This window comes from Theropithecus gelada, chromosome 4, assembly GCF_003255815.1.
Source record: "Theropithecus gelada isolate Dixy chromosome 4, Tgel_1.0, whole genome shotgun sequence".
NCBI lineage: Eukaryota > Metazoa > Chordata > Mammalia > Primates > Cercopithecidae > Theropithecus > Theropithecus gelada.
Genome location: NC_037671.1, coordinates 51,681,403 through 51,825,581, shown reverse-complemented (window position 1 = coordinate 51,825,581; position 144,179 = coordinate 51,681,403). Strand labels below are relative to the sequence as shown.

Below are 144,179 nucleotides of genomic sequence, written 5' to 3'. Positions count from 1 at the left end.
AGGTGATAATGACATTAAACATATCAGTCTTGTTGACATTAAACATACATTTGTGAAATGAATGGTTAGCTTTTGTTTAACAAACATTTCCAGGTAATATCTGTAGCCTTTCACCTCCTAAAAAGCTTGCTTTATGATCAGAGGTAGTGAGAAAATGTTTCTCATTCTTGTAGTTAATCTATTTGCTGGAAGTCCTATATAAATAATGCTAATTTGTAAGTGGTAATTTAGGATACTAGGATACTTTCCCTTTGTTGTAAAATATCTGCTTCTTCTTCTTTTTTTTTTTTTTTTTTGGGGGGGGGGGGCGGGGGAGACAGAGTCTCCCTCTGTCGCCCAGGCTGGAGTGCAGTGCTACGATCTTGTCTCATGCAACCTCCGTCTCCCAGGTTCTAAACGATTCTCCTACCTCAGCCTCTGGAATACCTGGGATTACAGGCACATACCACCATGCCCGGCTAATTTTGTACTTTTAGTAGAGACAGGGTTTTACCATGTTGGCTAGGCTAGTCTCAAACTCCTGACCTCAGGTGATCTACCTGAAACTCCTGACCTCAGGTGATCTACCTGCCTCGGCCTCCCAAAGCGCTGGGATTACAGGGGTGTGCCACTGCGCCCGGCCAAAATATCTGCTTTTAAGTATTTTTCTGAGCTTTGATGTCTTCAGTACACTTGTCACACTTACCTTGTAAATTAAAGAAACAAAAACATGAAATCTAACTAAATTATCTGCAACATTTTACTGACCATAAAGCAAGCAGCAGGTTTAGAATTTACAGACTATGGGAGCAGGAATTAAAAGACCTGGTTGGGTCTTCTGAAGGACTGGAAGTAGAAACTTTTAATAATGCCACATTTCAGTGCGATAGACTGTCTTTGCTCTATACAACAACCACAAAGTTCATTAAACTTAAGCTGAAAAAAATACCATTCTCAACACAACACGTCTTAGGAAATACATATATATACAATCATTAAGACCTCAGTTGTTTTAATAAAAACCTACCTAGAATGTTTCCCTCCTCAATTTTAACTCATTCTACTTTTCAGACACCTTGACATTTCCCAAATAATTCATGTTTCAAAATAATACTAATCAAGTCTCTCTCCTCAAGGTGCCTTGGCAGCTTCTTAACATTGGTTTCCAAGGTCCCATGATATAGTTTCTACTCGTTCCTCTGGCTTCAGGTCTGAGAACCTAGTTCATGCTCTATGCCCTAGCCAGAGTCAAATTTCTTCCAGCCCTCAAATCTATCATGACCCCTTCCACAAATTTCCCATCTTTGCCTGGCCAACTTCTCATCCTTTGTATACAAGTTTAGATATAAAGTTCTCGTATAAAGCACGAGCCCTCCCTGACTCTCCAAGCCACATTAGGCACCTTTACTATGTTCCCCTGACACACTTGGTTTTACTTATCATTATTTATTGTGTGTCTTTTCCATGCAGCTCATTAAGCAAAGCTGACTTTTGTGCTTCATTATGTATTTCCAGGGCTTCAACTGGAAGACAGAGCTCATGAGACTCAGGGAAGGTTAAGTGAGTGATCTACACATTCCAAAATAGAAGAAATCACATGTGGACTGTTTTTGTCCTTGTCTAGATTGTTTTTCAGATTTTTGAGAATGTTTTATAACCCCCTAGCATGTCTATGTCCGGGTCGCCGGATGTGTGCTGGTGAGTCATTAGCAAGATGGAGCTTTTCTTGTTTTTCACCAGCCTCCTGTAAAGTTCACCTTCCAGCCACCCCCTGGAGTCTCCCATCTGGACCTGGACCTAAGCCTGGACATTGGCTTCACCACTTGACCAGTGCCTCATAAGATCTGTGCTTTGCCCAGGCCTAGGCTCTGCATATGCACCAGAGCCTCAGTTCTCACTTTTATCTTGTCCTTAGCATGAATTTCTCCTTCCTGCATTTCGTCGGCCACAATATTCTGCCAAGCGATTGGAGATTATTTAGGCAGTCAGCTGCACCGTCACAGAGTGCTCTCATGTCACATCAGAATGAGTTCCTATTCTAATTGCTGTAGTGGAAACACACTTACTGCCATCTTCCGTCCAACAAATAAATAAAACATTTGACAAATAGAACCTTCACTTAGAGCTTTAGGGTTTTTTCTTTCAAACATGGAACGTTTGGTCCTTCTGTCACCAATCAGTAGTTATAATTGATATGTGTTTGTGAGGGGAAGGTACTTCATAATAATTTGTCCTCAGATCATGGACATCACCAAAATGGCAATGAAAAAAATTGCAATGTAGAAAATTAAGCTCTTAAGTGAGGATCACATCATACTAAACATGAGGCAATGGTTTTATTCTGTGAATAACTAAAAAGCAATGGTTAATAACAGAGAATTGTTTGGGCATACAGCCAGCTTGCTGAAATCCAAAGTATTCACTCCTGGCTGGGCACAGTGGTTCATGTATGTAATCCCAGCACTTTGGGAGGCCAAGGCGGGCAGATCACTTGAGTCCAGGAGTTCAAGACCTTCCTGGGCAACATAGCAAGACCCCGTCTCTACTAAAAATACAAAACAATAAAAATAAAAATTAGCCAGGCTTGACCATGTGCACCTGTAATCCCAGCTACCCTGGAGGCTGAGGCATGACAACTGCTTGAACCAAGGACGTGAAGGTTGCAATGAGCTGAGATTGTGCCACTGCACTCCAGCCTGGGTGACAGACTGAGACTCTGTCTCAACAACAACAAAAAAGTATTCACTCCTTTTCTTAGCAAAGTTGGAATTTGAAGACCCCCATGTCCCTGTTTTCGGTGTTCTGAAGTCCCAGCAAAGGCATGAGCAAGGGATTCCTATCAGCACAATAAAGAAATCATTGCCAGTTCCCTTGAGACACAAAGCATCTTTAGCCTTTATGAAATCAAATACTTCCCATTCATCAACATAAATCCTTCTCCCCTACTGTTAGCTGATTCTTGTCAACGGAAAGATTGCACTGGATAAAGTTAAACAAAGAAGACTTTATTCAAGGCTATTGCAACAGAGAGGCCAGAATTGTCTAAATGCAACTCTGCTGAAACAAAGAGCAGAAAGGTTTAAAGCAGTGGGGTGAGCTATGAAAAAGTACTGAAGGAGGTTAGGGAGAGTTTCATCAGTACGATATGCCCACAACATTGTGTTACTCCTAAATTTACAAATATTTTCCCCTGCGATAAGATCATCTGTGCTTGCTAATTCGTTCACATTGAAATCAGGCTCCTACCCTTCCGGAAAGACTGGGAGTTAGAAGGGGTTTATCCCTTGATAACTACTTTTCAAAAAGATGGTTCCTAAGCCCTTGAGAAAGACATTTCTGGAATGTAAAACTAGCAAACTTTTTAATAGATTTACATCTCAAAGGAGAAGAGAATTTATAAATGAAAATTTTCCCAGGAAAACTGTCTAAAGTTTAGTTAAGTTGAGAGGAATATTAAGTGATCTTGGTCATCCCCAACCAGTATTTTCTATAAAGCATTTTTTTTAAATTTTGTATTTTTAATTTTTGTGAGTACATAGTAGGTGTATATATTTATAGGGTACATCAGATGTTTTGGTATAGGCATACAATGTGAATTAGATAAGTCCATTGGAAAATACTCTGGTTCCCTGACTTCCCAGTTGAACTAAATGAAACTGTAAATAATGTTAAAAAATAGAAGCTGCTAATCTTAGTTCATTGTTTGAACATATTTAAGGAGTAGTTCCATTTTCTGAATTATACTTAGTTCACAAATGGTGTTCAATAATATATCAGTTAATTCTGAATCCAAAGTCAAAATTAATTAGTGCTGCAGTCCCCAACCTTTTTGGCACTAGGGACTGGTTTCATGGAAGACAATTTTTCCATGAACCAGGGGTGGGGAGGGAGATGGTTTTGGGGTGATTCAAGCACATTATATTTATTGTGCACTTTCTCTTATTATTACATTGTATTACATAATAATTATACAACTCACCATAAGGTGGAATCAGTGGGAGCCCTGAGCTTGTTTCCTGTAATAGTCCCATCTGGGGGTGATGGGAGACAGTGACACTGAAAGTGTGTTCCATATGTCCAGGCTACTCTGTAATCTCATTTTGGTTGCAGCCACTGCAGAAAACCCTGCTTCACAAAGATAAGATATTGAAAATGGAAGCAGGCTTTTCAGTGCTTTCTTTTGCGGGAATCTTAGGATATTTCACCTTGACTTTGATTCAGAACATATGGAGATTTGAAGTTGTTTCAAACAGACCTAAGGCCACCAGATGCAGCTGTACAATTGAAGTACAACTCACTTGCCACTATAAAGCCTGCTACCAGATGCAGGTTAATTGTCACTTGCCACTCACCAATAGGGTTTTGATACAAGTCTGCAAGCAACTGATTATGGTCTCTGTGCAGTCAACCCTCTCTGCTAATGCTAATCTGTATTTGCAGCTGCTCCCCAGTGCTAGCATTACTGCCTCAGCTCCACCTCAGATCATCAGGCATTAGATTCTCATAAGGAGCACTCAGCCTAGATCCCTCACATGCATAGTTCACAATAGGATTCATGTTCCTGGACGAGAACCCAATGCCGCTGCTGATCCGACAGGAGGCAGAGCTCAGGCAGTAATGGGAGTGATGGGGAGCAGCTGTAAACACAGACAAAGCTTGCTCACTTGCCTGCCGCTCACCTCCTGCTGTGTGGCCTCATTCTTTAATGAGGAATTCCTAAATGAAGAACCAAAGAGCAATACCAGCCTGTGACCCGGGGACTGGAGACCCCTGAAATAGTGGACTACTTTCTTTTGCAGGGAATATAACAGCTTTAATTACAGATCAAGAAATCTAACCTGGGCAACATGGTGAGACCCCATCTCTACTAAAAATACAAAAAAAATAAAAATAAAAAAGTAGCTGGGTGTGGTGGCACACGCCTGTGGCCCCAGTTACTCGGGAGGCTGAGGTGGGCAGATCACCTGAGGTCAGGACTTTGACACCAGCCTGGCCAACATGGTGAAACCCCGTCTCTACTAAAAATATAAAATATAGCCAGGTATGGTGGTGCAAGCCTGTAGTACCAGCCACTTGGAAGATTGAGGTGGGAGGATTGCTTGAGCCCAGGGGGCAGAGGTTGTAGTGAGCCGAGATTGTGCCACTGCACTCCAGCCTGGGTGATACAGTGAGACACTGTCTCAAAAAAAAAAAAAAAAATCTAATTTTAGTTGCAACCCTATCTTCCTTCCATATTTAGGACTCTATGACTGTATATTGGCAGTGACGTACTTAGTGTGTCTGCCATCAGAAACAGTCAATTTTTATATTAATATGAGAAAATAACTTTTAGTAATCATAAAACAAATAATAACTTTGCTCTTTTGGTTACAGTCTGATATAATAATATTTCATGTAAATGTCAAGTTAATAAGTAAATTTTAATAAAACTGAAATATCAGCAAAAGAAATGTATTAGTCCATTCTCACACTGCTATAAAGAAATACCTGAGAATGGGTAATTTATAAAGAAAAGAGTTTTAACTGGCTCATGTTTCTACAGGCTGTACAGGAAGTATAGTGGCTTCTGCTTCCGGGGAGGCCTCAGGAAGCTCTCAATCATGGTGGAAGACAAAGTGGGAGCAGGTTGTCTTACATGGTGGGAGCAGGAACGAGAGAGAGAGAAGGGAGGTGCCACACACATTTAAACTAGATCTTGTGAGCACTCACACACTGCAAGAGCAGCACCAAGGGGATGATGCTAAGCCATTCATAGGAAACCACCCCCATGATCCAATCACCTCCCACCAAGCCCCACCTCTAACATTGGGGATTATAATTCAACATGAGATTTGGGCAGAGACACAGATCCAAATGATATGCAGAAACAATTAAGACAACTAAATCGTACCAGTCATGCAATGTTTTATTTTCTTGATTCATTCCTTAGCTTAGAAAAAACAACAACAACAACAAAAAAGGATAGCCAGGCATGGTAGCTTGTGCCGATAGCTCCAGCTACTTGGGAGGCTGAGGTGGGAGGACCACTTGAGCCAAGGAGTTTGAGGCAGTGAGTGACAATGATGCCACTACATTCCAGACTGGGTGACAGAGCGAGACTCCATCTCTATTTTTTTAAAAAAGAATACATTTTAATTAAAGACATTACTCAAATCCAGTAAAACAGCTCAGCTGTGAAATAAATTTACACTGATCAAAAATAATACATTTTGGTGTTTCCTTATTTAAAATGTTACACATAATAAGTCATATATAATGGCATGATTGAAGTAACTCAAGTTCTCTTCCTCAGACACCAAAATTGCTGTGGTATTGTTTATGTTAAATTTGTTCTTGAAATGCAGGTATTTATATACAGGGATTGGAGACACAAGGTACACTTAAAGTGAGCTCTAAAGATCTGAACCCAACCAGGCGCAGTGGCTCATGCCTGTAATCCCAGCACTTTGGGAGGCCAAGGCAGGGGGATCACCTGAGGTCAGGAGTTCAAGACCAGCCTGGTCAACATAGTAAAACTCTGTCTCTACTAAAAATACAAGAATTAACCAGGTTTGGTGGCACGCATCTGTAATCTCAGCTACGTGGTAGGCTGAGGCATGAGAATCGCTTGAACCCAGGAGGCAGAGGTTGCAGTGAGCTGAGATCGTGCCACTAAACTCCAGCCTGGGTGACACAGCAAGACTCTATCTCAAAAAGAAAAAAAAAAAAAATTACTCTCACAATGAATGCATTTAGTTGAGTCTATGTGTGAGACAGATTGCGAGAGAGAGAGAGAGAGACAGACAGACAGTGACAGAGGGACAGAGATATTAGGAGGACAACACAGAGGCGTTTCAATGATCTTCCACACAGAAAAAATATAGTAAAGAAGAATAAAAATGTGCTAATTTGAAAATTACATCTGCTTTATTAAAATTTAAGCAATAATCATGAGAATTTTTTAGAATTTAAAACAATAAATTTCTTTTCAGATAGAAGCATTTTCACTAACTACATGACAGTAATAAAAAGCAAGCTGGGTGCAGTGGCTCAAGCCTGTAATCCCAGCACTTTGGGAGGCCGAGACGGGCGAATCACGAGGTCAGGAGATTGAGACCATCCTGGCTAACATGGTGAAACCCCATCTCTACTAAAAAATACAAAAAACTAGCCAGGCGAGGTGGCGGGTGCCTGCAGTCCCAGCTACTCAGGAGGCTGAGGAAGGAGAATGGCGTAAACCCGGGAGGCGGAGCTTACAGTGAGCTGAGATCTGGCCACTGCACTCCAGCCTGGACGACAGAGCCAGACTCTGTCTCAATAAATAAATAAATAAATAAAATAAAAATAAAAAGCAGAGGGCAGGCTTAGTGGCTCAAGCCTGTAATCCCAGCACTTTGGGAGGCTGAGGCGGGCAGATCACCTGAGGTCAAGAGTTCGAGACCAGCCTGGCCAACACAGCAAAACTTCGTCTCTACTAAAAGTACAAAAATTAGCTGGGCGTGGTGGCACATGCCTGTAATCCCAGCTACTCAGGAGACTGAGGCAGGACAATAGCTTGAACCCAGGAGGCAGGAGGTTGCAGTGAGCTGAGATTGCGCCATTGCACTCCAGCCTGGGCAACAAGAGTGAGACTCCATCTAAAAAAAGAAAGCAGAAAGACTTTTAGTCTGGCTTTATCATTGTTTTAAAATCTCTAATGACAAGCACTGCTTGTTGTTTTCTCCCGAGCAAACCCCACCCATTGTTTGGTCCTTGGCATGCCACTGAATATATAGGTCAGAGAATCCCCTTTCTTCTACTCCAACAGAATCCCAACCAGGGAGAGAAATGAGCAATCTCTTTCTTTTTTTTTTTTTTTTTTTTTTTTTTTGAGATGGAGTCTCGCTCTGTCACCCAGGCTGGAGTGCGGTGGTGTGATCTCAGCTCACTGCAACCTCTGCCTCCCGGGTTCAAGCAAGTCTCCTGCCTCAGCCACCCAAGTAGCTGGGATTACAGGTGCACACCACCACATCTGGCTAATTTTTTTCTATTTTTAGTAGAGACGGGTTTCACCATGTTAGTCAGGCTGGTTTCGAACTCCAGACCTCAGGTGATCCACCCACGTCAGCCCCCCAAAGTGCTGGGATTAAAGGCATGAGCCACTGCACCCAGCCCTACCAATTTCTAATAAAAGGTTATTTATTTCATTTGTAACTTTGTACATTATTCCACCCAGTTAGGATAGAAAGATTATAGCATAAACCCTATAACCTCAGGGGCATGGGATAACATTGAGGCTGGATTGGAAAGTCCCCAGGTAGGCTTAGGGCTTTTCCTGACACAGGGACACCTGTGTTAGAGAATCCTTACAGAAGTTGACTGCATTCTGAAGTCCTCCCTGAAAGTTCTCTAGCTTTGTTAAAAAGTCGGTGGTACCCCTTATACCTCATTTGTCCTCTTCCAAGTAAGTCGAATTCAAGATATGCAGTTGTGCCCACTTTTCCATGGACCTCATGGCCTTTCCAAATAAGCTCAAAGTCACAAGATGTTTTGAAGGTAGAAAATGGCCTAAGGATGGTCCAATGGTCACACAAAGCAAATTTAACACTCAGGGGTTTGGGCCAGGAACAAGTCATGCAGTCTTAAGGTAATGCTTATGTATGCTGTAACCCCAGTGACCACTAGGTAATACCCCATGCCTAGGTGGACTTACACAGACTTGACTTTGCTTTCAGTAGGTGGCACTAGTCCATTACATAGCATTTTGGATGTCAACAGGATTAAACTATGCCAAAGCATATTTCACCTCCATAAAAAAGCTACTTGCAAGGCCGCATTCTGGATGTTTCTAATAAACAAGTATAATGTGATTATCTCCATAAAATAAATCTGTGACTAAATCTTCCAGAATTTTATGACTGGATTTTTCAGTTTCTAACTCGGTCTTCAGGGTTGGTTTAACACAAATGAAAGCCTGAGTATATGTATGGACAATGACCAGATCATATATGGTGAAATATGAAAAAAGACAGAAAAGAGTCTTAGTAAAAACCACTGGTTTGGACTTGATGTGTGTGTGTGTGTGTGTGTGTGTGTGTGTGTGTGTGTGTGTTCTATGTCTTCTGCTCTTTGTCATTAAAGACTAAAGCCTAATAATTAGAATGAAAAGTAAACTGAACAACACATTACCACTACCACTACTACTAATTATAATAATAGTTAATTTTGAGTATTTACTATATGCCAGATACTGTTCTAAGAATTTTTTTATTCACCTGAATCCTTGAAAAAAACTTATGAGATTGATACCATTTATTACAGAATTCCAACCTACAAGTTTTGTGACAAAGTCACAACCTGGGAAGTCAAACCACAGCCTATGGAGCAATCAGCTCAAAAGGTCAGAACTTGGTCAGTGACTGCCAGCTTCTCTCTCTCTCTTTTTTCCAACTCAGGGCCCACCTAAGAAATCCCTAAACCAGTCATATAAGAAGCTGTCCTTCTAGATCACCTGCCTCCAGCTCCCCCATGCCAATAGGCTCCAAGCAGAGCATAACTAAAGCCTTTCTTTTTCCACTATTGCTAAAGAGTAATTGCATGGGACACAGTTAAATAAGCAAGGAAAACTTTATTCAAGACTATTGCATTAGCGGCCAGGCATGGTGGCTCACACCTGTTATCCTAGCACTTTGGGAGGCCAAGGCAAGTGGATCATTTAAGGCCAGCAGTTTGAGACCAGCCTGGCCAACATGGCGAAACCCCATCTCTACTAAAAATAAAAAAAGTGGAAAAAAAAAAAAAATAGTTGGGCGTAGTGGCATGTACTTGTAGTCTCAGCTACTCAGGAGGCTGAGGCAGGAAAATCGCTTGAACCCGGGAGGCAGGGGTTGCAGTGAGTCAAGATTGCACCACTGTTCTCCAGCCTGGACGACACAGCGAGACTCTGTCTCAAAAAACAAACAAAAAAAACAAAAACTATTGCATTCGGGAGAGAGATTGAACTCAATTCCTTTGAAACAAAAGGTGGGAACGTTTTAAGCATTAAGGTGAGCTAGTGAAAAACTACGAGACAATGTTAAAAGGGACACTGGTCAATGTGATTATGCCATCTATGTTTGCTGATTGGCACTTTGAGAAGCTGGGCTTCCACCCTCCCACAGAGACTGATAGTTAGGGACCTCTGGGTTTTTTGTTTGTTTTTGGTGATTACATTTCAAAGGAATGGCTCCTAGGTCCTTAAGAAAGACATACCTGGATCTTTCTTAGACTTACATTTCAAAGAGGCAGAGAAAGAATTTACAATTGAAAGTTCTCTAAAGTAAATGCTCTAAGAAAGGGAAAGTCAGGGACCTAAGTCAAGAAGAAGCTTATCTAAAATTTAGTCAAGCTGAGGAATTGGTAAGATCATCTTGGCCACTACAAAGCTTTCCTATTGCCCTACCTGCCTTTGCTTCTCTGCCAAGCACAAATGATGCTGGCTGACTCTTTTATTATACCAAGCTCTGCAAACACAGCCTCTGTTTGTTCTATTTTTGGGAGGGCTGCAGTCTCCTCAAAGACTCTTGTTCTGTTTTTTGTTTGTCTGTTTGTTTTTGAGATGGAGTTTCGCTCTTGTTGCCTAGGCTAGAGTGCAATGGCACGATCTTGGCTCACCGCAATCTCCATCTCCCGGGTTCAAGTGATTCTCCTGCCTCAGCCTCCCGAGTAGCTGGGATTACGGGCATGCGCCACCACCCCAGCTGATTCAGTGTTTTTAGTAGAGACGGGGTTTCTCCATGTTGGTCAGGCTGGTCTTGAACTCCCGACCTCAGGTGATCCACCAGCCTCGGGCCTCCCAAAGTGCTGGGATTACAGGCGTGAGCCACCACGCTCCGCCTCTTGTTTTGTTTTAAGGTTAGAAATGTAAGTTTGAATTTGGTTAATTCCTTGCTTTGAAGATAACCAAGTCTTAATGTTTTATTTGTGACTACTGGCTGCATAATGCCTGAAAACCAATCATAACTCCTTACTCTCTCCAAAGTAATCTGGACTTTATCTTCATCTAGAGAAGTATATTCACAGATTTGCCCTCCCTAATTACAGAGCAAAGTACTGACTGCAGTTATAGAGATGTCACGGTGTTCAAGAGTCACAGCCCTTTGTTTACTTATCTGAATCAGTTGATTCAAATTCTGGCTCCACCTTTTCCCAACTCCTCTCAATTCATCACAAGTGGCTGACAAGTTCTGACTCAGCCTGCAGAGTTGCAGTTGTGCAATATGTTAATGACTTCCTGCTTTTTCACCCTTACAGGAGTTTTTGATAACGTATTATTTCATATTCCTAGAGAACAAAATAGCCACATTTCTGAAATAGTTTGAAATCCAATGGTGAGTCAATGGTTCATTAGGGCAAACTTTCAAATAATAAGGCTCTTTTAAAAAGACACTATAAAACTTCATAGAGATCTCTTTGCCAATTTACCAATTCATATCCTCTATCTTTTCACCCTCCTGTAATCTTTAAGTGTTTTCAAAATTCTACAAATTATTATCTTCATGGCATTGTTAACAATTAATTGGGAACACAGAATTAAAAAAAACCTTTTAGTTTTGGTAAGTGACAAAATAGAATACAGAACTAAATATGAGAATATGTCAATGCTTCTCAAACTTTAATGTGAATCATCCAATGATCTTGATAAAATGCGAATTCTGATTCAGTAGATCTAGAATGGGGCCTCAGATTCCACGTTTCTAAAAACCTTCTTGGAGATGCCCATGCTGCCGTTTCACAGAACACATCATGAGTAGCATCAGTATATGTTTGTTTATATAAAGACAATATTCAGGAATATACAGAGGTTACATTAATACTACTTTACATAGTTTAGAAAAATGTATGTATATATGTAGGTATATACACATGAAGATATAATAAAATAAAACCATACTTGGCCAGGCATGGTGGCTGATACCTATAAGCCCAGCGTGTTGGGAGGTCAAGGCAGAAGGATTGCTTGAGTCCAGGATTTTAAGACTAGCCTGGGCAACATAGCAAGGTGCTGTCTTTATAAAACAAAAACAAAACAAAACAAAAAAAACTCATATTTGAAACTTGCCAAATATTAAAAGAGATTTGGGGTCATCTGTAAGTTTTTGTTTCCTTTATTATAATTTTCTTTGTCTTCATAACATTTCCCCAATTTTTATGCAGTGTGTATAACTTTTTCTTTTAATAAAAAGTTTTTTTTTCTTTTTCAAACCAAAGAGCCACATCAAGTTTTATCGCCAAGCACTGGAAACGTCCAACAAAAATAAGCAGCAAGTCAAATGTAATGATTCCCAAAAGGAGATCGCGGTTGTAAACAAATATTTTTAAGAGAGGATGACACTTGCCTGATTCTGGTGGTTATGCGATTCTGACATTTGTCTTATGGTCACTGGAGTGGCTTCTGGAAGTCTTTGATGTAGTTCATCCACCTAACACAATTTTAGATAATCATATTTTTCAGTGGAGTAGAGGTAAGATCAAAGAGCCAAGACCCAGCCATTCTCAGAGATTTCTTAGTATTGAGGATGCCCAAGTTTCACTTTGGATGCACTCCCAGGACACTTCTAAATGGGATAAGATTTCTCAGGCTCTTCAAATAACAGGGTTCTGCTTGGATCAGGAACATCTGTGAAGCAAATTCAACAGTATTTCGACTTTACTACTTTTTGTTTCCAATGAGAAAGAACTCTGTATTAAATGAAATCTATAAACATGTTGCATGCGGTTAATCGGGAAGTTCAGTAAGCACTTTAAAAATAAATTTTCATTGCTTGAAACACAGTGAGGAAAGGAAAAAAAAATAATTAACTCAAACATATTTGGTTTAAAGGAGTTAAGCTAACCTGGCTAAACACATTTTTGGCTGAAAGACAAAATGCAAACAAATTGTGTCTATTTTGCTTTTCTAGACAACAGGGCATCAGATTTAAAGCCCCAGAGGGAAAACAAACTAACCTGACAGGTTAAGGAAAGTATTCAAAGCTCCCATCTGCCCAGAACTAGGCAGTACTAAAATCTCTTCAATGACTGTTAAGCATAGTGTACCTTAGTCCTTTGAGCCTTACCATGAGTCCCTACACAAGACATGAAGGTCATTTCTAAGGAATTTAAGAAATATACTTACTGATCCATTAAAGGTTGGGAAAAGCTAGAAATAAGTCCTTGCTTTCAGGAGTACAGAACAGTCTTATTAAAAACCACTGGTTTGACTTTAATTAGATTTCTTGTGTTATACAATTTCTGCTCTTTGTTACTAAACAAAAGACTAAAGCCTAGTTAGGATGAAAAGTGAACTAAATAATAACCATGCTAATAATAAAAAATGTAACTAACTTTGAGCATTTATTGTATGACAGGCAAGGTTCTAAGTATTTTCGTTTAACTTAACCCTTAAAAAAAAAAAAACCCTCTATGAAGTTGCTACTATTTATCCTCCCCACTTAACAAATCAGGATACAGAGGCACACAGAGATAAGGCAGCTTGCCCGAGGGCATACACTTAATAAAGAGGTAGAGCCAGTTTTGAACCCAAGCAGCTGACCTCCACAGCTTGCCTCCAGAGAAGGCAGCTGAGTGATGCTACTTGCCATTTTTGGTTATTGTGAGAGACTTTTTTTGTTCTCCATATTCAATGATCAGTCACCTGGGCATGTGATGATTCAACCAAATTAATAAGCTCAGGTCTGAAACTTATGTGCCAAACAGGTTAATCTACCGTTGGAGTCAGGCAGGGTTGTTAAGGAAAAGAGATTCATCTTAAGGGATGAATCTTTTCTACCTGTCAAGCAGTTTTGAACACAGATGAGCTCAGATGCTGAATTCCTCTCCCAAGTGAGGGTCTCACAGGCCTAAGAACTGCTAGTGATGATTCTCCAGCCGAGAGGCCTTGCAGGATTCAGGAACATTAAGGTGATTCTCTAGTACTTCTCACAAACATGAGTTAGAAAACCTAAGATATCGGCCGGGCGTGGTGGCTCACGCCTGTAATCCTAGCACTTTGGGAGGCCAAGGCAGGGGGATCACCTGAGGTCAGGAGTTCAAGACCGGCCTGGCCAAGATGGAGAAACCCGGTCTCTAATAAAAATACAAAATTAGCCGGGCGTGTTGGTGCATGGCTGTAATCCCAGCTACTCGGGAGGCTGAGGTAGGAGAATCTCTTGAACCCGGGAGGTAGAGGTTGTGGTGAGCTGAGATCCTGCCATTGCACTCCAGTCTGGGCAACAAGAGTGGAACTCTGTCTCAAAAAAAGAAAAAAAGAAAACCTAGGATATCCTCAGTCATCTTTTGACCCCTAAGTAAGGGTCAAATAAATCCTCCAAAGGCCACCCCAAACCTTTAGGAGGGAGATGATCACATTCTTCATCCACTTGGTAAGCATATGCAATTACTAGCTGTGTGACTTAGATATGCTACAAGACCTCTAGGCCTAGATTGGCTCATGAGTGAAACAGGAGCGTCTTATCTATCTGGCCTGCCAGGAGGCAAGAGGTGGATCAGATGATCTTTTGAGAACATTTCAAGCTCTAAACTAAAAATGAAGGCAAAAGGGAAGACTGGGGAAGGAGGAACCTTGCAACCATTTGCTCATCAAAAGCCAGAGTCCTACCTGCTTTGTTAATTCTTGCAGTAAATACTCCTTCAGGTGGTAAAGTCAAGTAGTTCACCTGGAGAGGGCTGCTTTGCTCCTCACAGAGCTTCAGGCCAACTACTAAAGAGTTAATTCAGATGGTATTTAATAATAAAGAAGAATAAACAAAATAAGAAAAATTAGTTGTTTCAGCAATACCAGAAGAGATTTTTTTAACTACACCAGGAGATCGGTATTTTCAATCCATTCTTGACTACAGGTCTCATTAATGAAGAACTGAGGAAAAGAATAAGATATGCATTCATTTTATGGCAAACTACATATTGTTATTACCTTTAAATCAGAACATTTGCATGCAGTATTTTTAATATTAAAATTAAAAATGTATGATAAATGCATGTTTACAAGACTAAATGAGCTATTGTTTGCGGTAAAGCCTTGTAAATGGAATTTCATGTTGAAATCTTAGTCTTCTGTCCCCAACTCCTTCTTTCCCTAGCTTCTCTCTTTTTCTTTCTAACACTGAAATGTGGGGAAGAAAAATGAAAAGTGCACATCAGAAGAGAGTCACTTGCTGCTTTGGTTTTATTTTCCCATTTCTTCTTACTTTCTGTTTTTGGCTTTTAAAACAAGCCTCTCTCCTTCACCCACTCCCACCCTCTTTGCAGAGAGCAGACTTCAAACTTCACTTCTGTTTCTAGGTCCTAAAGAGAAACAAGAGTGCGGGGTGGCGTGGGGGGAACAGAAAAGAGATCAATTGAGTTATTCCAAAATGCAAATTAACAACAGGTTTTCTCATCTCAAAACTCCCACATTCTGTCAATCTGAAAATATCTTTTCTCCCCCTCTTCTGAATGACTTAGGTCCCCACACCGCCAAGGAATTCAAGCCACAAAGGAGGTATTATGCTGCTTACAGTTCTTAATCTGCCTGCCTGAAGCTCTGCGCCAGCCTCTCAAAAGGTTCCTTCTGCAGGTTAATTGCTGGTTGCAGTTCCCAGAATAGCATTTTCTTTTAAGGATGATCGCTCATCCACCATCCCGGAACATTTCTCGGGTTACTCTTTAGAGTTTAATCTCCTCGAGCAAGGTCCCTGGAGACGGTGAAACCCTCCTCTCCGCGGCGTGAACGCGGGGTGCCCCTGTTCGTTCCTGGAGATTCCGGGGTTCAGCAGGGGCCCGGTGTCCCCCAGGCTGTCCCTCTCTACTGCTGCGAAAAGTGAGCGCGGTCACGGAGTGCTCCTCAGTCCTGGTGGTCATGCGACCCTTGGCCCACGAGGTCTGCAACACTTCTTGTGTTAGCTGATAATCCTCCACCCGCACAAGCACGTATTTGGGTGCGTCTGCTGGGTCCCGCGGCGGGGCTACACGCCTGCCAGAAATTCGCTTTTCTCGTTGAGAGACAGAAGGATAGCTGGGCTCCTCGCCGTGGTCCTCTCCACCCGCCGCGTGAGGAAGGTCCTTTGCACCGGCCACCTTTTCCCGTTCAGGGTCCCGTTGAGTCCCTAACCACCTCTCTGGGTGCAGGAGAAAGAGTACTTTCTCTCTGACCCAGGACTCACGGTCCAATTCCTCTCCGGCCCAAGGTCCGAGGGCCCGACCTGCCGATCTGTCCTCGTGGCCGCCGCCCTGGCTTCGGCTCGCCCCCGCCGTCGGGGGATTCCGGGCGCCCGGAGCCAGCTGGGCCCCGCGCCCCACCTCGCGCGGAAAAGACCCGAGGTCCCCCAGGCTGCGGGAGGAGTCCATGGGATTCGCAGCTCCCTGAGGCCCTCGGGTCTCCATCCTGGCAAAAGGGTCATTCATTCGTTCCTTCTTTGGCCAGTTCAAGCAGCAAGCGCCTGCTGAGCTCCGGAAAGCGCGGGACCAGCCAGCCCTGGGTGTGGCCTCTGCCGCTGCCCCGGACTCCCAGCCCGCGAGAGCTGAAGACTGGATCAGCCTCAGGCCAACCGCGTGCGGAACCCGCCTCCTCACCCTCCGCCTCTCCCACCTGGCAGCTGTCTAACCATTCAGAGGAAGCTTGACACAAGCCCCAGTCACTCCTCTTCTTCCTCCTACTCCTGTGCGGAGCCCTGCTCCCTTTGTCATTCGCTGATTCAGTCCCCTTTTACTTTTCACCTCTATCCTAGTTTCCCACCCACCTTTCGTTTTTCTCTGGAGCTGAGGCGCAAAGGACACCCTTTCACTGCGCCCCCCTTGAAATGCCCCAAAGTGTGTTTGCTTTCCAAGGACGCTCCTTGAGGTGAAGGAATAAAGAAGTTTGTTTGCCTTTTAATTATCTGATCTAATTCTGAAAAGGGTCTGTGTCCACTCCGAATCCACTCCCACCATGCTACCAAAATAATGGAATGTAGATCAAAGGGTCAGACTGAAAAGTTGAAGCCTTGGATAAACTGGTTTTGGTTTCTTTGTCCTTCTTCCTTTAGAATGCCAGAATCTGTATCTCTGGAGGACAGTGTGTCACAGAGTGTCCTCGTCGTCCTCCTCCTCCTCCCCCTCCTCCTTTTCTCTCTCTCCCTCTCTGTCTCCCCGCTCCCCCTGCCTCTTCCCCCGCCCCCACCGCCCCATGAGTCTCGCTCTGTAGCTCAGAATACAGTGCAGTGGCTCGCCTCGACTTTCCAGGCTCCCACCTCAGCCCCTCAAGTAACCGGGACTACAGGCGCGCACCCCCATGCCCGGCTTTTTTTTTTTTTTTTTTTTTTTTTTAGAGATGGTAGGGGTGGGGCTCTCCTATATTGCCCAAGCTGGTCTGGAACTCCTGGACGTGAGAGATACCCAGGATCCCCACCCTACCCCCACACCCACCTGGGCCTCCCAAAATTCTGCTATTACAAGCTTGAGCCACTGCCCTGGCCAGTCTTGACTTTGTGTGTAATCAACCCTTGTCTCAGAAAGGTGTAGTCTTTGATTTAAAACAAGCTATAAAACGGAAGCAAAACAAACATCCAAATGAATTTTTTCAGGATTTGAAATTGTTTGTGTTTGTGTCGTTTATAAAATTCCCTCTGCACCCACCTGTCGTCTTTAACCACAGGGGTTAAAAAAAGTAAGTGTCTCTGGCGAGGCTTTCAGAATTTACCCATAGGCAGGCCCCCTGACACACTACTCTTTGCCTAAGGTTAAGTGCGGAGGCTAGGTCATAGAAAAAGAGCTCGTTTGTGGTTTCCAGTTCATCCTTGGCTGTTTGTTTTATTAAAAACCCACTGTTGGCTGAGTGTGGTGGTTCACACCTGTAGTCCCAGCATTTTGGGAGTCTGAGGCCGTCGGATCACTTGATGCCAGGAGTTTGAGACCAGCCTGGTCAACATGGTGAAACCTCGTCTCTACAAAAAGTACAAAAATTAGTCAGGCATGAAACCCTGTCTCTACAAAAAGTACAAAAATTAGTCAGGCATGGTGGTACACACCTGTAATCCCAACTACTTGGGATGCTGAGGCACAAGAATCACTTGAACCAGAGAGGGGGAGGTTGCAGTGAGCCAAGATCATATCATACCACTGCACTCTAGTCTGGGTATTACAGCAAGAATTAAAAAAAAAAAAAAAAAAAAAAAAGAAAAGAAAAAAAAGGAAAGAAAGAGAAATCTAAATCCTGCCTGATTTAGAAAAATGAGTGCAATGGTGAAAAATTCTGCCCATAGTAGAAAACAAAGCAGTATAGTGAGATATTTGGAAAGGGAGGACTTTTGATATCTGCCAAATCATATAAAGAAATAAAGTGATGGAGGAGGAGTGAGAAAATCTGTGTCAGACTTGGCTGATTAGAAGCCTGACCTTAGTGGGCACAGTGACGCCTACTGGTAATCCCAGCTGCTTTTGAGGTTGAGGTGGGAGGATCCCTTGAGCCTAGGAGTTGGAATCTGGCCTGCACCATATGCTGAGACCCCTTTCTCTTCAACAACAAAAGCAACCAAAAAATATACATGCCTGACCTTGGTCTGATTACTCCTCAATCAAAATTAACTCAAATTTTTGAGTGTTTTAGCCAAGAGTTGTTCTAAGCACTCTATATATTTAAACACATTGATTCTTTACAACAAACTGTGAAAGTAGTACTGTTTCTTTGGTCTCTTCGAAATTTTTGAAGCACAAAGAGGTTAAGTGTGTGCCCAAGGTTAAAACCAATAAACAGTGGAGCCAAGATTCTAACTTATTTAAATGCTTGCTCCAAAATGACCTCTAAATTACCTTCATATTTTAAGCCTGTGACCTCATGTTCTTTTCTGTTCATTTACATAACCACTAATTACTAACTATAAGCTACTCTTCTAGGTGATAGAGACACCTGGAGGAACAAGCCAAATTGCTTATCCTCTTAAAGGTTTTATTTATTTATTTATTTATTTGAGACAGAGTTTCACTCTTGTCACCCAGGCTGGAGTACAATGGCGCGATCTCAGCTCACTGCAACCTCCACCTCCCAGGTTCAAGCAATTCTCCTGCCTCCGGCCCCTGAGTAGCTGGGATTACAGGCATGTGCCTCCGCACCTGGCTAATTTTGTCTTTTTTGTAGAGATGAACTTTTACCATGTTGGCCAGGCTAGTCTCAAACTCCTGACCTCATGTAATCCACCCACCTTGGCCTCCCAAAGTGCTGGGATTACAGGCATGAGCCACCACACCCAGCCAAATGTTTTTATTCTTATCTATGCAGTAACATGCATCAATCCTCTGTCCAGAACTAGGAGATAATCAATTAATCTTAATATACATGAAAATTACCTGCAGCTTAATGTCTTACACTCCTTACAAAGATTCTGTTCTTATAGAGATTTGGATACAGATTTTTAGCAAGTCCCTCAGTAATTTAAACCTAGTGGTTCATGGACATTGTGAGAAGCATTTCCAAAAACATGTATAGATAAACTCTAACACTTTTTTGCTTATTTAGAGTGGCAACAAGAATACTATATTTTCTTTCCTTGAAGAATATTGGGAGAATTCCAATAAGGTGTCTGTATTTTAAGGGAAATATAATGTAAACCATAACGTTTATTGCTTTCAAATAGTTTTCTTGCCATTGGGGATTGTATGAGGTATTAGAGTGGGGGATGAGAAAAGAGGAAAAGTTATTTGCTGAAGAATGAAGCAAACTCATTCATCATATTGCACTTGCATTTCTAGATGTCAAGAAGTTATGTATTAATGCATGAAAGAACATGAAAGGGAAATGCTAAATGAATCACTCTTCGAAAAGGTGAAGTCTGAAAAGCATATCAACCAGAAAAACAGACAGCTTGCCTTTAGGATAGTGGTGTCTGTTGTGCTTTAACATCTCAAAGTGCCTAAAAGACTGATAAAGGATGCTAAAGTGAACCCATTTACTTTGTCTCTGATGTGCGCATAATAGCTGCAAATGTGCAGGCCAATGAGTAATAAAGCAATTTATATTCCTGGAGTCTGTAAAGTTATTGGGGATCATCAGCACACGTTTTGCCCTGGTAGGGCCAAAAGAGCAATCTAACCCACCTTGGCCTCCCAAAGTGCTGGGATGACAGGTGTGAGCCACCACACCCAGCCTAACCAAAGAGCAGTCCCTCTTATTTTGCCTGTTAGAACTAGAAGTTATTTTACATACTTACGACACTCTCATAAGTTATTTGAACAATTCTGCCTTTCGAAGGTTTACTCTTCACTCGCAGACCTCTGCCTTTAATTTACACCTGTAGCAATATTTCATAGCGTTTTTTCCCCTGTCAGATACGACATTCTTGAGTTGAAAAACTCATCTATTCAACAGTTTTTAACTTCTGAGAAAGCAAAAAGTGGCCCTTCAGGTAGCCAGGCCATGGTGATCCCAACTGAACATTATCAAAACTCAGAATAGAAGCATCGTTTATATAAAGCCAGTCTGTGACCATGTTTGTAACAAGACAGACAAGGACACTAAAAACTATAAAGAAGATTAAACATCCCCCTCTTACAGCTAACAGAAATGACTATCAATCCTTTACTAATGATACTTCTGGTCTACATCTACTTTAATCCTCTCCTTTCCTGGATAAAAGTCACCAAGGTACCCCATCATGGAGTTGATCCCAGTTCTTGACAACATCTAACGCAGCACTGGCTCCTGTTTCGTTAAATCTTATTTAGGACTATCATCTCTAGTCCAAATCCTATACAAAGCCCCTCCCAAATCCACTTAGTGAATTATCCCGTAATTACTCAAGGGTGCAATCTTAACCGCTGAAGCAAGAAAAATAAATCTAACTTATTTTTCTTTAGTACACGAGTGTTTCTGCTGGTCTTTGTTTACTAAAATTTAAAACTTGTCAATTTAGAAAGCATATAATGTTGTATTGCCAAATGAAGTAGGCACAAACATTGTGGGTAGAAAGTGAGGGGGACAAATTGGAGCAGGAATGGATTTGTAGTTACTTGGTTACAATCAGCTTGAAGTGGCTGATTAAGAAATGCAGCAGTGCATCAATTGAATAAATATATCAATCAAATAAAACAATACATTAATAGGATTTTACTTTTAAATGGGAAAGACAGAGTTGTGGAAAGTAGAAGGACCAAGAAGAACTCTTCTATTTGAGCATATTAGCTACAGTTTTTGTTTCTGTATCTGGTTGTAGAGTTAATGTGACATTCTATGAGAATCTATACAATATTGGCAGATGGGTTGTCCATTAGTGCTTTTGGCAACAGAATTCACAATTCAGACAAGAGTCTTTCAGCAAAGACTCTTAGGCCCACTTACTCTTATTAGGTCAGTCGATAAATAAATATATTCAGATAATATTTTTCATGTTTAGAGATAAATGAGCCTGCCATGTTATGACAGGTTGTGCTCACTCCCATAACAATTTCATCAAGAAAAAGATTAGTGGTGGTTCTCAACTATGGTTGTACATGAAGTTCAGGCCTCACCTGATACTATTCGATCAGACTGAATGAGGGGGTGCAGGCAAGACCATTTTTTACACCACCCCATCTGAAATGATCAGTGTGTAACTAAGATTAAGGACCATTGCACAGCCAGGTGTGATGGCTCATGCCTGTAATCCCAACAGTTTGGGAGGCTGAGGTGGGCAGATCACTTGAGGGCAGGAGTTGGAGATCAACCTGTGCAACATCATGAAACCGCATCTCTGCTAAAAAATACAAAAAGTTAGCCAGGTGTGGTGGTGCACACCTGGAGTCCCAGCTACTTGGGAGGCTGAGGCACGAGAATCACTTGAACCTGGGAGGCGGAGGTTGCAGTAAGCCGAGATCACACCATTGCACTCCAGCCTTGGCAACAAAGTGAGACTCCATCTCAAAAAAAAAAAAAAGGATAATAAAGCTTCTTTGCATAAAGAAGCTTATTAATTGGTTGCTCGATATGCATCCATCCTATATAACTACATTATTTTTGTTAAGTAAATGCAAAAATTTCTGTAACTAGAGTTTATATTAAGGTTGGGGGAACAAAACTAATAGACATAAAACAGCCAAATTTTCCAACTTGTAAATAAGATTGAATTACTTCAGTAATTTTCACATTTGGCTGTGCACTGAAATCACCTAGGGGAATATTTGTAAACAAAAATGTTATTTGGCTCCCTCTGAGAGGCTGGGATGTCATTGGCGTGGAGTGGACCTTAGATCACTGGCATTTAAAAAATCTGCTCAGAAGATTCGAATACGCCACCAAGTTTGACAACCACCAAATTAGATTACCTTTAAGGTTATTAAATAAGGAAAAATTAAGAATAACATGTATATTCGGGATCACAATTTACTAAAGGGAATTTAGAGTAATGAAATTTAGTAAAGGAAAGAAAGTGGTGAGAGCTAGAGTAGTTGAGACAGGCTTCGTGGAAACAGGGAAATTCTGTCTGTACTGATTTGGATACTTTAGTTGGAAGCTACAGAAACCAACGGCTATGTACTGAATGGTATCCCTCCAAAGTTCCTAGGTTGAAACTCTGCCCCTCAATGTGAATGTATCAGGAGCTAAGGTTTTTAATGTGATAATAAGGTTAAATGAGGTAATAAGAGTAGTGACTTTAATCCCATAGGACTGCGACCTTAAAAGAAGGGGAAGAGAGATTGTTCTCAAGGAAGAAAATCCCCAACCATGCTGACCCTTTGCTCTCAGACTTCCAGCCTCCAAAACTTTGAGAAAATAAATTTCTGCTGTTTAAGCCATGCAATCTATGGTATTTTATTATGGAGCAGGCTGAGCTAATATGCCAACTCTAATTCAGTTAAGGAAAATAGACTTTATCATAAAGATATTAGTAGCTCACAGATTTGTTGAGGAAGCAGATGTATCGGACTTTAAAACAGGGAAAAAGGAAAGCTGTTGCAGATGATATTACAGGAGAAATCTCATGGCAGATTCCATCACTAGCATGAATAAATTATTATTTTTTTTTAAGACAGGGTTTTACTCTGTTGTCCAGACTGGAGTACAGTGGCACTATCATGGCTCACTGCAGCCTCGACCTCCCCAGCTCAAGCAGTCCTCCCACCTCAGTCTCCCTAGTAGCTGTGTCTAAAGTGCACACCACCATGCCCAGCTAATTTTTGTATTTCTTGTAGACAGAGATTTGCCATGTTGGCCAGGATGGTCTCAAACTCCTAGGCCCAAGTGATCTACCTGCCTCAGCCTCCCAAAGTGCTGCGATTACAGGCATCAACCACCATGCCCAATCAATAAACTTGAACTCTCTCACTTTTCCTTGAGGCATTTAGGAAACAAAATCCCACTCAAAGGTATCCACTTGGCTGAGTTTATACCACCTGCTTACCCTTTGATAATACAGGACAATAAAAGAAAAGATATAGTAAAAAAAACTTTGGGGACCTCTTTGACTTCTATAATGGAAAAGCATTCAGCTGAACAACAAATCTGTACAATGTATTAGAAGTAGAATTTGGATATGGAAGTGAAAAATAGGGTATTCTGAACAAAGCAGCATTGTAGGCTATGATGCAATGGAGGCATATGAACAGAGCAATTTTATTCTTGATATTTCTTTTATCATAAACCTAAAATACTCTGTATGATTTTAACTATCTCCGTGGCTTCAACTGCAACCTGTACACTGATGATTCTCCAATTTATATCTTTATTCTAGACCATGCCACTTACTTCTAGACTAGACTTGTGGTAGATTATATTATTGTCTCAAATTATTTACTTCCTCTTCCTGAAAGAGGAACATACTTACGAGCTTGTTTTTTATGTGATTTGCAATGCTTCCTCTATGGAAATACGCTTGCCCATTCCACGGATGTTGACATTGGTCATGAGACTCACTGCAGCTTACAAGATGTAAGCAGAATGACATTGGATGCATCTGAGCAGAAGTTTAAAGAGTCATTGCAAGGCTGGCTCTGGGAATGCCCCATATCACGGCTGCTATCTTGGACATAATCCCAGAATGAAGACAACACACAGAACAGAGCTGAGTAGAATTCAATGAAGCTGTGGCAGCTGATATGTATTTTGAGCATGAAGTAAACTTTTGTTATTGAAAACCAATGAAATGTTGGGATTGTTTCTTATCATAGTCTAATATAGTGAAAAATGTTCCGTTGAGTTTTCTACGTGACTCTCTTCTGAGGGTTCTGCAGTCCCTCTAAATCCAAAATGTCTAAAATTGAATTTATCATTACTTCTCTTAAATTTGTCTTCTCTTTCTGCATTCCTTATTCTCAAAAATGACATAAATGGAAATTCTATGATCTACCTCTTGCCTCAGAGGTTATCTCTATTCCATATATCTAATACTAAGCCAAGTGTTGTAGATCCCTCTTAAAAATTACTTTTTAATTTATTTATTTTTGAGATGGAGTCTCACTCCGTCACCCAGGCTAGAGTGCAGTGACATGATTTCAGCTCACTGCAACCTCCACCTCCCAGGGTCAAGCGATTCTCCTGACCCAGCCTCCTGAGTAGCTGGGATTACAGGCATGCACTGCCATGCCTGGCTAATTTTTGTATTTTTAGCAAAGATGGGATTTCACCATGTTGTCCAGGCTGATCTCTAACTCCTGACCTCAGGAGATCCACCTGCCTCGGCCTCCCAAAGTGCTGGGATTACGGGCGTGAGCCACCACACCTGGCCTTAAAATACTTTTTCCCTTCTTCTCCAACCCCTGAAGCTACAAAAATAGAGTCAAACTTTTAGACACGGCATAAAAGAGCTTCATAATCCTTCCCTAAACAATTATTATAGATGATTGAAGGTGAATGAATATTAATAAAAAGAACAAACAAACACCCTAAATGAACACAAAGCACAGGTTTGAGGATAGAGTGAGATTACTCCATATAAATAAAATTCAACCTGATTATGGACAGACGTTAAAAACAGCAAGCCTTTAAAGTGAAAGTTTAATCATATTTCCTCTTGTAACTAAGGTTTTCATGACCTGGATAACACAGACTATGCAAAGAAAACACCTGGCTGTTTTTTCAGGACTGAGTCAGGAGACTTGTACAGGTCATGTTACCTTGGCAAGTCTCCCTGTGTTCTCATCTTTGAGGTATAAAGAATACCAGCCTTGCTTTTTTTCCCAGTGTTATTATGGAGTTCAGATGAAACAATTCTTCTGATAACTCTTTGTAAACTATAAAACCTGTAAAAAATTTTTTTAATTTAATTTTTAAAGTTCATTGTTCTTTAGAATTGTGGACTCAAAGCATAGTTTTTGATGAGGTCCTCAGGGAAGGATGTAGAAGTCAAGGACTTAAGCTAGATAATGAGAATCAGACTTGTAGTGTTTGGATAGAAGAGTAAATGCTGGAAGTTATAAATTTATGGGGAAAAAGGAAAAGAGGGAGAGTGACAATGCTGTAAATATCTCCAGTGGTCTGAGATTAAATGGGAAGTGAAGTAATTGTTTTAAAAAGGTTTCTTCAGCTTAAATTTTGAGTGACTAATATCTTTCTTTTTTCCTGGGAAAAGATAAAAGAGGCTTAGGTTTACCTAGCATGCAGCCCTGAGACTTTCTCTCTCTCTCTCTCTCTCTCTCTCTCTTTTTCTCTCTCAAAAGCACTTTCATTCCATAGAGATGTGGCAACTCCTAAATGATGTTGGCAAGACATTTTGAAATTGCGAGTTAAAAGACAAAGAATATGAGGTTAGTTAGATAACTGCAAAGGATGACTCATGTAGCACTCTGATTAGTTGCTGCTTTAATGGGATTTTAGAAGTGTAATTCCGTGTCAGCTGCCTGCATTATCCAAAGTTTTAAAGTATATTCATCATCATTGTCTCCTGCCAGAGGTTAATATTTAAGATGAGGCTCTCTGATTGAGTTTGAATAAGCAAATTACTGAACAGGAAATTGCATCACCATTAATTGAGTCAGCATTTAATGATGATAATAAAGAACCAGTGTTCTTTAGCCCATATCCATCTTGAGCACAAACAAAAATTTACCTCTCCAATAGACAGAATTTAATCTTTGACTCAATATCAGTTAATATTACATATTTTAAATAAAACAATCACTCCTTATAGTTCTAAAAACAGGTCACAGTCTTAATATGGAATCTAGATTAGATAATAGTTTAAACACTTTTAAAAGATCAAGGCAATTTTTCCTCCAATTATATTATTACATAATCAATGTACAAGATCAAATAAGGTTAACAACTGGAGGAATCTTGAATAATATATTATATCCACAGGGACTTCATTTTCCAAATATTTAGCTCCATGTGAAGACATACAAATGTGCTATATTATATCAACAAAGCAAAGAGTGGGTGGGTGGAAAATACTGTCTGTTGTTTGGCAAGTTTGCAAACAAGTTGATCTGGAATGTCCATGAAGTCAAAGAAACTGTTAGTAATAATCCTTCATTATCTTATATATACTTCATAATTCACCCCTCAAGGGCAAGGCTTGGGAAAAATGGCAAGGCAGGCTGAGTTGTGGTCATTGAGTTGGTCATTAGTCAATTCTGCTCCTTACCTTTACTCTTCCTTCTTTCTCAACCTCTTTGTTAAGGACAAACTTATATTATTTGCCTCTTTTCTTTCCTTTCCCCCCCCCTTTTTTTTTCCTTCAGACAGAGTCTCGCTCTGTCATCAGGCTGGAGTGCAATGGCATGATCTTGGCTCACTGCAACCTCTGCCTCCCGGGTTCAAGCAGTTCTCCTGTCTCAGCCTCCTGAGTAGCTGGGACTACAGGCACACACCACCACGCCCAGATAATTTTCGTATTTTTAGTAGAGATGGGGTTTCACCATGTTGGCCAGGATGGTCTTGATCTCTTGACCTTGTGTTCCGCCCACCTTGGCCTCCCAAAGTGCTAGGATTACAAGTGTGAGCCACCTTGCCCGGTCCCCCTTTTTATTTAAAAAAAAAAAAAAGATAGGATCTCACTCTGTTGCCCAGGCTGCAGTGCAGTCGCACTCTTATGGCTCACTACAGCCTTGGCCTCACAGGCTCAAGTGTTCCTGCCTCAGCCTCCTGTGTATCTGGGAATACAGGTGTGAGCCATGACACCCAGGTAATTTTTTGTGTGATGAAGTGTTTCTATATTGTCCAGGCTGGTCTCAAACTCCTGGCCTCAAGCAATCCTCCTACCACAGCCTCCCAAAGTTTTGGGATTGCAGGCATGAGCCACTACATACAGCTATTTTCTTATTTTCTATACTATAATTTTATTAAGAAAACCATGGAATTAGCCCTCTCTCAGTTAAATACTAATAGCAATCTTCCTCTGGCTGTGATTTACATCTTTTTTACTCTTTTTCTGTAATTTCTCACTCTTCCCTCCTCCTCCATTTTTTTTTTTTTTTGACTTTATGTAATCCTTCTTAATCCATTTTTCCATTTTGTGCTGCCACAACAGAATAGCACAGACTAGGCAATCTACAATTAATAGAAATCTATTGTCTCATGGTTTGGAGGCTGGAAAATCTGAGACTGAGGGGCCAGCATCTGGCAAGGGCCTTCTTGCTGCATCATCCCACAGGAGAAAGTAGAAGGGCAAGAAAAAGGAGAGTGCAGGGGACCAAACTTGCCCTTTAATAATAAGCCCACTTCCTAAATAAGAACATTCATCCATTCGTGAAGGCAGAGCTCTCATGGCCTGATCATCTCTTCTTAGGCCGCACCTCCCAACACGGTTGCATTGGGAATTACATTTCCAACACATACTTTCTGGGAGACACATTGAAACCATAGCACAATCCCTTCCTTACTTCCTAATGTGGTGTAGTGCAGAATTCAAGACTGAATGGTGGAGCCAAACTCCCTAGATGTAATTCCTGCCTCTGCTACATGCTAATTACGTAATCTTGGGCGGGATACTTACCTTCTCTTTGCCTTAGTTCCATCACAGAAGAGTACAAATCTCATAGAGTGAGATATATGTAAAGCCCCTAGAATAGTGCCTACCACTTAGTAAATGCCTTTTTTTTCCCCTAGAATATAAGTGGGGATTTTTGCTTCTTTTGTTCACTGTAGTTTAACCATTATCACTCTGACACCTAGAACAGTGCCTGATACCTTTGCTTATTTCTTCTTCTTATTATTATTATTATTAGTTGCAGAGATGGGGTCTCACTATGTTGCTCAGGCTGGTCTCAAATTCCCGGTCTCAAGTGATCCTCTCACCTCAGCCTGGGATTATAAGCATGAGTCACAGCACTCAGCCTGATGCCAATTAATTTGGTGCTTTCCTCTTTATTTCTATTATATTTATCTTACTATTTCTTTTTTCTTTGGAGTTCTGCTTCCTCTTTCCTCTGTGATTCATCTTTGTCCTACTTCTGCATTTTTTCCTTCTTAGGTTTCTATCATCTACTGCTAACACTTTTTCTTTTATGTCTGGGTTTAAGGTTTTTGAATAGAATAAAACATTAAAAAGTCAACATTTATTAATAATTAGTAGTCATAGGGTTACTAATGAAGAGATAGAGAAAGCAGAAATCCTTAGTCAAGGAAAACTAAAAATAAAATACCATTTTTAGCATAATATTTTATATGAAATTTGTGATGACTTCTATTTCAGTCTTTTGTACATATTAATCTGCTACTTTTTATCAATAGTTTTAGTTTGGCTCAAACATAACAGTAGTTCAAATAATGCTATAACAAATAGTTCTATAACCTTCATCTGGATTCATTAATTATTAACATTTTATCGTTAAAATATTTTATTTCACATCTCTCCCCCTCTCCCACCCTCCCTTACACATACAGCCATGTATACATCCCTTCACTAAGAACAATTTGAAATTATTACACATGCCATGTTTACCATTAAATACTCAAGGATGAATTAAAAAAATAAATTTCTATGTAACCACTACTGTGTTATACCTAAGAAAGTTAACATTAACCCAATAATATCATTTAATATAGAGTCCATATTTAATTTTTTCCAGTGGTACCCAAAAAGGGTATTTTAGATTTTAGTCTCCTGAAGGTTTATAAATTACAGTTGGTTAAGAATCCTTAGTTCCTTATAATCTAGGATGAAGGAAGCATTCAATTTTTTATGACATTGACTTTTTTTTTATGAGTTCAGGACAATGTTGTCTAATGGAATGTTCCACCTTTTGGATTTTTCTGATTAGATTCTGCTTAAACACTTTAGACAAGAATTCTACATAGGCAACATATGGCACTTCTCATTGCATCGTATCAGAAGACACACGGTATTAGGTTGTTCCACCATTACTAATGCTAATTTTGATTACTTGTTCAAGATGGTAATTACTAGATATCCCATTGTAAAGGTACATTTTACCCTTTGCAATTAATAAATAACCTGTGAGATTAGAGTTCGACACTACGTTACCCTGTTTCCCAACAGCCTCTCACGCACTGACTTAACCATCCATTGATAATCCTTTCCTGAATCAGTTATTAAACAGTTCTTTGAAATGGAAATTTTCTAATTTTATCATTTCTTCTTCATTTCTTAGTAGATATTCTTCTATAAAGAAGAGCTGTTGGGCCAGGTGCTGTGGCTCACGCCTATAATCCCAGCCCTTTGAAAGGCCAAGGTGAGCAGATCGCTTGAGCCTAGGAGTTTGCGACCAGACTGGGCAACATGGAGAATCACCATCTCCACTAAAAATACAAAAGTTAGCCAGGGAGTAGTGGAAGTGCCTGTACTCTCAGCTACTTTGGAGGCTCAGATGAGAGGATCACTTGAGCCTGGGAGGTTGAGGCTGCCATGAACTGTGATTGTATCCCTGCACTCCAGTCTCAGCAATACAGCAAAAACTTGTCTCTAAATTATAAAAGAAAAGAAGAAGCTTTTTTTGCTTGCTACCTATCCTACCCCTGTTTTGGTATCATTGTGGACTCAAGTATTTTTTTTAAATCAATCTGTTATTCATTACTATTATTGTTATTTTTGATGCTCAAATTATACCAAATTTGGCAAGTTAGAGTTCTGTTACACCAGTTTTGTTTCCTTTTGACAAGATCACATTTAGTCTGCACACTTCATTACTTACTTTCTCTTTTTTTGAGACACAATCTCCCTCTGTCACCCAGGCTGGAGTGCGGTGATGCCATCACAGCTCACTGCAAACTCTGCCTCGTGGGTTCAAGCGATTCTCCTGCCTCAGCCTCCTGAATAGCTGGGATTACACATGTGTGCCACCATGTCCAACTAATTTTTGTGTTTTTAGTAGAGACGGAGTTTCCCCATGTTGGCCTGTCTGGCCTCAAACTCATGACCTCAGGTGATCCACACGCCTCAGCCTCCCAAAGTGTTGGGATTACAGGCGTGAGCCACTGTGACCCAGCCTCCCAAAGTGTTGGGATTACAGGCGTGAGCCACTGTGACCCGGCCTCCACTTTGTTACTTTCTTGCCCAAGATAATCTTTCGCTGCCAGGGACCTAGAAGTAGACTTTTTATCAAAAGTCTTATTCCTAACATGTATTAGAAACAAAGATCTGGATACCAGGAATGGTCACTGTTTCCCAGGGGTAGTTGTAGGTTTTTTCAGTGGATACAACTAGGGAGTAGATGTCATTCTTATTTTTGTTTTTCTGTTTTAATTTTTTGTAGAGACAGAGTCCCACTATGTTGCCCAGGCCGGTCTCAAATTCCTGGGCTCAAGCAATCATTCCGCCTTGGCCTCCTAAAGTGCTAGGATTGCAGGCATGAGCCACTGCACCTGGACTGATGTTATTTTTAATCACAGGTTTATACACTGTTCAAAACTATGTAAAAGGGATATATTCAAGGGAGTGTGTCCTTAGTCCAGTCTCCACTATTTATAGGTCATTTTTTTGTTGAATGTTTCTGATTTAAATTTTTTGAGTTGCTATTTGCAAAATAAGTAGAGATCTATGTTGATATACAGGTTTTTTATTCTTGTGCACCTAGCTATATTTTTCCTTACTTAAAAATATCATGAAGAATGTGCTCCATTGTGTGGATGTATCATAATCTATTCAACTAGATTATTAACCATGGGAATTTAGGTTGTTTCCAAAAGTTGCAATTACAAATAGTATATCAGCATGAATTACTTTGTGCAAACATTTGTTTTATACTCATGGGGGAAATCGCAGGGTAAATTCCTAGAGGTTGAATTGCTTGAGTAAATGCATATGTACTTTATTAGATATTAGTAAATTCCCCTCACTGGAAATGTAGTACTTTATGTGCTCAGTACCAATGTATGTATAGGCCAATTTTCCACAATTCATCAATATTTAATTTTCAAGATTTTTGACTGTGGCCATCTGATAGATTGGAGATGGTATCTCATTATAGTTTAAATAGCATTTTTCTGTTGAGTGATTTTAAGCATCTTTTCCTATGTTTAGCAGCCACTTCGTTTATATTTTTCTGTGACTTAACCACGTCACTTGCCCATTTTTCTGTTTGGTTTTAAATATTTTTCACCTCTCAATTTTTGGGACTGTTTACATGTTGTAGAAAATAGCCCTTTATCTCTGACATAAGATGCAAATTGTTTCTCTTAGTTTGTCATTTGCATTATGGCTGTAGCTATGCTGTTTTGCAATTAAACAATTACATACATGCACCATACATCTATACTCATTGTACTGAGCTTAATTTTTTTTCTTTTATTGCTTCTGAATTTTTTTTTGGTTTATAGTTTTTGTTATAACCTAGATAATATAACCTCATATCTAGGTTATAATAAAACGAACCCATGTTTTCTTCTAGTAAATGTGTGACTTCTTTTTAAAAGTATTTATTTACTTATTTTTATTTTAGACAAGGTCTTGCTCTGTTGCTCAGGCTGGAGTGCAGTGGCACAATCACTGCTCACTGCAGCCTTTCCCTTCCAGACTCAAGCAATGTTCCTGACTCAGCCCCTCAAGTAGCTAGGACTACAGTACAGGCACACACCACCATGCCTGGCTAATTTTTTAAAACATTTTTTTTTTTGTAGAGGCTAGAGTCTAATTATGCGGCCCAGGCTGGTCTTGAACTCCTGAGCTTAAGCAATCCTCCTGCCTCAGTTTCTCAAAATTCTGGGATTGCAGGTATGAGCCACCTTGCCTGGCTTTTAAATTTTTTTATAGCTTGGATTAATTTGGAATTCATTGTGGTATAGGGTGTGAATTATGAATCCAATTTTATTTTACTTTTTTCAAATTACCATACAGTTGTCTCATTATCATTTATTTAAAATTGCATTTTTACCCAAGTGATTTGAGATTACACTTTTATCTTTCTCTAAACTTTCCTATTTGTTGCTATTTCCAAACTTTTTTTCTGTCTTACTGTTCTGCATAATCATGTACCATTCTGCATTGTTTAAAATTATAGAAGCTTTAAAGTGTATTTTAATATTGGTGAGCTTAGCCTATTCTTTTATGCTGCTGTTTCAGACCTTGTATTGCTACTCTTACCTATTTATTTTACATATGAAATCTAGAATAAACTTATCTAGTCCCAGAAAGCCAAAAATTAAAAAAAAAAAACAGTATTTTCCTCAACTGACATATAATAAAGATAAACATAATAAATGTTGAGTGTCCTATTCAAAAGAAGATCTTTCCACAAATAACGGAACACTTTAAAAGAAACATCTTTTTTTCTACTTTTACCAATAAAACTGGCAAGTAAGGCAAAGTAGAACCACTTCAGTATAAGACCTGGGATATCTTTTAATAAATAGGTAAGAACTAATTATGATGAACTCATTTGTGACTTGAATACATATGCTAATACTTAAGTCATTGTTATTAAAAAGCCTCGTGTGTCTTATTTATAAATCCTGTTTGGAAAACTTCTTAATAAATAAAATTAGACCAGTTCACATCACAAACCAAAATACATTTCTTATGTATTTAATTAAACACAAAACTTCAAACCACTAAATTTTACATATAATAATGAAAATTTAAAAATCAAACAATTAGATTTTTAGAACAAGACTTAAGTCACTGAATCTTGAGTGGAATACATTTTTTAGCATAGTCATTAAAAAAGAAAGAGGCTGGGGGCAATGGCTCATGTCTGTAATCCCAGCACTTTGGGAGGCCAAGGTGGGCAGATCATGAGCTCAAGAGTTCGAGACCATCCTGGCCAACATGGTGAATCCCCATCTCTACTAAAAATACAAAATTAGCCAGGCATGGTGGCACATGCCTGTAATACCTGCTACTCAGAAGGCTGAGGTAGAAGAATCCGGGAGGCGGAGGTTGCAGTGAGCTGAGATTGTGCCACTGCACTCCTGCCTAGTGCCAAAGCGAGACTCTGTCTCAAAAAAGAAAAAAAAAAAAAAAAGGAAAAGAAAGAAAAATCGATATGGGGATCCAAAAGTGGGGAGAATGTGAGGAGGGATAATGTTGAGAATCGGCCTATCAGATAAAATGTTCACTATTTGGGTATTGGGTACATTGGAAGCTCAATCCTCCCCATGCAATATACCCGTGTAACAAACAAGCATATGTAGCTCCTGAATCTAAAATAAAATAAGAAAAATCTGTATAAACTAACATGAAAAGATACTCAAGCTAGATTGTTGAGTTGAAAACTAAGTTGCAAAGCAATATATGATGTGATTCCACTTTATAAGTGACAAAGTATATTTATGTACTTTTATTATGTAATATGCACACACAAACACACATATAGAGAGAATTCTAGATGGATACACAAACTATTAATAATTGTTATTCTTGGAAAGGAGCAGGCATGAGAGATGAGAGACTGGAAACTCACTGTATACTTTATATGTATATAGTTATATACTGTTCAATTTCAATTTTTGTAATAAAGATTTATTTCATGACATTTTAAAATAGCTTTTTCCATTTTAAATAAAAGCAACGTAAAAATAAAAGTAAAAGATTGATAGAATAGAAATGTCAAATATTTAGAAGATTTAAAAGCATATCTAATATTCTATTACATGAATATTAGTCTATTACACGAATAAAAGTCTGAAATTTTTGCAGCAAATAACAAAGGGCCTTATATTCTCAATAAACAGTCTCTTGTAGTTAATGGTTTAAAAATACAGCAAGAATCTAGCAAGCATACAAAAATAATTTGTATCATTGCAAAAGAGTATTAAAAATGATGACAATAAAAGACCCATAAATTCCAATAAACATAAGTGCTCCCCTCCCAATCAAATTAGCAAGATCTTGTTATCTATCATTTACAATGTAAAACAACTACTTGGCCAGGTGTGGTGGCTCACGCCTGTAATCCCAGAACTTTGGGAGGCTGATGCGGGTGGATCAAGAGGTCAGGAGTTCAAGACCATCCTTGCCAACATGATGAAACTCTGTCTTTACTAAAACTACAAAAATCAGCTGGGTGTGGTGGTGCATGCCTGTAATCCCAGCTACTTGGGAGGCTGAGGCAGGAGAATCACTTGAACTTGGGAGATGGAGATTTCAGTGAGCCAAGATTACGCCACTGCACTCCAGCCTGGCGACAGACTGAGATTCCGCTTTAAAAAAGAAACAAACCAACAACAACAAAAAAAAAAAAAAAAAAAAAAGGGAAAATGAGGTCAAATGGGATAGGTTGGCATAATCATTTGAAACAAATGTTACACATTATATGTTGAGATTTTAAAAATGTTCATATCATTTGATGTGGTAGTTAAGCTTATAGGAATCTGCTGAAAGGAAATAGTTCAAAATGAGGCAAAAATTCTAATGAAATGTTTAGAAACAATTCAAGTGCTCCCTCTATTGGGAAATAATCTAGAACTAAAATCTGACATCTAGTGTTCACTTCAATAACTGCATAGTATTAACTGAACATCTCATAGTCCTATCATAAGCAATGTCTTGTAACAGTGCTTAAAACCTAAAGCATATTTTGCCTTGGAAACACATACATCTGTTGGTGGAAGGGAAAATAGCACATAAATTAGTAAGAGGAAAATTCAGACATTGACTATGTGTTTTGTAGTTTTTTAAGTCACTAGAGCAAGATTAAGAAGCGAGCAAAAGTTGTCTCAAGGAAAAAAGTTTCCTCAAGTGAACAAAATTGGGACAGTCCTGAGAACATATATGACACTAGAATTGCTGAGGTGGAAGGGGGTAAGGAAAAAAGGAGACACTAGGAGTGACTATCTTCCTTCTTTTATTCCATTCCATCCTTCAGGGCCAAGATCAGAAAAAGCAAAGTGTTATTAATGATTAGGTTTTATTGTTGGAGCTTAGATTGAGAACCCTGGGCTATGAGAAGCTTAGGAAATGTTAACTAACCACACTGATGTAGAAAAACAATCTGTGTTTTATGTCTCTACTATCTTCATTTTCCCCACTGAAATAAATAATTTTAATCCAACCATTTCAGGCCAGAAGGAAGAAATAATATTGGCACTCCATGTTTTGTTACTCCATCTGCTACCTTTTACTTTCATTGTCATTTTTTCCTTGCCCCTAGTATTTATTGAGGTTAGAAAAAGGGATACAAAATTTGAGGTGTATCAAAGACAGTTTAAGGAAATTTAATATATATTTATCTCACGTTCTTTCTGAAAATTCAAATCACTGAACAAAACTTAGTGACTAAAAAAATGCAAAATTAACAGAATCAAATCTTGTATTATTAAATGAGATTCTATTTTAGAGGCTGTATAAATGTTCCCCACAATTGCACTTCCCTATCTTGCTCCCGAAGTTTGAGCAGATTGAATTCTCAGTTATTCCCCTCTATGTCTTTTCAGTGAATCTTAGGCAGACTGAATACTCGTTCTTGCTAAATGACTTTTTTTTTTTCCAGATTTCAGGCCTGTTTTCTGTTAAGGAATATTCCCTATTGCAGTATAACATGCATACAGAAAAGTAGATATATCATAATTGTATAGCTTGATAATCATATGCTCTAGGCCCTGACGCACAGGGGGCAGGGAGGAGGTGGTTAGTCATGCAGATTTGCCTATGGAAAGACTGAGCCCAGCAGGGAAGGGCCTGGCTAAGTCAGGGCTGGAGGGAACATACTTGTGTTAAAAAGTGGAACACACCTGTGTAACAAAGTGTTACAAAGTGAACACACCTTTGTAACCCACTCAAGTCAAGAATCAGAATATTACTGGCAATCCAGAAGCCATTTCATATCCAATTTTACTTACTGTCCTTCTGAAGGGTAATTACTTCCTGACTTCTACAGATACAGATTCATTTTGCCTGGTTTTAAACTTTAAAGAAACAGGATTATGCAATATGTAGTTTCTGGTTTCTTTTTGGTACCTATGTTTAAAATATTTGAGAGTGAAATATGGAATGAAGATGTTTCATTCCTAATGTATTCTTGACCTCTCAGCATAATTTGACACCATTGACCATCCCTCCCTTTTTAAATTTTTCTTCTTTCTCTTCCATGACAGTCAACTCCTGGCTTTCCTCCTATCTTCTGGCTGCTCCTTCTCCTATTCCGGAGCTTTTCTTTTCCCTTGCCTTAAATAGTTGATGCATTTAAGGTTCAGTCCTAGACAACCTCAGCTAAATTTATGGCTTCTGTTATCATCTATATACTTCTAAATCAATACCTCTATCCCAAATAACTTTTCTGAGATTTAGACTCAAATATCCAACTTCATCCCATCACTTGAATGTTTCAAAACTCAACATCCAAAAACTGAACAAACAATTTTCTGTGCTGCAAATTGCTCCAGATCTGGGATTGTTCCAGAGTTTCTGATCTCAGTGAAAACTACCACCAGCTGCGGCTTTCACAACACAGAAGCCCAGTAGTCATCCTTGACATTTCTCTCTCAGCGTACCCTGCAGCCACTAAATTATTAAGTTCTGACAACTCTTCCTTCTAAATAGTTCAAGTAACTGTTCACTTTTCACCATTATCATTGTTAGCATTCAGATCCAAGCTACCACCACCTTTTGCTTAGACTATAGTCTCCCAACTAATTTCCAAACAGATTAATGCACTACTTAAGGCTTTCTATTGGTTTTTATATTACACTGAAGAATTTCCTTAAATCAACAAATAAACCCTATGTTAATGAAGCCTCTTCCTACTTCTTTTTGTTGAGACACAGTCTGGCTCTGTTGCCCAGGCTGGAGTGCAGTGGCGCTATCTTGGCTCACTGCAACCTCTGCTTCCTGGATTCAAGTGATTCTCATGCCTCAGCCACCCAAGCAGCTGGGCTTACAGGCATGTGCCACCATGCCCAGATAATTTTTGTATTTTTAATAGAGATGGGTTTTTGCCATGTTGGCCGGGATGTTCTCTAACTCCTGGCCTCACGTGATCCATCTGCCTTGGCCTTCCAAAGTGCTGGAATTACAGGTGTGAGCCCCCACGCCTGGACCCATTTCTACTTCTTGAGTTTTTCTCTTCTCCTTGTCCTCTCCTTACTCCAGACATTTCTCTGCACATGCCTTAAAAGGGTCAGAAACAGTGTTAAAAGTTGAGCAATTATATCCAACATGGTTAGCTGGAAGATGAAAGTAAGAAAGTAGTATACGAGCAATTTGGTAGGAACAAAAATCTTTCAAATATGGGGTCTGTTTTGGAGGTGGAAGTGAAGGTAGAAAATTCAGAATGTAACGAGATAAGGGAATAATTATTTACAAAGTGTTCCAAGCTGCTTAAGAGACCAATTAGCATCATGACTAGTAGTATAGGCTTTGCAATCCAACAAACCCCTGTTCTGATCATGATTTTGCCAATTAGAGCCTGCGTGATTTTGGTGACTCATAACACCTCTAAGCAAGAATTCCCACAATAAAGCAATACTTTATCCCTCACCAGGATTAAGCTATATACATCTCACATCTGGTACAATTATTAGCACATAGATAAATGTGAAATGTTAGGCAAATTATCATTAGGAAGAAAATAAGGCTATAATAATATTGCCATATATCAAGCAGGAGTAACTCATGCTTAATCAATGCTAAAGATAATTGGCATCCTTAGGGCATATTCTCCTAAGAGGTTTATGGCCTCTGGTTACTTGGTGCTGTCCTCTCTGGATCCAAGGATAGATAAGTTTCCAGGTAACTGTGGATTCAGGATGAACTAAGCATGTATTTACTCTTACTGAGTCCTATTTTTTAAATTAAAATGTGCTTTACTTCAGCCAATTTGTTTCCTTTTTCTCAGAATAAACGCCTAAAAGTTGGATTTTTCCCTATCTTTGCAGTCAGGATTTTGTGACCTCCTTGGGGATAAGAAACCAGTATTTTCTATATAGCTAAGTCAACTTTATCAAGACAAGGCCAATCCAACTATTGTGTTAGTGCCTGCTTTTATTTTAAATGGAGAACTCAGCTCGTGATGCTTATCTCTTTCTTTACTGCCCTTGAAAGGTATACATACACATGCAATTGGAACTCAAATTAAGAAGAAATAATGACAAGAATAAAAGAAAAATAAAATTAATCTTTTAATTACTTAAGCATTTTAATTTTCATTATAAAAAAGGATACATGATTTTGTGAAAATAACAGATTGGAATTGAAATGGCAGCATTCTGGCTCTGCCTCCAGTACTGATTATAAAGAATATAATCTTGACAAAGTCATTTCTTTTCTCTGGTCCTCAAAATTTTCACATGTAATCAGAGGGTTAAAGTTTATTATCTTATCAAAATTCTATGGGTATATACATATACATATAGAAGATATGAATATATGTTATATATTCATTGCATACCCCCAAACACCCCTATATATGAATCTTAGTTTTATATGGGAAAGTAGATTATAAATAAGAGGGCTGAAATAGATTATAGGTAAGGTCTAGTCCTATGCTGACAGCATTTGTTTATAGCATCAAAATGCCCATATTGTCATTCATCCAAGGCAAATAAGCAGTGAGAAGCTGTTAGAAATGCAAATTTTGGGGCCCTACCTCATAGAAGGAGAGGCCTAGTGATGTGTGTTGCAACCTGCCCTCTGGGTGATTCTGACAAACACTAAAATGTAAGAACTACTACATTTGAACATTCCCAGGGCAGTGAACTATAGGCTAGAGTCCTAGGCAGAAGTAAAGAGCAAGTAATTAAAGGGGAAAAAGGAGGTTACTCTACAGAGAACTTAGCGGTAGAGCTGTTAGGACAGAGGTTGCTGAGACAAAGCAGTGGGGACAGGGGAATATGAAGGCAGTAGGGAAGCGGTGTGCCTTTAAGAATACAGAGCAGAGGTCCAAGCAGCAATCATAAAGCAGTAGCCACGTGGTCCTGTGTTGAATCATTTGTTCTCAGGCAGTAATTTCTCCTAGTACGCTAAAACTGCTGGCTTTAGAACCTATTCTCCTAAAGAAAGACAATCGTCCTCAGTCTTCAGCCACAGCTATTCTTCACCCCCACAGCTACTTACTGGAGAAACCTGAGAAACGAAGAATTAAGGCTTCTGAAGTGGATCCTGTATGTATTCTCCAGGCCCTTTCCAACAACCCAAGAGTCTCCCGATTCGCATTTTAACTCTCCCCTCGTTGGCAGCCAAGAGTATGTGTACACTCAGGGAAAGTAAGAAAACCACTGCAGTTTTTCACTGGGCTAGAGGTGAGGCAGGCCAGAGAAAGTCGCAGGGGTGAGAATAAGCCTGTGGAAGCGACAAGGCAAGAACTCAGCGTGGAGACTCTTCAGTAGGCCTATAGATGCCGTGTTGTCATCCAGGACGTTCCCCTGAGAGGGGAATCCCCGGCTTTGCAACTTCCTGGCCAGCGTGAGGGCCACCAGCCGGCTGTAACCTTTCCTGCGATGTTCTGGCAGGGTGTACCCATGGCATATGGTGGCAAACTGGTCTGTGATGGACCAGGAGACCGGGTTTCCCTTCTCATCCCGGACACACACACTAGGGAAGCAGGCGATGAGGTTGGCGATGTACCGGAGACATTGTTCATTGCCGCCCCTCGACCAAGTCCGGTTGAGTAGATCCGCTTCGGCAACACTCAGGTAGGTTAGTCGTGGGAAAGGCCCCTTGCTAGAACAGAATGACACAAGAACAAATAGGACCTCAGAGTCATGTGGTTATACATAACTATTTTTCTTTTTCGAGACAGAGTCTTGCTCTGTCGCCCAGGTTGGAGTGCCGTGGCGTGATCTCGGCTCACTGCAACATCTGCCTCCCGGGTTCAAGCAATTCTTGGGAGGCCGCCTCAGCCTCCCAAGTAGCTGGGATTACAGGCGCCTGCCACCATCCCGGCTAATTTTTGTATTTTTAGTAGAGACGGGATTTCATAATATTGGCCAGGCTGTTCTCGAACTCCTGACCTTGTGATTCACCCATCTCGGCCTCTCAAAGAGCTGAGATTATAGGCGTGAGCCACCATGCCCGACCTACTACTACTCTTTTCATATTGGTTCAAACTGAGAAACCATCCCTGAGAGGGCACCTAAGATTTTCAGTGAGTTAGAATCCACCATTCCCGATTTACAAGCACCTTTCCGGGTTTCATTTCTGAGAAGACAAAACACTTATTACACCAAATTTAAGTCGTTGCTTCTAATTTTATGTTCACTTGCTTTTGCCTTCAGCACAGGTTAAGGAAAGTGTTTCTGTTGTTAAATGAATTAAATTTGGCCCGCAGTTCCCGCCATACCTTGAGTCCCCATGTGTTGAACTGCAACCTAACTTGACACAAAACCAACCTTAGGCGCATAACAAACAGCTGAGTTTGTTATACAAGGCAATCACAGGCAGGTAAGTGAGCAGACCATGCCCAAATATACAGATACCTAACTGTTGCCAATCAGAGGATTTACCTGCTTTGCTTCTGTGTCTGGCGTATAAAATCTCCCACTGGTGGGTGTAACTTTGAACTTATGATTCTGAGTGCTGCCAGATTCATGAACTGTTCTTTGCTCAAATAAACGTTGCTAACTTTTTTTTTTTTTTTTTTTTTTTTTTTTTGAGAGCATTGCTCTGTCTCCCAGGTTGGAGTGCAGTGGTGCAATCTCGGCTCACTGCAACTTCCACCTCCCCGGTTCAAGCGCTTCTCGTATCTCAACCTCCCGAGTATGTGGGATTACAGGTGTGCCACCGCGCCTGGCTAATTTTTGTATTTTTAGTAGAGACAAGGTTTCACCATGTTGGCCAGGCTGGTCTCCAACTCCTGTACTCCAGTTGTCCACCATACTAGACCTCCCAAAGTGTTGGGATTATTACAGGGGTGAGCCACTGCACCCAGACCAACGTTGCTAAATTTAATCTGTCTAAAGTTTTTCTTTTAACACTTTCTGTAAACAACAACAACAACAACAACAAAAACCCTCAGAATTGCTTTTATTTAGTCCTAACTCTGCTGAAGTCCTCTCTGAGGCCTTGGTAAGTCCAAATTCTTGAAACCCTAATCTTTTGCTCAATTAAAAAAAAAAAGAAAAAGTTTTAGAATAGAACTTCTGTGGTTATGCATCCATAGCCAAAAAAGGAATAAAATCTCTTAATTTGCCAAGCATATGTGCATGCTTTAGAAATGTTTGTTCTTTTTTTTTTTTTTTTTTTTTTTAGAGGGAGTGTTGCATTATTGCCCAGGCTGGAGTGCAGTGGCTTACTGCAACCTCTGCCCCCTGAGTTCAAGCGATTTTCCTGCTTCAGCCTCCCAAGTAGCTGGGATGACAGGCACGTGCCAACATGCCCAGCTACTTTTTGTATTTTTAGTAGAGACAGGGTTTTGCCATGTTGGCCAGGCTGGTCTCGAACTCTTGACCTCAGAATGATCCACCCGCCTTGCAAGTGCTGGGATTACAGGCATGAGCCACTGCGCCTGGCCATATTTGTTCCTTCAAACTGTCTCCTAGGCCTGCTCTTTTCTAGGTTAAATAGTCCCAACCTTCAACTTTTCCATTGGCAGTGTTTGTATACACCGCTAGCTGTATCTGTTCTAATGTTATGAAAGTTTTTATTAATTTACTGTATAAAGCCCCTCATATTATGATAAAGAAAAAGAATTGCTGCAATTTCTAAAAACTGAAATGGATTACTTAGTTGAAAGCCTATGAGGCTGACAGTGCCTCAGAATTTGCTCTCAGTCTTAAAGCTATTAATATCATAAGACTACCCCAGTGACTGCTAAGAGACTGATAATGTTCTTGTCATCATTTTTATAAAGTAAAAATCTGTGTTTTCTTTTAATTAGTGGTGTGTAATGTTGTTGCACATTTCAGGCATTTTATCAGCTATGGAACTGGGCCAGTCATTCATCGACTAAGCGGAGGAAAAAAATAGCTGGCTTAATGGAATTTTCAATTGAGTTTTTGAAAATGAACTTTAAAGCAAGGGCAAAGAAGCTTCAGGCAGAAATAATCACTGCAGATAAAAACATTGCTAAGGCAAGTGTTTCAGGAGTAGTTATGTTAGAGACTGTGACCTTGTTTCCCAAGGGCCGGGTGTTCAAAATAGAGTTCACACAGTTGCGTAATGACTTAGGTGTTAAAGGCAAATTGTTTGCATCAGTTTTGTGTGGGAAGTTAAGAAAAAAAAAAAAAAAGACAGAATGTCTAACTGTATGCAAAAGAGATCGATTCAAGTTAAAACCCCATTTCAAAAGGCTTCACTGGACAGAGGAAAATTTTAAATAATAATACCTCAGGCATACAATAGTAAACAGATTATGGGATACTTCAAAGAACAAATAACCTGGTTTCTTCAACAGAAAAGTAATGCAAAAAATAAAGATGAAGGGGAACTTATAAGTCAAAGGAAACTTCATATGTATTAAAGAGTTCTATGTATGAACCTTGTTTAGATGTTGATTCGAAAAAAACTTAAAAATATTATGACAATATCAGAAATATGAATACTGTTATTTTACTTTAAGGAAATATGTTAACAATACTTTAAGGGAATGTGCAGAAAAAACTAACATAGAAGGCTTGAGGCCATCGCCCTTAAAAAGGCCTAATTGCAAGGTTGACCCTTGGTTGGTGTCTATGAACATGGATCTGGAAGGGGGCTACCATTTCCAGGACTCACATAAATGGCTCACTGTGATTAAATTGTGCAAACAGTGTGAGTTTTGCTGAACACTGGCTTTCCTTCTGTGTGTCTAGGAAATCGGTCTGTGCTAGGCAGAGGATGCTGCCAATAAAAATCCTGGGCACTGAGTGTCTAATAATAAGTTTCCCTGGTAGACAACTTTTAGCAGAGCACGATGGCTGAGGCCTGTAATCCCATCACTTGGGGAGTCCCTGACAGGAGGATTGCTTGAGGCCAGGAGTTTGAAACGTTTTACACATATCATTACAGGTCATTGTTTACGGACTGAGCACATTCTGTGTGACTCCACTGAGAGAGAACTCTTGGAAGCTTGTGTCTGGTTTCCTCTGGACTTTACCCAGTGCTCCCTTTCCCTTTGTTGATTTTGCATTTTATCTTTTCATTGTAATCAATCATAGCCATGAGTATATTTGCTGAGTCCTGTGTGTCAATGTAGTAAACCATAAAACCTGTGGGTGTTCTTGGGGACCTCGGACGCAGGAGTAATATGAGTATAGTGGCTGCTTTTTTTTAAGACTCATTTTTTAGAGTTACATATTAAAATTTTTAGGATAATGTCTGGGACATTTTCTTCAAAATAATCTAGGAAGTGGAAAGAATATATATTTGTATGAATTAAATAAGGTCAGCTACGTATGGATGGGAGGTTCTTTATACTATCCTTTAAACTTTCATGTATGTTTGAAATTTTCGTAATTAAAACTACAATAAAAGAAAATCCAGTTGCTTTCCTATGACTTAAAATGTACATTCTTCTTAAGGTTTAGTGCTATTTTGCTCAACAATTTCTTCAACATTCACTGTAGGAGTACAGAAAATTAACATTCGTTGAGGTGGGTGATTTTTAATTATCTTGCTTCAGTCTCTTGCAAAACAACATGTCAGGAAAATATTATAACAATTTTTTTTTTAACATTAACTGGCTTGGTTTAATCAGTCTACGGTATATACATTTATCAAGACATCACATTGTACCCCATGGAAGTGTACAATTATTATTTGTTGATTTAAAATGATATTAATTTAACAAAATACTTAAAGGAATGAATTCAGAAGAAACTGAGACTCAGAAAGGTAATTAGTAAATGACAGAGCAGGGACTCCAAAAGAAGAATAAATGCAGATACAAACTAATCAATGTTTTGAAAGATTGTATCTGGAGTTGGACTTGGGATTCTTTCTTGGCTCTATAATTTACCCCTGTGTGTTACTTCATCTCTGTTTAAAAAGGTGTGTGGGGGCGGGAGGGGCAATAATAATAGTCCTACTTTACAGGGTTGTGGAAAGAACTAATGGGATAACATATTTAAGACATGTAGTCCCTGGCACATAAGAGCTCAACATAAGTCAGCTGTATACCCCCATCCCTGAAACAGCAAAAACAATAACAACCTTGGACTCAGACAGTATAAATTATTTAGAATTATTTGAGGGACGAGGACACCAAGGAATACTTTTTCCGTGGATACTATGAAAACACAGGAATTCTGAGTTCATTTATAACTATGGACAAAGATACTGATTTGATTTTCAATGAAATTATGAGCAGTCAAGCGCAGGAGAGAGGAGAAAAGTAAATATACACACACCCATTTATGCTCAATGGTTGAAATCCAAAGTGCCTAGATATTCCATAGTGATACTAAGTACTCCAGTTACTGCTACCTGTACTTCTATAGCAGTAAGTCCTGCCCCAAATGCAAAAACTTGGTTTACATACAGGAAACTGGTATCTGGCAGAGTTGAAACAGGAGAAAGATGAACAGCCTTGAAGGAAGTTAGCTTTACATTCAACTGCTTTGAGTTGGCAACCGCTTTGGAAACATCATATAACTCACTCTGCAACCCTGTGTATAGAAAGATATAATTTAATATGTGGGCATTTTAGTTGAAAAAGCAGACAGTAAATTTGTTGCAGTAATTTTATACTGAGAATCATCAATACCAGCAGTTTGCCACTTGTATTATCCTAACCAGCATATATTTACATCTAATTTATTACGGCTATTGTCTAAGTTTCAAATTTTTGTAGGAGTTTCAAATTCCCCTGATGTTGCCCATTGGGACCACTCATCACGATCTTCATAGAAACTTATGATAGGAATATCTCATGGGACTTTAGAATTTCTTGGGAGAATATTGATTCTTTGGACTCTCAGACTAACCTTAAGCTCCACGAAATAAAGGATGACATTTTAGAGCTCTAAAAGTCTATGAAGTATACAAGAGCTTAGATTTGTTGGACATGGCAAACCAACTTCAAAGACTCTCTTTCAGTCTGTTACACCTCTCCATTACAGAACGCAAGGTGTAAACTCAGTGTTGGTGAGATTTACCCTGAACTTATCTCACCCAGATTCCATTTGTCATAGTTATTTGATAAATCTTGATTCAGTAGGTGTTACATATATATAAGGTGCTATGCTAGACAATGTTCATAGTGGTACACAAAAATGGTATGGTCTCTGTTCTTTATTTAGAAACAGGGTCTTGCTCTCTTGTCCAGGTTAGAGTGCAGTGGCGTGATCATAGCTTACTATAACCATGAACTCCTGGGCTCAAATGATCCCCCTCCCTCAGCCTCCTGAGTGCGTGCCACCGCTTGGCTGATTTATTTTTTAAGTTTTTGTTTTGTTTTTGTAGAGTTGGGGTCTCTGTATATGCCCAGGCTGGTCTCAAACTCCTGGCCTCAAGAGATCCCCCTGTCTTGGTCTCCCAAAGCACTTGGATTACAGGCATAATCCACCATGCCTGGCCCTTCCTGGTCTTTGTTCTTAGAGAGCTTATAGTATGATTCCTTTCTCCACCTTTTCAAATCCCCATCTACTCCATCCTTTCCAGTCTGTGTCCTGATGGATTGAATTCTCTGCAAACTGACTTTCCCTCTTCCCATGACTAATGGCTTATTTCCTCCCTTCTGGTAAGGTTCTTCAGTGTGGACCTGGGACTTCTTGAAGAATGCTTGAGTGAGAAGGCGTATTGAACACAGTGTTGTATCTGAACCTTGACTCCTCCCTCAGGGAGTTAAACCTCAGAAAAGATAAGTAGGCTTTTGAGTTAATGTTATTAAAATTATAGATGCTGTGGCTAGTATCTCATATTATAACACTGAATTTCATCTAAGTAATTCAAAAGACTGTGAGAAAAAAGGAGGCAGTGCCTACTTTTTAAGTGTGTGTTCTTAAACACACTATAGTTTAATTTTGGTCTCAAATTTTTTAATCTACAAGTTTTCCTTCAATCCCTACCCCCACTCTCTGATTCTTTCATTTCATTTGTTGAAAAAACCCAGGTGTTTACCGTGCGGTTTTCACAATCTTGGATTTTGTTGATTACCTCTTCATGGTGTTCTTGATCATGTCCTTTTGTCTTCTTTACAAGTTACGACTTTTAACAAATGATTTTCTCCTTTCCCACAAGTGAAAGGAACTTCCACATCTTGCTCTGCCTCTTTCTACCTACCTTCTTATGAGAAGAGCGGCTAAGTGGATAAGCCACAATTCAGGACATTTATTAGACTTCTTACCAATAAGCAGGCTTCTGAAACTGTCACGTTAGTACACATGTAGATAATCTTTTTCACATCAGTGCAAGGTTAGCTTACTAATCAGTAGTGAGCAGAAGACCCTGGCCTGTGTGGGTAGCCGTATACTTTTTCACTTCCTGCCTTCATATGGCAAACTAAAGGGGTTTAGCTACTCTGGGTAGCTTGTTGGGTTAAACATGATTTAATATTGTTCATTAATGGCTCTCAGATTAAAAATGACAAAGGCATTCCTATGCAGGATGTGTCATTCCTCTGGACATCAAGTCCTGAAGCGGCTCCACCACCTAATGCTTGATCTACCCAGTAGCCAAACTAGTATCTATGACTGGAGCCTGCACTGTGGCAAATGTTGATCATGTATATGGCCAGTAGGTAGGCTTTTGGAATTGTGTTATGGAAACAGAGAGGATTTATAACCTTTTTGGGTACTCCAATTAAGAATAGTAAACATACCAATGACTTCTTGGAAAGTATTCAGTATTCCAAGAACATTACAGCTATTACCACAGAAGTCTGTAGTCAAAAGACCACAGGAGAAGCCAAGGGTAATGTCCAGACTGATTTACATGCTAAATGAGGGACCTTTACTACTCTGGCTATATTAGGTGATACTAATTCACATTTGTCCCCACCAAACCTTCAGAAAGAATGATTGAGTCAATTTAGATGACTATAACTTACTCACAACTATCAGCTCAGCCTTCTGAAAAGGATATTGGAAATTATATACCTTTTTTCTACATAATGATGGGTTGAGGTGATTTAGTGATAATAGGCCTGTAGCACCAAGATCCATCCAATTACTACCATGATTTTTCACACCAATGAGGACATTTATTCATTTTTATGTTAAAGTAATACTGGTCAGAACATTTTTTTCTAAATTGGCTATGGAAGTGATAGAATCATGTCTCATTTCTAACCAGCGCAACTGGGGCAAATCTGTAAAGGTGAGAGATAGTTTAGAGTTTCCTGCATAAGGTCTTTTTATACATTTATGAATAAATTTTATACGACATCTGATGTCTTTGGGTTATGATCATGTGTTAGTCTTTATTTGTAAATTTTCCGGGTGGATAGAAGCTTTTCCTTATTGGAGGGTCTCAGCTTTCTATAGGTGAAAAAAAATTACTAGACTTTGTATTTCCAATATGAGGTTCCCTACTTTCCTGTTAAATGATCAAGGCACTCATTTCACTGGAACAATCATAAACAACAACTTTATTGCCTGTGCCAACACCTAATCATTATGAAAAGTTGGGTGAGTAAGTGTACACTGAAGCGGAAACTATTCATCTAAACTATCAGAAACCCTTAATCTTCTCTCCTGGCATGAAGTTCTGCCCCAAGCCCTGATGGCCATGCCGTTATCTCCTCACAGCTCATATAAACTCTTTCTGTATAAAATCACTTTAGCAGCTTAGTCAATAGGGTGAGACGCTGTCTCAACAAAAACAAACAAAAAAGGGCCCTGTGTGGTGGTGCCACCTGTAGTCCCAGCTACTCAGGAAGCTGAGGAGACAGGATCCTTGAGCCCAGGAGTTCAAGGCTGCAGTGAGCTATGCTCATACCACTGCATCCAGCCTGGGTTGCAGAGCAAGACCTTGACTCAGAAAAAAAAAAAACAAAAACAGTCATTTGAGGGCATTGTATGCAGATCAATTGATTATTTCTTTCCAGAATCATCTGCTTCAGAAAAAATAAAAGGCCTACCTATTGGCTAAGACCTAAATTATAGTTATTTTAAAAGGTGTGATAGAAAATTATTAAAACCAATAAGGAAAAATATTCTCTGATTCTCACTGATATCCATCCATATTACAATAATAGTAGAAAATATATGTCACCCAAGAACAGCTCCATTTAAATGGTCTCTTTTTACCCCGAAGGCCATGCATGCCTCATTAGAAGTGACAAATAAGTGTTCTGACAACTCTATAATATAGAAATGGTAAATGCATAAAATGGATGTGTATGTATTTATACATATATGTGTATATATATAATCTACATATTTTCATATATATGAAATATCTATATCTATCTGGATATATGCTAAGGAGGAAAAAAATGACTGCATAATATAAGTCTTGCACTTGACCTCACCTTGTATTTGAAAAACTTGGTTCCAGTTAAAAACATCACATTCTTCCAATAGCTGTCGATAAGCCCTGACATCCTTGTAGAACACAGCATAGGCATTAGTATAATGATCAAGGTTATCTGTCTCAGCCTAGGACAGGAGACATTACATATATATATTACATATATAAATATATATATACATATATACATATTTAACTCTTTTATATTTAATTTTATATGTAATTCTTGGATTTACCTCCAAGAATTACAACTCTCAGAATCTTCCTAATGTAGTCAGGATGGTACCTCTTTGGCCATATGAGCTTCTCCTTGGTCTCAGGAGCAGAATGGGGCAGATGTTGTCTTCACTCTTCTTCCAAATACCCACATGACCAAAGTCACCAGTCATAAGCAACCATTCACCCAGGGAAAAAGCTAGTATCTATAAGTCAACCATTTGTGCTTCATCCTTCTAGAGATCATGAAACACTAAGGAACCACTTTATTGAACATGTTTGGACTAGAGGTTTTTCAAGTTCCTGATACTCTGAAGCCAGTCAAATTAGAATTTAATGCTGAGGCTGGGCATAGTGGCAGTTCATGCCTGTAATCCCAGCACTTTGGGAGCCGGAGGCAGACCGATCACCTGAGGTCAGGAGTTCGAGATCAGCCTGGCCAACATGGTGAAATCCCATCTCGACTAAAGTGTCTACTAAAAATACAAAAATTAGCCAGGCATGGTAGTGGGTGCCTATAAGCCCAACTACTCAGGAGGCAGAGGCAGGAGAATCGGTTGAACCTGGGAAGTGGAGATTGCAGTGAGTTGAGATCACACCACCGCACTCCAGTCTGGGTGACAGAATGAGACTCTGGGAAAGAAAAGAAAAGAAAGTTGGAGAAAGAAAGTGAAAGAAAGAGAAAGAAAGAAAGGAGGGAGGGAGGGAAGGACGGACGGAAGGGAAAGAAAGAAAAGAAATGAATGGTGAAACAGGTAGTGTTGTAAGCTAACGTATGTGGCTACTGTGGTTATAAAATACCATTACCTATTTTTTCTCTCCAATTCTTACTATTTTTAAATTTTTTACGTTTCAAAACTATACCTCTCTTTGTCGTCGGGTGATAACAGCTTTGAAATCCGGCCATGAATCCAACACCACTTCCTTTTGAAAGGGGTTCCCACGATTTATGTTCATCACTGCTCCATAAACCTGAGTCAGATAACCCAGAGAGACAAGCCAATCATACTATTAGCTGTTTCAGTCACATATTATCTTCTTAACTCTTGTTCTACTGTGTACTCATGTCCATGAGAGGGGAAATTATAAACATATATGCATACATTCAGACACATGATAGACACACATTAATTTTTCTGTTGCTATTTTATCAGTGCACATGAAAACTGGTAAAAGGTCTATGAAATCCTATAAAAACTCTTTCCAAACCTAGTTTTTTATAGGATAGCAGTGAGAGGTACCAAATTCATAGGCTTACTAGGTGGGTACTTGGCACATAGGTCAGCAGTAAATACTTGCTGAATGAATCAGGATAACATATGCACTTAGGGTCCATGCATATTTAAAAATTTCTGCAAATAATTTTGATGCTCAGCTGCTTTTCAAGCCCACTATAGTATTTGAAAATAACCTGTGAAATGCAACTCCTTCTTCAGCCCTAACTTACAATTAGACGTCATTAGAGGGTGACACCAACTCAAATTAAAACAAACAAACAAAACTGCACTTTAGATTTGATGGAGCCAGGCTCTATAAGCATTCCTTGAGGGCTATAATGATGTCTCATTCATTATTATGTCCATGGAGCCTGACATAGATGATTGAATGCTTGGTGACTCAACCAAAGTAGAATAATATTAGAATTCTTTCTGTGGCCTTTCACATTTTTTCTTCTCTTTCTTTAAAGTTTACCCTTCTTTTATTATTATTATTACTTTGTGACAGTGTCTCACTCTGTCATCCAGGCTGGAGTGTTATGGGGCAATCACAGATCACTGCAGCCTTGAACTCCTCAGTCTCGCTCTGTCATCCAGGCTGGAGTGCAGTGGCGCAATCTCTGCTCACTGCAACCTCTGCCTCCTGGGTTCAAACGATTCTCCCACCCCAGCCTCCTGAGTAGCTGGGACTAAGGCAAGCACCACCACACCTGGATAATTAAAAAAATTTTTTTTTGTAGAGATGGGGTCTCATGTTGCCCAGGCTGGTCTCAAACTCCTGGGTTCAAGTGATCCTCCCACCTTGGCCTTCCAAAGTATTGAAATCACAGGCACGAGCCACCATACGCAGCCACATATTTTTCTATACTAAGAAAGATGACTGTCCTACAAAACAGCTTTCATGTGTCACATGTATGCTTGTAGAGGTTGGATAAAGTGGTGGTGGTAACAAGGACTGCTCAACTATGGGAATCCTTTTTACCACAATTCATGTTCATCAATAGTGAAATGAATAAATACATTGTGGCACATTGGTACTATAGATTACAAAACAGCAATGAAATTAACCTCACAAACATAATGTTGAGCAAAAGAAGTTAGATACGAAAAAGATACTTACTGTGTGATCCAGTTTATGTTACATTCAAAACAGGCGAAACTAAATTATGGCTTTGGAAGTCAGGATAGTGGTCACTTTTAGGGAGCAGGGAGAGGTAGTGGTTGGAAAGGGGCATTGCCGGTGGGAAGGAGTGACGTAAAAATTAATTTTCTTTCTCTGTAGTAGTGGATGTTATGTAGGCATTTGCTTTATGAAAATTCACTGAGCTACATAATTAAATTATGTGCACTTTGTAGCTAGCATGTGTTAGATTTCAATGGACTTTGTTTTGCTTGGTTTTGTTTATAAGGACATTGGAACTTACATTTACCTCCCTTATCACTTTTTTGTTTAATTAAAAAAAAAAAAAAACTTTTTTAAAGAAATGGGACCTTGCTGGCCTTGAACTCCTGGGCTCAAATGAACCCACTGTCTCTGCTTTCCAAATAGCTGGGAGTACAAGCTTGCTACCGCACCTGAGTTTATCACTATTTTAATCTAAATCACTCATTTTCTTCAATGCCTAGAATTGTACAACTTTATTCCATATTACCCATTCTGGACGTCATTCACATATCCTCATAGAGGGAGTCTTTCCAAATTGGGTTCGGCTTATATTATTGTGTAACATGGATCACCCTTAGTGAAAATTCAAGATCTAAAGTAACCTGGAAGGGTCAGGCTTGTTCTGTTAATCTTTAAATTCTGTGGCTGCTCATCTTGCATATACAGAGTAATGTTTATTGATACAGTTTCACATGAAGAAATTGTACATTCTTACTCAAGAATGTAACCTAAATATGGTTGGAATGCTCAGCATGTTAAAAGGGAAAGCTCTTTCAATATTCAGATTCGGGAAGAAAAAACGTAACTTATTTGTATAGGATTTGGAGCCAACTGAAACATTTGACACTGGTTAATTACAAACTCTTCCAACAGCTATTTATTCAAAGGGTGAATGTTGAGTTGAGGGGGTGTGGCTAGAAGGATGTCAATGCGCTGGGGGAATGAGATGAGAGCTTATGAAGGAAATTTGGAAGGATAGTTAATCACTTAAACACTAAGCTGAGGTTACAAAATCCATAGCCACAACCTCCAGAAAATGGAGGAAGTGTAAATAAACGAAAATGTATTTTCTTTAATTTTTTAATTCTCTAACATCTTTTATTACCCTGTAAAGATCACTGAAGTTGTTTTCATTATCTCTGGCAAAATAATTACTTGGACATGTTATTAAAGCAAAGTAGCCTACCATTTCATTCTATTAATTTACTTCAGTGTCAGCATTGATCTTGGGAAGATTTGGGTCAGATTGTCCATTTGGTACCTTTTATTTTTTAGCCAAATGATTCCAAATTATTATTCACATTTTCGTTACCACATACAGTTTAAGCATGATCAATAAGGCAAGATGGCCAAATTTAATTCACACAGTATAGTGCATTAGAGGACTCCTAGATCACTTTTGTTCAAATTTTAATGTACATAAGGATTATACAGAGTCTTTGGTAAAAATGCAAGTCTCTGTCTTCACAAATTGTTATTTGTTATGTCTCTCCTGGGTGATTTGCATGCCACTCACATTTGAAAACCAGGCATAGGGCAGTCTCCTTGCTCAAGAAATTCAGCTCTTAAAGGCAATTTCACTGCATTTATAACAACATCTAAATCTCAGTTCTATTATTTTAACTAGATTATGTTCTTAACTGCAATGCTACCTAGTCCATACCCTTCTGCTATTTAAAATACTTTAGAACTCAAATTTATTTAGAAATAATCTAGAAATTACCTAAATTTCCTTAGGAGTCATCCAAGTGACTATGAAAAGTGTAGTTTCTAGGGGGTGAGAGGAAAGGGGAGGGAGAGCATTAGGACAAACACCTAATGCATGCAGGGCTTAAAACCTAGATGATGGGTTGATGGGTACAGCAAACCACCATGGCACATGCATACCTATGTAACAAACCTGCACATTCAGCACATGCATCCCAGAACTTAAAGTTAAAAAAAAAAGAAAGAAAGAAAAAAAAGAAAAGTGTAATTCCCTGGGCCTTATCCACAGTCTATTCAATCTGTCTCTAGCAGGAGGGAGCTAGAAGCTGTAGGTTTAACAAGTGCTCCTAGAGAGTCTTGTCATCAGAAAAAAAGGAAAATAGCCACAAGTTTGACATTATTTTACAGATTAACACAATCAAGAAATAAAATAAAATTAGTAATTTTATGGTACCTTGAGTGATTCAGGAAAGCAACTCTTCAACATTTTCTCCAGTATCAGTAATTTTGTAGAACAGTTTAGCACCAACATCTTTTCCGGAGTTCTTGCAACTCCACACCTGATTAGAAACTTGAAGGTAGGCATTTAGTTTTTGTCTGTTAATATTTGGATCTATTTAGGACTATTCTTGTAATTCTATTTTCATTGGGTATAATTCTGACTGCCGTTGCTCCCTCTAAAGAGGGAAAAAGGAAGATGGGGAGGCACTGGGATGAGTAAACCGGAGAATACATGGGAAGTGTTAATGACTTAATCTCGAATAGATGTGAGTATCTATCCTGGGTTAAATCTATTATATACATTGATTGTACTCTAAACTCTGTCTTCAGAGCATGTATAATAGTTGTAATTTTACATTTATTTGTGTTTTATTTGGTCTAAGTCCATCCCAAGTAACCTATAAGCTGTATGAAGGTAGGACCAATGCCTTCTTTGTGCTCCACTGTATCCACAGCACCTGCCAAAGGGACTGGCACACAGTAGGGACATTCTAAATTGTTGTTGAATGGAAACTATGAAGCTCAGGGTAAGAACCTCGAGCTAAGTTGGAAAACATCTTTTTCACAATGTGGGGCAAAGACTAGAGAAAATTTGAGTGGGTCAGGTCGTTATGAGGAACAACTGGAGAGAAATACCTAGATTGAAGATGAAGAATCAGAAGTGATCAAAGGCTGAGACTCATTTTAGCCTGATAAAATTAAAGAAAGAAGAAGGGCCTAAATATAATGTTTGCAAAGTCATCAGTTCTCATGCAATTACATTTTTTTTTAGATTTGGGAACTTCACCTCCCCTGCTTTGTTCCCAAGAAAACTTTTTCTGGCATCATTCCAATCAGGGATGGACTGAATTAAAGAAAAAGAGTATTTCCTACGTTCAGTGTAGCAGAGCTTAGCAACTTACATGTGGCAGACAGGCACTAGGATGGCAAAGAGAACTCAGCTAGACAGGAGAACGTGGTGCCTCTGGGGTTGTGGTGGAGAGCTGGGATCATTCCTTTACAACATGTTTTCCAGGTAGAGAAAATTCTACTCAATTTCCCTATGTGGCATAACCCTGTGATTACAAGGTACCCTGAATATTCAATTGTAATCTACCTAAAAACTGCTGTAAAATTCTATCATGAAGTTTATGTGAGCCTGAACTTCTGGAAAGCATATGATCAATCCCTGTGGGCTCTAGTTCACTGAGTGGTTACACTTAAGGTGTCTGTGCTCTCTGCAGGAGTCAGAAGAGATTGCAGGGGCCAGGGCAGCACCCGAACATCAAGAGGCTTTCGAATCCCAGTCTGGACCAATATTAGAAACTTTGAAAAGATCTAGTTTCCATACTTCAGGATGGCAAAGAAAGAAGTACAGCCATCATCTCTTCACTTTTTCATCTGCTTAACTTTTCATTCGTTTGCATCATCTCTAAATACATTTTTTAACTTTGTAGTAGATACTTATTTGAAATACATTTATTTGTTCTAATTCAATATATCCTGATAGAAAATGAAACAAAATTATTTCAAAGAGCAGTGGAACATGAACCTCTTAATTAGGTTTGATGTCTAGAGATCTTTTTATGCCTGAATACTTATCAAAGTAGCTAATGAAAAGAGTAGGAATTAGAATATTTGTTGATAATTTGCTCCTTTATTACCTGATTTGTTCCCTGAAGGATCTAAAGCCATTTATGAAAATATGTAGGACGGGTGCAGTGAGTGGCTCACGCCTGTAATCCCAGCACTTTGGGAGGCGAAGGCGGGCAGATCACTTGAGGCCAGGAGTTCGAGACCAGTCTGACCAATATGGAGAAACCCTGTCTCTACTAAAAATACAAAATTAGCTGGGCATGGTGGCACTTGCCTGTAATCCCAGCTACTAGGGAGGCTGAGGCAGGATAATCGTTTGAACCTGGGAGGTGGAGGTTGCTAGGTTGTGGTGAGCCAAGATTGCGCCACTGCACTACAGCCTGGGCAACAAGAGCAAAACTCTGTAAAAAGAAAGAAGAAAGAAAGAGAGAGAGAGAGACAGTGAGAGAGAGAAGAAGGAAGATATGTAAAATATATCAAGAAAAATAATTAAATTAAAATTCGGCAAAGGAGAAGTAGAGGGACAAAGTAATATGGAGTCAAAAGTGAGGTTAATATGCAAAGTATGGAGCATGGGACATAATCCTATGTATACAATTGATCATCCTTAATCATGAATTTCATATTTGAAAATTTACCTGCTCACTAGCATTTATTTGTAATTCCCAATTCAATACTTGTGGCACTTTTACAGTCATTTGCAGTCATGCATAGAGCAACAAAAAGAACTGGGTTTCCTAACTCACATGTTTCCAGCTAAGGCTGAACAGAGTGCTCTGTCTTCTTGTTTGTTCTCATACTGTAAACAAGTGCCCTTATCATGGTCTGTTTAGTGCTAAGTTTTTCAAGTTTTTGTGCTTTGTGTTGATTTTGCTGTTTAAAAATGGACCAAAAGCATAGCACGTTTTGGCTGTGTTGGTGTTTCAAAGTGCAAAAAGGCTGTGATGTGAATAATGGAGGAAATACATGTGTTGGGTAAGTTTCGTTTGGACATGAGTTACAATGCTTTTGAATCAACAATGTATATTAATGTGTCTTTCAACAAAAACACATATAAAACAAGGTTACTACTGATCTGCTGATGAAAATACGGTAACCAGAGGCTGACAAGAACCTAGCTGTATTTCTACTTGGAACAATGTCTCAGTATTGACTAAGTCAGTGTCTAGTATCATTTTATTGAAAATAACTACCACAATGAGAATCAACTGTACTTGCAGCAGGTGAGAGGCCACTTTTGACACTAAACTTTCTAACATAAAGTGAAACAAATATGATCAGTTTCATGATGCAGTTTGCCCAGAAAATTATCCTCCTTACACTCTTTCCTCTTAACATATACTTGTTTTTTCACTTATGCCATCTCTAAAGTCCATTACTCTAGCTTATTATTTATTATTTATTTATTCTTATTATTTCTTTTGACACAGTCTTGCTCTGTTGCCCAGGCTAGAGTGCAGTGGCATGATCTTGGCTCACTGCAACCTCTACCTCCCAGGTTCAAGTGATTCTCCTGTCTCAGCCTCCTGAGTAGCTGGGATTACAAGCACACACCTGTAGGGAGACACCATGAAACTACTGCTACGGAATAAAATATGAAATGCTCCTGATTATTGTAAATACAAACTTGCATGCAGGATTGTGTAAAGACAATGCTAGGTCGGACTGCCAGAATGAGCCAACAGCATGTGATGTGCTTCCTCCTGCAGAGAGCCTATGAATGGACGTGCAGTCAGGGAGGTTTCACATCACCAAGATTCCTATCCCAGAAAAGCAGATGTTCATAGCCCTGGGAATGGAATGTGACCCTTGTGGAGAGCCTATAAATGGATGCTTGAGGGGCCCCTGTCCATATGGATAAGATAGGGCTATAAACACCCTCATCTTGCCACGGCTCTTCTAGGCCTCTTTAGGGTTAAAGCATACTCCCTTCTGAGGATTTCTGGTCTAAGCAGTTGTCTAGCTTCACATCATGTTTCTATGGATTGTTTGTAACCAGCTTTTGCTGCAACTGTTACTGCTGATTAATATCTTGCTAATCACAGATTATGGAAAGACTGCGTTTCTGTTTTAAGGCTCTGTTAGAAATTACTGATGCACACATTATTTTGTAAATTCTTATCTCCATATACTGTAAATTGCATACAGATGTTATGTTAAAGAATTACTTCATCCCCATGTGACCATCTCACCTCATAATCAAATGACCCTAAATCCCTCACTAACCTACCCCCGTCCTCACTAAATTTAATAATAAATGCTGGTATATTCAGTGCATTGGCGCCACCGCGGGACCAGAAGGCAGTGACCCCCACTGGACCCAGCTTTCACTATCTTGTGTTTGTCTGTTATTTCTAGACCTGCTGATCTGCCTGGGAACAAAGAGAGAGCTCCGTTGCATTGCGGGCTGCTGGCCAGATCCTGCAATACACACCACCATGCCTGGCTATTTTTTAAATATTTTTAGTAGAGATGGGGGTTTCACCATGTTGGCCAGGCTGATCTCAAACTCCTGACCTCATGTGATCCACCTGCCTTGACCTCCCAAAGTGCTGGGATTACAGGCGTGAGCCACCCCACCCGGCCTCTAATTTCTTAGTAGTAAAACTTCTCCTTAATCAGGTTTTAACCTACCCTTCTAGACTATACTCTTGCAACTCACAAATGACTCAGGGTGACAAACTAAAATCAGAGACATTCCCCCATGGATTGATGCAGAGAGGACACTATTATTAATCTACATTTGACAATATCCTTTCAGGAAACAGTGATTCCTTTCATAAGGATCTTTTATTAAATAGAATTTTTTTTAATGCCACAAAATAGAGCAGAAATTCTCATTGATACAGAAAATATTTTCTACACATTTTTGTAACATGTTAGAGAGTCATAATGACGATTAACTCTGAAAGCTACAAGAGCAGAATGTCATATCCTTACCACTCAATTACTACTCTCCACAATCAGTATGTTCTGGAATTGGAAGGTAAAGGTTAGTGACTCCTTTAACCAAATTATAGCCAATAGACTCACTGTTTGAAAGTATTTGTCAAGAAAAAGAATTATGCTCATATAAGTTTTAGAAACTGAAGTTTCTTTGAGGGCATTTGAGTGTTTATAAGCACAGAGCAAGCATCTAAAATATTTTATTGATTAATATTTATCATAACAATGAAAGCATGAAACTCCCCTGAGAGACTTTTAAGTCTTGTAAACAATAAAACATAAGATCTCCGTTTTTATAATGTAATACACTATTTACCATAAAATGGTGGGCATTTGTTAACGAGGAAATACATTTTTTTTGTAGTTGCAATCCGATGCTAATAATTATTTTTGATATGTTAGGATTTTTGTTCAGAGAGGTTGTTCTAGTTGTACCCATATCACAATGCAGACAAATTTATACTTGGTAATGCTTATTGTCCTCACATCAAAATTTAAGGGTAAAAATTTTCCTCATATCAAAATTTAAGAGTTTAAAAAACCCCAAACAAAAACACGCCGAGAAACAAAACAAAATATATCTTTCCTTGAAACCTAATTGCAATGTATTCTTTCTGTGTAAGGTTGGATTTCATCTCTTTATTTTTCCCATCCCTTTCTGCAATTATAAACTATGACTTGAAATGTATTATATTAATGAATAAATGTTTACCTGCTGGGAGTTCAGTCCAAAACTGAGGGTTTTCAGCTGTGTATCAGTCCAGTAGTTCCTTTTATATCAATGGTAAGTTTATTCTTCAAGGCTACCTCCTTAATTAGCCCTTAGTGGAAAGAGGAGGGAGAGGGAAAAAAAAGTGCCCACACCTGTAGAAGGGGAGGAGTTTATGATGTTGGTCAGGTGAAAATCATCTCACATACAGCACAGGCATTTCCACTCCATCCCTTCCTTTTTATCACATTTGGCCTTATGGTGTAAAAGGCAGTGAATACTAATCTTGATTTAGAGATAGGTATTTTCTAGACATAAAGCCTGTCTATTAATCAGTATCTCATGAATGAGAATAAAAAGGAACCCAGGTGAATAGTAGTACGATAAGAAAATAATATAAAGGTATTGACCCCTTAGTTATTTTTTATATATTCTGAAGAAAACGATTTTGCTGCCCTAAATTTACAAGGCTGAAAGGGGGTAATCTCTACAGAGGATACATAAGAACATGAGAGTCATTTAAAGAATTTTAATTACTTCAGCCTATTCTTTTAAATGAAAAGTCATTCAGAGTTTACCCACTTCTTTGAAAAGACTGAAATTTCAACAACCATGTAAGTATTTACTTGGACATCTCAGCACTCAATACCTGAATCTTAAAATAATATGCAACACAAATGTCTCAATGGCATATGCAGAGTGCTTCAGTTTGAATGCGGTCACATGGGAGGATTCTGTTTACCATCTTTATGTCTCATAAAATGGTAAGTTAGGGCATTCTTCACTAGAGGGCACTGAGCTTTGTAATACAATGGGCAGCTAGTAGTTGACAACGAGTGGAGAAATTGTATTAGGTGTCAATTACTGAATGTCAAAATAAGAGCTTTTGATCTGGCTGTATATACTGATAACTTCTTTTTTAAAAGATGTGACTGAGAACAAAGTATACCTACTTTTGGCCCTAAGGAGCCTATATAAATATAGTTTTCTAAATATTAACCGAGTAAAATAGATTTTTTATAAGTTAAGCTAAGGCTTTTATTTACAAAACAGAAACTCCTTTAGATAGTAAGTGCAATATCCTGGGGGAAACTTTAAAAAGTTTGAGGTCTGGTTATTTATAAACTCTGAGGCATGTAAAAGTCTCCCCAAATTTAGATTACATCTTGTTTCCAAGTGCATTTAAAACAGAAACTTGAGCTCTTTGTTCTTTATAAAACATCAGAACTAATTGGATCTAACTTTTGCCTGAATAAATAAATGATAAGACAAAACATTACTTTTCCAGGACAGTATGGTTGAAGGTAATTAAATTTGAGATATTTATATATATCAGGCTAAGGCAAACTTTTAATTCTGAGATTAAAGGAAAAGGGAGGAAAAAAGGAGATTCCCACTGTAAGATTAAAGAAATTGTCTTCTGAAGACCCAGGTGAACAAATCCGCAATACATATCATCACTTTACTGAGAAAAATACATCAGATTGTACTTTGCTGTAATAGGGGTTATTCATTAGATTCAGTAGCCCCTTCTACTTGTAGTTTATCAGAAGACTCCTAAGAAGAGGTTCAGTTATTTTTTCACTTCCTTGTTCTATCATTTACTATCTGTGTGATCTTAAGTGATTTAGTCTCCCGGTGCCACAGTTTCTTCACCTGCAGGATGGAGGTAATAATGAATGTTAAGAGGTTTAATTCCCATAGGGTTGTCATTTAGCTTAAACATTGGCATAAATATATGTATATATGTAATGGGATTAGACTAGTACCTGGCATGTAGCAAGCACTCAATAAACGTCAGCCATTTTTCTCATTGTTATTACTGTCTTATATCCCTGTTGTACCATTTGAAAACTTAAAGTAATTTTAAGGACCCCTCTAGGGGGTAGAAATGGGTCAAAATTGGCTAAGGCACATTTATTTCTATTAGTTTAAAAATGAAAAACTTCATTTTTAAAATGTGCTCTATTGTAGTTCTATTGAATTTAGAAAATGTCCCTCTTTTATATTCTTCTTTGTCCAGTTTTAACAGCTATTATGTCCAATTTTGGATATGGTTGCTAAAGCAACTTCACAGCCCTGAGAAGAACAGAGGCTACTTTAATAAGACAGCAAACCCCTAAGCCAAGAAAAATTGGTTCTATGGTGGCTTAGTTGTGAAGAAACACATTTAGTAACAACTCTAAACCAAAAATGCAAATTAGAAAACAAAAATAGCTCTTTTGACATAATAAAGCCCAACTGAGAAATTAAAATTTCTCTCTGCTTTTACGTTCCTTCTTTCCTTTCTCTCTCTCAAAGCTAAATATTTCTTAACAATGAATGAAACATGAGAGGATTTAGACTTATGTTTAGAAACTAAGCCAATCCGTATACTTCAAATACTAATTTTGACAGGTGCAACTGCATATTTTTGGTAAACACAGAATGCCAAGAAATTCTATCCAACCAAATAAACAAAAGTAAATCCCTTAATTTTTAGGTTCCAGTGCAGGTGGCTCATATTTAAACAAAGCCTGTTTGTTGAACATATGCCAACCGGGAGTTGGTGAAAATCAAAGGGCTCATATAAAGTTAAGAATTTTAAGTGGCTGACATTACACTAGGGTTCTGCAACAAATCTGTAAAGTCTGCCTCTCAAAACAGTTCTACCAATTCACCTTCCTTCAGCACAAGTACTCAGTGCCCATTTTTCAGTATGTTCAGCAATTCTCTTTTAGCTTTTTCTAGTCTTCATCAATTTGATAGGTGAAAACATGTTTTAATTTGCATTTAAATGGTGAAGTTAAGGTTGAACATCTTTCAAATACTTATGGATGTCTTCCTTTGAGAACTGCCGATTTTCCTATTTGTATTTAAGTTATTTGTTAATGATATTTTAGAGCTCTTTATTAATAAATGTTTTATTTCTTTTATTTATATTGTAGATATTTTCCTGTTTGTGATGTGTTTTTGGCTTGGTTTTGTATTATTATTATTATTATTTTTTGGGATAGAGTCTCACTCTGTTGCCCAGGCTGGAGTGCAGTGGCAAGATTTCAGCTCACTGCAACCTCTGCTTCCCAGGATCAAGCGATTCTCCTGCCCCCGCCTCTTGAGTAGCTGGGATTACAGGCATCCACCATCACACCCGGCTAATTTTTCTATTTTTAGTAGAGACGGGGTTTCACCTTGTTGGCCAGGCTGGTCTCAAACTCCTGACCTCAGGTGATCCACCTGCCTCAGCCTCCCAAAGTGCTGGGATTACAGGTGTGAACCACCATGCCCGGCCAGTTTTGTATTTTTAAAAATCTTATTTCAAAAAGTTCAAAATATTATGTAATACTCTTTCATGGTTCTACTTTTGCTTATATGCATAATAGGGCATTTGCTACCATGACATCCACTGTTCTTTTTAGCTTCCATTTTTATATTTAACGTTATTTACTGGGAATGTGTTTAGGCATAAAGTAGGAATATTAAACATCCTCTCACCCTCCATCATGTAATTAGCCAGTTTTATGAAGACCATTTATTGAATAATACATATTTTTCTGTATTTCATTTGAAATGCTATCTTTATCATGTGCTACATTTTAATACAATATATCCTCTATTCTGAAAGTGTATTTTTTTAAGTTTCTGGCATTGGCATTTATCAGTCACTAAAGAAGAGATGCATCATAGTTGGCATGGGCTGTGCATGGGAGAAGTTAGATGGCTGACTGAGGAGGACTGTTATTTGAATTATTGGGACCACGTATAGTTAATTTATTTATTTTTTGAGATGGAATCTTACTCTGTCACCCAGGCTGGAGTGTAGTGGCACTATCTGGGCTCACTGCAATCTCTGCCTCCTGGGTTCAAGCTATCCTCCTGCCTCAACCTCCCGATTACAGGAGCCCGCCACTGTGCCTGGCCAATTTTGGTATTTTTAGTAGAGACGAGGTTTCACCATGTTGGCCAGGCTGGTCTCAAACTCCTGACCTCAGATGATCTGCCCGCCTCAGCCTCCCAAAGTGTTGAGATTACAGGCGTTAGCCACTGCGCCCGGTAGTTTAATTTTATTTGGATCTTGTCTTGGGTCTCTTTAGTGTGGCCATAAAGGAATACCTGAGGCTGGGTATTTTATAAAGAAAAGAGATTTATTTGGCTCATGGTTCTGTAGGCTGCACAAAAAGCATGGTGCCAGCATCTGCTTCTGGCCAGGGACTCAGGCTGCTTCTACTCATGGTGAAATGTGAAGGGGAGCTGGCATTTGCAGATCATGTGGTGAGAGAGAAAACAAGACAGAAAGAGGTGCTAGGCTTTTTAAGAAGCAGTTCTCATGGGAACCAAGAGAACTTATTTACTCCTGGGAGAATGTCACCAAGCCATTCATGGGGGATCTGTCCCCAGATTTCTCCCATCTGGCCCCACCTCCAATATTGGGCATCAAATTTCAACATAAGATTTAGTGGGATGAAAAACAAATCTCATGTCTTTCTCACATTGCAAAATACAATTATTCCATCCCCCAAAGTCTTAACTTGTTCCAGCATCAACTCAAAGTCTAAAGTCTTATTTGAGACTCAAGGCAAGTTCCTTACAACTGTGAACCTGTAAAATAAAAAACAAGTTATTTACTTTCAAGATACAATGGTGGTACAGACATTCCCTTTCCAAAAGGGAGGAATAGGCCAAAAGAAAGGGGTAATAGGCCCCATGTGAATCCCAAACCTATCAGGACAGATATTAAATATTAAAGCTCAAAAATAATCTGCTTTAACTCCATGTCCCGCATCCTAAGAACACTGGTTCAAGGGGTGGGTTCCAGAGCCTCAGGCATCTCCATCCCCATGGCTTTGCTGGGTGCAGCCCATGTAGCTGCTCTCACGGGTTGGAATCCAATACCTGCAGCTCTTCCAGGCTGAGACTGTAAGCTGTTGGTGGCTCTACCATTCTGAGATCGGAGAGTGTTAGCCCTGCTCCATCTGCTCCAGTAGGTACTTCTCTAGTAAAGGCTCTCAGCCCCTGTGGTAAGCTTCTGTCTGGGTACCCAGGCTTTCTAATACATCCTCTCAAATGTAAGTGGAGGCTGCCAAGTCTCCACTACTCTTGCATTCTGCATGCTTGCAGACTTAACACCACATGGAAGTCCCCAAGGCTTACTGGGTACACCTTCCAGAGCAGCAGCCTGAGGCCTTTTGAGCTGGTGCCATTGGGGTATAGGGAGCAGTATCACCTGCCCCGTCAAAAAGCCATTCTTTCATTCTAAACTTCTTAATCTGTGATGGGAGGGGTGGCATCAAAGATTTCTGAAATAGCTTTGAGACTTTTTTTCCATAGTCTTTTTAGCACCTGGCCCCTTTTAGTCATGCTCATCTCTTTAGCAAACTACTGCTCCTGCTTGGCCATCCTCTCAGACTCCTCTCCTAAACACACTCTTCTTTCCTTCTCTAACACAAGGCAAGGCTGCACATTTTCCAATTTTCCTCTGGTTTCTACTGTAAGCAGTTAGAAGTAACCATGCAGCAGTCTGAGCACTTTGCTGGTTAGAAATTTCTTTTCCCAGATACCCTAGCCCGTCTCTTAAATTAAGCCCTCCATAAAGCCCTAGAGCATGGACACAATGCGGACAAGTTCTTTGGTACTGCATAACAAGTGTGACTTTTGCTTCAGTTACGTATAAGTTCATCATTTCCATCTAAGGCTTCCTCGGTATGACCTTTGCTGTCTCTTTTTCTATAAGCATTTTGGTCCACAACTACTTAACCAGTCTGTAAGAAGTTCCCTTGTCTTCCTGTCTTCTCCTGAGCCCTCCAAGCTCTTCCAACCTCTGCGTATTACCCAGTTCAGAAGCTACTCCCACGTTTTCAGGCATCTTTAGAGCAATGCCTCACTCCCAAATACCAATTTTCTTAGTATGTTTAGTGTTGCTATAAAGGAATATCGGAGGCTGGGTAATTCATTAATGAAAAGAGATTTGGCTCATGTTTCTGCAGGCTGTACAAGCATGGCACCAGCATCTATGGCACCATGCCATTCATGAGGGATCCACGCCATGATCTAAACAACTCCCACCAGGCCCCACCTCCAACACTGGGGATCAAAAAATTTCAACATGAGGTTGGTGGGGCCAAAAAACCATAAGCAAATCATAACGGATCTGTAATTAATTCTTAAATTCTTTCCAAAGAGTATACCAAGATGCAGTCTTATTTAAAGAAAATATTGTGTATGTTTTGGATTGGATGCTACCTACCAGATGACACTGTAGATCTCTTAAAGTTAGATTAGAAACCCTTCAAAGCAACAAGAGTAGTATGGCCAGTTCACACAGGGTGAAGAACTATATCACTCAGCAACAATGGTAAGTTAAAATTCCAGTTAACTATCAGTTATCTGTTAAACAGATGCCCTGAGAGAAACAGCATACGTAATTCTTCCCTCCCCACCAAAAGCTACTATAACATTAGTGTTAAAAATCACTGAGTTAGGGCTCTCCTACTCATTCTAAAAACATGAAGCTTTAAGTTTCCACGTGAAGGGTTTTTAAGACATTTTGTAATAACCTTTACTTTTAGTCACTTTGCCAGGTTTTTCTTTGAGATTTTATTTTCCTCCAAAATCTATTAATAGGTCTTCTTTACCATTATTCCTATGAGGATATTGCTTGTGACCCCTCTCGGGCTGCCCCAGGGTCCTCATGTGTGATCTCCTCAGTACAGTAAAAACCTAACTTGTTTAACTACAGGTGTGTTCCTGGTGGTCTCTGCCTGAAGGGTATTAACATAATTATGGCATCTCCCAAATTAACTGATATTATAGGTTACACAAAAAAGTAATTGCAGTCATTTTATTTTACAGATAAAAAAAAACAAAACAAAAACCAAAAAAACCCAAGACAGTATACTGTAGTTAGAAATAATTTTTGATACATTAGGTTATAATTTATTCCCATATATAAGCTTACTGTCATGATGAGAAAAGGTTTATAAAGTTTTTTGGGTTTTTTTTGTTTTAATGAAATAAATGTGCTAAGGTTCCTTTTTAATACTTTTTGGGAGTATGTTTTGATGACAGTAGAAAATAAATATTCAACATTAATTCACTAAACCACCAAAGAAGTAAAATTTTGATACTACCTCCAAAGTTAAAGATACCAGGCATATCTTAACTACTTCCCAAAAAAGACTAGGGAATTAGGTAAAAGAGTGAAGGCATTTGAGGATTTTTCAAGTTCCAGATGACCAGACAGAAACTTAATGTAACCCATTGGCTACAGAATGAATGACAGCAAACGCTTAGGTTTTTATGCACTAGACACTATATGTAAACACTTACTTATCACAGTTCCTGATATGAGCTGTTAATCAATAAATGACCTCCATTCAGGCATTATAAACTATTCGATCCTTAAGGCAATTCCTATTTTGTGGTTCTAGGCAAATACTTATTGATAGAGCAATATAAATGTTAGCTTCCTAGAAATGGCAACTGCTAAACACAGTTTTCAGAACTACATTAGATGCTAATGATAGACCTACAAAGACTAATTTTAAAGTGCATATCAGGAGATAATAAATCCTGCAGAAGCCTTAGCCTCTGTACATATAATCATAGGTTAACAGTTTTACAAATTCATGAACATTAAATTAATATGGAACAATCTAAAAAATAAAAAAGCTCTTTAAGAGGCATTCAGTTTCTTATAGGCTTCTTCAATGAAGGTTGACATGCTCTTCATATGTGATGAATTATGAAGAATATCCAAGTCCTTTAGAAGAGCATTCTGGTTTGGAATTAGTGCCAAAATTTCTTTCTGTGGGAAAGATAGTATTAAATATAGTTGTTAACATTTTACTATGAGAAATCTCAAATGTATGTTAGAGAGAACAGTTAAAAATAAACCTTAAGTATCTATCACCCAACTTCAATAATTGTCAACTAATGGCCATTCTTCTTTCAAATCTCTCTCCCTCTCCCCATCCTGCTCCTTTCGCCACTGGTAAATGATTGAGAGGATTTTTTTTTTTTTTTTTTTTTTGAGGTAGAGTTTTACTCTTGTTGCCCAGGCTGGAGAACAATGGCGCAATCTTGGTTCACTGCAACCTCCGTCTTCCAGGTTCAAGCAATTCTCCTGCCTCAGCCTCCTGAATAGCTGGGATTACAGGCATGTGCCACCACGCCTGGCTAATTCTCTATTTTTAGTAGAGATGGTCAGGCTGTTCTTGAACTCTCGACTTCAGGTGATCCGCCCGCCTCAGCCTCCCAAACTGCTGGGATTACAGGCATGAGCCAACTGTGCCCAGCCAATAGGAAAATTTTAAATTACTTTTTAAGAAAACATGAAGACTTTCCAATGCTACAAACATTTACACTACAATATCTACTGGAGTCTTTGAAGAAAGATAAATTACCGGTTTAGAGTTTACTACAAATAAGACAGCACTGTTTTATAAGGAGTTATATGCTGTTGTTAAAAGCATAAAAAAACCAAACTGTCAATTATTTACTTCTAGAAATGTAGCCTACAATTATGACTACACAAATCAGTAAAGATATATGTACAAGGGTATACCCAGTCTTACCTGCAACAAAAAAATTATGGATTTCCATCAGTAATTTACAAATTATATGACCTCCATGCAAAAGAATGTTACACAGCTGTCAACAAAAATGAGCGATCTACATGACTGACAAGATGTTCAAACTATACAGTCAAATGAGCAAAGTAATTTGCCAAACCGTTTATATCAGGTTCCATTTGTTTAAAGAACGAAATAGGACATAATGTTTTCATATATATGTGATGTAAAACTGGTCTATTATATATAGGGATGCCTTATTTTACTGTGTTCCCAGATACTGCGTTGTTTTACAAACTGAAGGTTTGTGGCAACTCTGTGTGAAGGAGGTCTATTAGCACCATTTTTCCAAAAGCACATGCTCACTCTGTGTCTCTGCGTCACATTTTGGTAACTGTTGTAATATTTCAAACTTTAGAAATCATTACGGTATCCGTTATGGTGATCTATGCCTAGTGTTCTTTGATGGAACTGCTGTAATTGTTCTGGGTGCCACAACTGCAACCATATCAAACAGCAAACTGAATTGGTAATTGTTATGTGTTCTGACTGCTCCACCAACCGGCCATTTCCCAGTTTCTCTCCCTCTCCTTGGGCCTCCCTATTCCCTGTGACACAACGATACTGAAATTAAGCCAGTTAATAATGCTACAATGGCCTCTAAGTGTTCAGGTGAAAAGAAGAATCATGTCTCTTACTTTCAGTCAAAAGCTAGAGATTACTAAGTTTAGTGAGGAAGGCATATCGGAAGCCACGCAAACCAAAAGTTAGGTCTCTTGTGCCAAACGCCCAAGTTGTGAATGCAAAGGAAAAGTACTTGAAGGAAATTTAATATGCTACTTCAGTGAATACATGAATGATGAGAAAGCAAAACACCCTTACTGTCGATATGGGAAAAGTCTGAGTGGTCCGGATGGAAGATCAAACCAGCCACGACATTCCCTTTTAAACCGAATCCTAATCCACAGCAAGGCCCTAACTGTTTTCAAGTCTGTGAAGGCTGACAGAAGTGAGGAAGTTGCAGAAGAAAAGCTTGAAGCTAGCAGAAGTCAGTTCATAAGGTTTAAGGAAAGAAGCTGTGTTTGTAACATAAAAAGTACAAGGTGAAGAAGCAAGTGCTGACAGAAAAGCTACAGCTAGTTACCCAGAAGACCTAGCTAGCTAAGATCACTGGTGAAGGTGGCTATAGTAAACAACACATTTTCAATGTAAACAAAACAGCATTCTATTGGAAGAAGATGCTATCTCTAGGACTTTCATAGTTGGAAAGGAGAAGGCAATGGTTTTGTTAGGCTCTTATTAGGGGCTAATGCAGCTGGTGACATGAAGTTGAAGCCAATGCTCACTGATCCTTCTGAAAATCCTAGGGTCCTTAATTCTACTAAATCGACTACATCTGCGTTGTCTGTGCTCTGTAAATGGAACAACAAAGCCTGGGTGACAGTACATCTGTTTAGAGCGTGGCTTACTGAATATTTTAAGCCCACTGTTAAGAGCTACTGCTCAGAAAAGAAGATTTCTTTGAAAATATTACTGCTCATTGAAAATGTTCAGTTACCCAAGAGTTCTGATGAAGATGTACAAGGAGATTGTTGTTTTCACATCTGCTAACACAACATCTATTCTGCAGTCTATGAATCAAAGAGTCATGTCAACTTTCAAGTCTTATTATTTAAGAAACACATTTCATAAGGCTATAGCTGCCCTAGGTAGTGATTTCTCTGATGGATCTGGGCAAAATAAATTGTAAACATCTTGAAAGAAATTTATCATTCTGTCAGTAAGAACATTGATGATTCACAAGAGGAAGTCAAAATACCAATAACAGGAGTTTAGAAAAAATGGATTCAATTTTCAATCCTCATGGATGACTTTAAGGGGTTCAAGACGTTAGCGGAGGAAGTGACTGAAGATGTGGTGGAAATAGCAAGAGAACTAGAATTAGAAGTGGAGCCTGAAGATGTACCTGAATTGCTGCAATCTCATGATAAAATGTGAATGGATGAGGAGTTGCTTCTTATGGATGAACAAAGAAAGTGGTTTCTTGAGATGGAATCTATTCATGATGAAGATGTTGTGAACACAGTTGAAATAACAATGAAGGATATAGAATATGACAAAAACTTAGTTGACAAAGCCAGGACAAGGAATGAGAACTGACTCCAATTGTGAAGGAAGTTCTACTGTGGGTAAAATGCTATGAAACAGCATCACATGCTCCAGGGAAATCTTTCGTGAAAGGAAGAATCAACTGATGTGGCAAATTTCATTGTTTTCTTATTTTAAGAAATTGCCACATGCATCCCAGGCTTCAGTAATCACCATGCTATCAGTCAGCAGCTATCAACATTGAGGCAAACCCTCCACCGGCAAAAAGATTACGACCTGCTGAAGGTGCAGATGATGAACATTTTTTTAGCAATAAAGCATTTTCTAAATTAAGGTATGTCCTTTTTTTTTCTTTTATTTTTTAAAGAAATAATGCTTTTTTTTGCACTTACTGGACTACAGTATAGTGTAAACATAATGTTTATATGCAGTGGGAAACCAAAACATTTGTGTGACTTGTGTTACTGCAGTATTTGCTTTTTTTGCTGTGGTTTGAATCCAAACTTGCAATATCTCTAAAGTATGCCTGTAATCAATATGGTAAATAGGTACTTACCTGAAGTGTGGGTGCTTTGAGAGTTTTCTGAGAAAGTTCGGGAAGAGAGAGTACTCCACTAGTATTTATTTGATGCATCTAAAGTAGAAGAAAGCTACAGATTATTTCAAAAAGCTGGTTTCTCTCATCATATTATACTCGAAAGCTGTCTTGGCATAATTTAACCATTAAAAATTACATCCAAATTCCAGTAATACAGTTTAAAATAATTACCTGTTTTACCCTCTCCTCCTCTTCTTCCACCTCACTTGCCAGAATCTGAATTTTGTTCTTTAGGCTCTGAATATTCCCAGTCATTAACTCTGTGGTCTCTACCATTTTATCTATTTCTTCCTGAATCAGAAAGAGAAAAAAAAAAAATTTTAACTTAAACACATTGTTATATTAAATCCTAATAGATATTGTTATACATATACATTTTTAAAAACACTATATACATTTAAAACATTTTTAGAAGCAAATGGTGAATTTACTTTTGTTTCTTTCAAAAAACAGACTTCATGGAAAGCTGGTATGTCAAGGTATTAATGTGTTATAAGGATATCTAATTTCCCTGGAATAAGGAGATGCACATGAACACTTCCTCAAAACTTACCAATGCTGGTAGGGTCAGAGATCCTGGAAGATCCAAGTGTAAATCTAGCAGAGCCCAGAACCAATGACAGCAAATACAGTAACCTTCCTTAAGCAGCACAAAACTTCATGTAGTGGAGAAATTCTGAATTGTTTTCATTTATTTAGGAACATTTGAGAGTCTGCTATTTTAATTTGTCAAAAGGAAGTAATGTTGGGCATTAGAGCAGGGAGAATAATAAAAAAAATGAGTAGCAGTTTCCCACATTAAAGGAATATATAATTTAGTGGGGAAGATGAAAAGAAAATAAGAAATGAATAAAACAAGTATGGGGACAAGACATTAAGGATGTGTTGTGTGCAGGCTGAGGAAAAAATTAAAATTAGCAAGTCTCCAGGTTTCTAAAGGGTATTAAATATGGCACTGCTTTCAAATATAGTCCTAGCAACAGTCAATAACATTGCCTGCTGGCTTTGGGGAACAAGTAAATAAGCCACACAGAAAATATACAGAAGTCGTAACTCTTACATCTTGTTCAGCAATAAGGTTGATGCTATATCTATGTCATTCTCCAAATACTGGATGCAGAACTGTTGCTGGCAACTAGAGTAGTCTTCCTCAAGAAATATATTTTGGCTTCTAAATGACCATTTTTTTTTCTTTAAAGAGTAGCTGCAGGGGTCAACAATTGCCCATGGCATGTTTTTGTACAGTTCAAGAACTGTGAGTTGTTTTTACATTTTAAAAGATTGGTCAAAACCTCAACAAAACAAAAGGATATGCAACAGAACAGTCAACCATATGTGGTCCAAAAAGGCTAAAATGTTTATTGTCCAGCCCCTTACTGGGAATGTGCTGTTCCCTGAATGCCTAAGATTTTGGGACTGTGAGCTCTATTCACTTGAATCTAAATTCCATGGAGGAACAGACTCTGTTTTTATTTTTTATTATAGTAAATTTCAAACACATACAGTAAGCGAGAATGTTATCATGAACACCCATATACATATCAGCCAGTTTCCATTATCAACTCATGATCATCTTTTTTTTTTTTTTTTTGAGATGGAGTTTCACTCTTGTTGCGCAGGCTGGAGTGCAGTGGCGCTATCTTGGCTCACTGCAACCTCTGCCTCCTGGGTTCAAGTGATTTTCCTGCCTCAGCCTCCTGAGTAGCTGGGACTATAGGCGCCTGCCACCATGCCCAGGTAATTTTTTTTTTTCTGTATTATTAGTAGAGACAGGGTTTCACCATGTTGGCCAGTCTGGTCTTGAACTCCTGACCTCTGGTTATCCACATGCCTCGGCCTCTCAAAGTGCTGTGATTACAGGCGTGAGCCACCGTGCCTGGCCTGTGGCCATCCTGTCACACCTTTAACTCCATCCACTTCTCCTGCTTCCCCTGCGCTATTTCAAATACTAGATATCCCATCATTTTATCTATAAATATTTCAGTATATAGCTCTAAAGGATTTAAATATATATGAGTACAACATCATTACTACACTTTAAAGAATCTCAATAAATTCCTTAATATCAAGCATATGGTTAGTATTCACATTTTCAATTTTCTCATAAATTGGAGGTTTTTTTTACATTTTGTTTTAATCAGGTTCCAAACTGTTTGTGACTGGTTGATATGTCTTAAGTCTCTTTTCATCTGTAGGAGGCTTCCATTTCAATTCATTTGTGGAGATTAGTTCATTCTGTGGAATTTCCGATGGGCTAAATTTTGTGAACTGCATTCCCTGGTGAAGTTTAAACTGGTTCCTCAGCCCTGTATTTTCTGTGAATTGGTTGCTGGATCTAACAGAGTGCTGTCCAATATAAATATAAAGCAAACCACATATATTAGTTTCCTGTGGCTGCTGTACCACCTACTTGGCTTAAAATAACAGAAATTCATTCTGTCATGGTTCTGGAGGACAGAGTCCAAAATCGAGCTGTTGGCAGGGACACAATCCCTCTGAAGACAAGAGAGAATGGTTTCTTGTCTTTTTCAGCTTTTGGTAGCTGTACGCATTCTTCGTAGCTGCATTGCTCTAGTTTCTGCCTTTGCCTTCACATGACTTTTTCTTTGTACCTTCTCTTGTCTTTTATAAGAACACTTGTCGTTGGATTTGGGACCTACCCATGACAATACAGGATGATTTCATCTTGAGATCCTTAACTGTATCTGACAAGACCCTTTTCCTAGATTCAACCCACTACAAAGGGAATGTATAACAGCACTGAATGAATAAAAGGGTTAAATATAACAACGATTAAAATTTCTCATTATGAAATTTACTTTGTTCCATTGCTTTGGTTATCTTTGGGTATTACTACCATACTCATATGGTATCTTCTTTGAGGATTTTTTTCTCAATTCCTTTTAAAAACGTTTTTATGATTCTGAAAATTTTCTCCTTATGTTATTTTCTATTTACCATAAGCATTATCTGTTGTGTTTATTTGCTTTAGTGTTTCTTCTAATTTAGTCTACATATCTGAAAGGCTTTTTCTTTTATGTCTCATTCATTCCTGAATTCTCTTCTTTCATTTATCAGTATTTCTAATTCTGATTTATAATTTTTCCCCTATACTTCCTATCATTTTTTCTGAATTTATTTCAGTTCACTTGATAAATTAGGTTAATGTTCATCTGTTCTAGGCACATGTCTTTTTGGCATGCTTTCAGAGTATCAGGAATGTTATTTTTGGTCTTTATTGTCATATTTTCTTATGCTAACTCTGATTCTGAAATCCTATGGCTCCATTTTTATGACAACATCAAGGGAGTCTAAAAAATTATGCTTCAGCTGTTCTAACGCTGTCTCCCCAGAATCTCCGAGATGTTGTTCACCATTGTTGTTTCCCCAGCACCATTACTGAGTGAGAGCACAACGAAAATGTTAAATAAATAAAATTTCTGTTACTATTACAGGTTTTAGAAGATCATCACCAGCAATAGCTCTAGGCTGCAGTGAGAAAAAGCAATGGGTCTAAGGCACAGAGGAGAAAACTAACGGTTACAGATCGAGTTTACAAGCTGCTAGTCCAAAAATCCTCTTATGCCAATGAAGAACTCTCCTGCCCCAGGTGCCAGTGGTGCTTCTTCTGAGTGACTAACAAGCACACCATAGACTGTAATTATGCTTATGTCCCATGGAGGTCAAATTTCAGCTGAAGACCAGAAATGCTTACAAGTAGCATAAAAATCATACTATCATTTACGACTTCAGAACACCCTTAACTGATGTGCATAAATACTAAATGTTAAAATTCTCCACGATCATACTCTCGAACCTTTTAAAATAACCTAAATAAACGTCATCTAAGTGTTTAAGTGATGAAGCTAGTGCCAATACTGAAAAGATGCCCTAAAAAATAGGAACCTTGGGATGGAAATAAAATATAATGTTACACTTTGAATAAAGTGAGGTAGCCACCAGAAAATGCCACCCTATTAACTAAAAATATATATAGATTTGTGCTCAGAAATTGTTCCTTCAACTTTATTCTCAATCTTACGGAAAAATGGGAATGAATTGTTACCTTTGAATTATTATACATTTTGGGAATATATTCCTTGCAGAAACTACTACCACCTTGTACTTAACTAAATTGCAACTAAAATCTATGCACATGACATCTACGAACTACTTCAAAATGTCTAAAGGATATACGGTCTGATGTGTGTTAGTTTATATAATTATCTAATAAGCTCCTTAAGGTTGCTTTGTCTTAGTTGTTCGGATATCCATTAATTAAAAGCTTGAAGTTAACCATGATAGATAAGGTTATCTCCTATTATCTTCCAAAGGATGCCATACAACATAGTGATCAAGAATCGTGCTAATGTCAGAATGACAAAGTTAGCATCTCAACTTTAAGCAATCTGTCTACGGTTCAGTTAGAAATAGCATTATGTCTTTTTATCACATTTGTAAAAAGAGAATAATTTAGGTCATACTCTAAGTTATGTGAGGATTAAGGGATATAAGTATAAAGTGCTTAGAACAGTGTCTGAAGTGTAGGAAGTCCCCAGTACATTTTAACTCTAATGATACTTGTGTTTTCTTGCCATATACAGGTCAGAAAAACTTACACATTTTAAAATTCCACAGTATTGAATGATAAACTCCTATAAAGTGATAATTAAAAATACTAAGATAGTTCAGTTAAAGTTAGATGAAAAAAACAGGACTGCTACTTAACCACAAATACATTAGAAATACTTCAACTTTAGAGGCGCCAAGTTCAGACAAATTTTTGCTTTAATGAAAAAAAAAAATTTAATAAAAAAACCTGGTTCAAGATCTAGTATTCACTACTGCAGGAACATCATGATAATTTAAAAAACTTTAGTCTTTTCCCCTTTCCCTAACTCTCTAATTATGGATTTCCTATTCAAATTTCATACCTGCAGTAATGCCAGACCTTCTTCATTAGCTTTGCCTCGTGCCCTTTCCATATTCAGTAGCCTTGACACATTAGTTAAATCTTCCATCTTTTTGGGAGGGACTTTCAGAGTTTCACACAGTTGTAGCAATCTTAAGGATAAAATAAAAACGTAATTATTTTATTTTTTAAGTCTTATTATTATTTTAAAATAGTCCTCATTTTTTCTTGTCCTCATATTCTTAAAAGGTACAATATTCTTTTATTACCACTGGGTAACACTGCCAGTAAGTCTCCCCCTCAAAAAGCCCTGACAAATCATCATTTAGCCTTTCGATTTATTAAGATTTACCTCAAATTAAGGGACACTGGGGCTACTTTACTAAAAGAAAATTTTCTATTTTACACATTTGACGATGTATATACATTTTAAAACCAAAATTTCCTTGTACCATCCAGATGTTTTCTAGACTATTACAGGACATGAGTCTATTATATATTGTGAATTGTTGGTTAAGAGACAGAACACTAGTCTAGAAGTCTTAACTATGACCCTGGACCCCAAATCTCAATTATTTTAGAGAATGTGATAAAAGACAGAGAAGATTTACCTTAGTTTTTTTAAATGATTTCAAAAAAACTAAGTTCTATAGAGTTTAAGGTAAATAAAACACTAAGATTAAAGTGCACTGCTCGAAAATACTATAAACATGAATGGTATTTAATATTAAAGTTAAAAAATTCCTTTATAAATTCGAGTTGATTTGATCACCAGTAGAAACATCTATTTCTATCGTCACATCTGGCAGACCGCAAAATAGCTTTCCCAGATTTGATTCTTGAATTTCATGAGGAAGAAAAGCTAAATTTGATTCCTTTTATAACAGCAGCATCTTTGCGTTCTAAAAAGTTCTACTACTTAAGATTTGAAGAAATCTGAACAATAGTGGAACCCACTGTCCCACTTTTGGGATCTTGTTAAAAATCTTAATTAAAAAAAAGAATCTTTTATTTTAGATTCAGGAGTACATATGCAGGTTATGTAGGCAAATGTTGCGGGGCTTTGGGGTACAGATTATTTTTTCACCCAGGTAATAAGCATAGTACCTGACAGATAGTTTCTCAACCCTCACTCTCCTCCCTCAAGTAGGCCCTGGTATCTGTTGTTCCCGTCTTTGTGTCCCTATGTACTCAATGTTTAGCTCCCACTTGTGAGAACATGCATTATGTGGTTTTCTGTTCCTGTGTTAGTTTGCTTAGGATAATGACCTCTAGCTCCAACCATGTTGCTGCAAAGGACATGATCTCATTCTTTTATGGCTGCATAGCATTCCAAGTTCTATATGTCCCACAATTTTCTTTATCTAATCTACCGCTGATGGGCATTTAGGTTGATTCCATGTCTTTGCAATTGTGAATAGTTCTGTGGTGAACATAAGTGTGCATGTATCTTTATGGTAGATCAATTTATATTCCTTCACGTATATACCCAGTAATGGGATTGCTGGGTTGGAGGGTAGTCTGTTTTAACTTGAGAATCTGCCAAACTGCTTTCCATAATGGTTGAACTAATTTACATTCTTACTAGCAGTTTAAAAGCATTCCCTTTTCTCGGCAACCTCCCAGCATCTGTTACTTTTTGACTTTTTAAGAACAGCCATTCTGACTGGTGTAAGATGGTATCTCATTGTGGTTTTCATTTGTATTTCTCTAGTAATTAGTGATGTTGAGAGCATTTTTTTTCATGTTTGTTGGCCGCATGTATGTTTTCTTTTGAAAAGTGTCTGCTCATGTCCTTTGCCCACTTTTTAATAGGATTATTGGTTTTTTGCTTGCTAATTTGTTTAAGTTCCTTATAGAGTCTTGATATAGACCTTTGTTCGATGCATAGTTTGCAAATAAAATTTTAATTTTTGTAAAGAAGAAAGTAGGCAGCAAAAACTCCACAAATCGTAATTCTCATTAAACTGTTAAGACAAAACTCCAGTTATTTAGAAAAATCGTCATTAGGCTATCACATTTAAACACAAACTATCTGCCTAAGCCTTCCTAAGAGGGATGTTTTTTATTTTCTTGACAAAAATATTTTATTTATGAAGTTTCTTCTATATGTTTATTAAATCAATTATGTAGAAGAGTCATTCACTGCTCCAAATGTTCTAAATAGCAGTTAGACTTCCAGGAGTCTCACTAACTCTTAGAAACTAAAACCATGGCTTGAATATATCCTACTATATCAGCAACATTTAATCACCACTTATAACATTGTTTCTATAGGGCAGACTTTCTAGAAGTATGTTCCTTTAGAATTGTAATGGTGAACAGTTTTGTTTGCCTAGCAAACTTGTCAGTGTAATCATGGGGCTAGGTATATAATCCAGTCTATATCAGTGATATCCATGGTAGCTCTTGGCACAAAATCACGCCAAGAATAGATAAATATCACCTAAGCTCAACCAATTAGAAACCATCTCCTAGAATTTTCTAACTGAAGCTAAGGGGTAAGAATTGTCTTTTTCCTCTTTCTTTACAAGGCTAAAATGATATATATAGGTAGCTGCCTATCACTATAGTTGTAATCTAGTAAGAACTGAAAACTAAAAAATGAAAATAATGAAGCTAACATTTAGTCAAAAGCAGGGATGAGCCTAATATATGAAAATGAGTTCCCAGAAATATCAATTTGGGAGATGCTAGGTTAAAGAAAATGAAATAGATTTATTTACTGCAGGACTTCTTACATGCTAAGGTACCCAAATATAATTCACCATAGGTTATCTTTATCCATAGACTAACTGTAAGAACAAGTGTTTCAAATATACTTTGAGAAACACTGCTACGGAAGAATGTATTTAGAGTTCCAATTATCAGTTTGCTAATGCTATACTTTGTTGTATTGGTATAAGTAACTGTATCTTGGGTATGGTTACTTCGGAAGGAAAGAAAGCAAGCTGTGAAAGTAAAAATAAGGAAGAAATAGTCAGGCCTTGAAATGTATATCTCCATAGCTGCTGCATGATGAAGAGACTGCCTATCTGTTGAATATAATCTTTTCCAGTGAACCAAGGTGATCACTATGAACAGCAACTATTATGTAATGTAATATTCTCATTCATACACTAAACATTAGTATTTGTCCTATATTAAAAAGATCCTAAACAGCTACATTTTCATTATGCTTGTATTAGCTTATTTATTATCTTTTTAATATCTTCCTCCTTCTTTAATAATAGGCTGCTATACCTTTAAGCAATTTACAAGCCTGCTTCTAGCAGTCTTTAATTTGTTCAACCTTTCTCAACAAACTCCCACCCCCACCAAAACCATCCCATTCACTCTTACTACTTGGCTACTATGGGTTGAAAATTATATTTAAAGGAAAAGTAAATAGAATTTGTGCTCAAAGGAATTCCTTAAAATAGGTCACAAACATTTCTAGGCAAACTTGAAACTGAGAAGCAGAACATTTTCTTATAAAAAGAAAAAGTCATGTAAATACTAGAGAAAAGTAATTACTGAAAATCACAGGCAGTGTTGTGCCTTTTAAGAACTCTTGAAAAGAAATCTCCATTGGTGATTTACCATAACATGAAGAGCAATAATATCTTAGAAAATTAGACTTGTTGCTCGTGCAAATAATTTAAGACAATATGAAGTGGAAAAACACAGCAATAGGGTAAATATCAGATAGATAAGACTGGTGAACTATTAACTTTAAATTATTAAAAATGAAGTTGAAGGGAGTTCAAGTTGACAAAACTGTTTTCAAATTCTGATACGGAGGAGTGAACTGTGGAAACAGAATTTTGTGATTTTCAGGGGTTTTTTTTTTTTTTTGTAAGTGCCCCTGAAACTTATTTGAGAAATACGTGCAGCAGCAGTTTAGAAAAAAAAGAAAACATATTTCCAAGTTGTTCACCTTCTTTACAAAAGAAGAAAAACTTACATTCCACCAAGTGTCTCTTTGGCAACACAGGAAGAAGTCAGGTTTTTAAAAATTTTGTTTTAATCATTTTAATTATGCAACAGTATTACCTGTTCTTCAAGAAGTTGAGATGGTATTGTATTTCTTCTTTATCTTTAATTCTGTTACTCAAAATTGTACTAGAGAAGAAAAAAGATGGAATAAATAGTAGTCTGAAACACAAATAATAATATACTCTGTGTATTTTTTCTCTCTGATTTCTCTCAAGTGTCCCTCCCTACTAGCCAGGCAAAATCAATCACTTTTCCTTTCATATTAAAGACACTTTAAACAGAGGTACAATGAAAATTTCTACTTATATATATATATATATTGCCACACTGTATTGTAATAATTTATATGCCTGGCTCTTCTGATAGAATTCAGCTCCACATAGCAGAATTCTGTCTTATTTTCTCTGTATCCCCTCTAGTGTGGTAGCTTCTATGTAAAGTGTCACTCTGAACTCAACTTCTTCCTAAACCATCTCTATTGACATAAATTAAAATTTTTTTGATAACAAGTCAGGCCACAAACACTTGCTTTTATTTCATTGATAGAATTTCAAGTTTAAAAAATTAACAAAGACTTTTCTGCTGAAGGCAAATACCACCACATTAATTATATCCTTTTCCGAAATAGAAATATACTCTATTACCTTAAGATAGATAGCAATATTTAAAAGAACAGTATCCACAGGAAACGCCTAAGTGGGAACCAAAAGAATGAAATGGAAAAATTTTATACTCACCTTATTACTGATTCCATCATAGTTTGCAAATAGTCTCTGGTACTCTTTGACAGAGGTTGCCATGTTTTTCTCTTGTTGGGTGCTATCTTTATCTGTTTTAGGTTAGTGTGCTTTGTTTGTCCTGTCGTAATAGAAGAGGCTCTGATCAATCTAGGTGTTTTACATATTGTTGCTTAAAAACTGAATGTCTGCATCTAAAAAAGCTTATGAAATTATCAGAACAAAATATTATAAAGCTGTATAAACTGTTTAATTTACTTTTTATCACACAGCTATAACATCCCAGGTGTTGAATATGAATATGCTTTCTATTGATAAATTAACGGAAATACTACCAAGTGATAATAGAAATAATTTTAAATGAAGAATCAAACTTTAATTACGAAAAGTTTCATTCTCAGAAATGGCCTAAATTCTTTAAACATTTCATTGAGAGGACCAGAAAACTATTTTCCAAATGTTGGATGGCAACTGGAACAAAACAGACTAATCAAACCACAAATAGATAATGTCAACTATGTTGCTGGTACTGTTCTACTTATTAGGTATTAAAAAAAGAAATAGTACTGGATCTCATGAAAATCAGTGCTGGAGAGAAGGAATATTGAACAAATTATAGGCGTGCAAAGCATACAAAAGGAAAAAAAAAAGTATTGTATGCTATGGGAGTATAAAACCAGAGAACCTAACCTAGTGTTGACTGAGGAGACGTAGAGAATCCTTCCACGAAACAGTGATGTTTAAGCAAAGGCAACTACTCCAAACTAGTTTACTCTAAACCAACTTATAATAGTGGTTCCAAACTAATCTATACAGAACAGAAAGCATATTTGTCTTGAAGAAAAATCAGGTTTGCTTTTTATTACAGATCACTAATAATTCAGGCTGTGGGCCACTTTGATTTTCTCTATTTCCTATCAACTCAGTGGCACTGAAGTCTCTTTTTTTTTTTTTTTTGAGACGGAGTCTCGCTGTGTCTCCCAGGCTGGAGTGCAGTGGCGTGATCTCGGCTCACTGCAAGCTCCGCCTCCCGGGTTCACGCCATTCTCCCGCCTCAGCCTCTCAAGTAGCTGAGACTACAGGCGCCCGCCACCACGCCCGGCTAGTTTTTTTTTTTTGTATTTTTAGTAGAGACGGGGTTTCACCATGTTAGCCAGGATAGTCTCGATCTCCTGACCTCGTGATCCACCCGCCTCGGCCTCCCAAAGTGCTGGGATTACAGGCTTGAGCCACTGCGCCCAGCCGGCACTGAAGTCTCTACAGTATTTTGCCAGAGGTGCTAAATAAAATTTCAGTTGACCAAAATAACTAACCACTACTACATATTCTTACAAAAATGCAAATGTAGTTGTTTATTACTATCTTTTCCAGAACTCATAAACAAGATGCTGAACATTTTTTTCATGAATGTAGATATAGCTTGGCATAGAAGCAGGTTAAACAAGGTAATAGAAAAGAAATACCTTCCGAAGACAGATCTTTTAGATGATTTTTATTTCTTTTCACTGTGTTTCTAACCTAGAGGGGAAAACACATGCATAAACATAAACAGAATTAAACATCAGATAAAAGGATACTTTTACAATAGATTTTGATATATGTCAAAGAGTATTCATATAATTTCTAGTAGATAGAAAAAATGTATGTTGCTACTTCTACAGAAAAATGGTATATATTTATCACAGGCAGAAGATATACTAAAGCAATTCTTGACAATGGTGATAATAACAAAATTTTATACAGTGTCAAAGAATGTTTTAAATGAATCATTACTTACTTTGCCTATAAAATAGTGTTACATACTTTGCCTCCAAAACAAATATAGGCATTGCCTAATGAGTAGGGTAAAACCTGAAACTTTTTTTTTTTTTTTTCAGATGAAGTCTCATTCTTTTCACCCAGGCTGGAGTGCAGGGGCACAAACTCGGCTCACTGCAACCTCTACCTCCTGGGTTCAAGAGATTCTGCGGCCTCAACCTCCCGGGTAGCTGAGATTACAGGTGCACACCACAACGCCTGGCTAATTTTGTGTGTGTGTGTGTGTGTGTGTGTGTGTGTGTATATATATATATATATATATATTTTTTTTTTTTTTAAGTAGAGACAGGATTTCACCATGTTAACCAGGATGGTTTCAATCTCCTGACCTCGTGATCCACCCACCTTGGCCTCTCAAAGTGCTGGGATTACAGGCATGAGCCACAGTGCCCGGCCCTAGTCGAAGATTTCTAAATGAGAAACTTGATATTTTCATTACCTTTTTCTCTGACAACACAACTTCCTCATTATCCTTTTTTCTCTTTGGATTTCTTTTTAACTGTTCAAAGTTTTTCTTGGAAGCATTTGCTTTACCAGACATCTTGATCTAAACACAGTGCTTCAAAAAAAAAAAAAATCTGTAAAGATGAAAATACAAAAAAAGCTAAAGCCTTGCACAATGTTTTGTTTAAAAAACTTACCTATAAATGTTCCACATTCTCTTTTTTTTTTTTTTAAAGAAAAATCATAATAAAAGTTTGGGGATAGTGTTATATGCTTTTAAACAAACACATTTTAAAACAAATAATTTTCACTCTTATCAGAATAAGGATATCTAATTCAATTTCATTCCTAGAAATTAACTTCCATTTGTACGGATTTTAGAAAATCATTTAAAAATGCTTTTGTATCTCTTATTTTATACTCTATCGTATGATAACATCCTCTCAATGTTTAAGTCCATGGAAATAGAAATATAAAGTGGTCACAGATAACGTCAGTTCAAGGAGTAAAACCTAGGTCTTGTTATTTTAAGTAATAAATTTAACATTACTCAATTTTTGCCAAAAATGGAAAGAGACACTTTTTAGGATTATGCCATCAATCTGTGTGGAAATTCATGTGTTGACACTACTAAGAATTTAAACTGCAATCCTATCTGGGCTATGTGCATTTTAACAAGAGTACAGAAATGTACTGATTACCCTGCCCTCCCGCAAATTACAAAACAGACATGGGATTGGAAATGGGGATTTGATAAAATTTAGAGTAATTTTCCCTCTTTTAGTACCAAACTCATTTCTGATAAAAGGAACAGAAGAATAAGATACTTATTCTTGCATTACACCATAAGAAGTGGATAGAAGTTAGGTGCAGTATACAAGGAAATATGTATATGCACATATTGGCTATATATGCCTAGAAAATATATATATACACATACAAATACATACACATAATAGCCATAGCTAGATATATAGATAAATTATTCATCATTCCTTTTCTAAACATTCAGAATTATCATACTGATACAGTTTAAATATACCTATAGATTTAGAAAGAGACAATAAAGTAGGTACTCTGGATAAATCTATTCTTTCAAATGTTAAAAGCTTCAAGCTCCCTTCCACCAAAGACTGGAAATAAAAAGTGGGAAAGAATTAACAGAAACGTCACAAACTACATTTAGCAACCACATATCAGACCAGTTACAAAAAGCAGTAGAAGTCAAAATATCACTTTACCGTGCTCTTGAACAATGTGACACCTTACCAAACACTCATTCTCTATCTTGTGTTCAATTTCTAAAATGCCTACTTTCCTCAACTTTACATCTACACCCTTATACCTCCCCTACTTAAAAACCCATCCACATGACAAAATTTCACTTGTAGATCTCTCCTGGAAGGGCTGACATGTACAGCAGTTCAAGTTGTTCACTGAATAAAAGCATCCAGTGAAAGGGCAAGTGACAGCTGAGATTTTAGATTGAAAATGGTACCCATTCCTTCTTACGATTGTTAATGAGAAGGTGTTATGTCCCCATGTCTTAAATCTCGGCAGACTCTGAAGCTGTTTGAGCAGCAAAATATAGTAGAAGTGATTCTGTTCTAGCTTACTGGCTTAGACATGAAGAGACTGGCAACTTTGACTTCCTCTTGCTTAGAAACACTTGCTTTTTTTTTTTTTTTTTTTTTGAGACAGTCTTACACTGTTGCTTGGGCTGGATCTCAGCTCACTGCTGCAACCTCTGCCTCCCAGGTTCAAGCGATTCTCCTGCCGCAGCCTTCCAAGTAGCTGGGATTACAGGCACCCGCCAGTACGCCCAGCTAATTTTTTGTATTTTTAGTAGAGATGGGGTTTCACCATGTTGGTCAGGCCGGTGTCGAACTCCCGACCTCAAGTAATTCTCCTGCCTCGGCCTCCCAAAGTGCTGAGATTACAGGCGTGAGCCACCGAGCCCAGACAACACTTGCTTTTGTAACCAAGCCATAACCATATGAGGGATGCCAACACTGAGAGGAATCGAAACCCCAGGAAGGTCTTAGCTGAGCTCCCAGCCAACAGCCAGCACCAACTTGCCAGTCTGGTACATGTACCTAAGTCAATATGTTGCAGCCCACACTGTGTGGACAAGACATGAGCAAGCTCTGCCTAATCCCTCCCAATCCCAAATTTTGGAACAAATTAAGTGAGTAAAAAATTTACCCCTATATGTTCTGTGTAACAGTCAAACTCTTTACCATGCCATTTTTAGTTCTTAACAACCTAACTCTGCCTACCTTTTCATACTTCTCTCCTACTACTCCTTAATCAAATCTCCCTCTCTAGCTAGATTTGATGATTTCCTGAACACACTTTGAGTAATTCTGCCTCCCAAACATATACTGTACCTTCTACCTGAGCAGCTCTCTCCCATCTCTGCCCCCCTCTCTCAGATCATGAGCCACCTCCTTCTCAAAATCTTCCTAACTATTCTACTTCATTTCTCTCCAAGTCTGTGGCTCTTATGCTCTCTCTCATTTGGCACTTATTTATACTTTCGTTCCATTAATCATTTTCTTCTTGATATTCTTTATTAAAATAACATGTAATTTAGTGCTACTCCAAATCTCATTCAAACTGTTTGCCATAATCCTTTCAAGTGTGGAAACTGAAGGTAATCACTTAGAAATTTTTACAGCAATTTGATAGAGTAATTTTATGCACATTGAACCTAATCATAAAATAACTAGCCTTGTCTTTGCCGTATCATTTTCTAGTAATTACTATTTCTTTAAAAGCAGACTTTTTCCAGAACAGTTTTAGATATACAGAAAATTGAGCCAAACATACAGAAACTTCTTATATAATCCCTGCCCTCCCCCATATCCCCTGCAAGCTCTAGTATTAACATCACACACCAAAGTGGTACATTTGTTGTAATTGTTGACACATCATACTACCCAAAATTTATTATTTACATCAGAGTTCACTCCTGGTATTATACCACAAGGCAGTTTGACTATAATTGATTTTTAATTGCATTTTACAAAATTATCAGTTATGACTGATTAGAAATAAAAAACAAAACCGGTCTAACAGAGTTTGAGAAATACTGTTAACAGTGAAACCTACTTGAGGCACTAGACTATAGCACAAAGTTTCTCAACCTCAGCACTATTAACATTTTAGATGGATCATTCTTTATTGTGGAGTCTGTGGTGTGTATTGTAGGATGTTAAGCAGCATGCTTGGGTCTACGTAGACCGTCACATGCTAGAATACCTCCAACCGCTGAGTAGAGTCAACCAAAATTGTTTCCAGACATTGCCAAATGTCTCCTGGGTCAAAATCAACCCAGGTTGAGAACACTACCATAATGGTGAAGAGCAGTCCTGCGACAAGGGTAACTTGTTCAAGCTCCAAATCTAGCCCTGCCACTTAGTTAACTGTATATCTTTGGGCAAGTAAATTAACTCATTTTCCCCATTAGTCAAATGATTAATAAAAGTACTAACATTAAAGGCTTTTGTAAAGCAAAAATGATTTAACAAAGAATATATAAACCACCTAGAACAGTATTTGAGACATAGTAAGAATCCAATAAACAAAATACATAGTTTCTCTTAATTCTGGGCTACTTGCAGTGCATATAAAAATGAATAGATATTTCGTCCCATTCTTAGATCCAAGGGAAACCACAGCTAAGTGATAGTGCACAGGTAGAGACAGATATGAAAATAATTACTATATATATTTATAAATGTTATAAAGAGGCAAGTGAGGGAATGACTGTCTTAAACTGGTTTGTGCATATGGGTAAGAATGTACAGGCATAACTCTTTTTATCGTGTTTCACTTTATTGAGCTTCGCAGACACCGTATTTTGTTGTTGTTGTTGTTGTCATCTTACAAACTAAAGGTTTGTGGCAAGCCTGCATTGAGCAACTATATTGATGCCATTTTTCCAACAGATTGTCCTCACTCTTCATGTTTCTGTGTCATATTTTGATAACTCTCACAATATTTCAAAACTTTTCATTATTATATCTATTATGGTGATTGATGTTACTACTGTAATTGTTCTGGGGCACTATGAACCATGCCAATATCAGACAGAGAACTTAATAGGTAAATGTTGTGTGTGTTCTGACTGCTCCACCAACTGGCTGTTCCCTGCCTCTCTCCCTCTCCTTAGGCCTCCCTGTTCCCTAAGACACAATGATATTGAAATTAGGCCAGTTGATAACCCTACAATGGTCTCCAAGTGTTCAAATGAAAGAAAAAATCACACCTCTCTCACTTTAAATTAAAAGCTAGAAATGATTAAGCAAGGTGAGGTAGGCATGTCAGAGGCCAAGATAGGCTGGAAACCACACCAGTTAGCCAAGCTGTGGATGCAAAGGGAAAGTTCTTGAAGGAAATTTAAAGTGCTATTCCAGTGAAGACATGAATGATAAGAAAGCAAAAACAGCCTTATGACTGACAGGGAGAAAGTTCAAGTGGTCTGGCATTGAAAATCAAACTAGCCACAACACTCCCTTAAACCAAAGATGAATTCATGGCAAGGTCTTAACTCACTTCAATTCTGTGAAGGCTGAGGGAGGTGAGACAGTTGCAGCCAAAGAGCTTGAAGCTAGCAGAGCTTGGTTCCTGAGGTTTAAGGAAATAAGCCATCTCCATAACACGAAAGTACAAAGTGAAGCAGCAAGTGCTGATGCACAAGCTGCAGCAAGTTATCTAGTTCTAGGTAAGATAACTGATGAAGGTGGCTACACTAGACAACAGATTTTCCATGAAGACAAAACAGCCTTCTCTTAGAAGATGCTGTCTAGAAGTTTCATGTCTAGAAAGTCACTGCCTGGCTTCAAAGCTTCAAAAGACAGCCTGACTCTCTTGTTAGGGGCTAATGTGGCTGGTGACTAGAAGCCAATGCTCATTGACCATTCTGAAATATCCTAGGGCTCTTATTCTTTTAAATCTACTCTGTCTGTGCTCTGGAAATGGAAGAACAAAGCCCGGGTGACAGCACATCTGTTTACAGCATGATTTACTGAGTATTTTAAGCCCATCTTTGAGACCTACAGCTCACAAAAAAAAGATTCCTTTCAAAATAACACTGCTCAAAGACCATGTACTTGGTCACCCAAGAGCTCTGATAGAGATGTACAAGGAGATTACGCTGTTTTCATGTCTGCTAACACATTCATTCCGCAGCCCATGAATCAAAGAATAATTCTGACTTTCAAGTTATATTATTTAAGAAATACATTTTGTAAAGCTATAGCTGCCCTAGACAGTGATTCCCCTGATGGATCTGGGCAAAATAAATGGAAAACTTCTGGAAATGATTCACCATCCCAAATGCTAGTAAGAACATTCATGAGTCATGGGAGGAGGTCAAAATAGCAACATTAACAGGAGTTTGGAAAAAGTTGATTCCAACCCTCATGGATGACTTTGAGGGGTTCAAGACTTCAGTGGAGGAAGTGACGAAAGATCTGGTGGCAATAGCAAGAGAAATAGTGGAGCCTGAAGATGTACCTGAATTGCTGCAATAGCACGATAAAACTAGTGGATAAGAAGTTGCTTTTTATGAATGAGCAAAGTTCTTGAGATGGAATCTACTCCTGGTGAGGATGTTGTGAATATTGTTGAAACACCAACAAAGAATTCAGAATATCACAAAAACTTAGTTGCTAAAGCAATGGTAGGGGTTAAGAGGATTTACTCTAATTTTGAAAGAAGTTCTACAGTGGGTAAAATGCTTTCAAACAGCATCGCCGTTTACTAAGAGATTAGTAAAAGATTCACTAAGAGAAATCTTTAGTGAACGGAAGAGTCAACTGCTGTAGAAACTTCATTATTTTGTTATTTTAAGAAACTGCCACAGCAACTCCAATCTTCAGCAACCATCACCCTGACTGGTCAACAGCCATCAACATCAAGCAAGACCCTCCACCAGCAAAAAGATTAGGACTTGCTGAAAGCTGAGATGATTGCTAGCATTTTTAGCAATAAAATATTTTAAAATTAAAGTATGCACAGTTTTTTTTAATACATAATGCTATTGCACACTTAATAGGTTACAATACAGTGTAAATACAACTGTTATATGCACTGGGAAACCAAAAAAATCATGTGACAGGCTTTACTAACTTTATTGTGGTGGTCTGGAACCGACCCCGCAATATCTCGGAGGTATGCTTGTACATTATTCATGGAAAAAGTATTATTTTAATGACGTTTTGAAATAGTGAAAAAGTAGAAAAATGAAGCATCCAAGGGAAAACAGTAAAACTCGGACGGCAGGAAAGCTCGGGAAAAACAAAACAAAACAAAACTGGCGTGTTCAGGGACAGGAAAAGTTCAGCGAGTCTTTTAATGTGTATAGGAGGAGTGAAAGAAACAAGGCTGGGAGAGTAGTTTGCCGCCAGACTATATGCTTTAGGAGAGAAGGAGGCATTCTAGGTTGTCTTGTTTTCCTTACCAGCTTGTTGATACTCATGGGACTCAATTATCTCAATTTAGACCTCTATGTGGGCACAATAGTGAGTAGGACGCCTGGAAAAACAGACACTAATGTCCCAGGCTGCACTTGACTTCACTCGTGCCTGCGGAAGAAATCCAGAAATGAGGATGAGCATAAGGATGATTCGGGGGAAATAGGGAGGAAGTATTCATGGCTTTGCTCCCTCCTCCCTTATCAAATATCTCAATCCCAGGATCCTAACGGCAGACCTTTTAGGACATCGGCATTTCCCGGTGAGCAATCCCCCCTAGCCCTCCTCAAATACAAACCGCGAAGTCTACCACAAACGCGTTGGCTTTAAAACTCATCCCTCAACTTTGGATCCACCCTGCCGGTTAAGGATATCACGACTCACCACTGATTCTTCTTGCAACCCTCTGGGAGCCGCGCTTAGAGTAATTCGCGCCCAAACATTCGTAAAAGAGGAGACCCGGAAGTGGGCGGGAAGAAAGCGGAAACGGGCATCTAACCCTACCCCTAAACGTCATCAGGAACGCGCCCGTGAGAGCGCGATTAGATTGGCTGGAGGGAAGGCGGTGTCGGCCTACGCCCCCAGAGTCATCCGGCTGTCGCTGGCGGTTGCGCGGTTTGTGTGGGCTAGGTGAGGGCGGGGAGGCCTGGCTGTCTGGATCTCTGACAGGTGAGGCGGGGGACGCAGAAGTCCAGCCGCCCTCTCATGCAGCGGAGTCCGAAACAGGCCTACCAGTGAGTAGGACGTACACCTTTCAGATCGCTCCATTCTTCTGGCTCCTGTCCTTCCTCTACCCCTTTATTTTGAACTTTTGTCCTTTCTCTCCCCGTCTGTCCTTTACTTCTGTCTTCTTTACCTTCCTACTGTGACGGGATCCCACTCTCTGCCTTCTCCTTAGGTTTAGATTTTCACTTCGACCAATCTCTCTTTTTGGGCGAGGTCCTTGGCAATTCGGAGGTACTTCTGGAAAGAAAGTGCTTTTAATACTTTAGGGGCCATGTCGTTATCTTCTCTGACCACCTAAACACCCTGACTGTTCCCGTTGGCGGAGGTCAGTTTTTGTATGGTTCCAAAGGGATGAGCTTGCTCCATGGCTGCCTCCCTTCTAGGTTGTGGGTTATGTTATTGTCAGGGTTTTTCTAAGAGTTTTCGGGACTAAAAGTGATTTTCTGTGTGTAAACAGGATTAAGAGTGTAAACAGGGTTAAGAGTGAGAGGTAGAATAGAAAAGACAGGTCTAAAGTGACATAAACGTTTAAATTACTAACTCGTTCTCAGTTTTGTCTAGAAAGAAGGTGGTTTTAGGGAAGCTTGAAGCCCTGGATAACGTACGTGTGTAAAGTTTTAAACCACTTGATGATTTTCTCCCAATATAATTTTGTGTTTAATGATGTACTTATGCTAATATCAAATATAATTTTCATGTCCTATGTTTCCATCTCCAAACCCAACTGGTTGAACATCAGAGTATCTTCTTGAACTATTAATGTACAATCACACGTCAGCAGCTAAAGCTTGAAGTTAGTGGTTCAGAATTTTTTTCTCACTGATTTGTTTTTGAGGTGTGGGGGTGGGATTAATCATTCCTCTTTAACTCACGTTAGTTGTCAGTAACATACTTGCTTTGCGTGTTGCTTCTTTGAATGCTTGAGGCCTCTCTTGATGGTCTTCTGAGAAAATTCAGAGGTCGTATTGCCATCTGCAGTAGTTGTGTTTTTATCTAAAAGTGGTATCTGTTTCCAGCGTCCACCAATTCACATGTGATTTTCAAGCAAGACCCTCCACCAGCAAAAAGATTAGGACTTGCTGAAGGCTGAGATGATTGTTAGCATTTTTTAGCAATAAAATATTTTAAAATTAAAGTATGTACAGTATTTTTTTACACATAATGCTATTGCACACTTAATAGGTTACAATACAGTGTAAATACAACTGTTATATACACTGTGAAACCAAAAAATTTGTGTGACAGGCTTTATTAACTTTATTGTGGTGGTCTGGAACCGACCCTGCAATATCTTGGAGGTTATTGTCCCTTATACGGGGCTCTTTCCTATTAGTTGTTCAGATTTGGGAAAGTCCACGTGAAATGAGTGTGATATTTCCTGCCAACAGTTTAGACTCAGGTGGGTTTCAGATTACCTTTTATAGGATTACTATTGAAACGGTTTAGTTGTAGCTTCATTGTTTTTCTCACCCACCTTTTAAGCTAGTAAATATAGTGGATGGCTTGCAAAAAGATGGATGACAAGGACCCCATAGATTTAAAGAATAAAAACTGTGCTAGTATTAAAAAATTGAAGGGTTTTTTGTTTGTTTGTTTCTTTTTTCTTTTTTCTTCTTTTTTTTTTTGAGACAGGGTCTCTCTGTTGCCCAGGTTGGAGTGCAGTGGCACAATCTGTGCTCATTGCAACCTTTGCTTCCCGGGTTCAAGTGATTCTCATGCCTCAGCCTCCTGAGTAGCTGGGAATTACAGGCGTGTGCCACCACGCCTGGCTAATTTTTGTATTTTTAGTAGAGACTGTGTTTCACCATGTTGGCCAGGCTGGTCTTGAACCCCTGACTTCAAGTGATCCACCCGCCTCGGCCTCCTGAAGTGCTGGGATTACAGGCGTGAGCCACCATGCCCGGCTTCTTTTTTGTTGTTTCCATTTAGACTTTGTTCTATGTACTTTTTACATAGTTGAACCTATTGCATTTAAAATTATGTGTCTTGAGTCTTTTACTTACTACTTTTTGAGTTTCTCTTTTTTTGGGAAAATACGCATAACACATTTTTAACTTTGTACTTATACATGTATTTACAGAAACTGCATAAAACATAACTGTATAATTTGATGAATTTCCACAAACAGAATATATCTATGTAAGTGGCAATCAGATCAAGAGCATTACTCCCAAAAGCCCCTCTCTTGCTCCTGTTGTATTCTAGCAACCATAAGTAATCATTCTTCTGACTTCCGACATCAAAGATTAGTTTTGCTAGCTTTCTAAACATATTTTAATAGCTACATGAAATGCTATCATTTTTATATGCTGTAATTAACTTATTCATATGTTATTAGACACGATTTTCCTAAATTTTCTCTATTATAAATAAAACTATAGGGAACATCTATGTATTACTACAGAAGTTTTCCCAGGAGTAATGTTCCTCAGTGGAACGGCATAAACATTTCTGAAACATTTCATATATACTGACAATTTACTTTCCAAAGTAGTTAAAATAGTTCATACTCTCACCAGTGGTTTATGGCTCTTGTTTAATGACCCCGTAATAAGTGTTGAGTATTTCATTTAAACTTTACTAAACTGATAGGTAAGAAGTGGTATGGAAAATAAAATTTGAAACTCCCTTTATTTGTTGCCGTATGCAGTATAATACACATAGTATAGTGAATATATTAATGTTTGTATCTCAGTATCTTTTTAAATAATAGGCTCTATATGTTTAGGCTGTATGACTCTGACAAGTTTTAGTAATTCAGGTGAACAGTTTACTGCTTTGTGAGGTGGGATTTTGATCAGGCGACTTTATTTCTCTAAGCCTCAGTTTCTACATCTAGAAAATGATGACACTGAACCCAGCAACCTAGTATAAAAGTCTTTGCTAGTTATCAGGAATGTACAGCTCTAATGTTGGAGCAGTTTATAAATTAGCACAGAAGTAGATTACTGAAGAGGCCATTTGGCTCACCTTATGGGTTCTGGGATGAGTTGTGAGCGTATTAGTTAAATGCAAGGACTTTGAAACCAGCTGCATAGGTTCCAGTCAATGCTGGCTCTTCTGTGCCTCAGTTTCTTAATCTGTAAAATGGGGCTAATAATAGTACCTACCTATCAAGGGTATTGCAGAGATTAAAATTGCTACTTTGTGATGTCATTATAGACTTCTGTGTTACTAGCACATAGAAACGCTGCAAGTTGGAGATAATGCCTTAGCTGAATTAGCAAGAGAAGAATATTTTAGGCAGAAGGAAGAGCAAGAGCAAATTCACAAAACTTTGACATATGCGCAGCCAACTGTAGGTAATCCAGTATTTCTAGTGCACAAAATGCATAAAGAGGACAAAGACAGAGGTGGGTCTGAGGGGGAAACAGAGACTGGTTCATGAAGGCCTTGAATACCTGTTTGTCTTATTCACCACTTTTTTCCTCCTTTACCCAACATAATGTCAGTCATAAACTGATATTTAATAAAAGCATTTTGATGTTAATTAGGAGGCTGTAGTATATCTTCCGCATGATACAGAGTCTTTGAAAAATTTCATGGGGAGTGTGACATAGTCATATTTACAATGATGTCATTGTATGGAAGGGATTCATATAGAATGGAATAGAAGGGGGCTAAGACTGGTCAGTAAGACCAGCTAAGAGGCTACTGAGGAAAAAGACTGGAACTAGAAGACTGATAGTAATTGTGAAGAAGAGGGGCCAAAGTTATAAAATATCAGGTGCAGGAAGCAGAAAAGGGGAAGAAATGAAATCAGACTAATACATCTTTCCTTTTTATTCCTTTCTAATCAGTAGCTCCTATTTCCCACCCCTTGTTCTAAATGTTTATACACTATGTTTCTTTTTCTAGGTCAGTTCTTATTTCTGTTGGGTGTTTCCATGCTCCACCATGTTAAGAGCTAAGAATCAGCTTTTTTTACTTTCACCTCATTACCTGAAGCAGGTAAAAGAATCATCAGGCTCCAGGCTCATACGGCAACGACTTCTACACCAGCAACAGCCCCTTCACCCAGAATGGGCTGCCCTGGCTAAAAAGCAGCTGAAAGGCAAAAACCCAGAAGACCTAATATGGCACACCCCGGAAGGGATCTCTATAAAACCCTTGTATTCCAAGAGAGATACTACGGACTTACCTGAAGAACTTCCAGGAGTGAAGCCATTCACACGTGGACCATATCCTACCATGTATACCTTTAGGCCCTGGACCATCCGCCAGTATGCTGGTTTTAGTACTGTGGAAGAGAGCAATAAGTTCTATAAGGACAATATTAAGGGTGAGATTTTAATTGGACATAGTATTTGTGATAAGACATATACCTCCTATATTTTTATTTTTTGAGGTTAATCTCTGTAAAGATGATATTCACTCCATAATTTTGTAGTTAAAGACTACACTCTGAAAAAAGTAGATTTTTTTAAACTTCTGTGGTCAAAAAGATAAGTGAGTTAGAATAAGGTGCTAAATTTTTGAAAGAAAACAACACTTACATGCACATTATTTAAAAGGAATTAGGTGAGGTGAAATTGCATGAAGAAAAGAAGACATTAGCTTTGCCTTTGAAAAATGTTTAACATTGTTGGGATAGGGATTGGAGAGGAAGATAGTTAAATGATGCCCAAAGAAAGTGTAAATGTGATAACGTGGTACAAACATTCAGTGCAATCTGGCATTCATTCACTGAAAATTATCTTAATTATTATTAATTCTTTCTGAGCTGTAATAAAATCATACTGTTTGAATACTAAACTGGTAGATTTATAAGATTGTACTGCCCATGGAAGGTTGAACTTATATTTAGTATAGATTATTTTAGTTATTTAAAAATTTTGTACGATTGTCATAATTCTGTTTTCCAGAATATTTTGAATAGCCAAGAATCCTCTTGTGGCAGTATTAGATAAAAGAACAAAAAAGTAAGCAAGCATACAAATGTTAAGTTATTTTTACCATATATGAACAGCCAGATCTTTTCATGAATTTTAGAAATATTTGTATCAAGTACCATATCTTCAGACAGACATGAGATGATTGAGATTTGTTGTTTCTTCCATTCTTTCCTTTAGTGAGGTCCGGAACTAAATTTGTGCATTTTGGCACAAGGGAAACAACTGACTCTCTTAAGAAGTGAAGTATCTTTATTTAAATTGGTTTTGACATGTATGAGCATAAAAATAGTTGTTATAAAAGTATACTGTTATGAGATGAATCAACATTTTTAGTGGTGTTAAAGTAAATCATTTACCTTGATTCCAGACTCTTGAATCTTACATTATTTTTCTATATGTATTTAGCTGGTCAGCAGGGATTATCAGTTGCCTTTGATCTGGCGACACATCGTGGCTATGATTCAGACAACCCTCGAGTTCGTGGTGATGTTGGAATGGCTGGAGTTGCTATTGACACTGTGGAAGATACCAAAATTCTTTTTGATGGAATTCCTTTAGAAAAAATGTCAGTTTCCATGACTATGAATGGAGCAGTTATTCCAGTTCTTGCAAATTTTATAGTAACTGGAGAAGAACAAGGTGTACCTAAAGAGAAACTTACTGGTACCATCCAAAATGATATTCTAAAGGAATTTATGGTTCGAAACACATATATTTTTCCTCCAGAACCATCCATGAAAATTATTGCTGACATCTTTCAATATACGTCAAAGGTATACTTTGTGGTTATTATAGGTTTTTCTATAGTTCCTTGAATGTAGGAATTTTTACACCATGCTAAAACCTAATTTTAAAACTGAGTATTATAAATTTGGAATGTTTTATTATTGTTACTTTTTGTTTTTAATGTACTAATTTTATGTTCTGTCATTACTTGTAGGAATCTGGGCAATAGATCTTTACTGTGTTTTCTTTATTCCTAAAATTTAACTCTGATAATTGTTAGATTCAGGGAGGTCTTCTACTTACATTTTTAAATTTTCCTCCGAAATTCAGATGCAGTTGTGAAGTAGACACTGGTATCAGACAAATGGGGATTGGAATATCAGCTTTATTTCTGCTAAAAGCTGAATTGGAAGATATCACTTATCACTCATATCTGCAATCTCAAGGAGGTCCCTAATATTCACCCCTGAATTAGACTCATCTTTCCCAATGAGAATGATGGGAAAAGTCCCTCCATAGGGACACATTTTCCTCCTTCATTTTCCTGTGAACAATTTGTTTATATTTCCACCCATTATTCACACTTTGCTTCTTACTAGCAATGCGCTCCTTCTCTTTACCTATGTTAAAGTCAGACCATTATTTCATGGCACAGGGAAAATCGTCATCAACCCTTTTTATCTCTATCAATCCTTGTAATTACTATTATCTCCAAACTCTAGCAAGCATTGCCTAGCAAGCATTTTATGTTTGGTTAACTCTTGGTAAAGATAGTTTTTCTTGACTCTGCAGGATATGTGTGATATACTCTACCTAACGTGAAATTTTAGGGGAATGGTGGAAATACAGGTTTTGTAGTGACTGTGGTGGAAAGAACCTGTCTGGGATATGCTTAGTATTAAATGTCACAGTAAATCAAACTGGAATCTTTGATTTTTAAAGCCATGCATTTTATCCCATTTTGTTTCAACATATAGTACTAAGAATTAAATCATTTTCTTTTTTTTCCTGCCATGTACTTATTCATGTTTGATGCCTTCATTCAAATTAGAAAATTAATAACTAGTAAATAATAATAAATTTATACATCTTCAGCAGATTAACCCAAAGTTTGGGTCTACAACCTCTTATGAGGTCCAAGTCATTGGTTTGGAATTAAAAATGCCTCATTTAGTTCTCAGACCAAAGGTTACATTCCTAACCTCAGCTAGCTAATTCCACAATTTAAACTTTTAGAAGAATGGTTAGTACAAATTCTTGTCCACCAGAAAAATAAAGTAGGTAGAGTCCTGATGATGGTTCATGGACGAACCATTTCAATTGGAAAGCAAATTAAATGTAACAAATAAGTATTAAATATTTTGTTAACATTATAAACTACCAAGTGTATTTGAGTTTAACGTAATTTTAAAATAATATTTACGCTTAGAAAGTGGATTTAATAGAACCTTTTAATATTTTACTTATTCATTGTTACAATTTTTTTTTTTTTTAATGTAGCACATGCCAAAATTTAATTCAATTTCAATTAGTGGATACCATATGCAGGAAGCAGGGGCTGATGCCATTCTGGAGCTGGCCTATACTTTAGCAGATGGATTGGAGTACTCTAGAACTGGACTCCAGGCTGGCCTGACAATTGATGAATTTGCACCAAGGTGAGTAAATTAAACCTCCATATTGTTTCAACATTAAGAAATGCATAGGACCATTTTATATATTGATAAAATGGATTTATAAATATAAATATCAGGCTAGATTTAGATTTTCTTATATTTGAGTGATAATGAGAGAAAAAGCCAATATTTCTAATAAAAAATAGAATTAAATTTGGCTGTACTTCTTTGTAAATTCCAGGAATATCTTGTTTCCAACTATTTAGAGAACACAAGTTTCACGTTTTAACAAACTATATTAAAATGTAGACATCATGTTTAGGCAGTTTTATTTTTCTCATTTTTCCATTTTAGAATACGGAATTAATCTATTATTTATTTTTTATTTTTTATTTTCCTGTTGCACTATCTAATGTAATGTTTTGGGATCCACTGTGCTGTTGAAACATTTGTTTCACAACAGTTTCTTAATAATGTTGTATGACAAATATGGGAAAACTTAAATGAAGTTTATGAAATATTTAAATTTGGAAGTCGAAAGTCATTCAGTGGTTCAGTCAGTACAGCAATCACTTGCTAAGCTTTGCTGTGCCAAACACTAGCCTATATGCTGACAATACAACATGTAGAAAACATAGCTTCTGCCTTCAGTGTTTTTATAGACTACTGAAATGCTCCTTTATACCAGGGATTTGTGTACTTATTGTGACAGCAGTTCCCAAAGTATGGTCTAAGAACAGTTGGGCATTGCTAAGACTCTTTCTGGGGTATTTGAGATAAAAATGGTTTTTATGCTTATATTAGAGCTTTATTTGCCTTTTTCACTTTCATTTTCTCAAGAATTTATAGTGGTGTTTTTCAGAAGCTACACGATAAGTGATATTGCAACAGATTGCAGAAACAGATATGAGACTCCAGCTGTCTTCTCTTAAGCCATACATTGAAGAGATTTGCAAAAATGTAAAACAATGATGCTTTTATTATACATATATTTTAAGAAGCATACTTATTTTTCATAAGAAATGTTACTAATGTTAACATGTTGTGGGTTTATTTTGATTTGATTTGATGATTATTGAGATAGGATCTTGCTCTGTTGCACATGCTGGAGTGCAATGGCATGATCACTGCTCATTGCAGCCTCAGCCTGCCAGGCTCAAGCGTTCCTCCCGCCTCAGGCTCCCAAGTAGCTGTGACTACAGGTGTGTGCCACCATACCTGGCTAATTTTTAAATTTTCTTGTAGAGATGGGGTTTCCCTGTGTTGCCCAGCTGGTCTCAAACTCCTGGGCTCAAGCTATCCTCCTGCCTTGGCCTCCTAAAGTGCTGGGATTCTAGGCACTAGCCACTGTGCCCTTCCTTATTGTTACTTTTAAGTGAACTAGTAAAGAAAATATTGATAAATATTATACAAATAAAGAAATAAATTCTTTGGAATCTTCAGTAAGTTGTTTTTTTTTGTTTTGTTCTTTTTTTTGAGACAGAGGCTCACTCTGTCGCCCAGGCTGGAGTGCAGTGGTGCGATCTCCACTCATTGCAAGCTCCGCCTCCCAGGTTCACGCCATTCTCCTGCCTCAGCCTCCTGTGTAGCTGGGACTACAGGCGCCCGCCACCGCGCCCGGCTAGTTTTTGTATTTTTTTTAGTAGAGACGGGGTTTCACACCATGTTAGCCAAGCTGGTCTCGATCTCCTGACCTCGTGATCCGCCCGTCTCGGCCTCCCAAAGTGCTGGGATTACAGGCGTGAGCCACCGCGCTCGGCTGGAATTGTCAGTAAGTTTTAAGAGTAAAAAGGGAACCTGAGATAAAAATATTTGAAAATTGCTGTGTTAAGAACTTCTTTCAAGGCTGGGTGTGGTGGCTCATGCCTGCAATCCCAGTGCTTCGGATGACCGAGGTGGGCAGATCACATGAAGCCAGAAATTCAAGACCAGTCTAGCCAACATGGCAAAACCTGGTCTCTATTAAAAATACAAAAGTTAGCTGGGCATGGTGGTGCTTGTCTGTAATTCCAGCTACTTGGGAGGGTGAGGCACAAGAATCGCTTGAACCTGGGAAGTGGAGGTTGCAGTGACCTGACAGTGCTTCATTGCACTCCAGCCTGGGCAATAGAACAAGACTCTGTCTCAAAAAATCAACTTCTTCCAAAAATGTATCAGGAGTGGATTTGCCAGCTTTGTGCCTTTAGAGACAGGCAAGTAACCTAAATGTTTAAATCAGCACAGAATATGAGATAAAAGGGAGAGATTAAGGAGAAGTATATGCCTAGACCAAATGCACAATCATTCTTTTAGAAAACACTTTCTGACTGTTTAAACAAAGCAGATTTGCTGTTTTATTTCATTCATAAGTGACTCCTATCTTACATATTGAGTATTCCTAAAATATATTTTTTTAAAGAAATTGAATCTTTCTTTAATGAAGGACACAAGAAGAGATTCTTTCATAAAGAAAACCAATTACAAAGTGAATAATTCTTACCTGAAACAAAATTTCTTCCATATGCATAAAACTGTGATTTTATGTTAGGTTTAAAGTTACATAAATATACATATACTGATCTTAATTCAAATTAAGTTGTTTGAAATTAAAATATAGACCTTGATTTTCTAGTGTGTGATGCAATTAGTTTTTTTTTCTGTTCTATATTGTTAAGTTTAATTAAATTCTGGACCTAGCATTACTATTTTAGGTTGTCTTTCTTCTGGGGAATTGGAATGAATTTCTATATGGAAATAGCAAAGATGAGAGCTGGTAGAAGACTCTGGGCTCACTTAATAGAGAAAATGTTTCAGCCTAAAAGTTCAAAATCTCTTCTTCTAAGAGCACATTGTCAGACATCTGGATGGTCACTTACTGAGCAGGTGTGTATATAATTCAAAATGTAGAATTTTAATAAAGTCTTTTATATATATATTTTCTGAGCAATATGGCACAAGCAGGAAATAGATTTAAGAAGCTATCTGTTAATATTTGAAATCATAAATATTCTGAAGCATAATGTATACTTAGATTTGTAATTATACATAGTATAATAAATAAATAAATAAAAATTGTCTCCCTCTAGTGGTTAACAATATAAAATCACTTACATCCTAGCTTCCATGTAGTGCTGAAACACTTTTGTAAAAGTAAACAAGGCTGGGTGAGGTGGCTCACACCTGTAATTCCAACAGTTTGGGAGGCCGAGGCAGGTGGATCATCTGAGGTCAGGGGTTCGAAACCAGCCTGGCCAACATGGCAAAACCCCGCCTCTACTAAACATACAAAACTAGCTGGGCATGGTGGTGCATGCCTATAATCCCAGCTACTTGGGAAGCTGAGGCAGGAGAATCACTTGAACCTGGGAGGTGGAGATTGCAGTGAGCCGAGATCACACCACTGCACTTCAGCCTGGGCAACAAGAGCAAAACTATGTGTCACCAAAAAAAAAAAAAAAGTAAATGGAATTTAATGATGAGGAAGAAGCAAAAGTCATAAGTTAATACTCCCATATATTTGTAAGAGTTATAATTCTTAACATAAAACTGCCTATTTAAAATTGATTGTATATACATACATATTTTATATGTTAAAGTTATATGTTTAAACAAGCATGCAAGCAAACAAACTGTTTAAAGACTATTTTTACTTGGGTAATTTTATTTGTTCTCTTAAAAATTGTATAGTTATGGCCTTGTTTTTATACATGTTCTCTTTACATATGAAATTATTTTGATACATTTAAAAATAATTTATATGTACAAAGTTACATTGCTTTTATACATTTAAATGTTGAATAATAACTATTGTGCTCCATATGAAATATAACTTCAGGTTCTTATAAATGGAAAAATAGACCGGGTGCAGTGGCTCACGCCTGTAATCCCAGCACTTTGGGAGGCCAAGGCGGGCGGATCACGAGGTCAGGAGATCAAGACCATCCTGGCTAACATGGTGAAACCCCGTCTCTACTAAAAATACAAAAAAATTAGCCGGGTATGTGGCGGGCGCCTATAGTCCCAGCTACTTGGGACTGAGGCAGGAGAATGGCATGAACCTGGGAGGTGGAGCTTGCAGTGAGCCGAGATTGTGCCACTTCACTCCAGCCTGGGCGACAGAGCAAGACTCCATCTCAAAAAAAAATAATAATAAAATAAAATAAAATAAAGTAAATATAAATGAATAAATGGAGAAATAGAGACTTTTAGGGTTGGAAGGAACCTTAATAATCATTTTTATTTTATCTTGCTTATTTTTTCAGCTAAGGAAACTGAAGTTCAGAGAGATCCAATGACTTGCCCAAATCACAATTAGGCATACAATAAACTAGAACTCAAATTTCAGATATCTCAGTCCGTTGTTTTATCTGTTTAGTTAACATTTATTCAGTGCCTGTTTTGTACATATCATTGTGGTAGATACTATGAGGTAGACAAAATAATTAGGGGAGAGTGAATTATGAAATGAAGGACTATATAGTCTTAAGTAGAAAAAGAATGTGTTATTGATATACTTATAGAAAAGTATTTAGGCAATATATAAGTAAGCACAACAAACGTTTGATATTTCAGAGGATTATAAGAAGTAATGTTGGCCGGGCGCGGTGGCTCAAGCCTGTAATCCCAGCACTTTGGGAGGCCGAGACGGGTGGATCACGAGGTCAGAAGATCGAGACCATCCTGGCGAACACGGTGAAACCCCGTCTCTACTAAAAAATACAAAAAAAAAACTAGCCGGGCGAGATGGCGGGCGCCTGTAGTCCCAGTTACTTGGGAGGCTGAGGCAGGAGAATGGCGTAAACCCGGGAGGCGGAGCTTGCAGTGAGCTGAGATCCGGCCACTGCACTCCAGCCCGGGCGACAGAGCGAGACTCCGTCTCACAAAAAAAAAAAAAAAAGAAGTAATGTTTTAGTGCTTAAGAGAAGATTAAGCACTAAACAGTGACTCTGACTCTTCTAATTCTCTTCTGATTCTGGCTTCTAAACTAATTTGTCTAAATTTATTTGCTATTCTGAAGCTTAATATGGAAATTGACATAGAAAGTATGCAGCAGTTGCTGTTTAATCATGTTGCTGTTTATAGTGACAATATCTATCACTTGTTTCTTTGGGTTTTTGTTTTTTATCAAATATTTTAGGATCCTTACAATAATATTGTCCGTACTGCAATAGAAGCAATGGCAGCAGTATTTGGAGGGACTCAGTCTTTGCACACAAATTCTTTTGATGAAGCTTTGGGTTTGCCAACTGTGAAAAGTGCTCGAATTGCCAGGAACACACAAATTATCATTCAAGAAGAATCTGGAATTCCCAAAGTGGCTGATCCTTGGGGAGGTTCCTACATGATGGAATCTCTCACAAATGATGTTTACGATGCTGCTTTAAAGGTGAGTTTTTCCACTTTGCAACTTTGTTTTCAGAATTTGCAGATTTGTAAAGATTTATAGATTTTAAAACTTATAAGTCAAGATTTATAGATTTTAAATTTATAAATCAAATCACTTACAAATTTATATAATAATTTAAACAATGTTTGCAAAAAAAGAAATTCAGGTTTAATTTTATAGTTTTCAAAACTGAATCCATTTAAAAATACATTTGTATTAAAGTATTTTATTAAAAGAATTGAAAAGATAGCTAGTATTAAAAAGCTCATAGAAAGAACAGCAATTTTTGATCTTCCTCTTTTTTTTTCCTGCTTCCTGGAGTAAGATATATACTTCTTTGCTTATTTTTGTTTTTATCTGCATAGTTTATAATCACATGTATACTGTTTCTTCTAATTTTATCAACTGTAGACATTACACATGAGACCTTAGACACTATTGCTTTCCTAGTAGAGTAGTTTAGATTTTGGCTGATTCATACCCCTACTTTGCCTCCTCCCTTAGTACCGATATAATTATATCTCAATATAATCTTTTCTGAAATCTTCTAATGTTCTCATTTGATTTAAATTGTCTTTTCTCTATTTCTGCTCACTATTGCTGTTGTTTCACTCCTCTTTGCCATTATAGTAGGAATATATTTTCATTTCTCCTCTGTTGAATTCTGAATCTTGAATCCCATGTCTATCTCTTGGTTATTTGGAAGTACATCTCATAGAAACCTGCTAAAAATGGTGCATGGGAGATAAATTATTTGAAACTTTGCCTGTTTGAGAATGTCTTTATTCTGTTTTTATACTTGATTGATAATCTGACTAAGCTTGACATTATTTCCATTCAGGAAATTCATAAACAAGTTTATAAGCATTGATCTGTTTTTTATTCTATATTTTTATTCTGGCTTTCAATATTTCTGATCAGAAATTTGATGCCATTCTTATTCAGGATCTTTCTTTTTAAAAGTATTGGGACCTCGTCTTTACTTTTTGTGTTGATGTATAACTTGGTGTATTTTTTCCTACATGGTACTGAACCTTTATTGGGTCTTTTTCCTCTCACTTTTTAAAAAAAAATATTTTTATAGCTCTAGGAAATTTTCCTGTATTATTTCTTTGACAGTTTTTTTCTTGCCATTTTCATATGGTTTCTCTTTCTAGAACTCCTAGTCATAAGCTATGGACCTCCTTAAATAATATCCTGATGTTCTTATCTTTTTTTTTTTTTTTCTTTTTTGAGACAGAGTCTCGCTCTGTCACCAGGCTAGAGTGCAGTGGCGCGATCTCGGCTTACCGCAACTTCTGACTCCCTAGTTCAAGCGTTTCTCCTGCCTCAGCCTCCCGAGTAGCTGGGATTACAGGTACACGCCACCACACCCAGCTAATTTTTGTATTTTTAATAGAGATGGGGGAGTTCACCATGTTGGTCAGGCTGGTCTCAAACTCCTGACCTTGTGATCTGCCCACCTCGGCCTCCCAAAGAGCTGGGATTACAGGCGTGAGCCACTGCTCCCTGCCTGTTCTTATCTTTTCTATAGTATATCTGTTTGCCTTTTTGTTCTGTGTTCTTAAAGATTTGTCAACTTTATGTTTCTACTTATTTTTACATTCATGTATTTTTAATTCGTAGAGCTCATTTTTGTTTTCTAATTTCCCCCTTATAATTAATGTCATCTTCATTTGTTGCATTAGTGCAGAATCCCTTTTTATTCTGAATTCATGATATTTTCTGAAGTTTTCTTTTGCGTCCTGTATTGTCTCTGCTTTCTCTCTGTGCTTTTTGTTATTAGCCTTTAGTTAGAGTACAGGCTTTTATTTTGGTAAGACATCTTACCCTTACTTCTCTCTGTATTTGGTGTTTGATAGTTCATTGCATCTTGAGTTCATTTGCTGTAGACAGTAAACATTGGTTCTCCTGACAGAATGAGAGAGGGGTGGTTGCAGACTCTGAAATTGTCTTCTTCTTTTTAGCTTCTCATTTTACACTTACGTAGAATCCAATTACGTAGAATCTTGAATTCATCAGGGAAAAGCGGGTTGAACTTGATCCTTTCTGCTAAGCCATATATCATTCCACTGTCTGCTTTCTGCTTTCATATAGAAGCTATGATTGAAGGTTTAAATATTTCCTGATTTCATTAAAGATGAGGTTACATTGTTTCTCTGCAGCTCAAATAAAAAGTAAATTACATTTTAAAATATATTTTTCTTAGAGACTTTATGTAATTATGAAAACTTTAGGTACCTAAAAATAAAGATTAGAGAATTGATGTGGCTTTAATTTTCTCCCAAGACTGAAGAGGTTTTGTGTTTTTTGGAATATACTTGTTAGTTGTCTTTTCAAGTAACTATAAACACACAAATTCTAATTAATGTCTTTGGTGTTCATTTAATTATGTTCTTATGAAACATTAAAATTTAGTTTATAATTTTATTAATATTAGTAATTATATAACACTCATAACAAATTTGTATAGTTTATACACATTTTTAATATTCTCTTTTAGTTTTGTTAATGTTTTTCTTTTTAGCTCATTAATGAAATTGAAGAAATGGGTGGAATGGCCAAAGCTGTAGCTGAGGGAATACCTAAACTTCGAATTGAAGAATGTGCTGCCCGAAGACAAGCTAGAATAGATTCTGGTAAGATAAAGTGAGAAAGTTCATATATGAAATCCAGCATTTGAAAAGAAATTCATTTCTATTTGAAGATAACATGTATGGTTACTAAAACAAAAATAATGAAAAATGGAACTTCAGTAAATTTTTTCTCATATACTTTATCTATATTTGTATTTTCGCATACATGGATGCACACAGGCAAACATATGTACGTGTGTGTGGATGTCTACCCATTGTATGTATGTACTTGTTTGTGAGTAGATGTCATTAACATTTTGAAGATGACACTGTTGATGATCAGTGTTCTCTGCATTGGAGTATTCATTCATGCAATGAATACTTTTTTAGTTTATTTTGTTTGAGGCACTTGCTATGTCTGGGCATACAACTGTGAACAGGACAGACATGACCTCTATGCACACAAATCTTACATTCTAGTAAAAGAGAGGGAAATGATCAAGCAAATAAAGAATTATAGATCATGATAAGTGCTATGAAGGAAATATGAAGGAGTATAACCAGTGGTAGGGGTTGCGGGAAGTTTTATATAAGAGTAATAATCTGGTAGTTTGAGGTAAAATATATTCTTTATCATGTAAGGAAGTATCTTTGTCATTTTGATTTACTACTTATAGAAGGGTTCTTTTTTTGTTTAAAAGTGATTGGCTGAATTCAAAAAAATATTAGAAAAGCTACTGGGTATTCATTCTCTACCTTATAAATCTTAGATGGCAACTTCTCTGATTGTTATTTTGAAGTGATAGAAGATTTATTAGAAACTGTGGGAAAGTATGTATTAATAGTTTGGTAGAATAATGGAAGTCCTTCCTTACAGAGATTCTGACATATACCTCTACTTTCCTCCCACACCCCCTTCTCAGATTGGGATTTGCTGATCTATGTCGAAGGTTCATTAAGACTTAAGAATACTACTTAAAGATATTAAATTTATAAGAAAAATACGTCATACCCAGAGCATTACAATTAGGTAATTATTTGGGAATAAAATTTTTCTTTGGGAAATTACCAGGTTCTGAAGTCATCGTTGGAGTAAATAAGTACCAGTTGGAAAAAGAAGACGCCGTAGAAGTTCTGGCAATTGATAATACTTCAGTGCGAAACAGGCAGATTGAGAAACTGCAGAAGGTATTAATAGCTTTTTTTTTTTTTTTTTTTTTTAGTATTTTCTGTGTTCTGGGCACTGGCTAGGCTCTGAAATTGTTGTGCTTAAATTAATCCTTAAAACAGCATGAGGTGGGTATTAATTTCCATCATTTCAAATGTAAGGGAACTAAAGATAAGGCTTTGAGAAACTTGCTCAGGATAAATAATTAGACAACCCGGACTCAGTCTTAGTCTGTTGACACCAAAAACTTGTTTTAAACCATGATATCTACCTCTGTGAAACTTCTAAGTTGTTATTAAAAACCACACTACAATAATACCTTCCATAATTTATAGATTAAAACCAAGGCTTAGATAATTATATAACTTACTCAAAGTTGAAAACAGAATAAAGTTTAGAGTTAGTATATGAATTCAGGGCTTCTTATTATGATTTCTTTCACCAGAATGGTAGCATCTGATACTACTGTTAAATAATTACTTGCTTTTTGATTTTTAAAATTCAACTATATTTGGTAATGCTTTAGTAAGGTACAGTATATAATAACCTTTATTTATTTTGATTGAAACTAGAGTACTGTATTCCCTTCTTATTTTGTCACTGAGTTGATCCAAAGCATATGAAATACTAAAATAGGTAAATCAAATTCATTGTCACTGTTGTAACCTATATATTTTTGTTGTGTGAAGCTACTTTGGCCTCTTAATCTTTGGCATTTGTAATTACTACTGTTTCCAAGGTAGGAGGCTTAAAAATTTAATGGCTTTTCTTTGTTCACTTTTCCTGAGATTGTTTAATGTATGACTTTTTTTTCGTTCAATCTATAAAAATCTAATAGTATTTATTGTATTTGGAAAACCCCTTTCTTCTCTCTTATACTTTAGGTTCTTATTTATTAACTTTATATCTTCATAGCCTGAGGGATTTCATTTATCGTAAATAATGATAAACCTTATTTTGGGCAACAAAGAGGAATTCATTAATGACAATATAGGAATAATAGTTTTCCTATATTATATATAAATAACATTTATTGAGCACTTACTATGTACCACATACTGTACTAAATGCTTTTCTGGAATTGTTGTTTTTGTGTATTATTTTATTTAACAGGTAATTACTATTTTTATTTCCATTTACAGATGAGGGAACTAATGATTGGAGAGTCTCCTTTAGTTGCTCAAGTTTATAGTATAAGTGAGAAAGCTGGGATTTGAATGCAGGCTTTTTGACTCTAGTGCCAGTTTAGGATAAATGGATATTCTGATGTAACTTTTTCCTAGTTTTGAACCTTCTTAGGACCATGACCAAATCAAAGTTCTTCTGTTATAAAAATTGACTTTCATAGCTAAAATCAGATATTTGTATAGAAAAATATATTTCTGCTTCAATACTCTGAGCTCTCTTCAGTAATGAACTCAAGTTTATATTGTCTTATGCTTTCCTTTTACCCATGGGTTTTAACAGTATTTTACCTGTGGTGGTAATTTTTTAAAAAACGTGAACTACCTCAACTGTAATTTTGTATTAAATTATTTTTTTAATCTTCAGTCCCAGTTAATTTTAGCATGTGTTTTCACTCCCTGAATTTTAGTAATCTGTTGTTGAGATAATTATAGCAAACTACCTAATCTAAGGATGACTGGTTTTCTAGTAAACCAGAAAAGGTAGACTTCTCAGGTCTTTGCTCAAATGTCACCTTATCTAAGAAGCTTACAGTGATCCAATATCTACAATAGCACCCTACTACCCTGTGCCAAATCACTTGGTTGTTTTCTCGATTTACTTTATTTTTCTCTTAAATTGTATGTGTTTATTGTTTCTGTCTCCAATGAAAGATAAAGAAAAATGGGCTTTTTTTTTTTTTTTTTTTTTGAGATGGAGTCTCACTCTATTGCCCAGGCTGGAGTGCAGTGGCCTGATCTTGGCTCACCACAACCTTCACCTCCCCAGTTCAAGCAATTCTCCTGCCTTAGCTTCCCAAGTAACTGGGACTACAAGCATGAGCCATCATGCCCAGCTAATTTTTGTATTTTTAGTAGAGACAGGGTTTTACTCCTTTGGCTGGGCTGGTCTCGAACTCCTGACCTCATGATCCACCCACCTCGGCCTCCCAGAGTGCTGGGATTACAGGCATGAGTCACCACGCCCGGCCAAAAATGAGCATTTTTATGGAGAATTTGGAGTTAATTTTTTTCTTGCCCTAAATATAGTTGGACCTCCATATCTATGGGTTCCACATCTATGGATTTAACCAATAATGAATTGAAGATATTTGAGAAAAAAAAAAAATGGATGCATCTGTACTGAATGTGTACAGACTTTTTTTCTTGTTGTTATTTCCTAAACCATACAGTATAACAACTATTTATATAGTACTTACATTGTATGAGGAATTATAAGTAATCTAGAGATGATTTAAAGTATACAAGAAAATGTACATAGGTTATATGCAAATACTACATCATTTTGTATAAGGGCCTTGAACATCCCTGAATTTTGGTGTCTGTGGATAGGGTGGGCAGTGGGTCATGAAACCAATTGCCGAAAGATATTGAGGGATGACTGTATAAATTTTCTATACCACCTCTGCTTATATATACTATATAATATTCGTGGCAGCTTCAGCAGTATCATATTTTAGACTCTCTTACAGGTGGTACAATTTGTAAAAAAAATGGATTTATGCAACTTTACTTTGACAAATTGTTGGCAGAGCAGAGTTAGGACCCAGGGAAAACATTTTTTACTATGTTTTTCATTGTATATCTTTCTCTTAGTCTCTGTTTCTCTCTTGAGATTATTTTTAAATAAAATTACAGCAATATACATACATTATTATTTATATATTGTTATTTATCTAAAGGAAACTTAAAATATAACTAAAATATTCTCCAAGTTCATATTTCTTTTCTCTTGTCACAACTAATCTTTAGTATTCCTTCAAAATACTTTATATGAAATACCTACTTGTTTTCAATGTCTTGCTACTTTAGAAAAGCCTAAGTAACATGTGCTGCTTGGGAAGGTCAGCACTATTATTGCCCTGCATGTTTCTGATTTGTTGGGGTTATACCAAATATAATATTATTTTAGGAAATCCTGAGTGAATGAATGAATTGAATGAATAAAATTCCTAGGTTATATATTATTCTGTTCATTTTTTTCCTCTTATATTTGGAGTTAGGATTATGGAAAAAAATGCCACGTGGTATGCATCAGGGTCTAATCTCTTGATCTCTGTTTTATTCTCTCTTCATGTAAATTGTCCCTTTCCTTGACTTTTTCCATAGATCAAATCCAGCAGAGATCAAGCTTTGGCTGAACGTTGTCTTGCTGCACTAACCGAATGTGCTGCTAGCGGAGATGGAAATATCCTGGCTCTTGCAGTGGATGCATCTCGTGCAAGGTAGAGATATATAAGTTGGAGGTTTCCAAAGACTAAAAGTTGGCCGGTTTAGCTTTCCAGAGTATACTTAAATGAAAGGTTGACCCTATAAACCATGCGAACCCAAAAGAAAATAATGGCATCCATAATAAATTTAATTCTTATCATTTTAAAATCCTCTGTATTTAAAACATTCACATATTTTGAGTGAAATGTATTAATAAATGTATATTTTACTGTGGCTGAGGAATTTTGAAACTACTGAAATGAATCCATTTCACTGATTCACAGGTTGAAATGTGTTGGACTCTCAAGTATATCACTAGGTTTATGCCTATTACCTTGATATTTTACCAGTTAAAATGGCTCTGGGGTGGGGAGGGGAACATTAATCAGAGAATTAATAGGAAAAACTTGTCATCCCATTGCTTTTGAATTAGTTTTAACCATGAAGCAACCAGAAGAGTAACCAACTTCCCCACACTCTCATCCCAGTCCTTCTTCCCTTGTTATTAGAACCACATGTTCTTTTAGGAGTAGAATACTTGTTAATTGTTACTAGTCTTCTATCTCCTGTTGACATTTTGGTCTACTGCATTTGATTTTCTACTGTAATATAATTGCTCTTACTAAGTTCACTAGCGAACGCTCTTTGTCTGATATTGTGGATAATTTTTAGTCCATATCTTGAATTCTCTACAGTATTTAACATTATTGACCACTTGTTCCTTCTTGAAACTTTTGCCATTTGTAACCCTTAATATGCTCCTTTGTCTGCTAACTTTTGTCATCCTGCATTTAAAAAAGGCTGAGTAAAAAACAGAATCTAATCTCATGTTGTATCTGCTTCTGTGTTACCATAGACGTGATATTTGGCAAAGTGAAGTTTTTTGTATTTACTACCCAATAGAATTGTTGTGAAGACATTAAAGCATTAAAAATAGTTCCTGAAACAGAATATGGCACTTAATGTGTTAATTGTTATTATTTTTCTATTTGTTGTTATTTAAAAATTATCTCATTATATATATCAATATATAAATAAATTCATTATATTAAGAACCAGAAGGGGCCTGAAATATTATCCTTCTTGTAAGCTAGCAAGTTATCCTGTTTAGTGAGGTGCTGGTTGATGATATGAGATCCCTGGATCAGAACCTAATGACAGTTTGTTACTACAGTATTAATAGCCATAACATCAGCAGGTTTGGGCTAGTTCCTTTGATGCCCAATTGATGTGAGTGATGTGAAAAGGGCTGCTAGGTGATACCTCTTGTACAGTGTATTGGGTTACTTTCAAGGAGAGGAACCCTGAGCTTAGGGATTCTGAATCTTTTGTAATGGGTAATAAGCATGGCCCCCATTGTTCTAGAGGGAGACATTATTATATTGGACAGAAAGCAAACCTACCCTTTGCTCTGGGGGTAGCTAATATTCCTGTCTTCTAAGGCAATTCACTATACAGACATCTTTGAAAACATAGTCCAGAATAAAGAGCCATCAGTGCTGTGCTCCACAGGATATGAAGAAATGCAAGTGACCCACGGAAAATTTTTCTCCCAATATATGGCAACATCATTAAATGGATTACTTTTGCTTTTAAGTGTTTATTTCTTAATATAATGAACTTTTTAAAAAATATGTTGCTTTAACTGGTTAAGGTATAGTATAAATAGTATGTGTTGTTTTTTTCTACTACTGATTTCGTAAGAGAAATTACATGACTTTTTTTATTATTATACTTTAAGTTCTAGGGTACATGTGCACAACGTGCAGGTTTGTTACATATGTATACATGTGCCATGTTGGTATGCTGCACCCATTAACTCGTCATTTACATTAGATGACTTTTATTAAAGGCCTTTGACGGTTGCCCATTCCTTTTAGATTAAAACCTAGTCTTTCGATAGTCTGCAAGATATGCTAGATGTGACTCTTGCCCATTTCTCTGACCTCATCTTATACCACTTTCCTCAATATGCTGTGTTCCTAATGCCCTTCTTTCTATTTTTAGAACATAAAACATATTTTCCTACATCTCAGAGCCTTTGCTTTTAGTGCTTCCTTTTTCAAACACTCTTACTCTTTTATGTTCCCTTGGGATCCCTTTTTTTATAATTTATATCTTAGTTCAAAAGTCATATCTTCACATCTTCAATAACTTTAAAATAGTTCTTCCAGACATCCCATTCCATCTTTGCCTGGTTTAGTGTCTTTATAGTACTTATTATTACCTTATGAAATTATCTTACTAATTTATTAATTTAGTTGTTTATCATGTGCATCCTCTGACTAGATGTTACAGATGTTAATGTCTATAAGAACAAGCACTTTTTCTTTGGTCTCGTTTATTACTGTATTGCTCTAGTAGATATAGAGATATAGTAATATCTGGCACATATTAGGCACACAGCTAATGTTGGATGAGTTAGTGAACAAATGGATGAAATATGCTAAAAGATTTACTTCTTATCAAAAAATATTTATGGGAGTGTTTCTCTTTATCCATTTGTGTTTAGTGGTGAATTATTCAGCAACCTTCAGGTACTTGTCTATATATATAATTTTTAGGTCCTTCAGTCATTTCTTGATTGACAAATGTTGAAAAGATAATTGGATGCATAAAGGCATCCAGAATAAATTTTTCACAAGTATTTTCAGAAGAGACGCTTTCATAATACATTAAAAACATTCTTATTTTACATTTTTACAGTCTATTGTTAATAAACAGTCTTAGGTAATAAAATATGTTTAATTATATTGAATATTATGGTAAATAGATATCTTTATCACGAAATAATGAAGTTAATGGAACCACCATTTCATGTTTCAGATGTACAGTGGGAGAAATCACAGATGCTCTGAAAAAGGTATTTGGTGAACATAAAGCGAATGATCGAATGGTGAGTGGAGCATATCGCCAGGAATTTGGAGAAAGTAAAGAGATAACATCTGCTATCAAGAGGTAATATGTAAGGTTTCTTAGGCCAGAATTTCATCTTTTCTGTTAACAGAATCCCCTTGAATCTACTGGGAGCTTAATTTCCTTACATACAACTGAGAAAATGTTTGAATTTTAAAATAATAAATAGCAAATTAAATGTTAATTATATTATCTATATTATATAGACTATATAACATATAATTAATAGAGTATATAATTTATTCATTACATATATATAATTAGAAATATACATGATATATATTATATCTGTACTATCATTATTTTAATATGTACATGATAATGTTTATTTTATTTTATTTTTTATTTTTTTATTTTTTTTATTATTATTATACTTTAAGTTCTAGGGTGCATGTGCACACCGTGCAGGTTTGTAACATATGTATACATGTGCCATGTTGGTGTGCTGCACCCATTTACATTAGGTATATCTCCTAATGCTATTCTTCCCCCCTCCCTCCTTCCCCCTCCCCACAACAGGCCCTGGTGTGTGATGTTCCCCTTCCTGTGTCCAAGTAATCTCATTGTTCAATTCCCACCTATGAGAACATGCGGTGTTTGGTTTTCTGTTCTTGCGATAGTTTGCTGAGAATGATGGTTTCCGGCTGTGTCCATGTCCCTACAAAGGACACGAACTCATCCTTTTTTATAGCTGCATAGTATTCCATGGTGTATATGTGCCACATTTTCTTAATCCAGAAATCTGTCACTGATGGACATTTGGGTTGATTCCAAATCTTTGCTATTGTGAATAGTGCTGCAATAAACATACGTGTGCATGTGTCTTTATAGCAGCATGATTTATAATCCTTTGTGTATATACCCAGTAATGGGATGGCTGGGTCAAATGGTATTTCTAGTTCTAGGTCCTTGAGGAATCGCCACACTGCTTTCCACAATGGTTGAACTAGTTTACAGCCCCACCAACAGAGTAAAAGTGTTCCTATTTCTCTACATCCTCTCCAGCACGTGTTGTTTCCTGATTTTTTAATGATTGCCATTCTAACTGGTGTGAGATGGTATCATATTGTGGTTTTGATTTGCATTTCTCTGATGGCGAGTGATGATGAGCATTTTTTCATGTGTCTGTTGGCTGCATGAATGTCTTCTTTTGAGAAATGTCTGTTCATATCATTTGCCCACTTTTTGATGGGGTTGCTTGTTTTTATTTAATAATAAATATTAAATATTGAAACTAATAATATTAGTTTTCATATAATTAATACTATTTTGAACTTTCACTATGGTCCCCTTCAGGAGTTTCTCATGTCAAACAGATGTTTAACTAACAATGATACTGCTTCATATCCTCCAGGTATTTATATTTCAATCTGCTTACTCTGGTAGAGTTTCATATTTTTTGAATTTGTTTACATTATTTACTGCTTGAATAATTATAAAATCTTAATTTTCATAATTGAAAGTAAACATTTAGTTGGCATCTATGCATACATTACAATCAGTATGTATTGAACTGATAATAACTTACACTTCCACAGCATGACTTGGAAATATATATTAATGTGATATATCTCTCAAATGTAAAAACTAGCTTTTTGATGATTGGTCTTTCCAACCTCTGTAACAAGCTTCCCATTAAAAACTGAATTTCAATACTTGTACACTAGGTAAATATCAAAACAGCCAAGGTAAAAGTCATCAAAGTGGAACTTTTTTTCTTTTAACAAAGATAAGTGCTCTTTTGTGTTGTAAGTAAATTTGTTGGTGGAGCAAGCAAGCATTTTGATTATTTAGCATTTTAAGAAGCCATATTGCTCTTAGCTTGGGAGAGTTCACACTTATGAAGGGTAGATGAGATATGGACAATTCAAAGCAGCTAGTCTGTCACATATATGTATAAATGACTATGAAGTCACTTTTTCGCTTATAGCTAAATCTTTCTGCATGTTGTACTCTGTACACTGGCTCATGAAGGTGGGAGGTTGTCATTTTTTGTCTTACTTCACCGTGATATTCTCAGTGCTATGTGCTTACAGTCTGTGCCATCTTTCAGATTTTCCTCTAAGGGGGAGATGGCTTTAATGGAGCTTTCAGTGTAAATAGATACATTAACAAAATATGGATGGGAGCAGGGAGAGCATCAGGAAGAATAGCTAATGGATGCTGACCTTAATACCTAGGTGATGGGGTGATCTATGCAGCTGTTCACCATGGCACATGTTTAACTGTGTAACAAACCTGCACATGTACCCCTGAATGTAAAATAAAAATTGGAAATCAAACAAATAGAACAACAACAAAAAAACCCCAAAATACAAGTAAACAAATTAAGTGTTTTTAAATAAACTTGAAAGATTTGCTGTGAATAAATTAGTTTTTATATCTTACCTTTGGAAGATTAATATCTAACTACTGATATATTTTTAAATGGTTTTTAGGGTTCATAAATTCATGGAACGTGAAGGTCGCAGACCTCGTCTTCTTGTAGCAAAAATGGGACAAGATGGCCATGACAGAGGAGCAAAAGTTATAGCTACAGGATTTGCTGATCTTGGTTTTGATGTGGACATAGGCCCTCTTTTCCAGGTACTAAAAACTGTTGGGGGGAATTTCAAAATATGTACTAGTCACTTACATTTAGAAATAGTAGTAAAATGATGACAGACCAAGACATTGAGCAAATTAACACACCTCCTGGTAACTGGTATGCAGCCACTGACTTGGCAAATGCCTTTCTCTCCATTCCTGCCTATACAGCCCACCAGAAGCAATTTGCCTTCAGCTGGCAAGGCCAGCAATATACGTTTACTGCCCTACTGCAGGGGTTTATTAACTCTCCGGCTTTGTCATAATCTTATTCGGAAAGATCTTGATCACTTTTCACTTCTGCAAGATATCACACTGGTCCATTAATTGATGACATTATGCTGATTAAATCCAGTGAGCAAGAAGTAGCAAACACACCGGACTTATTGGTGAGACATTTGCTTGCCAGAAGATGGGAAATAAATCTGACTAAAATTCAGGGAACTTCTACCTCAGTAAGATTTCTAGGGGTCCAGTGGTGTGGGGCCTGTTGAGATATTCCTTCTAAGGTGAAGGATGAATTGCTGAATTTGTCCCCTACTAAAACCAAGAAAGAGGAACAACGCCTAGTGAGCCTATTTGGATTTTTGGAGGCAACACATTCCTCATTTGGGTGTGTTACTCTGGCCTGTTTATCGAGTGACCCGAAAGGCTGCCACTTTTGAGTGGGGTCCAGAACAGGAGAAGGCTCTGCAACAGGTCCAGGCTGCTGTGCAAGCTGCTCTGCCACTTGGGCCATATGACCCAGCAGATCCAAGGGTGCTTGAGGTGTCAGTGGCAGATAGCAATGATGTTTGGAGCCTTTGGCAGGCCTCCATAGGTGAATCACAGCAGAGTCCTCTAGGATTTTGGAGCAAGGCCCTGCCATCTTCTGCAGATACCTACTCTCCTTTTGAGAGACAGTTCTTGGCCTGTTACTGGGCTTTGGTGGAAACTGAACGTTTGGCTATGGGTCATCAAGTCACCATACAACCAGAACTGCCTATCATGAACTGGGTGCTTTCTGACCCATCTAACCATGAAGTGGGTCGTGCACAGCAGTATTCCATCATCAGATGGAAGTGGTATATATGTGATCGGGCTTGAGCAGATCCTGAAGGCGCAAGCAAATTACATGAGAAAGTGGCTCAAATACCCATGGTCTCCACTCCTGCCACCCTGCCTTCTCTCCCCCAGCCTTTATATATATATATGTAAGGGGGAGTTTATTAAGTGTTAACTCACATGATCAGAAGGTCCCACAATAGGTCTTTTGCAGGCTGAGGAGCAAGGAGAGCCAGTCCGAGTTCCCAAACTGAAGTACTTGGAAGTCCGATGTTCGAGGGCAAGAAGCATCCACCACGGGAGAAAGATGTAGGCTTGGAAGCTAGGCCAGTCTCTCTTTTCACATTTTTTTGCCAGCTTATATTCTAGCCGTGCTGGCAGCTCATTAGATGGTGGCCACCCAGATTAAGGGTGGGTCTAGCCCTTTCCTAGCCCACTGACTCAAATGTTAATCTCCCTTGACATCACCCTCACAGACACACTCAGGGTCAATACTTTGTGTCCTTCAACCAAGTTGACACCCAGTATTAACCATAACACATATAGTCCAATTAATTATGATAGAAATAAAAATAAAATATAATTATCAGACTTTTAAAAGTGTCAATTCAGAACTAAAACTGATTATGCCTGGAACTATGAAGATTACTTTCAAAGATCTTATTGTACTCTTTATTGAGATTTGACTAATATTTTGTGGGAAAGATAGCCCACATGGGATTGGTGAAAAGTGTTTTGAAAAGGAAATCAAATAGCAATATAAGCTCAATTCATAAGTAAGGTTATTTTTGTTTATTTTTGTTTTTGTTTTTTAGCTCTCTACTAATATGTTACTTAGTCACAGAATATTAGACTTAGACAGGAAAATAATTTGCTGGAGATAAATTACACTGATATTTTCCATAGAATGATAATACAAAAAAAATTTTGTCTAAAAAGTACATTGTAATAATTTTATATGAAAAGCCTTATCTACTACATATTTATTAATCATCTACCAGATGCTAGGCTCTGAGTTGAGTAGGATACAATTTTGTCCTCTAGGAGGTTACAATCTCCTAACAAAGAGAGATTTACTTACTTGTAATTACATCAAAGCATGAAAATTACTGTAACTAAAATATGGACAAGGAGGGCACCTCACTTGTTACAAGAAACCCAGAAACTTCTGTTTGTTGATCCTTGAAACTTTTGTTTGATTCAGAAGCACAGTGCCATTCGCTTTCTAGTAAAAATCACTCTCTGAAGTGGATGGAAAAGAGCTGCAACTAGATGCAAGGAGTCCGGTGAAGAAAAAAAATGAGAAACAGTGAGGACCTTAACTAGGGCAATGTCAGGATCTCAAGAGAAACCAAATCTCAGCTAGGATTTTGAAGAAAATTTAATGGAGGGACTACTTACAGATATATAGGCAAGACTGATAGAACCACTAAGGAATAGCAAGGCCTCCAGGAATTAAATTTTTAAGAATTTCAAAAGACACTTGTTTTTCATGGTGTGAAATGGTGTCTTATTTGTTTAAGTTCCTTATAGATTCTAGAGATTAGACCTTTTACTATTGCTTGAAACCAAAGGTAATAAGTACTAAAAACTCATCACTCCCTATACTTACTATGTTTTATTATTATCTGCTCTTTAGGTTATTTCCATCTGTTTTATCTATATGGTAGAGATACTGTATAATTGTGTGACTATTGTGCATCTTTTCTGCTTTGCATTTAGTAATGTCATGTTAATAGGGTGAAATTGGCTGTGGTTGGAATATTCACAACATAAAAATCAGCAAACACTAAAAATTAGGGATTGAGTTATTGCTTTCAGAAAATTTGATGAAAAATGTAGATAATCAGAACAAAGTTCTCTGAGGGAAATAATAATATAATGATGAATATTAAATTTAAAAGTTTCTGATACCTGTAGGCATTACATTAGGAAGACCCCCCCAACATTTGAGGAAACATTCGTTTAGTATTCAAAAAAAATTATTGTTATTATTTTTAACTTTTATTTTAAGTTCAGGGGTACATGTTTAGGTTTGTTATATAGGTAAACTTGTGCCATTAAGCCTAGTACCCATTAGTTATTTTTCCTGCTCCTCTCCCTCCTCCTGCTCCTCTAACCTCTGATAGGCTCCAGTGTGTGTTGTTTCTGTCTTTGCCTTCTTTGTGTCCATGTGTCCTCATCATTTAGCTCCCACTTATAAGCAAGAACATGTGGTATTTGGTTTTTCTGTCCCTGTGTTAGTTTGCTGAGGATAATGGCTTCCAGCTTTATCCATGTTCCTGCAAAGGACACAATCTCATTCTTTTTTTCTGGCTGCATAGTATTCTTTAGTGTGTATATATCACATTTTCTTTATCCAGTCTATCACTGATGGGCATTTAGCTTGATTCCATGTCTTTGCTGTGGTGAATAGTGCTACAATGAACATACGTGTGAATGTGTTTTTTTTTTTTTTTTTTTTTTTGAGAGTCTCACTCTTTCGTCCATGCTGGGATATAGTGATATGATCTTGGCTCACTGAAACCTCCACCTCCTGGGTTCAAGCGAGTCTTCTGCCTCAGTCATATGAGTAGCTGGGACTACAGGCACGTGCCACTATACCTGGCTAATTTTTGTATTTTTAGTAGAGATAGGTTTCACCATGTTGGCCAGGCTGGTCTCGAACTCTTGACCTCAAGTGATCCACCCGCCTCTGCCTCCCAAAGTGCTGGAATTACAGGCCTGAGCCACCGTGCCCGGCTGCATGCATGTGTTTTTATAATGAAAAGATTTCTATTCGTTTGGGTATATGTACGGTAATGGGATTGCTGGGTTGGGAGGTATTTCTGTTTTTAGGTCTGTGCGGAATCACCACACTGTCATCTACAATGGTTGAACTAATTTACACTCTCATCAACAGTGTATAAACGTTCCTTTTTCTCCACAACCTTGCTAGCATCTGTTATTTTTCGACTTTTTAATAATAGCCATTCTGACTGGTGTGAAATGGTGTCTCATTGGGGTTTTTATTTGCAGTTCTCTAACAATCAGTGATTCTGAGCTTTTTTTAAAATATGATTGTTGGCCACATGTATGTCTTTTTTGAAAAGTGTCTGTTCATGTCTTTTGCTCACTTTTTAATGTTTTTTTTTTTGTAAATTTGTTTAAATTTTTTATAGATGCAGATATTAGACCTTTGTCAGATTCACAGTTTGCAAAAATTTTCTCCCGTTCTGTAGGTTTTCTGTTTACTCTGTTGACAGTATCCTTTTTAGTGCAGATGCTTTTTAGGTTAATTAGATCTCATTTGTCAATTTTTGCTTTTGTTGTAATTGCTTTTAGCATCTTCATCATGAAGTCTTTGCCTATTAGTATGTTCTGAATGGTATTGCCTAGATAGTCTTCCAGGGTTTTTATAGTCATTATCTAGTAATAAACAATGATTTATCTTTACTTTCTGACTGTTTAGACTCCTCGTGAAGTGGCCCAGCAGGCCGTGGATGCAGATGTGCATGCTGTGGGCGTAAGCACCCTTGCTGCTGGTCATAAAACCCTAGTTCCTGAACTCATCAAAGAACTTAACTCCCTTGGACGGCCAGATATTCTTGTCATGTGTGGAGGGGTGATACCGCCTCAGGTATTTTTCATCTCTATTTTTCTAGTACTGTGATGGGAATCCTGAGTAATGACAGCTTGTATGTGGTTCTAAAGATAATATGTTCCTAAATCTACAACAAATTTATTTCCTGTTGATTTCACTAAATAAATTCTAGAAGGTCTAAAAGTGGACAGTGTTGTTTTATATTCACATTATATTGCAATTCATTATGTATAATTTAACTTAACACTTTACAAAGCTTCAGTGAGAGAACTACCTCCTTGCAAACCAGTAACCTATGCCAGATGTCTACCTTCATTCTCAATAAACAGTTATGGAGAAAGAAAAGGATAAAAGTAATAAAAATTCTAAGTGGAGTAGAGAACAGTGGTAGTAAATACACAGTGAATATGTCAAACCCTAGCCAGAGATATAGTGAGTATTCCTTGTCCTGGGGGTTGGGATGAATCCTTTAGTTTGCTTGCTTCTATTTAGAAGGAGCTACCTTGTCCTTTTCCTCCAGGATGGTCCCATCCCTAAATGTTATCTTACCTCAGAGCTATATAATTTACATGGTCCTATAAAACCCTTTATTATTTAAGCTAATTTGATTAGGGTATGGTATTTCGGGAGCCAAAAATATCCTATTGCAGACATAAATAGAATCAGCTTGTCTTGAAAATTATAGGCTGAATGGGGAGGAGGTGAATACATGAACAAAACTGTGAGTCCTCTTAGGAAAGGAGAAATAGATGTTACCTACAATGATATCAGTTAATTTATTAGTGAGGTAGGGAGACACCTTCCACATATGACATTCCTGGCCAGTTAATAGGTTCTATTTCCAATCCAGTTCTCAATTATATCAAGATTTTCTTTTTTACTGAGAATGGAAAAAATGTCAAGTTAGAAGAACTGCATATGAGGTCACTGTAAGTAAATGATTCACAGATGCTACAAAGGCCCCATTGCTATAGCAGGAATCCATCAGTGAAGTGTGACCTTGTTTCCAGCTCTACAGGTTTTTTTTTCCTCTATTAAAACTCAGAATATAGAATAGTGCATTAATATACTACTCGTAAAAGGAGAAAATTCATATGAATAACTACATATTTGTGAACAAACTACATATTTATTTTCTTTCCAACAGCACATTATTTAATGTGATATAATCAACACAAAATTCTTTTTGTTAATATACTTGCCTATTACATTCATAAAATAGGTCATTATTTGAGAAAATAAAGGGTAGTTATTTTTTACTGCAGTCTATCCGCAGAACACTTCCATCAGTGTTGCAGTTTTAGAGTCTGTGATACCTAGGCATGATATTAAAATGTAAGGAGCAAAATAATTAGCCAGTAGAAAACATTTGAATTGGAATTCATGTTGAGAAAAAAATGTAGACCTGTTATATAAGTGAGCTGACATTTTATTTTATTTTATTTTTTTTTTGAGACGGAGTCTCGGTCAGTCCCCCAGGCTGGGGTGCAGTGGCCGGATCTCAGCTCACTGCAAGCTCCGCCTCCCGGGTTCATGCCGTTCTCCTGCCTCAGCCTCCCGTGTAGCTGGGACTACAGGCGCCCGCCACCGCGCCCAGCTAAGTTTTTGTATTTTTAGTAGAGACGGGGTTTCACCGTGTTAGTCAGGATGATCTCGATCTCCTGACCTCGTGATCCTCCCATCTCGGCCTCCCAAAGTGCTGGGATTACAGGCGTGAGCCACCGCGCCCGGCCGGTGACATTTTCAAGAATTGTATTTCAAATAAGTTGTATTAATTCTCTGGATATTTAAATTACTTAGAACATCTTTAGGTGTTTTCCATGTGATTTTTCCCATGAATTTAACAACTGAGGATAAGGACCATTTTCTGTATTATACTTTTGTGTGAATATGGGTATCCCATATTATATAATTATAGCAGTTAACACCCTTATTTTCTCACTATTTGGTTGCTGTGAATATGTAAAATGTTGCTATTATTCAATTAAAGGTCACTTAGTTTTAAATTAGAAGGCACTAATATCTAGTGGCTAATCAAACAGATACAGCCTCTGCCATGTGGAGCTTACTGTTTCTGCAGTCTGATTAAATGAATAAACGTGGTCTGTCCTCACCAGTATGTTACTACAATCAGGATTTTCTAACTCTCTTAGCAGCAGTCGCCTCCAAGTTTTTTTCAGCAGCTTGAGCAGACTCACGATGCCTGCTTCCATCCTGAAGCAGGTACTGTGCTGTCCCTGGCCCAGCTAAGTGGAGGACATTCAAACATATATTTTTATTTGGAAATAATTTCAAACTAACAGATAAGTTGCAACAATAAAAATAGTACAGAAAAATGTCTGTATACCCTTTACCCAGATTCACTTACTGTGAACATTTTACCCTCTCACAAAGGTATATTTTACAAGGCTTATGTAAGAAAGACTTAGGTAAGTCATGTACCCTTTTTGCAGTTGCAGCATCTTGCAGTTCTCTTCCAGTTGAACCCTCCATTCTAAATCCATAACTCAGATGTCAGGACAAATGTACATGGGATTTTTAGGAAGGAGAGAAGTATGTGACCTATTAATCTGACCATCTCCAATTTAGTGATGATTATTATTACACATTTCATTCAGTTCCCTTATGAGCTCTTAAACTCTGTAGCATCTGCTCAAGAACAATGACATGTTTTGAGCACTTTTATGTGTCACGTACTGGGGAAAGAGATTGGACATGATCTCTGCTCTCAGAATTTCACAGACTAGAAGGAGACAAGTTCAATGAGATGTGTTAAGTTCTATTGCAACATTATAGTATTATAAGAATACAGTTATATAATAGAGACAGAAAAGTAGTAGTTGGGGAGTAATTAGCATGACCATATAATTTATCATCCAAATATGATCACTTGAGAGTAGAAATGGGTGCTCTTAAAAAGGGTGCTGCAACAATAAACTGTCCTGTCATATATGATCACTCTACTGGATAAGGATCAGGTTCTTTTGGCACATCCTAACCGCAATCGATATTGTAGCTACAAATGTTCAGATGTTAAAACAGCCTAAATCCTGCAGGTTTATTTGTGCCCTTGCTATCTTTTCACTCATACTTTGACTGTTACAATATACTAAAAATGGTGGGCGCAGTGGCTCACTCCTGTAATCCCAGCACTTTGGGAGGCCGAGGCGGGCGGATCATGAGGTCAGGTGATCGAGACCATCCTGGCTAACGTGGTGAAACCCCGTCTCTACTAAAAATACAAAAAATTAGCCGGGTGTGGTGGCGGGTGCCTGTAGTCCCAACTACTCGGGAGGCTGAGGCAGGAGAATGGCGTGAACCTGGGAGGCAGAGCTTGCAGTGAGCCGAGATCGTGCCACTGCACTCCAGCCTGGGCGACAGAGCGAGACTCCGTCTCAAAAAATAAAACAATAAATTAATTAATTAATTTAATTAAATAAAAAACAACAGCAACAGAGAATGAAAAAAAAAAAGGGCTTATTTTCATTTGTAGGAAATCTATCAGGTGTCCAAATTCAAAGTGCCACCATTCACTAACTGCAGACAGAATACCTAGGAGAAAATAGTTTTTTAGGCTCAAACTTATCGTATGATACTAAATTTAACACAAATAATGACAAGTAGTGAAAATTTAGGTGAGAGAAAATTATGACTTAAGGCTCAGAAGTTTTCAGGATATCCAGCTTCCCACCACAAACAACACATAGAGGTATTTAGAAAATGGGTGGAGTGTTTTGTTTTTTAAATAATGTAGACTGGGAGACTGGTGCTGAGGGCTATTAGTAGCACTCCCAATCAAGGAAGAATTTTTTAGACCCACATGCCAATAGTATACCAGTTGAGAAGGTTTTGGGTATTTGAGGGACAAAGAAGAAAGGATAGCGTTTTATTTCCTTGAAAATGGAAATAGTGTCTCTTATTAATTAAACAAATTCTTTCGACAGGATTATGAATTTCTGTTTGAAGTTGGTGTTTCCAATGTATTTGGTCCTGGGACTCGAATTCCAAAGGCTGCCGTTCAAGTGCTTGATGATATTGAGAAGTGTTTGGAAAAGAAGCAGCAATCTGTATAATTTCCTCTTTTTGTTTTAGCTTTTTTCTAAAATATTATTTTAGTTATGATCAAAGAAGAGAGTAAAGGTATGTCTTCAATTTAATTTTAATACCTGATTTGTACCGTCCTTGAAAGCTTTACTTTAAAATACCTTACTTATAAGCCTGGCGTCATGCTATACGTATGTACATACAGTTTCACTTCAAAAATTAAAAAATCTCTAAAACCTCTCTATAACAATACTTTATCAAGAACTCTAGACAAAGGTATTATTTTAAAAAATCATGGTGATGTATTTATTAGAATGTTTCTTATAAATCTGTTTACTTTTTATATTGAGAATTAAACTATACCTAAAAAACTCTGACTAGTCCCATTTGTCAGTTTAGCATTACATGTCTTGAGCACCAGAAAATAAAATCCATATATTAATAAACACCTATCTTGAAAAACTAGTGGAGTGTATTTACATAGAGAAAGAGATTTTGGGTGGAGTCCTCAGCCAAATTCTACCAGAATCACCTTGATAAAAGAAGTATTGAAATCAAGCACAGCAGGTTGGAATATGGGGAATTTGACATCATATTTCTTCAAGTCTGATTTTACTTTCTTCCTGAGCATGACCATTTGACCTTGTTATTTCTGGGCTTTGCTCAAGACCCAGGAGAGTAGATGTTTATGAACATTCCTTTAAATGAAAGTGCCTAGGTTGTAGTTATGGCTTTGTCTGGAGTGGTGATGTCAACTGTGAGTGTAGGTCTGATACAGAAAGAATTCAACTTTCCAGATCTAGAAAGATGCTACCTTGCATAGATTTGCTCATTAAACATAAATTGCAAAAATAAAAATATCACAGAGAACACCTGTACTTTGCTTATTGAAAGATTTGCTCACTAAAGAAGGAAAGTTGTCATTTACCTGTGTAACAAATCTGTGCATCCTGCACATGTTCCCCAGAATGTAAAATAAAAATAAAAATTTTTGAAATAAAAAAGGAAAGTTGTCCTTTATTGTTAACATGATCCATTACATGAATATAAAATAAATAATTATCTTTTGTAATAAATTTCTGTTGTGTTAGATCAGAGAGCAATCTTTTGGAAAGTATAGATATATTACTGTAGAAGTTACAAACTCATTGTAATACAATGTATTTAATTTTTAGAATAAGATCATCTGAATGGTATTGTCATGATTATTATTCCCATTTTACAGGTGAACACTCTGACTTCAAGTCCAATGATATATTCACTATGCCATTGTATTGACTTTTCCTTGTAAAGCAATGCATACTAATTTAATAAGTATTTGATTTCTGTGATGTGTTCAGTTGTCTGCTGGGTGACGTGAAATAAACTCATCTTTGAGGAGTTTAGAGTTCTTGACATTCAGTATCTTTTGAGTAGACTACTTTGGAAGGAAGAATAGCAGCCACCTGCTACCAAATTTCACATCCAGTGTGTGTGTGTGTGTGTGTGTGTGTGTGTGTGTGTGTGTGTACCTGAAGTCAGAAGTACTGGGCTCCAATAACCTTGATATTTGAAAACCTATTTCTGAAATATCCAGTGGCATAACTCACAGAAATTAAATCTGGCCTGACTCTAAGATTAAATTTTCTCATTAAATTGAGAAAATGTTAAAACTTAAACACTTTAGTGTTGTTTAGATTCCAAAAGAAATTTCATCTGACTTTTATTACTATCCTTATTTTTGGATGAAAACTTCTATGGCCAACAATGAGCAGACTTTTGGAAATGATCGGGAAAATAACCAAGTATATTTAAAAAGTGGATAGATGTTTTATACAGATAAGCTATCCCATATTCACCAAATAGTATAAGAAAATAATTAATGGATCAGGAAGATAACTACTTTCCTCATTTCCTTTCATCAAAAACATCCAATTCAAGATAGAAGATTCCAGTAACAATTATAAAACACAACCAAAAGATACGGTACAAAGCAATTTAACTTACTGAGATACGTGTTGTCTCACAGGTCAGCACTTCATCAGTCTAATAGTGCCCAATCTCAGTTACAGCTGTTTCATCTTTGATAAGATTATATTTATGGTGCATGATGCCAGTGAGGTAACTGACAGAGATAGGAAGAAGAGGTTGCATTCATAGGCAGTGTGATCTAGATACCTTTGCTTTGTTTACAGGCTAATGAAGAATCAAAAGTTCATCTGTGAGAAACACACCACATCCACACATCCACACCTGAATTGAAGAAATAGGGAACTCGGGCATTAACCAACTTAAACTCATATAATCAGGATTCAATCAGAGAAGAATCAGTAGGAGAAATGTGTGTGTGAATGTGTATGAGTTTGTGTGTGTGTGTGTGTGTGTGTGTGTGTGTGTGTTTATGAGTTGGCTGGAACCCCACAGGCATAAGCTGAAGCTTGTTTTCTTCAAGGAACCAGTCAGGAAGGAAGATAATAGACTGAAGGGAGAGCAATTGTTGATTCAGTGACTGGAGTCTCTGAGCTCAGGAAAGGTTCAAACCCTTTTTATTGGTTTATTAATTATTATTTATTTTGTAATTATACTTTAAGTTCTGGGATACATGTGCAGAACATTCAGGTTTGTTACATAGGTATACATGTGGCATGGTGGTTTGCTGCACCCATCAACCCATCATCTAGGTTTTTTAAACCCCATATGCATTAGGTATTTGTCCTGATGTTCTCCCGTCCCTTGCCCCCCAACCCCCCAACAGGCCCCTGTGTATGATGTTCCCCTCCTTGTGTCCACATGTTCTCATTGTTCAACTCCCACTTATGAATGAAACATGCGGTGTTTGGTTTGCTGTTCCTGTGTTAAACTGCTGAGAATGATGGTTTCCAGCTTCACCCATGTCCCAGCAAAGGACATGAAACTCATTCTTTTTTATGGCTTCATAGTATTCCATGGTGTAGCTGTGCCACATCATTTTCTTTATCTAGTGGGCTTTTATCAGATTAAGTCAGATGACTTGCTCAGGATAATCTCTCTTTTGATTAAAACCAACTGTTTAGGGGCTTTAATTATATCTACAACATTTCTTTCCAGCATTATTCAGAGATTAGTGTTTCATCGACTGGCAGAATGTGTTTGTGTGTGTGCTACAGAATGACTGTCTCCTTTCCATCCTCCAATTCACAAAAGAGAGGGAATATCTTATCCGTTGTATCTCACCCTAACTGGAAATATACTAGAAAGGGAATTTTGGAGACTGTAGTTCATTCTAGCTAAACTGACACATTACAATTACAAAATCATCATATCCCCTCACTTTATAGATAGGCAACTGATGCAGAGAAAGGAAGAAGATTTAACCACGATGACATGGTATTTATAGCGTGTATAGAGCCCGGTCTGCTGGCTCCAGACTCAGCAGTTTTCATATTCATATCTGAGGAAAGTCACATTATCAAGATTTATAACTACCCATATTTGCTATTCATTATTCCACAGAAAGGTCCAAAATTTAGAGTCAGTACATATATGGTTGGTGACAAAAATATTGAAGAATCACTTTTGTATTGAATCAAACATTTGCATCAAAGGTATCTGGGGATGTACTTTCTCAAAACCAGTCTTTTAAACAAAATTCTCAGAGCTTCTGTGTTATTAATGAATATATGTCAACTGGGATTAGTAAATACATAAGACTTTTCCAAGACTGTCACAACTAACAGTAATTGTTATACCAAGCAGGCACTACTTTTCCTTTACTGTAAAGACAGCTCTGATTATAGACACTATTGACTCTTCTTCCCAAATGCGTCAGGAGTAAATAGACTCGGGTGGAACTTCTGGCTATAATAGACGGAGTTCCATAACTACAGGGAAGGCAAAGTCTTTCTAGCAATATTATAAGTAGGCTAGTTGCATCACATCATATCTATCTGCAGTGTTCTATCAAAAAGCTAATCTGGAGAAGGGAAGTTCATTTGTTGAGCCTTGGACTCTTTCAAAGTCTTGCACAAAGTGTTATTGAAAAAAATATAGAAAATACATATAAAATATGTAAAAAGAACTCCAGACTGGGGAATCCAGAAAATATGTTTCCAACAAATAGTCTGCTGATAATAGAGTGCTAGTTAAGTCATTCAAGAATTCTGTATCATATATTTCCTAACTAAAAGTGAGGAGGTTCTTTCCCTAACGATAGTGACATATTTTTCATTTGGATACTGTGTTTCTTATCTCTAGAAGTTACATTTGTTTTTTGTTTTTTTAAATAGCTTTCTATTTCTCTTGTCACATTTTCTTTACATTTTGAACATATTTGTAATATATTAGCTGTGCTGAGTTTTTTGCAAGACGATTCTATTATTTCTGTCATTTTGGAGTTTGCATTAATTAATTTATTTTCTTTCTGGTTATGGGTTGTGTTGCTTTTTTGATAATTGATCATTAGATTGCAGATACTGTAGTTTGCTGTATTGTCTGTTTTCACATGGCTAGAAAGAACTACCTGAGACTAGGTAATTTATAAAGGAAAGAGGTTTAATTGACTTACAGTTCTGCATGGCTGGGGAGGCCTCAGGGAACGTACAGTCATGGCAGAAGGTGAAGGGAAAGCAAGGCATGTCTTACATGGCAGCAGAGCAGAGGGAAAGAGGAAGTGCCACACTTTTGAACCATCAGATCTTGTGAGAACTCACTCCCTAGCTTGAGTACAGCATGGGGGAAACCACTCCCAAGATCTAATCACCTTCCAGCAGGTCCCTCCAACAAGTGGGGATTACAATTCAAGACGAGATTTGGGTGGGGACACAGAGCCAAACCATATCAGTTGCATTCCTTCAAAGAGTATTGAACTATGTCCTCACACAAAGTTAAATTACTTGCAGATCATTTTTATTTTTTCCATATTTGCTTTTAAGCTTTGTTAGTCTGGATCAAGAACAGCCTTTACAGTAGGGCTAATTTAGTGCCTTTCTTTCTTTCTTCTTCTTCTTTTTTTTTTTTTTTTTTTTTTTTTGAGATGGAGTCTCACTCCACTGCCCAGGCTGGAGTGCACTGGTGCGATCTTGGCTCACTGCAACCTCCACCCGCTGGGTTCAAGCAATTCTTCTGCCTCAGCCTCCCTAGTAGCTGGGATTACAGGTGCATGCCACCACACCCAGCTAATTTTTTATATTTTTGGTAGAGATAGGGTTTCACCATGTTGGTCAGGCTGGTCTCGAACTCCTGACCCTGTTATCCTAGTGCCATTTTAAAAATTCTGATATCACACGATCCAGTAATTCCATTTCTGGGTATATACTCAAAAGAAGTGAAAGCAGGACTCAAACAGATTTGTACACTAATTGCTATGAACTGAATGTTTGTGACTCCCCAGACTTTTATTTTGAAGTGCTTATCCTCAATGTAATGGTACTTGGAGGTAGGATCTTTGGGAGGTAATTAGATTTGGATACTGTCATGAGGATGGGAGCCTCATGATGGAATTAGTGCCCTTTTATGAAGAGACCAGAGTTTTCCTGGTCAGATGAGGATACAGTACAAAGGTAGCCATCTTCAAGAGGATCTTCAAGAGGAGCTGAACTGGTTAGCATCTTGATCTTCCACTTTCCAGCCTCCAGAACTGCCTGTTCTGGAATAACAGAAATAAATGCCTGTTGTTTAAGTCATGCAGTCAATGGTAATTTGTTATACACCCCAAGCAAAGACACAAACGTTCATAGCACATAGCAGCATTACTCATAATAACCAAAAGCTAGCAACAACCCAAGTGTCCATGATAAAATGTGGTATATACTTACAGTGAATATTATTCAGCCCTAACAAGGAAGAAAATTTGACACATGCTACAATATGCACATGTGTCCCTGAAGACATTTTGCTAAATGAAATGAGCCAGTTAAAAAAGAAAAAAAAACAAGCACTGTATGAATCCTATTGTATGAGGTTTCTATAGTTGTCAGATTCACAGAGAAAGAAGTAGAATGGTGGTCACCTGGAGCTGGGAGGGAAAGGGGAGAAGGGGGAGTTATTCTTTAGTAGCTACCGAGTTTCAGTTTTGCAAGACAAAAAGAGTTCTGGAGATGGATGTCAGTGATGGTTGCAGGTCAATGGGAATGCACTTCAGACCACAGAACTCTACACCGAAATATGGTTAATATGATTAATTATATGTTATATATATTTTATCACAATAAAAACAATATACTTAGGACAATGGTTAGCACATAATACAGACTTCGTAAATATTAGTTATTATTATTGTATTATTATTCCTATTAGTATTACTTTATAGAAATTAATGAATGTGAAGGTGTGAAACCAAGAAACTAGGTGGAGAACAGATTATTTAGAGGCTTATGCTGTTAAGAAATTTAGTTTGTCATCCTGAAGATTATAGAGAGCCAGTTTTAACCAGAGAAATATTCTAAGATTGTTTCAGCACAGCAGATAGAAGATGCCTTTTTATGGGGGCAATGACGGAGAAAAAGAATTAAAAGGCTGTTATAGTGATATAATAGAGAATTCAAACTATCTAAGCTTATCTGCTTAGGTGCTGATCAGAGATGTCAGAGATGGAGAGGATATGATTTTGTTTTGGAAGATTGGCTTGACAGAAACTGGATTTTATCTTTTTTAAAAAAGTCTCTAGATCCTTAGGTATTGCTGTGTGCAATCTGCTATATCCCCTCATCCATTTTAGTTGTTTTCTGTGGACCTCTTTTGATGTGTAGTGATTTCATGACTGAATACACTGGTATAATGTCAAAATCAGGAAAAGGTAAAATTATGGGAATTTTTTCTCAGTGATAATTTGTGTCAATACTAGAGCTCTCTAAGCTTTTCTGGCATCAGAAGAGCACCAGAATGATGTATTTAGGGGGTGCTGAAGACATGAAAATTCTCTTCCTGTAATATAATGAAAATTTAAGTATTGTATAAATATTTTAAGTACAGGAAATGAAGGACAGCTTTGGAAATGTGTCCTTTCTGAGCAAAACCTGCATGGAACTGGAGATTTAAATTAAACTAACAGAAAACAAAAACAAAATTTGGATGGTTACTTCTTCCTTTGATTTTCATCTCATGGAGTGGGAATTTATATAATGGGAGGTGGGGGGTGAGGGGAGAAGCTTTTAAAAAGCTCTAGATCTGTCTATTTGCTAACAAAATTATACCGCATGTCACTGCCACCCTCCATTCACATCCTTAAACTCTTCTGCACTTCATACTAGTCAAAAACCTATTCTTAAAAATGAATCTAATAAAACCATATATGTTATGGCAAAAATGTCTATTAATGCAAAATGTGTTTATTCTACCAGAAATATTTTTATTTTAACTGAAGAAAAAACTTACCAAAGTGATTAATATCTAAATATACTTGTTGCCGCTTGGTAGACACTCGGTAAAAATGATAATGAAGAAGATGATGACAATGATGACAACTAATGTTATTTCTACCAATAAGTAAATCCTAACTCACTTCCAAAGAACTATGGGCTATCTTTTAGGCCATTAGACAAAGTTTGATTTAGAAGTAGTCTAAAGTTGAGAGAGAAAATTGAAAAACCATATATTTGCTGTTAAGATATCCTTGTATATGTTGTGTTTATCATTATGAAAAGTGCTCTAAGCATTCAAAAATATTTTCAAGAAAAAATTATTTTGGTTTTCCTAATAAAACACAATGCTATTGTTTTCTGGTTCTCAGATCCTCATTTTATTATTTTTTTCCTACTGTACCTGTAGGTGTCTCCCTAAGTTCAGGATTATTCTATTTTCCTGACACTGTATTTGAAATGATGCTCATCCAAGAAACCCTTAGGTGCTATAAACAATCTGAGAAAAAACATGTCTGTTTAATAATTTACTTAGACGCTCCTTAGGTCACCCTTTGTGATTGTGATCTGTGGTCAATAAAACTAAATGTTGAGAATTGTTTATGAACTGTGCTGCCTGTCATACTAAATTGATTAGTTCATTAGCAGTGAAACTAGAATCATATGAGATTAATATTGAATTATATTCTGTGAATCCATCTCTAACTCACATAGACTCCTTTTTAAGTTACTAATTCTCCATGGCCTGTTTCCTCTATTTACATTCAAACCTCTTATTGTTATACTGACCTCTTCCTACTATTTACTATAAATCCCTTGAAGTCTTGAAAAACAGGGAAATGCAGAATTTAATAACTTCTGTCAGGATAATTCCAATACCCTTTTGATTCTGAAATCATGGGTAAAATATTAATTCAGACAAATGCTATGAATTCATGACACCATATACTTTTATTGGTTGACTATCATTTGCCAAATTTTAATATGCTATTACTTTAGAAAATAAAAACAAGGTTTTCCTGTGATTTTGCAGAGCTACTCATGCCCAATAAACACTATATATCTCTTTAGCAAAGAGACATTTTTGCTGTTCAATTGCTTCTGCAAATGGAAGGCTCAGCCCTGAGCTTGCTTAAGGGAGTAGAAAAGCAGAGCCACACTGATGACATTCTCAGGCTTTCTGAACCATCTTGACTTGACTTTAAGCATTCTGTCCTATTGCCCTTTTTAGTTTTGTCATTCTCATCAGACCATACGGTCATCATAGCAATATTAATGGCAATTTTTTGTCAGACAGAATAAAATGGTTATCTAGATATCAAGTATTGAAGGACACTAGGCAGATGGCCCTCTTTGCCTGTACCATATTCTTATTGGTTTAGGGTATCTATGCCTCTAAAAATATTATTTGAAAAAACTGCAAATACACTGAGAAAGTTTAATATTAAGTTGAACATTTATTTATTTATTTGTTTTTTGGGATGGGGTCTTGCTCTGTCACCTAGGCTGGAGTGCAATGGTACGATCTCAGCTCACTGCAACTTCTGCTTCCCAGGTTCAAGCAATTCTCGTGCCTCAGCCTCCCGAATAGCTGGAATTGCAAGTGCACACCACCAGGCCTGGCAAATTTTTGTATTTTCAATAGAGACAGGGTTTCACCATGTTGGCCAGGCTGGTCTTGAACTCCTGAGCTTAAGTGATCCACCCCTCACAGCCTCCCAAGGTGCTGGGATTGTAGGCTTCATCCACTGTGCTGGGCCAGAACATTCAAACTTAATTCTAAAAACATTGACTGAAAGGGCCATTGCTAATTGTGCATGGGTCATACACTGTCCAACTCCAGAGAGAGCCATTCACTTTGTCAACACGCACTGTTGTAGTCCTGCATACTCTGTGCTGCAGTTTTTTGGTCTTAAAAAAGGGATAATAATAGAACTCAAATGTTTGTTACAAGAATTAAATGAGATACTGTATATAACATTTTGGAACTGAGCCCCATGTGGTAAAAACCACAATAAATGTTTGTTATAGAAATTATTATTATTATACTTTATAACAGTCTCATGTTTAACCCTTGAAAACAAAAGTTTGCGTACCACATGATTCTTCTCCTTGAGGAGCTGGTAGCCAATTTGCAGAAGATGAACTGATAAAAAGATTGTTAGTACATGTCATTAAGTAGATTTCCACATAGTAGTATGAGAAGGTAAAAGAGGTACTTAATTTTCTTCTGTGAGAGAAATAAAGCCTTCAAAAAACAGACAGTATCTGGAGCCTAAATAATGACAGGGATTAAATGGACAGAGCATGAAATTCGTAAAAGGAGATAAGATTGAAAATATAGGGTATGAATTTTATCATTTGTTAACATGTTACAATGATATCTTTTTTAAAAAAACTGAATTTGCTCACTAATTTCAAGTTGCATTTCTTTTTTGCTAGGATTGGCCAAGTCCTGTGATTAGAGAGATACTTCCCAAGTCATGGCATTTGGATGACCTGCTTTGAAATCCTTTGAGATTGCTTATTAAAAGCATAAGTTAGCTCACAATAGACCCCTTACTTTCAGTCCATTTTGTAAAACCCATACTCAAACCCAGGGTGGTTGTACTAAATACATCTTATTGGTCACAAAAGAATCTGATAACTAGACTACTGGCAAACAATTTTATGGTTTGCGCAAGAAAAACTTTTCAGACGTGCCTTATGTGTATCTAGATGGACAGCACCATTAATATAAAGTGGTTCATAGAGATTATATTTGCAACAGGTCAAATAATTGAGATAACCTGTGTTTACTGCCTTTTTTAGGTGAGAAAATTTCATCTCTTCTTATTTGGCATATCCAAACAGAAAGTTATTTCTTCCAAAGAACTAGGTTCCTTGACTAAGATTTATTTTGATCATCCGGTGAATAATCCAGAAACAGTAAGAATTGTTTTTGTGTGCCAAAATTCAGAATGATTTTTTCTACTCTCCCTAATATCAGATTTTACTATAGAAGGCATTTGGAATAATTCTAGACTTCCATTTGCTAAGAATTCAGCTAAGGATTCTTTAAACATCCAATTGTTAGTCAATCTGTGCACATGAATCATTCCTGAGCAGAGCAAGAATAGTCCCTTGACATACCTTTCCTCTGTTTTTCTGAGGATGTGGCTGCTTGAGATTACCATAATACACATGATATTAAATAGCAGTTTTACTCTTTAAAAATTTCTGAAACTCTTCAAAGTCACTGTTCAGTGAGACAATACATCGTAGAACAATAAAAAATCAACTCGCATGATATCAGAGATGCTGCCCCAAAAATAAATTCCTGCATGCTACCTTGTGCTGGAAATTCCTTTAACAATAGAACACACCTTTAATTTCAGTTAGAACTCGGACTAAACTAAATAACTCTGATAGAGATGTTAACAGACCATCCGTATTAGGTCACTTACACCCATACATTTTGATCTAGGAGGGATTATATAGGAGGTAATAATGCAAAAAGGGGATTTGTGTGAGCAACAGAATGGGGAAAAGGTTGGGGAAGAGGAGATGATATTAAGGCACATTCTTGCAATGGGTTTTCCCAAACAATGGAAAACTGGCAGCAAAAACATTTTTTAGTTACTCATGTGCAGCTTAGGTTATCATTCACTCTACTACCCTACTGTTTATCTTCCATGCAAATATGGCTTTACGAAGGTCAAATTTAATTCAAGAACCAGGAAATACCAATATATGTGTGATAGTATACTTCCTAGGATAATGTCAGTAGGAACTCTGCACTCCATAGGGAACCAAGAGTGGAATGAAAACAGGGGTGCTAAGAAATGCTGCATGCATACCTTTCTGTATAGACACATTTCCTCTGTCAGTTTCTTTATTCGTATTCAATAATTGGAGTATTTTTAACATTGATTCATGTGAATATTTGTGTGTGTGTGTGTGTGCGTGTGCATATGCAAGTGTGTGTGTGTGTGCAGATGATGTGGAAGTAACCTAATTGTGGGTATTGATGGGTATAATGCCTTCCATTTCTAAGATTCTGATTTCAATTTGAAAACAAATTTCTTTGTCTTTCTGTCACATTGATCAAGTTTCCTCTATAGGCTTTTATGATTGTACACCTAGGACTTTGTATCTCAGCTGAATTCAGTGAATATACTGAGTTTTGGAAAGAACATGGACGTGGGCAATAGACTGACCTGGGTTGTAGCTCTCTTTCAGCCTCTTCCCAGCTGTTGGATTCTAGGCAAGTTATCTATTTGTCCTGCTTAGCCTCAGGTTTCTTAATACCTTAATACTTTCCCTAAATGTTCTTTGCATGAACAGAGTAAACTGAAGACATGCTCATTTTACTTCCCTTAGGGAGAGAGAAACCAAATATATGAGTTATCTAATAATACAATGGATAAAATTTTTAACTCCATTAAGACTGGAAGGAAAACAAAATCTGACCTTCTATTTTACATTGACTACCAAAGATATCAGAGGACACTAGTAAGTAAGGTATGATATTTATTTAGTCAGTTTTCAAGGTGTGGATTTGTGATATATAGAAGTCTACAGCAGCACATTCAAAGTAAGTCCTGCGAATAGATTTGATTTGAGTCACCTTGTCAGTTTAGAAACAATATCATAAATATAAATGACAAATTCCCAAGGAAAGACAATGGCCATGCCACTTTGCTAGCTTTCACAAAACCTAATTTTCCGTGCAGTCCCTGGTGCATCAAAAAAAATAAAATGTAACATCAGTGTTGAAAGGTGTTTCCAGATGGCATTTTAGCTACTGAGAAGGCTATTTCTATTCTCTATCAACCGCACACATCACAGCAGCAATTATCACTTTTCTATATGATAAGATCTCCTTGTTGCATGAGATGCCAAATAACGCTTGGAGGACTGGTCCCTAAAATATTTTTTGAAAATGCCATGTTCATGGCATAGTTCACAGGATCACAAACGCAGATTTGTTTATTTACTTGGAGGTCAGGCAATGTCAGTAATACTCCTTCTCCCTTTTAAAAATTATTTCTGCTCTTGACCTCTCTTATGAAAATTCCACTGAATGTTGTATATCTCAGAATAATTTTAAGTAGGAAAAAGAAATTGTTTAAGAGTTTATTCAACTGAGCACATTGCAAATGTTTAAGACTAGAAGTTCCTTTGGGAAAGCAGGTTAAGTTAACTTTACTAAAAAATAGTGAATGAAGGGGCAACTCCTAAGCTCTTACATGACATTATGTAAGGAGAAAACTTTGTCTATTTTCCATGAAATTCCCTGTCATTTTCCTCTCTACTTTTCTACTCGCATATTTTTCATAAGGGCTTTCTGGAACAAATTCATTCAGCATTCCTTAGAAGTATAGATTAAAAGAAAACCAAACAAAAAAGAAGAACCAAAACAGAATTAGGGTTTAATAAATATATTTTAGGCTAAATTCTGGATGGATCTTATATCATGACTTGTGTTGATTTCCATGGTTATTAAGAACGTGAGAATCAGGTCATAATAAGCCCTTGATTTGAATAGGAGAAATAAAGGACTATTGAGAAAAAAAAATCTAACCAAATGGAAGCCAAGGACTCTCCTGACCTGCTCATAATTGTCTTCCAAGGGATTTACCTGAAACCATGCAATGTGGTTCTCCTAACACACGTTCTTATCAAAAGTACTTGGAGCATTAAAAAGAAGGCACACTGATTGGTTAGTGCTCATGTCAAGTGATCTGGGCATCAAAATAGTTCTGTAATAAGAGTATAAATTTTCATTAGCAATTGCTCATTTCCATTGGTGATGAACGTCCAATATGGAGGGAGAAGAAAGCTGAATAAAAGACTGTGGTATCCTGTAAAGATGAAGTCCTCAGTTTAAAAAGGAAAGATGTGGAGGATGAATTGGATCAGAGGTAAGACAAGTGACATCTACCCAGACTGTGCTGGCCACTTCACATTTAACTATCACAATCACCCTAAAAAGGACGTGTCATGATTCCCAATGAGAAACGGGCCCAGAGTACTAAAATGGCTTTTCAGTCAAGTAGTGGAGTCAAGAATTTATACCAGGGATATCATACAAGTCTGCTCCATTTCCATAGATGACAGCTTCATTCTCATGCAACTCCCATGCTCTCTCTGAGAAGCATCCATGGCCCCAGCCAGGCTATTTCAGCAGAAGCCAGAGACACTTGCTTCTTCGCCATTTTTGCTACTTCTGCTCAATTTATATTTTTCTTTTTATTAATTTTTAATTTTTATCAGTACATAATTGTTGTACATACTTAAGAGGTACACGTGATATTTTATACAAGCATACAACGTGTAATGATCAAATCAGAGTAATTGTGATACCCATCACCTCAACTGCCTATTTGCCTCTGGTACATAAGGACTGTTCACCTGCTGCCCTCTCTTGTTACCTGCTCCAGATGACTGTTAGACCCAAAGCCCTTTATTTCAAACTAAAAATTATTTCCTGTTTAGAGGCAAACAAAGAATACAGCATTTATTCACTGATTCAGTTGCCTAAATGGAATCGGTAGTAGTCCCCCAGGAGATAGGGGAAGAGGAGACACAAGAAACTGACTGAAGCACCAGGAAAGGCCAGGATGCTATGAACATTTTTAGAAAGGAGGAAGTTCTAGTTGTCTATTCAGGATGATGTGGATTGGGTGCTACTAAATTAGATAGAGTCAGTGACCTTAAATGTGACTAGCACAGCTCCCACGAATTCCACGTTACTATGTGATCTTTCTCCACAGTTGACGTTCTACCCTTTCCTCTTCTAACAGATGGAAAAACTGACACTGAGAAGGTGAAATGACTTCTCCAAAGTCTCACAGCCAAGTTGTGGTGAAGAAATGTTTAGACTCTCAGCTGCTCTTATTCAGCTTGCAGTGTAAAACAGGACAAAATCAAGTTTCTGCACACACTGGTGCTAGAATTCACTTCAGTGTCATCTGTCCAGCCTAAGAAATTCTCCTCCCTTGCTTCCCTTTCATGTCCCTCTTCTGTTTCAGGTTCACTTGAGTTCCAACAAGCCAGACTCCTGAACATGGCCCCTGTGGGTCAGTGCCATACGCCACCACTTACTTATAGACACAGAACCTGTCTTTCAAATTATACAGGTGAAAGATGATTACACACTTTCTATCATGTGAAAAAATATGAAAGTGTATAGAACAAATGTGAAAACCCTCATTCATCCCAGTCTCCAGATATATTCACCATAAAATGTTATACGTGCATCATTAATACATACTTTAAATGTATTGACATTGCTTTATCTAAATGGCACAATTCTATATGTGTAGTTCTAGAAATTGTGTTATAAAAATGTAATGTGTCTTATCTCAGGTCAGTGTGTATTAATCTACCCCATTCTTTGCACATTCTTCATATTTCAGAACTACAGTTATGTAATCATTCTCCTATTGATAAGCATTTGGGTTATATCAAGGTAGGCACCTATATGAATGTTTATTCAAATTCATTCCCAGGATTGAAATTGCCAGTTTAGTACTTTTCAGCATTAATATTCATTCTTCCATTAAAGAATAAAAGAAGCCTCCTCTTGGTGTCCCAAATTTGAAAGGAAAAGTTGTAATAGTGTGTCAGCACAGTCATCTTTTTATGGAAGAGTGAGTGTGCTGAGCAGTGACAGGTCACATCCTTGGAGGTCTTCCTCAGGTGGCTTTATCTGTGTCCACTTCTCTGCTAAGGTAGATAGTCTCTGCTACCCAGACCTTTGAGCTGAAAGAAAAATCTCACCTATGGAGGCCTGAAAAACCAGTGCAAGTAACATATGATTATTCCTTGACATTCATTCCCTTGAGTTGGAAACAAAAAGGGATTGTTTTGGAAACACCCTTTGATATGGCATTTAGCTTTTAGAGTTCTGTAACTTTCACTGCCTGTCTCATAGAAAGAATCAGTAAAAATAAATGAAAGAATAAATGAACAAATAATACCGACAAAAAGAGGGGATCTAGACTTCCCGATATTTGATCAAGAATTTTGCAAAACACCAGGATGATTTACTTGGGATATTTTGACCATGTGCTCGAGTTTTTACTTTGTAAGCAAGACCAAAGAAAATATGGCGATTATTTGATGAATTACTTCTGAGTTTACTAAAATGTTATATAACATGTATCTATTTTGTTGTAATTTATTCTTCATTTCTCTGGTTTCTTTATTCAATTACTCACCAAATATTTATTTACCATATGTTATGCATTAACACATAACAGATGTGTAACCAATTGGACATAGCACATATACAAGAATTTTATGTAAATGTCCTTCATTCCTTCTTTCCTCCCTCCCTTTCTCCTTCTCACCCTTTGTTCCTTCCTCTCTCCACTCTCTCGTTCTTCCTCTAGGTGTTTAATGAATATGTTATGTGTCAATGTTATAACATTAAGTTGTACTAAATGCTGACCAAAGCAGTTTTAGAGTCCAATGTGGCAGACAGCAGACACACATATCCATTCATCAAGCAACATACTTTTAGTTGGTGATGGCTACTATGGAGAAAATTCAACAGGGTGATGTAATAAATGTTAATAGGTGGCACTGGGATGAGCGTATGGAGACAAAAACATTAGATTGTCCAGAAAAGGCCTTTTAGAGGAGGTGACTTGGGGGAAAGAAAGAAGGCGGAGAAGTGCAGGAACCTGTGAAACATTAAACACTCTAATTTTTGCTTTTACATAGTTGCATTTTTGGAATTCCTACTGATAATCTCACTCTTATTTTAGTGAGTGGATCTTTGTCTAAAACATCTACCAGCACCTCCACATTGACTTTCCTAATATTCTACTTTCCTGCAAGATCAATGTCATATCTGTTATTTTTCAAGTCTGATTTCTTTATGGCTAACACCCCAAAATTCTAGTTCTAATCTTACTCCTTTAATGTTAATGTGAGAGCCTATCCAAAATTTTCATTTTGGATTCCAATTTCCATTCCAACTTACCATTTCCAAAAATTCGCTGTATCTCAAACAAGACATTATTTTACCTTCCAAACAAAGTATTTTTCTCACTGCTCTCATTTCTCTTAGTGACACCAACATTGCTTTAGTATGTCAGGCTAAAATATTTGGAAATTTCTTTCATTTTTCTTTAATACCCCATAGTTATTTTGTCATCTGATGTTGCCTTTTATTTTTTCCTTCTGACATATTTATCAGAGGCACACATCTATCCAATTTCCGGTCCTTTTACTATCTTTGCTCTCAGGCATTGTGTCATCGTGACCATTGCCATGGCCTCTCATCTGGACTCACCCTTCCCAGCACAAACTGCATCTTTCAGCCAGGTTAATTATTTTCGGATAATACTTTGATGACGACATTGCTCCACTCAGAACTACTGTGTCTTATGAATGCTCGCTTTCTTATATGTGGATCTCCTCTTTCCCCCGTTACCTGGCCCCTTAAGGCCCATCCAGCGTCATTCCCACAGCTCCTCCACATGGCCCTCGGGCATTCACAGTGACACCCAGGCTCCCTGCCACATGCCGGCCTCCTTGCCTCCTTGTTTTGCTTATGCTCGCATTTTACTTATTTTTTTTTCCATAAAGAAAATATATTTACTATTCATTAAGTGAATGTTGTTCATTGTAAAGGTCTTTCTTTTTAAAAAGTTTGTTTTTTTTTTTTTAATTTTAGGTTCAACGGGTACATGTGCAGATTTGCTACATGGGTAAATTGCCTGTAGCGGGGATTTCATGTACAGGTAATTTTGTCATTCAGGTAATGAGAAAGTAACTAATAGGTAGTTTTTCAATCCTCACCATCCTCCCACCCTCCACCCTCAAGTAGGTCCCAATGTTTATTGTTTCCTTCTTTGTGTCTATCTGTACACAATGTTTAGCTCCTACTTATAAGTGAGAACACGTGGTATTTGGTTTTCTGCTCCTGTATTAATTCACATACAATAATGGCCTCCAGCTCCATCCATGTTGCTGAAAGTCCATCATCTCACTATTTTTCATGGCTGCATAGTATTCTGTGGTGTATATGTATTATATTTTCTTTATCCAGTCCACCACTGATGGGCATCTAGGTTGAGTCTTTGCTATTGTGAATAATGCTGTGATGAATATATGTGTGCATGTGTCTTTATGGTAGAACAATTTATATTGCTTTGGGTATATACCCAATAATGACATTACTGTGTCAAATAAGTGGTAGTTCTATTTTAAGTTCTTTAAGAAATCTCCAGACTGCTTTCCACAGTGGCTAAATTAATTTACATCCTCATCAGCAGTGTATAAGCATTCCCTTTTCTCTGCAACCTAGCCAACATCTGCAATTTTTTAACTTTTTAATAATGGACATTCTGATTAGGCTGAGATGATGGCTCATCATGGTTTTGATTTACATTTCTTTAATGATTAGTGATAATGAGCATTTTTTCATATGTCTATTGGCTAGTCATATGCAGAAGATGGAAACTGGACCCCTACTTTTTACCATATACAAAAATCATCTCAAGAGGGATTAAGCTAAGACTGAAATGTGAAACCTAAAACTATAAATACCCTAGGAGAAAACCTAGGAAATACCATTCTGGACATCAGTCCAGGCAAAGACTTCATAATGAAGTCTCCAAAATCAATTGCAACAAAAACAAAAATTGACCAATGGGACCTAATTAAGCTAACAAGCTTCTGCACAGCAAAAGAAACTATCAACAGAGTAACCTAAAGAATGGGAGAAATTATTTGCAAACTATGTACCCAACAAAGGTCTAATGTCCAGAATCTATAAGGAACTTAAATCGACAAGTAAAAATCAGCCCCATTATAGAATGGGCAAAGGGCATGAACAGATACTTCTCAAACACTTACACTTCAGATGCCATTCTTCATCCTTTCTCACTCATCGATTCCCACGTATCCCAGTATTCTACCTGTTCTGTTAGGCTCCCTTCTTTACCCTTCTAAACACGCACTCCATATTACCCCCTTTGCTAATATGTGTTGCCTCCACCTGTAATGCACTCTCTCCTCATCTCAATCCTTTCTTTAATGTTAAGTGACATACCGCCTCCTCTCTAAAATCTGCTTACATTTTTCCATCTTTCTCCACGTGCCCATGGAATACTGGGATTCATATTCCTATCAGAGCATTTATTAATTGGTGGTGTATTAGACTCTGCTCTTTGAGGGCAAAGACTAAGTCTAATTTAGCCTGACTTTCTCCACAGGCTAACTCTCGCACAAAGTAGGTGCCCAGTAAATTCTGTGGACTAAACTTCTTGGCTGATCTCACATTTATAGCCCCTGTCTTTGAGTTTAGTTGCTCATTCGGTGCTAAATTTTTCTTGTTTGCTAATGTCTTCCTCCTCTAGATTATAAGCTAATTTTTGGTAGTGATTCTGCTATGTAGCACTGGTTTTCTTGACTCAGTCTCCAGTCTTAAATGTCCACTCTAGTTCTAATTGATGTCCGTGATTTCTAAATTTGTATACTACTAGGCTTACAAAGTTGAAGAACTGAAGAAAGCTTCATTTGTGCTACATTGCTAGTCTTTTTCATTACCAAGATTAACTTCTTTTGTTAAAAAATATGAAAAGGGTAATTTACTTTGCAAGGTAATATAAAGATGAAGTGAGGTAATTTATTTGAAAGTGCTTTACGAATTGTCAATCACCATACAACATGGTATTATCAGTAATAGTAAATTGTAAGCCTCTTGAGAGTAAAATATACCTTTTACTGTGTGGCAGATTGTGCCTACTGATCATCTACCAGTTGCCTGCACCCTACATGCTCCTTTGTGCTTCTTTGCTAGCAGAATACTGGTCCCACAGTAGAGGCTAAATATGTCTAATATTCTTTTTCCTGTATCACTTGCAGCTAGAACCTGGGCAGCGGGCTCAATTTTGCCCAAGGAGTCCTGAGTGGAAAGCTGCTCTGTGATTTCTGGGATATATTTTGCTCTCTGGTTTTTTTAAATGCATGAAAATAACATTTTCTGTTTTCTGTTTTTGCTGTGGTTGCCAGGGACCATGATGGTAATCTTGCCACCCCAAGAGAAAAGCCAAAAGTGAGTGCCAGTTATCTAAGTGTGGCAGAGTGAAAAGGTGTAAGGAACATGGGCTCTTGTTCTATTGTTGAACTACTGCCTACACCCTGAAACTGCTTTGCCTCCAGAACTTTTGTTATAGAAGAAAATAACTGTTCTTATCAATTAAACCACTTTTAAGCTGCATATTCTGTTCCTTGTACCCCAAAGGATTCTACTTCTATTATATCCTTCACAGTGTCAAGGCCAGGTTTAGATTATTAAGTACTCCATGTTTGATTATAATTATATTTATTTTCTTCTCATGGTTTTGTAGAATGGGTACTAATATTCATCAACTCCTTGCAAAGGCAAAGAAATTATACCCCAAGAAAACATAGACACATTGATTGTTAAGATTACATGACCATGTCATTAGCAGGATGCCAGAGACCCAAGGCCTGAAATAAACAAGACTTAAATTGAAAGCAGAAATACTATAGGCAAGATAAAAAAGATCAATACAAATGAAAACTGTGATGGAGGACAGCTTCCAACTGTGCCTCTGCAGACTAGTAACAATGCAAAGCTTCATAACCTCTTGGGTAAATAGTTCTCATACTTCCATCTTGTGCTAATGTCTCTCTCATTTCTCTTTCTCATGTCTAAGGTCAATGTATCAAATTACATGATTTAATGGCCTACATTATCATTTAATTTCAATAGGATTGACCATATTTGTACTCAGAAATGCTCAAAATCATATGGACGCTTTCGAAGGAAATTTCCCTTAGAAAAATTCCAAGCTTATTATTAAGAACCGGTGTCACCCAATTAATCCATCTAAAATTGTTTATCAGGCTACAACCGTAATATAAATGGTACAAATACATTTTACCAGTTGGATAAATCTTCATGTTAAAACTGTGCTTTCTGATTATATCCTATCCAGCAATTAACTCTTAGCATGAAGAGAAAATAGAGCTTGAATGACTGACAAATGCACTTATCAAGTAATTGGACTGGCCTGGTTGTCAGTGGCTTAAAAAAATGTATGACCCATGAAATTTCTTAGTAGTGTAGTGATTGCCCAGGGTACCCGACCAAAACAAAGGCTCTGTTTTCAACTGCAGCTGGAGTATCATTTCAATATAAGGACAGAGTTCCTTACTCCTAAAGTGAAAAATGGAATTTCAGATGTGAAAGGGTTCAGCTTTTCTTCTCTCTGAATTGATATTGCTAACAAATTTAATATTCTTATTATCCAGTGTGGAGACACAATTATCAAAGCGAGGCACATTGTTAAATTAGGCAAAGAAAGGTGTGAAACCAGGAAACATAGATGAGAATAAGAATTCAAATCTAATGAGTCTAACAACAGAGGAATCTGTTGCCTCATGCTGAGTAGCGAGAGAGCTCGTAGGAGTCTCTACCTATTACAAACTTGGATTTGGATAACGGCAAGAGTTGTGTAAAGGGAATTTGGAATTATTGGCAGTGCATCCCAGCAGTGTTAGCCTCTCAGGCGCCTCTGGTCATTTCAGCTCATCTGTAACAGTGAACAGCTGACAGCTGCCTCAATATTGTGTGCTACGTTGAAGGAGCTGCTATACCACAAATGGCCAGGAGAGGTCAGCATCAGAAGTACATGACGGCACTCCTGGATTTTCAGAAAAGCTGTGATAGCTGTAAGGAAATCAAAAGGAAAATATCTGCGAACTACTTATCTGATAAGGGTTTAATTTCCAAAATATGTAAGGAAATGTAAGGAATTCCTGTCACTAAATGCCATATATATATTATATTATAATCTATCTATCTAAATGATAGGCAAGGATTATAAACACAAAAGAATAAAAAAATAGGCAAGGACTGGAACAGAAATTTCTCCTATTGACATACAAACAGCCAACAGGTATATGAGATGCTCAACATTATTAATCGTTAGAACAATTAATATAAAATTATAATGAGATATTATTCATACCTGTTA

General features: G+C 37.5%; 4 protein-coding genes across 13 annotated transcripts; 1 reads left to right on the top strand and 3 right to left on the bottom strand.

Annotated features, from left to right (window-relative positions):
* Positions 1-5,867: 5,867 nt before the first annotated feature.
* Positions 5,868-17,040, bottom strand: C4H6orf141 (chromosome 4 C6orf141 homolog). Of its 7 annotated transcripts, none has more exons than XM_025383402.1 (5): positions 15,474-16,748; positions 14,576-15,261; positions 13,951-14,182; positions 12,315-12,595; positions 5,868-6,085 (listed from the first exon to the last, which is right to left on the bottom strand). In XM_025383402.1, the coding sequence occupies exon 1, from the start codon at positions 16,357-16,359 to the stop codon at positions 15,622-15,624; it is 738 nt and encodes a 245-aa protein (XP_025239187.1). In that variant the 5' UTR covers positions 16,360-16,748; the 3' UTR covers positions 5,868-6,085; positions 12,315-12,595; positions 13,951-14,182; positions 14,576-15,261; positions 15,474-15,621. The 7 variants fall into 7 exon arrangements, with proteins under 7 accessions (XP_025239187.1, XP_025239189.1, XP_025239185.1 ...); XM_025383404.1 differs by having other exon boundaries at positions 14,576-14,674; XM_025383400.1 differs by having other exon boundaries at positions 14,576-16,748.
* Positions 17,041-38,348: 21,308 nt separating this feature from the next.
* GLYATL3 (glycine-N-acyltransferase like 3) lies at positions 38,349-58,679 on the bottom strand. 2 transcript variants are annotated; one of them, XM_025384223.1, is made up of 6 exons: positions 58,594-58,679; positions 53,314-53,419; positions 49,635-49,742; positions 48,556-48,682; positions 44,623-44,749; positions 38,349-39,887 (listed from the first exon to the last, which is right to left on the bottom strand). In XM_025384223.1, the coding sequence occupies exons 2-6, from the start codon at positions 53,389-53,391 to the stop codon at positions 39,461-39,463; spliced, it is 867 nt and encodes a 288-aa protein (XP_025240008.1). In that variant the 5' UTR covers positions 53,392-53,419; positions 58,594-58,679; the 3' UTR covers positions 38,349-39,460. The 2 variants fall into 2 exon arrangements, with proteins under 2 accessions (XP_025240008.1, XP_025240009.1); XM_025384224.1 differs by having other exon boundaries at positions 39,461-39,887; positions 53,314-53,430; positions 58,594-58,652.
* Positions 58,680-65,387: 6,708 nt separating this feature from the next.
* Positions 65,388-88,713, bottom strand: CENPQ (centromere protein Q). 3 transcript variants are annotated; one of them, XM_025382423.1, is made up of 9 exons: positions 88,602-88,713; positions 81,731-81,869; positions 80,937-80,991; positions 79,474-79,594; positions 78,794-78,862; positions 74,781-74,910; positions 70,018-70,137; positions 69,801-69,882; positions 65,388-66,373 (listed from the first exon to the last, which is right to left on the bottom strand). In XM_025382423.1, the coding sequence occupies exons 2-9, from the start codon at positions 81,830-81,832 to the stop codon at positions 66,309-66,311; spliced, it is 744 nt and encodes a 247-aa protein (XP_025238208.1). In that variant the 5' UTR covers positions 81,833-81,869; positions 88,602-88,713; the 3' UTR covers positions 65,388-66,308. The 3 variants fall into 3 exon arrangements, with proteins under 3 accessions (XP_025238208.1, XP_025238206.1, XP_025238207.1); XM_025382421.1 differs by having other exon boundaries at positions 69,805-69,882; XM_025382422.1 differs by having other exon boundaries at positions 69,805-69,882; positions 81,731-81,850; positions 88,602-88,687.
* An 18-nt stretch (positions 88,714-88,731) lies between these two features.
* MUT (methylmalonyl-CoA mutase) lies at positions 88,732-124,237 on the top strand. Its single transcript, XM_025382420.1, has 13 exons — positions 88,732-88,951; positions 92,802-93,225; positions 94,244-94,611; positions 96,065-96,222; positions 98,871-99,042; positions 101,297-101,545; positions 104,073-104,184; positions 105,194-105,309; positions 108,583-108,698; positions 111,511-111,642; positions 114,039-114,186; positions 118,682-118,849; positions 122,758-124,237. The coding sequence occupies exons 2-13, from the start codon at positions 92,841-92,843 to the stop codon at positions 122,884-122,886; spliced, it is 2,253 nt and encodes a 750-aa protein (XP_025238205.1). The 5' UTR covers positions 88,732-88,951; positions 92,802-92,840; the 3' UTR covers positions 122,887-124,237.
* The last annotated feature ends 19,942 nt before the right edge of the window (positions 124,238-144,179 follow it).

What these genes read in the sequence shown, in the direction of transcription:
- MUT (XM_025382420.1), top strand. Translation starts at nt 92,841, where the DNA reads ATGTTAAGAGCTAAGAATCAGCTTTTTTTACTTTCACCTCATTACCTG. An exon ending in TTTACGATGCTGCTTTAAAG is followed by an intron (nt 101,546 to 104,072) that starts GTGAGTTTTTCC and finishes TTTTCTTTTTAG; the next exon opens with CTCATTAATGAAATTGAAGA. An exon ending in AGATTGAGAAACTGCAGAAG is followed by an intron (nt 105,310 to 108,582) that starts GTATTAATAGCT and finishes CTTTTTCCATAG; the next exon opens with ATCAAATCCAGCAGAGATCA.
- CENPQ (XM_025382421.1), bottom strand. Translation starts at nt 81,832, where the DNA reads ATGTCTGGTAAAGCAAATGCTTCCAAGAAAAACTTTGAACAGTTAAAA. An exon ending in CTCAACTTCTTGAAGAACAG is followed by an intron (nt 74,911 to 78,793) that starts GTAATACTGTTG and finishes TTTATCCTTAAG; the next exon opens with ATTGCTACAACTGTGTGAAA. An exon ending in AGGAGGAGAGGGTAAAACAG is followed by an intron (nt 69,883 to 70,017) that starts GTAATTATTTTA and finishes CTTCTACTTTAG; the next exon opens with ATGCATCAAATAAATACTAG.
- C4H6orf141 (XM_025383399.1), bottom strand. Translation starts at nt 16,359, where the DNA reads ATGAATGACCCTTTTGCCAGGATGGAGACCCGAGGGCCTCAGGGAGCT.
- GLYATL3 (XM_025384223.1), bottom strand. Translation starts at nt 53,391, where the DNA reads ATGTTGGTGCTAAACTGTTCTACAAAATTACTGATACTGGAGAAAATG. An exon ending in TCACCCGACGACAAAGAGAG is followed by an intron (nt 48,683 to 49,634) that starts GTATAGTTTTGA and finishes CTCCTGTCCTAG; the next exon opens with GCTGAGACAGATAACCTTGA. An exon ending in CTGCCAGATACCAGTTTCCT is followed by an intron (nt 39,888 to 44,622) that starts GTATGTAAACCA and finishes ATTCTGTTCTAG; the next exon opens with CAAGGGGCCTTTCCCACGAC.